At 35.0% G+C, this 135,601-nt stretch overlaps 14 protein-coding genes across 17 annotated transcripts in view; 8 read left to right on the forward strand and 6 right to left on the reverse strand.

Annotated features, from left to right (window-relative positions):
- Positions 1-839, forward strand: part of pou3f2a (POU class 3 homeobox 2a) — a 3,495-nt gene extending 2,656 nt beyond the window's left edge. Inside the window, exon 1 of the mRNA XM_073838281.1 lies at positions 1-839. This exon is cut by the window's left edge and continues 2,656 nt beyond it. The gene's annotated coding sequence lies outside the window, so the exon portion shown is untranslated.
- A 1,791-nt stretch (positions 840-2,630) lies between these two features.
- faxca (failed axon connections homolog, metaxin like GST domain containing a) lies at positions 2,631-12,342 on the reverse strand. The gene is made up of 6 exons (XM_073838132.1): positions 11,879-12,342; positions 9,449-9,584; positions 9,176-9,372; positions 8,798-9,015; positions 6,937-7,053; positions 2,631-6,842 (listed from the first exon to the last, which is right to left on the reverse strand). The coding sequence occupies exons 1-6, from the start codon at positions 12,136-12,138 to the stop codon at positions 6,556-6,558; spliced, it is 1,215 nt and encodes a 404-aa protein (XP_073694233.1). The 5' UTR covers positions 12,139-12,342; the 3' UTR covers positions 2,631-6,555.
- A 1,180-nt stretch (positions 12,343-13,522) lies between these two features.
- Positions 13,523-20,740, reverse strand: ccnc (cyclin C). Its single transcript, XM_073838032.1, has 12 exons — positions 20,595-20,740; positions 20,012-20,118; positions 19,754-19,838; positions 19,520-19,589; positions 19,385-19,436; positions 18,066-18,121; positions 17,405-17,440; positions 17,236-17,327; positions 16,373-16,440; positions 16,141-16,220; positions 15,947-16,065; positions 13,523-14,867 (listed from the first exon to the last, which is right to left on the reverse strand). Exons 1-12 carry the CDS (start codon positions 20,624-20,626, stop codon positions 14,813-14,815), a joined length of 852 nt encoding a protein of 283 aa, XP_073694133.1. The 5' UTR covers positions 20,627-20,740; the 3' UTR covers positions 13,523-14,812.
- A 4,318-nt stretch (positions 20,741-25,058) lies between these two features.
- On the forward strand, positions 25,059-31,692 carry ngs (notochord granular surface). Its single transcript, XM_073838031.1, has 11 exons — positions 25,059-25,252; positions 26,800-26,968; positions 27,060-27,209; positions 27,293-27,412; positions 27,495-27,590; positions 28,686-28,820; positions 28,917-29,027; positions 29,120-29,230; positions 30,557-30,681; positions 31,107-31,370; positions 31,468-31,692. Exons 1-11 carry the CDS (start codon positions 25,059-25,061, stop codon positions 31,553-31,555), a joined length of 1,563 nt encoding a protein of 520 aa, XP_073694132.1. The 3' UTR covers positions 31,556-31,692.
- Positions 31,693-31,998: 306 nt separating this feature from the next.
- Positions 31,999-40,121, reverse strand: pgm3 (phosphoglucomutase 3). The gene is made up of 13 exons (XM_073838252.1): positions 40,071-40,121; positions 38,753-38,961; positions 38,492-38,676; positions 36,857-36,924; positions 36,531-36,664; positions 36,254-36,449; positions 35,087-35,244; positions 34,909-34,992; positions 34,721-34,819; positions 33,367-33,486; positions 33,152-33,274; positions 32,909-33,082; positions 31,999-32,828 (listed from the first exon to the last, which is right to left on the reverse strand). Exons 2-13 carry the CDS (start codon positions 38,957-38,959, stop codon positions 32,739-32,741), a joined length of 1,638 nt encoding a protein of 545 aa, XP_073694353.1. The 5' UTR covers positions 38,960-38,961; positions 40,071-40,121; the 3' UTR covers positions 31,999-32,738.
- Positions 40,122-41,350: 1,229 nt separating this feature from the next.
- On the forward strand, positions 41,351-50,002 carry LOC141333166 (cystine/glutamate transporter). Its single transcript, XM_073838111.1, has 13 exons — positions 41,351-41,714; positions 42,714-42,978; positions 44,026-44,152; positions 44,229-44,344; positions 44,418-44,543; positions 45,540-45,639; positions 45,725-45,769; positions 45,858-45,981; positions 46,077-46,180; positions 46,825-46,921; positions 46,995-47,144; positions 47,226-47,403; positions 48,334-50,002. Exons 2-13 carry the CDS (start codon positions 42,735-42,737, stop codon positions 48,396-48,398), a joined length of 1,476 nt encoding a protein of 491 aa, XP_073694212.1. The 5' UTR covers positions 41,351-41,714; positions 42,714-42,734; the 3' UTR covers positions 48,399-50,002.
- A 135-nt stretch (positions 50,003-50,137) lies between these two features.
- Positions 50,138-55,680, reverse strand: foxm1 (forkhead box M1). The gene is made up of 9 exons (XM_073838283.1): positions 55,575-55,680; positions 54,056-54,467; positions 53,833-53,972; positions 53,239-53,421; positions 53,029-53,157; positions 52,823-52,882; positions 52,519-52,576; positions 52,254-52,438; positions 50,138-51,199 (listed from the first exon to the last, which is right to left on the reverse strand). The coding sequence occupies exons 2-9, from the start codon at positions 54,429-54,431 to the stop codon at positions 50,429-50,431; spliced, it is 1,902 nt and encodes a 633-aa protein (XP_073694384.1). The 5' UTR covers positions 54,432-54,467; positions 55,575-55,680; the 3' UTR covers positions 50,138-50,428.
- Positions 55,681-56,253: 573 nt separating this feature from the next.
- On the forward strand, positions 56,254-57,890 carry rhno1 (RAD9-HUS1-RAD1 interacting nuclear orphan 1). Its single transcript, XM_073839223.1, has 3 exons — positions 56,254-56,385; positions 56,665-56,860; positions 56,954-57,890. The coding sequence occupies exons 2-3, from the start codon at positions 56,681-56,683 to the stop codon at positions 57,599-57,601; spliced, it is 828 nt and encodes a 275-aa protein (XP_073695324.1). The 5' UTR covers positions 56,254-56,385; positions 56,665-56,680; the 3' UTR covers positions 57,602-57,890.
- A 1,083-nt stretch (positions 57,891-58,973) lies between these two features.
- Positions 58,974-60,662, forward strand: pex26 (peroxisomal biogenesis factor 26). Its single transcript, XM_073838938.1, has 5 exons — positions 58,974-59,340; positions 59,434-59,580; positions 59,683-60,005; positions 60,098-60,244; positions 60,340-60,662. Exons 1-5 carry the CDS (start codon positions 59,135-59,137, stop codon positions 60,441-60,443), a joined length of 927 nt encoding a protein of 308 aa, XP_073695039.1. The 5' UTR covers positions 58,974-59,134; the 3' UTR covers positions 60,444-60,662.
- Positions 60,663-62,393: 1,731 nt separating this feature from the next.
- Positions 62,394-66,100, forward strand: usp18 (ubiquitin specific peptidase 18). 2 transcript variants are annotated; one of them, XM_073838634.1, is made up of 11 exons: positions 62,394-62,444; positions 62,528-62,635; positions 62,781-62,877; positions 63,549-63,685; positions 63,766-63,845; positions 63,930-64,064; positions 64,379-64,474; positions 65,123-65,272; positions 65,361-65,513; positions 65,628-65,677; positions 65,840-66,100. In XM_073838634.1, exons 2-11 carry the CDS (start codon positions 62,569-62,571, stop codon positions 65,892-65,894), a joined length of 1,020 nt encoding a protein of 339 aa, XP_073694735.1. In that variant the 5' UTR covers positions 62,394-62,444; positions 62,528-62,568; the 3' UTR covers positions 65,895-66,100. The 2 variants fall into 2 exon arrangements, with proteins under 2 accessions (XP_073694735.1, XP_073694736.1); XM_073838635.1 differs by having other exon boundaries at positions 62,784-62,877.
- A 255-nt stretch (positions 66,101-66,355) lies between these two features.
- On the forward strand, positions 66,356-67,281 carry lyrm5a (LYR motif containing 5a). 3 transcript variants are annotated; one of them, XM_073838027.1, is made up of 3 exons: positions 66,356-66,416; positions 66,657-66,722; positions 66,906-67,281. In XM_073838027.1, the coding sequence occupies exons 2-3, from the start codon at positions 66,678-66,680 to the stop codon at positions 67,116-67,118; spliced, it is 258 nt and encodes an 85-aa protein (XP_073694128.1). In that variant the 5' UTR covers positions 66,356-66,416; positions 66,657-66,677; the 3' UTR covers positions 67,119-67,281. The 3 variants fall into 3 exon arrangements, with proteins under 3 accessions (XP_073694128.1, XP_073694130.1, XP_073694129.1); XM_073838029.1 differs by having other exon boundaries at positions 66,367-66,412; XM_073838028.1 differs by lacking the exon at positions 66,356-66,416 and adding an exon at positions 66,423-66,527.
- A 248-nt stretch (positions 67,282-67,529) lies between these two features.
- Positions 67,530-76,397, reverse strand: slc5a8 (solute carrier family 5 member 8). The gene is made up of 14 exons (XM_073838026.1): positions 76,074-76,397; positions 72,967-73,032; positions 72,825-72,876; positions 72,353-72,420; positions 70,817-70,971; positions 70,324-70,464; positions 70,089-70,218; positions 69,877-69,965; positions 68,819-68,928; positions 68,667-68,734; positions 68,499-68,585; positions 67,883-68,055; positions 67,711-67,814; positions 67,530-67,640 (listed from the first exon to the last, which is right to left on the reverse strand). The coding sequence occupies exons 1-14, from the start codon at positions 76,362-76,364 to the stop codon at positions 67,531-67,533; spliced, it is 1,644 nt and encodes a 547-aa protein (XP_073694127.1). The 5' UTR covers positions 76,365-76,397; the 3' UTR covers position 67,530.
- A 4,977-nt stretch (positions 76,398-81,374) lies between these two features.
- Positions 81,375-114,345, forward strand: utp20 (UTP20 small subunit processome component). The gene is made up of 62 exons (XM_073838589.1): positions 81,375-81,425; positions 81,666-81,746; positions 81,856-81,922; positions 82,823-82,955; positions 83,029-83,217; positions 83,329-83,410; positions 83,488-83,625; positions 83,703-83,858; positions 84,910-85,056; positions 85,161-85,295; positions 85,378-85,455; positions 85,538-85,716; positions 85,796-85,930; positions 87,061-87,149; positions 87,262-87,367; positions 87,469-87,619; positions 89,337-89,399; positions 89,480-89,638; positions 89,720-89,796; positions 90,047-90,126; positions 90,210-90,477; positions 90,557-90,739; positions 91,554-91,644; positions 91,729-91,814; positions 92,856-92,981; positions 93,096-93,262; positions 94,481-94,689; positions 94,786-94,929; positions 95,151-95,230; positions 96,242-96,474; positions 96,560-96,704; positions 97,461-97,548; positions 98,668-98,811; positions 98,899-98,952; positions 99,041-99,193; positions 99,291-99,446; positions 99,537-99,677; positions 100,481-100,618; positions 100,697-100,836; positions 100,930-101,018; positions 101,099-101,406; positions 102,261-102,400; positions 102,563-102,719; positions 103,585-103,683; positions 103,762-103,929; positions 104,001-104,167; positions 104,255-104,396; positions 105,539-105,655; positions 105,913-106,083; positions 106,166-106,294; positions 107,320-107,430; positions 107,522-107,601; positions 107,698-107,767; positions 109,624-109,806; positions 109,893-110,024; positions 110,113-110,245; positions 110,336-110,523; positions 110,615-110,686; positions 111,101-111,349; positions 111,517-111,643; positions 113,266-113,411; positions 113,960-114,345. The coding sequence occupies exons 1-62, from the start codon at positions 81,375-81,377 to the stop codon at positions 114,089-114,091; spliced, it is 8,352 nt and encodes a 2,783-aa protein (XP_073694690.1). The 3' UTR covers positions 114,092-114,345.
- Positions 114,346-114,469: 124 nt separating this feature from the next.
- On the reverse strand, positions 114,470-117,482 carry arl1 (ADP-ribosylation factor-like 1). Its single transcript, XM_073838590.1, has 6 exons — positions 117,391-117,482; positions 116,895-117,032; positions 116,733-116,814; positions 116,534-116,645; positions 115,053-115,231; positions 114,470-114,968 (listed from the first exon to the last, which is right to left on the reverse strand). The coding sequence occupies exons 1-6, from the start codon at positions 117,392-117,394 to the stop codon at positions 114,938-114,940; spliced, it is 546 nt and encodes a 181-aa protein (XP_073694691.1). The 5' UTR covers positions 117,395-117,482; the 3' UTR covers positions 114,470-114,937.
- Between the last annotated feature and the right edge of the window lie 18,119 nt (positions 117,483-135,601).

The following is a 135,601-nucleotide window of genomic DNA, read 5'->3' on the forward strand; positions in this document are numbered from 1 at the left end:
GTGGATTTTTCATTTGAATTTTCTATGGCTCTGTGAATACTTGTATATTTGTGCACTTAACCTGGCACTGCCAAAGCACAAGCTGTCAGTGTGCCCTATTGAGACCAGTAATATCTTTGGTTTTGACAGAAAAATTGCACAGTTTTTAAACGCCTTTTGTCATTAAATGAATACGTTTTTATCTAAAGAAGTGCCTCTCATGAATCTGTGCCCCGCGCATGAAGATCCTCAAGATAAATGGATTCACAATTTCACACGTTATTCGAGCATCAAGGCTGTTGAATATAACGTTGCCTCGGGATGAGATGATGCTGTAGATCCATCGCAGCCCGTTGCAATTCCTTCGCTTCGATTTCTACGTGACCATGGAGGCAAACGTTTGCCGTTTCACTGCTAATGAAGACGGATTTGACGGGTTCAAACGTGTGCCGAAAGACGTACGTGAATATTTTATGAAGCTATTCTGGATTTAAATAGGACTTGTTTTTAAATTTTCAAACAAGCAAATGGCTTTAAAATACATTCGTGGAAACAAAATAACTGTTACTACTAATACATTAGAGAGCTGTTCATTTCTACTAATTAACAATAGCTTTTAAACGATTCAAATGTATTCCATTTTATTTATCAGAAGGTATTTTCAAATATCATCGGCCATTTCCTTAAAATCGATTTACTGCTCCATCAATGTACAATATTAGAAAAACGACCAAACACTATGTCAATTTTATTTCTTGTGTGTTTTTAAAGAACAGTGAGTCTTAGGGCCTTGGAATTTTTTACTGCCTTGAAAAACTGCGTAAAGCCGCAATTGTGTGTGTGTGTGTGTGTGTGTGTGTGTGTGTGTGTGTGTGTGTGTGTGTGTGTGTGTGTGTGTGTGTGTGTGTGTGTGTGTGTGTGTGTGTGTGTGTGTGTGTGTGTGTGTGTGTGTGTGTGTGTGTGTGTGTAAGGCGGGTATGTGCTGTGAGCGCCATCTAATGACAATAATGTGTTGGAAGAAATTGAGATTTTACATTTAACTATGTTTGCATGTTCTGTTTAGTCAAATATACAGTCATAAAGTCATTGAATATGAGCTTGGGGGTGTATTTTATAAATATACCGTTTCTAGTCACTCACCTTGCCTGGTGTTGTCAATGGAGGTCAGATGGTACCTGTAAAATTTTGTATATACAGCCTTATTTGGTCACATGCCAGTCAGAAGTATTAAGTCATTGTTTATCATATGTGACCCTGGAGCACAAAACCAGTCTTAAGTAGCACAGGTAGGCTATATTTGCAGAAATAGCATTTTTTATTTTATGCCAAAAATCATTAGGTTATTAAGCAAAGATCATGATCCATGAGGAAATGTCATACCATAAATATATCAAAATGTAATTTTTGCTTAGTAACATGCATTGCTAAGAACTTCGTTTGCACAACTTTAAAGGTATTTTTCTCAGTATTTTGATTTTTTGCACCCTCCGATTCCAGATTTTCAAATCTATATCTTTTCAGGAGATAATCTCAATTTCACCAAATTGACCCTTACGACCGGTTTTGTGGTCCGGGGTCACATTATTAGTAAGTTTTTCCTGACAAGGTTGTGTTTGAGGTTGAAAGAAAGTTCTTACCGTTGGAAAGTTATTGTAGCCTTTTGGAGCAGGTGGCACATAAACAACTTTGGATCAATCGCTATGGATGGCTTGAGGTTGTATATCAACTTGAATATCGTCTTCAAAAAATATATCTGAAACACAAGACAGCCAATTGTCCACCGCACTTTGCAACGCGGAAGTACGTTGTTTTGTCTGAATGTGGGAGACTTCCGTTTTATTAGCGTAGCGCTAAAGTGCTATAACGGTAAACATATTTGCCTTAAAAACCAGTGTGTTTATTATTACGATAATACATTAAATTGTATCAGACAAATACCAGTTTCGTATCGAACAGTATCAAACATAACGTTTGTTTTTGTTAAGGTAAAATAACTGAAAGCAGATACCGGAAGCCTGGCACATTCAAGTTACAAACGGCCGCTTCCGCTTTTACTGAAAAATAAAGTGGGTTTGACACTTTAAGATATTAATAGCCGATTTAGATTAATTCAATAAATAAATAATTAAAACTAAAATTTGTGACCCTGGACCACAAAACCAGTCTTTAAGTAGCAGTCTTTTTGTAGCAATAGCCAAAAATCAAAATTATCGATTTCTTTTATGCCAAAAATTATTAGAATATTAAATAAAGATCATGATCCATTAAGATATCTTGTAATGTTCTACTGTAAATATATCAATACTTCATTTTTATTAGTATGCATTGCTAAGAACTTCATTTGGACAACTTTTAAGGCATTTTCTCAATATTTAGATATTTAGATTTAGATTTAAATAGTTGCATCTCAGCCAAATATTGTCCTATCCTAACAAACCATACATCAGTCAGCCATAGTCAGCTTTCAGATGAATGTCAATTTCAAAAACTTGACCATTATGACTTTTGTGGTCCAGGGTCACATTTGTGACAAAATATACACAATTTAAGTAGCTTTTCTGCACATCCTTTTAAATAATATCTATTAGTAAAGAATTTCAAGAAATAAGGAATACACTGTAATCAGAAACCACACATACAACCAGGAGCAGTTGATTTAATACAGCTATATTTCATGAAATATTTTCAATATATCTTTAACACATTCGCCAGACAATTTTGGTTCCTTATGTTACAGTGATCATTAGTTCATGTACACAACCCCTCCCTCCCCAATCTTATGTATAGCCCATATTAAATCGGTAAATCCAACAGGGTCATGATACACACAACACAGACTCTGTAATATGGCTCTAAAATCAGCACACACACTTGTTAGGAAACTTTTACCATTGCCTTTCAATATCTTTGGGTTGCCGTATTTCCATCACCTTTGGGATATGAATGGGGCTGTATGTCTTATGAAGAAAATAACTACAAGATTGTCATGTATAGATGATAAAACTGGCTAGAAACCAAAGCTCAACAAGGAACCATTAAAAATTCATTTGCAATAGTCTGTAACGCTTGTAGTGAGTTGAGTTTTTGAAGACAAGCCTTGAATTCTGGCCTAGTGAGCGTCGTCTGAAATTCATTCAATATAATCAAACAAACAGCGTGTAAAACAAACAGCTCTCAGAGAGACTAAAACAACTACAGATATTCATGAAAAAATAGAAAACTCATTCAAAGTCTTTTGCAATACTTTAAAAATATAAAATAAATCACAAGCAGTAAATAAAAAAGGTCAAGTGGTCCAGGAATAACACATAGTACATAGACAAAAAAAAAAAAAAAAAAAAGATAGAAAATATAAATAATTGTTTGTTTTTAGAATCAGGCACAGTTGTAAATCAAGAACAATACAAACAAGCAAACAAACAAACATCTTAAGAAAGGATATGATGGTTTTACTCAAACTGGCTGCCAATTGTATCTTACTTTAAAGAAATAGTTCACCAAAAAATGAACATTTGCTGAAAATGTACTCACCCTCAGACTGTTCAAGATGTAGATGTGTTTATTCATCATTTAGCATTACATCATTTGCTCACCAATGGATCCTCTGCAGTGAATGGGTGCCGTCAGAACGAGAGTCAAAACAGCGGATAAAAACATTGCAATAATCCACAAGACTCCAGTCCATCAATTAATGTATTGTGACCTAAAAAGCTGCTTGCTTGCATTAAGACATTTTTAACTTTAAACCACTGCTTCCCACTAAAATATGAGCCCTCTATTCATAATCATGATGTTTTTATGAGCAGTTTGAACTCTCGTGCTGGCGGCACCCATTCACTGCAAGTGATGCAAAAATTCTCCAAATCTGGGTGAGCAAATCCTAAGAAAATGTTCATTTTTGGATCAACTGTTCCTTTAAGAGTTTGGCGCGTTTAAATAATTACTGGCATGCAAACCTTTTATTTCTAATAAAGCACCAGTTAATTAACCTGATGTTTATATAAAACTGTTTTGTTTCTACATATTTCCTAATGTTGCATTTGAACAAACATCAGATAACTACATTTGCATTCGAAGGGCGTAAAAATGCAGAGACACTTCCCATTCTTCCTTGTAAGTGCTCTATATAGACCATGTCTTAATGCAGGATTATGTTCAAGACATTAAAAGGGCATTTGTGGTAACAGGAAGGACGTTTGTACGGCACAGCAAGATACAGATTATATCTCACTACGGAACAGAAAAAAACATAAGTCTCCCGTCCTGCATGTGTCATTCGTTGGGGAGATCATTCCTGCGAGTGTGTTCATGTGTGACGATGACTCAGTGACTCAGTCATGCAGCAGATGGACACACACACACACACACACACACACACACATCAGCTGTCTGTCTCCATCTGTATTGTGTTATGCGTCTCCTTCTGTAATGGCTACATTTGAGTAACACTGCTGCATTACTAGAGTACTGTGTTCTATTCTGGGCCAGTGTTTTCAGTCGTAGTAAATAAAGATGCAGCCCAAAGGAGGCGCTCTTGCACAATCACAGATCCCTATCTGAAGTGTTTGCTGTTCGACAAACACAAGTGATGTTTTCAGCATATATAACAGCTGCACACATCTATATGAGTCTCGCATGATATAGATTTAATAGTGTGGCTGCTTTCAACTGATTCAGAATCTGCCTTGCAGACTATATTGATTGTAGATAGAACCACAGACAAATAAATGACCATATTTGTCCACTTTTTCACCATATTTGCTTCTATATGAATAATTCACCCAAAATCAAATAACGTGTCAATATACAAACATGCAGGGAGAAGTGATGAAACATGCAATATGACTGAAGTTAAACCTACAAACTTGTATAGTTCACCCTAAAATTATAATTCTGTTATTAATTACTCTTCGTCATTTTGTTACAAACCCGTAAGAACTTCATCTTCGGAACACAAATTAAGATATTTTTTGATGAAATCCATAAGCTTTCTGACCGCATTAATGACTGAATTTCCATTTTTGGATGAACTATCCCTTTAAATACACATGTAAATTATGAACATGATCAAAATGTTACTAAAAAACTGAACTAAACTAAAAAAATGATAATTCATACTTTTTATATTTATCTTTTGGTTCATGTGTCTTTTTGCTGTGACTCATTTTTATTAAGTAAGCATAAAAATAACTTTAATATTGTTATATATGAAATATTTAAAGATGAACACTTGCTGGACTGAAGCTAAATTAAATTGTGAGTATCAAATATCTTCATCAGGCTTGGGCAAAAAATATGCATTTTATGTAAATAGTCTGTTAAACCTGAATAAAACTGAGCTCCATATTCTCATATATCATATTATATGAGTCATAAAAGCCAGATGTATCAAATAGGATACTAGAAAAAAAAAAAACATATGCATATGCATTTATTGTTAAATCATTTGTTTTTAAATTTTAATGAAATAAATGGTTCCATTAAAAAAAAAAAAGATTTTTGAGAGTATTATTTTATACGTCAAGTTCTGTTCCTCACATAATATTAATGAATTTATTTATTGTTATTAATAATTTAAAAAAATAATGTTTTGAACTGTTATTTTATATGTCAAGCTTTACTTGGTTAATCTGTTTCTCACATAAAGCTGCGAAGTAACTTCAGAAGACATAAACTATATTGCATAATTCATATAAACCACTTTTGGGGTGTTTTTTTAAGATCTTGAGAGCTTCTAGTCACTGTATATTATTATTGTATTGTTCAAAATGTATCTGTTATGTTCTACAAAATAAAATGAGTCATATAGGCTAGGAGTAATTAAAGGATGATTAAATTACCGAAGTAAAATTTTTGGGTGAATTATTCATTAATGCATTCCATAATTGGCCATAAAAAATTAAAACGGCAAGATCATCAATTTGGGAATTCTGCTACGCTGCAATGGCTTGAGATTGAGAAAATAAAAAACGTTAGACTAACATTTTCACAGTTACCATCCATCAGTTTTCATCTTTGCATATTCCGGTCTTTGCTTAGTGTACATTAGACCAAATAAAACTAGACTGAATTTTAGATGGACTATGAAATCAGGCAAGTTGTTTCACTCAATAAGTATCTACACATTTCAATCATCAAAAATCCTTCTTTCTGTCTGTCTACCCGTATAATCATAAACCCCCGGATGTAAGAAATGCTGTTTAGCTACAAACACACACGGTGAACAGGAAGTGGTCACATGTGATGATGTCATTCTGCTGATTTGGAGCGCACACCGCAGGAGGAGTGATTCGGCGGAAGCGTCATTCACTCCTTTCCATTCTCACTCTTACGTTTTCTTCCTGGATTCTCTATGCTCTGGCCTTCCCTCGTTTAATAAAATCCTCTGTGTTCATTAATTACAAAGTGTCAGACTACCTCTCCCGTCGGCTTTATTGCCATCCCTCGCTGAGAGTCTGGGAAAACCTCTGCCACGTCACACATCTTTATTTGACCGGCCCTTCCCCTGCTGAAGGGCTTGTGGGAGAACAAAGGGGGCGGGGCCCGTGCAGATGCATCATCAGGGGGGTGTGGTTTTCACTTCAACTGCTCCATTTCCGAGCATTCGGTGTCCATGTCAGAATCAAACAGAGAGCGTCCGGTGACGTCGCTGTCCGGTGAGGGCGTGTCGTGGTGGGACAGAGTGCTTTCCTGCTCCTGGAAGCTGCCGCTGCGCGAGTACAGACCCAAATCGGGAAGCTGGGAAGGAGAATCCGGCTCCTCGCTCAGTCCGTCGTAGTAAAGGTCGTCCACGTCCACAAACCACTCCGGCCAGAATTTCCGGCGGATTCGCTCACAGTACATGGCCAGGTTGATGAACTCGCCTGGAACCAATGTAGTAGCTTTAGTCAGTTAATGCACTCTTTAACTTTTTATAACAGTATTCCCATACAAAAAAGCATGAGTTCATGACCTCACCTTTGATTAATTGCTCCGGACGCGTTCCTGGGAGAGTCCACATGGCCTGAGCGAGATGACCAAATACTGCAGCATCTACTGTGGACAGCTTCGGGCCCATTAGATACTTTTTATTGCCTATGGGATAAATTATATTATTACATTTATTATATAAGACAGAAAACAATAATACTTTTTAATGTGTTTTCTGGTTGTCTGCAATGATATTTTGCTCTCTAGATATGGCTGAGGTACTTATGGAAGCTTGTTTCTATTGCAGTTAAAAAAAAAATAAAAGGTAGCGACTTTTTATCTGACAATTATGTTTGTTTTTTATGCAATTGCGAATGTATATTTATTTCTTGCAACTTTGACATTTTTTCCCTCAGAATTCTGAATTTATGTCTCACAGTTCTGAATTTTTTACTCAGAATTCTTGAAAGTTCAATTATTTTTCTTAGAATTCTGATTATATTTTCTCTGAATTCTGAATAATTGTTTTTGGGGGTTTTTGTAAGCAATTGTGAGCTTATATCATCACAATTCTGAGAAGAAAAGAATTGTAAGATATAAACTTGCAACTGAGAAAAAAAAATCAGAATTGTGAGATATTAAATCAAGTAACTGTGAATTTTTATCTTGCAATTCTGACTTTTTTTCTTAAAATTCTGAATTTACATCTTGAAATGTCAATTATTTTTCTTAGAATGCTGAATATATGTCTCACAATTGTGTTTTTTTCCTCTAAATTCTGAATACATAATTGTTTATAATTTTTTGTTTCCACCATGTGCCTTTTTTTAGAAATTGATTTTATATCATCACAATTCTGAGAAGAAATATTGAAGTCAAAACTGTGAGATATAAACTTTCAATTGTCAGAATTGTGAAAAAAAGTGAGATATAAACTCACAACTGAAAGAAGAATTACCTAAATTCTGACTTTTTTTGCTCAGAATTGCAAGTTTACATCTTGCAATTTTGACTTTTTTCCTCAGAATTCTGCATTTACATATTGAAATTTCGATTATTTTTCTTAGAATTCTGAATATGTCTTTTAATTCTCACTTTTTTTCTCTAAACTCTGAATCCATCTCTTACAAAATTGTTTTTTCCCTCCATGGAATAAAAATATATAATTGTGACTTTTCCCTAGCAATTGTTAGTTTTTATCATCACAATTCTGAGAAGAAAAGTCAAGAATTGTACGATATACACTTTCAACTGAGAGAACAATTGTGAGATGTAAACTCAGATTTGTGAGAAAAAAGTCAGAATTGTGAGATAAAAAATTGCAATTATTTTCTCATTGCAATTCACCTGTAGTAAGAGTATGTTCTTTTAGGATTATGCATCAAAACAAATTTATTTGAAAACTAAAATTAATTGAAGTGTTTTCTGACAAATTTATTTAGAATGAATGTATAAAATGGCATCAAAATAAATGTATGCTTAAAACAAGAAAAGTACTTGACAACGTAGTAAGGAGTAAGAAAAATAATTTAGTTTTGCCTTAGAATTAAGTTTATTTGTTATTACCCCACTTGTTTTAAGAATAACCTCACATTCTAAACTAAACAAGATTTATTTAAGTAGTTTTGCATCTAAAGTAAAGTGTATCTTGATTTACTAGATGTACTGGAAAATAAGACAAAAATACTGAGAAAGAAAATAATTTTTTTGCAGTGTGAAAGGAAGACTTAGGATTACTGAACACTAGAGGGCAGCATAGATCTATTGCTGCATTATTTTGTAACCTGTTTCAAAAGCTCTGAACTCTCGAGATTCATCTAGAATGATCTAGACTAGAAAAAAACGACTCAAATGTTACAAATCCTGTCAATAAAGCTCACAAACCATGCCTCAGGTGTTCAAAACATACCCAGGAATTCGGCAAGGGTGCGCATGTCTTTCTCCATCAGAGAGTAAACCTCCTCTTTGGAGAAGCGTCCGATCCCGTGGCCGTACATCTCTCTCTTCACGATGCTGCCGGTCACCTGACTCAAGATCCACCTGAGCAGGTCACTCAGCGGCCCGTTTGTGGCTAACATCTTCTGCGTCTCCTCCACATTGTCCACCCACTGACAGTATGCTATCGTCCTAAAGCAAAACACATTGCATCTGGATTATCAACACATTTTAGTCGTTCAGTAGGTCATGTTTAAGTTGGAATTCACTTATGAAAGGCATCTGATTTCTGTCTTTCAACAATATAATGAAGAACTGAAGAAAGTGTGAAGAAAAACCAACACAGTCTCACCAGTAGAAGTGATCCTCCACCATTTTGGTGATGGCACGTGAGATGGCTTTCTCCTGAGGACTCAGGCTGGAGTTGAGGTTCACCCCGAGTTTCTCCTCCAGGAAGTCGATGATGAACTCTGTCCCGCACACCTGCTCCTGATTATACGCGATCCACGGCATCTTCCCTTGAGGAGACAACTTCCCATCGAAATAGTTCTGAGGAGAAAACTGTATGTTTAAAAAACATCCATTGATTTCTCAATCATATCATCATCATTATACGTTTAGATACCTGGTAGGGCAGGTCTGCCATCCGCAGGTACGTTTCGATCTTCAGACAGAAGGGTGACAGGCTAGGGACTCCAGTTTTGGGCCGGGCAAACTGATGCAAAATGATAGCATCTTCAGAGTCCAACTCCTGTTCTTTCCTACAGGGCAAGTGTATTAGAAATTCATAGATATAAAACAGTTCTCAAATGTACAAAAACATCCTAAAATTATAAATTCTGTTTCAAAATGCACCAGAAACTGTCCAAATTGAGGAAGATATAGCAGCATCTACTGTGAAAAGCTTTGGGGTCTATTACCTACTGATAGGAGAATCACTTTTAAATTGAATTATGTAGAAAAAAAATATTATTATGCTGTTTTTAATGTGTTTTCAAATTGATTGCCACAATCTGGTCTTTAGATATGGTTCAGGTACCTCCTTCAGTTTCTATAGGTGTTTTTTTTTTTTGGCATTTTTAAACCAACTTTAAAAATTAAAAAAAGGAGCCATATAGACCATCATCTGTTATGGAAAGCTTTGGGCCCAATAAATACTAAAATACAACAGGGCTAAAAAACATTTTAGGTTGTTTTTAATGTGTTTTCTGGTTGGTAAGGAAGTGTATTAGAAATTAATGGGCATCAAACAGTTCACAAATGTACTAAAACATCCTAAAATGATCAATTTTGTTTTACAATGCACTTGAAACTATCCAAAATGAGTAAGATGCAGCGGCATTGACCGTGGAAAGCCTTGGAGTCTATTAATTACTAATAGGAGAATCACTTTTAAATTGAATTATGTAGAAAAAAATGATTTTTATGCTGTTTTTAATGTGTTTTCAGATTGATTGCTATAATCTGGTCTTTAGATGTGGTTCAGGTATACCTCCTTCAGTTTCTATAGTTTTTTTTTTTTTGTATTTCATCATTTTTATACCACAACAAATGTACTAAAACATCCAGAAACACTTGTGATCAATTCAGAGTTCAGTGTTTTCCATCAGCAGAATTTAGTCGCTGTCCACTTCACTGGTGCTGAAACTCATTAAAAGCATCACAGTAGCTTTCTCTCTTAGTGTTCTACTTCTGTGTCTGATCTTAAAACATTTAATCATGTTATTATATTTGTGTAATGCACGTGTGAATCAATAGCTCATGTGAGTTAAAGGCAGTCTAATAACAGCTAGTCCATCAGCCTTTCCCAGGGCCTCGTGTAACCTGAGATGTTTTGCTGAGCACTAACAGTACTGCCATTTCTGCAAAGGTCAGAGACGAAGCGAAAGCACAGAATTAAACCCAACTGACTCTGATCACTATATTGAAGGGTCACTATTTACACGGTCACACAAGGGGCTGATAAAGGTCATTCTGTCACATCACAAAAACACAAGGAGACATTATCCTCAAGGCCTACACAGTACACACACAGACGCTCCTGCAGCCGTGCCCTTGACATAACACACATCAACATGACAACATTCAGGCTTTAGACGAGGTAATAAATAGCATCCTGCTCAAAATTCAATCAGTTAGCAGATCATTCATCCCTCATCAGTGGAGGATAATGAATGGACTGCATTGCATTGTGTTGACATGATTGTCCAGGATATTCGTTTAAGTAATATCACTTAAAAACCCCTCTCACCCCACCCAGACGAGAAATTTTAATAAGCGTGGCATAGAAAGTAATAATAATAATGATAATTATATATATTATATATGTATGTATGTATGTATAGAATTATAATTATTGTAATTATTAAATCTTATTTATAAAATAAAATATTAAATATATTAAATTAAATCTAAAATATAAAAAAATATAATAAAAACATATTCAATTAAATAGAAAACATTTAATACAAATATTTTATAACATATTCACTATTATATTTTTTTATTAAACATAAATCACTACATAGATTATATATATATATATTTTTTTTTACATGTAAGCACTGCATAGATGACAATTACTATTATTATTATTGATATTATTATTACTACTACCACTACTACTACCTATTATTATTACTACCTATGCCTTGTTTATATATAATATAGAATATTAGCTTATAATATAATAATTATAGCACCTAAAATTATTAGTAAATTATTTTAAATTATATTAAGTTAAATATTTACATTACTTATCGAATATACATACAAAAGCACAATGCCTGCATACATAATAATAATTATTATTGTTATCATTATTATTACTACTATATATGCAGTGCTTATATATATGAAATTATGATATATAATATATAAATGATAGATAGATAGATAGATAGACAGATAGATAGATAGATAGATAGATAGATAGATAGATAGATAGATAGATAGATAGATAGATAGATAGATAGATAGATAGATAGATAGATAGATAGATAGATAGATAGATAGATAGATAGATAGATAGATAGATAGATAGATAGCATTATACCTAATGACAAGCAGCTCGTGTAGTAAATAGGCAGCGGCGGCGAGCAGCGCGCCCCCGGTGATGTAGAGCGTTTTCCTCCACCAGGAGTCGAATCCTAACGCCGACATGATCCCTCCGTACTCCTGCAGCGGGTAGGCGATGATGTACCCATACAACGAGAGATGCTCCTCGGAGCCGCACAAGCCGAGCGAGAAACTCGTGTTCCGGCCCAGCTCAAGCACGCAGGAGCGGCTCCACGCGAAGCCGACGCGCCAGTACATCCTCTCTCTCCTCTATCCGCCCTTCGGCCCGCTGTGGGTTCGACAGAGGAGGCTTCATCAGTGCCGCAGGGTGGAGGTGGTGAAGATATGGGTGTCAGAGGGTCTGACGAACGCGTGAGGAGGAGCAGCAGCGGGCATGTCGCCTCCTGATGCTGGCCGTCCGTACCGCGGTGGGGTCGGCATCAATCCGCAGCCGCTCGCCGCCGCTGTTTACCGCACAGCTGAGCGCGGTACGTCACCAGGGGCGGGGCTGCTGATGCTGCGAGGGGGCGGGGCAAGCGCGCAGATTCTCAACTCTCATTGGTCAGATTCACAGCTGTCATAACAGGCAACAAAAATTTCATAATATCTCACAAGATGAAATCATATTTCAGGATTCTTTTAAAAATGTTTATATTCTTTTGGTTCGAGCAATAGCAGATAAAAGCAGCTTTGCAACTAACCATATGAGCAAAGAACTATATACTATATATTTTAATGTCATTGATACTATTATTGTTTTCATTAATATTTCGAATTCAGTTTTATTTTTCACACTTTCTGTTTTAATTTCCATTTTAAGTTTTCAGTGAATTTACGTTTTGTCGATTTTAATATTTTTTTCTTTTATTCTATTATTTTTCTTTTATTTATTTTTTTTAAGGTCATCAAGATATAGTTCTTTAAATTTTTGAATTCAGTTTTATTTTTTTACATTTTCTGTTAAAATTTTTATTTTAACGTTTTAGATGTTTTTTTGTTTTTAATTTTTTATTACTAGTTTTTTGTTTTATTAATATTATTTTTAATTAAATACAATCATTGAGATATAGTTTTTATTCATTTTAATTCAGTTTTATTTTTTTACATTTTCTGTTGTAATTTTCATTTTAAAGTTTTAGTAATTTTGTTGTTTTATCGATTTTAATGTTAGTTTTTATATTTTTATTTATTTATATTATTTTTAATTAAATAAGATCATTGAGATAGTTTTCGTTAAAATTTTGAATCGTTTTATTTTTTACACTTTAATTTGTATTTTTAAGTTTGAGTAAATTTGTTGCTTTGTCAATTTTATTAATTATAAAATTGTTTTTTTTATTTTCATTTATTCATTTCTTTATTTAAGACTAAATAGTTTTTGAATGAATTTGTATTAGTTATTTCACTAGGTGAATTCATGATAATTTAATTTTAATTTATATAAAATTCTATAGAATCAAATATATAATCGTAAAATTAACATAAAATAAATAAATAAATAAATAAATAAATATAGATAGATAGATAGATAGATAGATAGATAGATAGATAGATAGATAGATAGATATAAAATTTTATATATAACACAGGACACTTAAAAAACAAACAAAAAAAGTATTTTTTTTTCCAACAGCAGCTTTATTCAATAAGGCTTCTGAGCTCCATTATAGACACAAAAAAAAAAAAAAAAAAAATTAGAACACTCCAAGCCCTCACTCTCCACAGCTCTCACATCATCAAATATATTTACAGGTAAATAATACATACACTGCATGACAGAGAGGGGCCACATTTATACAATTTCACTCAATAAAAATGAGGCAACACTCCTGACGCACAGCTAGACAAAGAATCACAGCGAGAGACGAAGCCAAAAATAAAAATGCCATTCAAAACACAGCTAAACATGTACATACTGTGAGGGACTAGATAACCACACCCAAGATGCACATCTCAATTATTCAATACATCTCCAAAACCCTCAAGATATTGGCTTGTCCTCCATTAAACATGATGGATACTTCAGTGTGCTGAAGCATCAAGACATCAATTCAAAATAACAAAACCAAAGCAAAGAAAACAGCATTTGGGTTATGGCAAGCATAATCATACAGTAAATTTATAAGACTAAAAAAAGGTAAAAACAAAGTCAAAGCTATATATGGAAAGCATATTTACAATGTGGTTCGAAGCATATTGTGATCAACTCAAACTATCCGTGTCGCTTGTGCATTCTAACTCACATCCACACGCACATCAAATATCCAATCAGGATTTGATTACACAGTACGAGGGTTCAAAAGATCGCCGTCACATAGCCCTGTGGCCAATCAGTTTACAGACAGCCACTTTGTAGAGAGGGCTGATCCGTTTCCCTGAGGAATACAAACTGTGATATGGTCAAGAGAGGCACGCATACAAATACATTTAGACGATTAGACACACACACTGGCTCTCTCTCCACCGCTCTCAGACATAGTCATAGTTCCCAAAGAGCGTCCACTGAAAGAAAGCTTCAAGGGACTTTTCAAGGAAGTCAGGACCTTGGACTTAAAAGATCTGGGAAAACAGCACCCCTCTGAATCAAGCAGATACCCAATGAGGTGCGTCTGTGTGTGTGTGTAACATTCAAGACTACAGCCTTACGCTTGGCAATAAACTCTAAACCAAAGCAGATTTTCTATTGGTGAGCAGTTCTGACACAGCTGCTCTGATTGGTGGAAGGAAGGAAAGTATGAGGTGGCATCAATCTACCTGCTCTGATTGCTGGAAGAACCCAGAGGAGAGGAAAGAGAGGATGTGTGTGCCAGGAATAGTTTTTCCCACGGGCATAAAACGATGTGCTTGTGAAAAGCAGCATTCAGATGTGCCAGGATGTGCTGTGTTTGCCTCTCCGGATCACTCGGCCTCAGGTCCTTCAGCAGGGGGCGCTCTAGGACTGACTGTAAGAGCTGTTTTGACTGCCGTTTGAGCTCTGGTCAGTCTCACTGTATGAAGAAGAGCATGCAAAAGTGAGATAAGATAGGCTTTATTAAAAGGCTTTTCCACTTTTCAAAAACTAAAACTATTAAAAATCATCTTTGGGAAAAAAAAAAAAAAAAGCAGCTGAAATGAAAAATAAACATGAAAACTTAACTAAGAACTTAAACTAAATGTAGAAAGCTGCCTTGGCAAGTAAATTAAATAAGTGTACGTACTAAAATTACTAATACTAAAAATGAAATAATTATTTAAGCATAAAACAGGCTTTAAAAAAGGGCTTTTCTGTAAATGGAATAAATGTGAAATAAAATAAATATTGATGAAAAGCTTATAACTAAAATTTAGAAATTGTGTAGAAAATAACCAAAAAATAAATAAAGTAGTATAGTAGTAAACAACAAAAAAAAAAAAAAAAAAAAGAACAAAAATATTTAAACACAAAATGGGCTATAATAAACAACTATCAAACAAAAATTGCAACAAGGCAAAATTAAAATCATATTTAAATTTTTAAATATTTAAATGCAGTAAATAATTTGAAAGTTTAAATAAAAATTTATTTTTTTATTTTATTTTTTTCAACTATCAAAAAAACCAACATTTTTGGTAATTAAAACAAGGCTAAAATAAAACAGAAATAATATTTATATATTAAATAAATAATATAAATAAATAATATATATAAATAAATAAAAATGTTTGGTCTTTAATTTTTGTCAACTATCAAAAAAACATTTTTGGTAATTGAAACAAGGCTAAAATAAAATATAAATAATATTTATTTTTTATATTGCAATGCAATTAATAATTAAAGTTATAATAAAAATATTTGGTCTTTAATTTTTTCAACTTTTTTCAATTTTTAAATATTTAAAATTAAATTAAAATTAAAATTAAAATTAGCCCTTAAACAAAGTTACAATGAGCTTGTTTCAAATAAAGAACAACACAATTAGCCTCTTTTTATTGTTTCTGTTTGCATTGGTGAAATAAATAATACAAACCCTATGCTACTTCCATGTAAATAAATGTACTGTTTGATAACTGAGGTACAAAGCGATTAATTGAATGCGTTCTGTCGTACCTGTTAGGAGGGGGTTTGGGTTTGGGCACCTTGTTGAGCACAGCGGCCATTTCCTTTCTATCATCAAAGTTCTTCCACTGGTCGTAGAGTTTCAGAATCACTCTGATGATTTCCAGGATCTGTTGAAGAAAAGCTCTAATGTTAATGTGCACATACAGAAACATTCATTTATTTTACAGCTGGACGTATTTTACCTTCTCCATGTCAACAGACAGCTCAGCAAACCACTGCCTGGCATCTTTCTGCTGCACCACACACGCCACATGCAGGCAGGCTGGAGGAGGAAGAAGACAGAATATGTAACTCTGCTCACTAGTATGTGATGTGTTAAGTTATTATACAGTTATTCAGATCTAAACCTTCACATTTTCTGCTTGTCTGCAAGCATAAGACCTGTTGGATTAAGTGTAGGAAATTTGATCTTACCCAGCGCAATCATAAATGGAGGATAAAGCAGACACAGGTCTGTCCTGTAGGTGTCATTCACTATCCTCCTGCAAACAATCACATGACATTCACGCTCACTTATTCAGGTTATTTTGCAACAATGAAAAAAGCCATTTTCTGTAAATGTGCAAGACTTCGATTCATTAGCTGCCATGGATAAATAACTACAAGAAAAAAAGTGTAGCAAACTAGTAACGTTGAGATATATTATAGATTTATTATACTTTTTATTAATATTTTGAAAGAGTTTTATTTTATTTTTTTTAATATAATAAATATATAATTATATTTAATAAATCTAATAATATAGATTTTATTACTTTTAGGTTTTAGTAATTTTAGTAGAGTACATCAAGTTAAACTAAATTAAAATGTTGTCTTGGCAACTAACTAGCTAAAAAAAATTATATATATTTATTTCCAATTATTTATTTATTTATTTATATTATATATATATATATATATATATATATATATATATATATATATATATATATAACTAAAAAAAAAAATAATAATAATAATAAAAGCTCACTTAAAACATTAACCAAAAATATAGCACTACATAAATAATACTAAAATAACACTGGATGCCTCATACATTCATGTTACAAATTGCCGCTCCTGCTCTTATGGTAAAAACAAGGTGGACAGAAACTGAACAGTTTTTGGGAGATGTATAGATTCAGAAGCAAGAGTCTTATAAAGGGAAACTTATCAGGTTAAAGTCCACATTTCGACTTTTCTTTTACTGCCCATTCAGATGGCTCTAACCGACTTATAAACTAAAATGAACAGTGGTTGTGCATTTTTCAAGCCATCTGAAGTCACACACTCCTCACCAAGCCAGCGGCAGCAGCATGTCCTCCTGCCCCATGTCCTGCACGTACTGCAGTAACGGTCTGTAAGGGTGGTACACGATCAGACAGCAGTCCTGAAACAAAACCAAACATCCATGAACAGATGCCAAAAACAATCTAAACATCCTAATGAAGAAGAATCAATACCAACCATGAGCTCCAGTAAGTAGAACTCACACTCCAAGATCTAGACAAAGAGAGAGAAGCATGAGTTCACTGCGAAAATCGTCACACTAACGTGCTAACTAATACATTACGTGCACTAATTATCATCTTTCCCATTACGATGATCTATAAACATTCCACCAGACCTCTGAGATGTTTCCCTTGCAACACCTGACCAGTGGCGTACCCAACCAATAACACTGTTTGTAATCATATCACACTTATCACCAGCCCGAGACATGAGCTGCCAAAACCAACAGTCATTTATCACCATGATGAGACTTTCCTACAAAGGTGTCGTGAGCGTGAGGAATCTCACTCCTGCTTGGGTGTCAGAAACTTGCTGACACTTAGGACGTGACAGAAGGCTGTATCCTCACACACAATCTCAGCCTCTCGGCCAGCGTTTCCATCATATGAATCAGACAGTTACAAGAACTTATTATCTAGATCTCTAGTGACGCTGTCAGATTTCCAAAATCCTGATACGGAGCAAAGTAATTCTTTCAACAGAAACTCTTCTCAGTACGAGACCAACAACTTGGATTGCAATATCAAGGCCATCTGGTACAACTCGCACTCGCCTACATGCCAGAACAGTGTCTCATTAGTTTTCTGCTGTAGTAAAGCACAGAAGTTTGACTCACATGGTTCATTCTGAAGGGAAACTCCTTTGGAAAGGCATAAGAGAACCTTGTTTTCACTGTTAGAAATAGAGAAAAATTTATTTATTGCCTATTAACATGAAAAGAACGCATGAGTAAGACAAGTTAGCATGCTTTCCGTGATCTGGGATTCCCAAACCTCACAGATAGTGAGGAGATTTGGTGATTAGATCTAAAAAGTTACATTATTTTATGGCTAAAAGTTTAATTAAATGTGACCCTGGACCACAAAACCAGTCTTAAGTCACATGGGTATATTTGTAGCACTAGCCAACAACACATCATGAGAGTCAAATTTTTTTTATTTAAGCCAAAATTTTTAGGATATTAAGTAAAGATCATGTTCCATGAAGATATTTTGTAAATTTCCTACCATAAATATATTAAAACTTAATTTTTGATTAGTAATATGCATTGCTAAGACTTTCTCAATATATATATATACTTTTTTTTTTTGCACCCTCAGATTCCAGCTTTTTAAATAGTTATACCTCGGCCAAATATTGTCCTATCCTAACAAACCATACATCAATGGAAAGCTTATTTATTCAGCTTATTTATTTATAAATAATTAAATAACAATACATAAATAGAAATCAATTTTTAAAAAATTGACCCTTATGACTGGTTTTGTAGTTCAGGGTGACAAATGCTGATTTATTAATGCTTTCTGGGTTTCTGCAGGTTTTACGAAGGCTTTTTGAAGACATTTTTAAGACCAAGAAAAGTATCTTTAAGGTAGAAACTGAAATAATACATCAATATGTTCTATAAATGTAAATGTCTAAAGAGCACTCAATGAGTTGCAACACTTCAAGGTTTAAAAATAAAATATATTTTTATATAACTTCCAACTCATTTTTAATTCATATATGGAATGGAAATAACTTTCAGTTTTTACAGTTTTTTGCAGAACAGGCGACATTTAATGGCATGTGGTTATGATTTTTTTTAAACTTTATGCTCATTTTTTAAGGCCTTTATATGTGGAAATGCATAAGCACACAACATTCAGTCCAGCTTTAAGGAACTCAAAAAATGCATTTCTGTAGTAATAGGTGACCCTGGATCACAAAACCAGTCATAAGGGTCTTTTTTCATGTATGCATCATCTAAAAAAGCTGAATAAAGAAGCTTTCCATTGATGTATGGTTTGTTAGGATAGGACCATATTTGACTGAGATACAACTAAAATCGCCTTTAATGTTGTGCAAATGAAGTTCTCAGCAATGCATATTACTTATTAAAAAATTCACATATATGATGCTGTCTGATGAGTTTGTAAAATATAAATCACTTACACACAGACGTCGCAGCTGAAATAAGGCGTGTGTTCGAAACAACACCAAATTCCTGTAAATGACAGAATTTTATTTCATTAAAATGTAAATTTACGCATCTTTCAATAGAAACTGACATATTGAGAAAGTGCTTACCTCTACTTTAGAGGCAAGAAACACACATGTGGGGGCCATAAGCACAGGGTCTATGCTCTTCAGAGAGTACCTGAAAACAAGCCAAGAGCCTTCTTTTACTTTCATGCAAATGTACTTAAAGCCACAGAAAAACAGCACCTTCATTTGGAAAACAGAAGGGCTATTAATCCTAAAGACAAGTAACAATCTTTACGGAAGAAGTGAAGGCTGTAACCAAAGCAACAATCCACTTACCTGGCGTAGAAACGCTTAAAGTAGACAGTTGCTGTGGCAATGACCTGCTGCCTGAGTTTCAAGTGTTCCCCCAAGGCTTGAATCACTGCCACGAGATGACAAATTTAACTATTTAAGTGTTTAAAGACTGTGTATTCCTTTAAACTTTGAATGAACATTTACTTATAAATCTAGCTTAAATAAAATACAAAGTAGCTGAATCACACCAAAAATGTGTTATTGCATTATTTCAGAAAATAATAATAATTTATCTCCAACCATTAGCAAAAAATATCTGTAGCTTCCAATATTCCTCCTCTGTGAGGAACTTAAGATCTTTCTGTCTCTCCTTCATCAGATCTTGCTTGTCCAGAACCCACTGCAGACTGATGAGAACAAACATCAGACACTTTAAATTCAGAATCAGCATTACAGTGTATATTTATTGTAATATCTAATATCACTTCATATCCAAACTTCTTATAATCTCACCAATTACACTAAATGAAAATCTTAAAATCAGTTAAAAACATGAAAATTAACTCGTGCCGTGAATAACACACATTCATGACAATTATGCCTAAATTAAATTTCTCTATAGTTTCTTCAGGTCAAAGCCACTAGCCAGTGGGCTAAAGCTAATAATCCAAATATTCATATTGTTCCGAAAATAAATAACATTTATTGTAGTATCTATTCTTTATCATGCCATTAACCAAGATCTGGTAAAGAGTTCGTTTTAATCAGGCAAATCCGCGAATTTGAATGTTTTTATGTTTCTTATAGCTTCGCAGCAACACCAAAACCTTTAGAAATTACTTTAATGTCCTTGATTTTTGTCGCAAAACACGTCACCACTTACTAATGTGAGCTCTGCCAGAAGTTCCCTGCCATCTTGAGGTGTCTGAGGTAGTAAATAAGCCTTGATGTGATGTTAAATTGTGTTTAAACGAAACGATACTCTGATTAAATCAGACGTGGAGCGCGACACAAAAAACACTCCGTAGTTTCAAAGTGCACATGAAAACGGTCCGGGAGGAAACACACTTGCGCATCAGTTCCGGACAGATTCCTACGCTCTTCTTGTTTTACAAATATATAAAATAAATAACATATAACATCTGCTGCGAGTTACAGACTGTATTAAGACAGTCCAAAATTCATATGAAAATATCTGTTAATAATATAATATAATATAATATAATATAATATAATATAATATAATATAATATAATATAATATAATATAATATAATATAATATAATATAATATAATAATATATTGCTATTTGTCTCATAATATAGAACTATTGTAAATAAGACAATCCAAGTTTAAAATACTCAGCATCAACTTTAAATAATATAATATATAGGAAGTCATATTATATAAATATTACAGATAACATATGATTGTAGTATATTATTTTATATAACTATAAATAATATAATATAATAATATATGGCTCATAATATATGAATATTATTAATATAATATACTAAAATATTTAAATATTTTTTAATTGTTTTAATTATTCTAGATAATATAATTGTACTATATTATTATTTGTAACTATAAATAATAATATAATATAATATAATATAATATAATATAATAATATATTAACATTGTAAATAATACAATACAAATTTGAAATATTAGAAATATTTGGCACCAACTTTTAGTAAAAGGAACTCTTATTATATAATTATTGTAGATACTATAATTGTACTATAATATTATATACAACTATAAATAATAATATTAAATAATATAATATTATATATTTACAACAGCATGATATCATATTATGTTGCTTATATTTTCTGATACATCCCCCAAGCTGTTAAACGTAACATTCATACTAGAGGATGGATACCCGAGCCGAGCCTGGCGGTACCCGACGGGCCGGCCCGGGTTCGGACGGATATTTAGAAAGGATGCTCGGGTTCGGGTCGGGCTCGGACCAGTCACATCAGCGCGATAGTGCACGTGTGTTCTAACGGCGCTTTTTGCCCCGTGTGCACTGATGCGCTCATCTGTTGACATTTCCGGAAAGCAGGCTTGACCCATATTCACTGTCTATTAGACGTATACATGTAGTCGTTCAATAATGGTCTAACTGATGTCTAGTCTATTCTTGGGCTATGGTTAGACGTCTATTCAATTTTCACTAACAGCCCAAATTCAGTCTTGTTTTAGTCTAGACCCATATTCACTGTCTATTAGACGTATACATGTAGTCATTCAATAGTCGTCTAACTGATGTCTAGTCTATTCTTGGGCTATGGTTAGACGTCTATTAAATTTTCACTAACAGCACAAATTCAGTCTTGTTTTAGTCTAGACCCATATTCACTGTCTATTAGACGTATACATGTAGTCGTTCAATAATGGTCTAACTGATGTCTAGTCTATTCTTGGGCTATGGTTAGACGTCTATTCAATTTTCACTGACAGCCCAAATTCAGTCTTGTTTTAGTCTAGACCCATATTCACTGTCTATTAGACGTATACATGTAGTCATTCAATAGTCGTCTAACTGATGTCTAGTCTATTCTTGGGCTATGGTTAGACGTCTATTAAATTTTCACTAACAGCACAAATTCAGTCTTGTTTTAGTCTAGACCCATATTCACTGTCTATTAGACGTATACATGTAGTCATTCAATAGTCGTCTAACTGATGTCTAGTCTATTCTTGGGCTATGGTTAGACGTCTATTAAATTTTCACTGACAGCCCAAATTCAGTCTTGTTATAGTCTAGACCCATATTCACTGTCTATTAGACGTATACATGTAGTCGTTCAATAATGGTCTAACTGATGTCTAGTCTATTCTTGGGCTATGGTTAGACGTCTATGAAATTTTCACTGACAGCCCAAATTCAGTCTTGTTTTAGTCTAGACCCATATTCACTGTCTATTAGACGTATACATGTAGTTGTTCAATAGTCGTCTAACTGATGTCTAGTCTATTCTTGGGCTATGGTTAGACGTCTATTCAATTTTCACTGACAGCCCAAATTCAGTCTTGTTATAGTCTAGACCCATATTCACTGTCTATTAGACGTATACATGTAGTCGTTCAATAGTCATCTAACTGATGTCTAGTCTATTCTTGGGCTATGGTTAGACGTCTATGAAATTTTCACTGACAGCCCAAATTCAGTCTTGTTTTAGTCTAGACCCATATTCACTGTCTATTAGACGTATACATGTAGTCGTTCAAAAGTCGTCTAACTGATGTCTAGTCTATTCTTGGGCTATGGTTAGACGTCTATTCAATTTTCACTGACAGCCCAAATTCAGTCTTGTTTTAGTCTAGACCCATATTCACTGTCTATTAGACGTATATATGTAGTCGTTCAAAAATGGTCTAACTGATGTCTAGTCTATTCTTGGGCTATGGTTAGACGTCTATTAAATTTTCACTGACAGCCCAAATTCAGTCTTGTTTTAGTCTAGACCCATATTCACTTTCTATTAGACGTATACATGTAGTCGTTCAATAGTCGTCTAACTGATGTCTAGTCTATTCTTGGGCTTTGTTTATACGTCTATTAAATTTTCACTGACAGCCCAAATTCAGTCTTGTTTTAGTCTAGACCCATATTCACTTTCTATTAGACGTATACATGTAGTCGTTCAATAGTCGTCTAACTGATGTCTAGTCTATTCTTGGGCTTTGTTTATACGTCTATTAAATTTTCACTGACAGCCCAAATTCAGTCTTGTTTTAGTCTAGACCCATATTCACTGTCTATTAGACGCACATGTAGTCGTTCAATAATGGTCTAACTGATGTCTAGTCTATTCTTGGGCTATGGTTAGACGTCTATGAAATTTTCACTGACAGCACAAATTCAGTCTTGTTTTAGTCTAGACCCATATTCACTGTCTATTAGACGTATACATGTAGTCGTTCAATAGTCGTCTAACTGATGTCTAGTCTATTCTTGGGCTATGGTTAGACGTCTATGAAATTTTCACTGACAGCACAAATTCAGTCTTGTTTTAGTCTAGACCCATATTCACTGTCTATTAGACGTATACATGTAGTCGTTCAATAGTCGTCTAACTGATGTCTAGTCTATTCTTGGGCTATGGTTAGACGTCTATTCAATTTTCACTGACAGCCCAAATTCAGTCTTGTTTTAGTCTAGACCTATATTCACTGTCTATTAGACGTATACATGTAGTCGTTCAATAGTCGTCTAACTGATGTCTAGTCTATTCTTGGGCTATGGTTAGACGTCTATTCAATTTTCACTGACAGCCCAAATTCAGTCTTGTTTTAGTCTAGACCCATATTCACTGTCTATTAGACGTATACATGTAGTCATTCAATAATGGTCTAACTGATGTCTAGTCTATTCTTGGGCTATGGTTAGACGTCTATTCAATTTTCACTGACAGCCCAAATTCAGTCTTGTTTTAGTCTAGACCCAAATTCACTGTCTATTAGACGTATACATGTAGTCGTTCAATAGTCGTCTAACTGATGTCTAGTCTATTCTTGGGCTATGGTTAGACGTCTATTAAATTTTCACTGACAGCCCAAATTCAGTCTTGTTATAGTCTAGACCCATATTCACTGTCTATTAGACGTATACATGTAGTCGTTCAATAATGGTCTAACTGATGTCTAGTCTATTCTTGGGCTATGGTTAGACGTCTATTAAATTTTCACTAACAGCCCACATTCAGTCTTGCTTTAGTCTAGACCCATATTCACTGTCTATTAGACGTATACATGTAGTCGTTCGTGTAGTGTTTGAAACGCAAAATTGCTTGCTGGGTTACTTTTGAGAACGAAAAACATTGATCTAGCATTAAATACTGCCAAACAAACTATCTAGCTCTAAAGGAACACTAATCTCTACAACGGTAAACTAATATGAAGCTAATAAATAATCATTTCCGTAACCTTTTTTATGTAGCCTATTAATTATATTAGCCTAATAATTATATTGTAATTTATTTATATGTTTGTTTCCAGACTTTATAACAGTAATTTATTAGAATTATATTAGCATGCAGCGATAAAGTCACCAGTAATTTTCAGTTTCAAGTTTTCAGTGCTGGGAATTTCATTAGGGCCCCCAGGTTTGCCATCATCATTAAGAGAGCTCACTCGTCTATTTTTATGGTGGTAAAGCTCTTCGCGGAGGCCTGTCAGATAGTTGAGCGCAGGGTTCGAGTGTGTGTCAGACTGAGGTTCGACATTCCTCTTCCGGACAGCAGGTATAAAGCTCCATCATCAATGACTGTGGACACAACGCTTCAGTAGCATCTCCGGAGACGCGCGAAGAACAACCACCTTCACCATGAGTCACAGCCCAGAAAGGATTTCATCTTATCGCCGTCACTTCGAGGGCGGCATGAGCTCCTCTTCCACGCTTCAGGTGCGGGTCTCCAGCCCTTCGCCCAACCGTGGAGCCGCCCGCCACCGCTCCGCCAGTTACAGCCGCAGCGGGGCACGCAGGGCGCTTTCCGGATCCCGCAAATCACGCATGACCAGGTAAGCCTAGTAATATAATAGAATCACTTTTTTCAGCTATTTTAACATTTCTCTTTTTTGTTTAGGCATAACTTTTTTTAAAGTAAAATAACTAAAACTGAAAACTAAAACTTAATAAAAACTAGATATAGTATTTAGACATTTTTTTAAAGTAATAAAAAAACACAAAACAAAATGACTAAAACTTGAAAACAGAAAATGTAAATAAAAAAATATTAACAGAAACTATAAAAGTATATTAATGATAAAATAACTCTGGATATAATATGCTATAATATAATATAGTATAATATCACTTATTTTATTTGTAACATTTCTTATTTTGGTTTACTTTAGGTGTACTAAAATAACCAATGTTAAAAACTAAAAATATATACAGTAAACTATATATATGTAGAGGGAGAAATAGAGAGACATTTTTAAATAAAAATTACAAAAACATACAACAAAATGACTAAAACTTGAAAACAGAAAATGTAAATAAAAAATAAAATACATAATAATAATAAAGGCATATCAGTGATACTACAATAACTCTAGCTGGCTATAAATTTAGCTATAATATGTTATGCTATGCTATGCTATAATATAATATAATATAATATAATCACTCATTTTATTTCAGCTTTTTTTATTTCTCAATTTTGTTTACTTTAGGTCTAACTACTGAAAAATAACTAAAACTAAAAATGTCAGACTTAATAGAAATTGAGCATAGTATGTAGACTTTAAAAAAGTAATAAAAAGGACAAAAACACAAAAAAATCACTAAAAATGTTACAAAAATTAAAATGAAAACAGAAAATGTAAAAAATAAAATCTAATTGAAAATATTAACAAAAACTATAAAAGCATATCAACGATAAAATAACTATGGATATAATATGCTATAATATAATACAATATAATATAATATCACCACTTATTTTATTTTTATTTACTAAATATACTTTACTTTATATAGTAAACTATTTATATTTATATATATATATATAGAGAGAGAGAGAGAGAGAGAGAGAGAGAGAAAGAGAGAGAGAGAGAGATTTTTATTAATTCATAATATTAACAAACACAACAATACTAAAATAACTCCTCTGGCTATAATATAATATAATATAATATAATATAATATAATATAATATAATATAATAGTAAGATACAATGCTTATTATCATTAAATATGACTAAAAGCATAAAAAATATTATTTTTAATAACAAATTGAAAAAAATAAAATAACATTTATTCTTTTTCAGCTAGACACCAGGGTAACAATTCTCATGTTTGTTTAGTTTAACACTAAAAACTAAACCTTTGTAAAATAAACTGATTTATTTAAAAAAGTTAATAAAGATGACAAAAGGACAACAAAATTACAAAAAAATTGACCAAACAGACAAGACAGAAAATTTAAAAATAAAACCTAATTCAGAATACTTACAAAGTAGTATATAAATGATACTAAAATTACACTGATGGCTATAATATAATATAATAAGAACAATTATAGAACAAGTATTGTAAATGTATGCTTTGTGTCTTTTTGCAGCAGTGTGAGTATGGGAACGCTGTGTCTGGGCATGGGTTTTGGGGTAGCAGGCGGTGCGCTGGATCTGGACGCTGCAGCCGCTGAGAACCAGGCTTTCCTCAGCACACGCTCCAGCGAGAGAAAGGAGATGGTCGCCCTCAATGACCGCCTGGCTGTATACATCGAGAAGGTAAGACCCTTCTGAGACATGCTTCTCCATCTTCTCCTTTTGCTTTCCCATTTTGAAGACCAGCCTGTGAGTTTGAGTGTGCTTGTTCCAGGTGCGTTCTCTGGAGCAGAGCAACAAGCTGCTGGAGGCAGAAATTGATGGCATCAAGAGCCACCATGTGAAGCCGTCCGGTCTGCGACTGCTGTATGAAGACCAGCTGAGGGAGCTGAGGAGGATCGCTGACCAGATGAAGGTCCAACGGGTAAGAGATGACCACAGGGTGATTATGACACATTTAGACAATAACTCACTTATTTCTAGCAAGGATTTACCTTTGCTTTGTAGGACCTGGCAGTAGCAGCAAAGGATGCCATGGCAGGTCAGCTGGAAATGTTGAAGGTGAAATATGAGGAGGCTGTGGAGGCCAGGAAAAAGGCAGAGCTTGAAATTGAAGCCTTCAAACCGGTAAATTCCAGCTTAATACAGAAAGTGTAACATCATTTGGTTTTACACAATGATTTAGGTTCAAAATGCCTCTGTCTACTAGGATGTGGATGCAGCTACATCTGCCCGAATTGCCTTGGAAAAACGACTGGAAAACCTGGAAGTGGAGCTTGAGTTCCTGCAAAGGATTCACAAAAAGGTACAGACCATTGATATAATAATATAATATAATATAATAATCACTTTTTTTGGTTTACTTTAGGTCTAAGTAATAAAATAACCAAAACTAAAAATTAAAACATAATAAAAACTATGTAGACATTTTAAAAAAAGTAATAAGAATGACAAAAACATACAGCAAAATTAATAAAGCTTTAATTAAAATGAAAAAGAAAAAACAGAAATGTAAAAAATAAAATCTCCTAACACAAAATATTAACAAAACCTATTAAAAGCATATCAACGATACTAAAATAACTCTGGCTATAATATAATATAATCTGCTATAATAATATAATATCAAATCAAGATGTCATGGTTATTATCAATAACTGAAACTTAAAGCATAAAAACATTTTCATTACTATAAATAACATAAATGTTCATTAAAATAAAATTAAATATAATAGAAATTTAAAATTTATTTTATTTTAGTTAGATGCCAGGGTGACAATTCTCATTTCTTTTGTTTAGTTGAAGTTGAAGTACTAAAATAACTAAAACTAAATAAACTAACACTAAAAACTAAAACTTATAATAAAACTACATATACTTATTTATAAAAGGTAACAAACATGACAAAAACACACAACAAAATTAGTGAAACTTTGACTATCATAATATAATATAATATAATATAATATAATATAATATAATATAATATAATATAATATAATATAATATAATATAATATAATATAATATAATATAATATAATATAATAACATGTATAAAAAAAGATCATGGCAACAATTGTTTTTCCATTACTTTAACTTATGAAAATAATTTAATCTCTTTCAAACTAATTTTTTAAGTTACACAAATTCAACTTAATTTTTCAAGTCAGTTTAATCAACTAAAGCAACTTTTTTTTACAGTGTGCTGATTGTAAAATTTGGTTTTTAAATGTGTCTTGTAATATAATAATGTTACAAAAAATAGTGAATATTGTCAAATGCAAATGCTATGTGATTTTATGTCAGTCACTAGGTATTTAATTGCATTACTATGGTAAAAAAAAATTGCATTCATTTTCTGACAACTGTTTTGATTTATCAACATTTTCTGTACACCAGGAAATCGAGGAGCTGATGGCTCAGATTTATGGATCTGTTGCTAAAGTAGACGTGGCCTTCTCTTTGCCCGATCTGGCATCCGCTCTCAAACAGATCCAGGCCCAATATGACAGTATTGCCGCCCAAAACCTGCAGGTAATCATTACGGGCCACAAATAAACCTCATTATCTCTTATACTGAACCGTTTTTGCCCCAATATGCTGATGTTTTTCCCAACCGCTGTTCACTAGGAGATGGACGCATGGTATAAAGCGAAGTTTCAAGATCTAAACAAAGCAACATCACGGCATGTGGAAACAGCGAGGAGCGTCAGGGAGGAAATCACAGCTTACAAAAGAGAGGTGTGAGAAATGAACAGTTTCCCTGTACTGTCCCTCATTAAACAACAAAAACACTATCCCTATAATTTAAAACATACTGTATGTGTTTTCAGATTCAGAATAAACAGAGAGAACTGGACGCTCTTAAAAACAGAAATGAAGCACTGCTGCTACAGATGCGAGAAGCCCAGGAGAGATACAAGAAAGAGGAGGAGGAGCTACAGGTAAAGTCATGTCCTCTTAAATTATAGGGTCTTTTTAGGAAAGAAAGAAGTTTTACCTAGAAAATGCTAAAATCACTCAGAACATTCTTAAAGCTTTGCGCATGCAATTTGCGCTTATATTTTGGGGTTTAAAAGACTAATATTAACAATTTAACTGCACTGACACTATTGGATGAGAACAAAATGTAACTAAATAATCACATTTTTGCCTTCTATACACTCCTAAGGGGAGACACTGCAGGCAAAAATTCAGTTTAATGCACCTATGGAGATTTTAGGCTTTTTGGTTTTTCATAAAGTCTTTTTTCAGACTAGTGGAAAAAAACAAACTAAAAACACTGTTAAGTGTTTCTTTTATAGCACTTTATCTATTTGTGTCGGTAGATTTCAATTACAATGCATATTTTTAAAGGCCGTTTTCTCAAAATGAGTTTTTTCTCCTACACTGAGCCATAAATCTCCACTTCAGTAGCACTTACGCACACCAAACTTTACATTTTTATTCCTGTCTATATCCTGAAGGTTTTTACAGAGGGATTTGTTCATATATAATTTGCTTGATTTTATACAACATTTTATTCCAAAAAAATGTTTGTTTCCTGCCTGTTCTAAGTTTGAGATAATCAAAAGTCCCTCTGCAAAAACATTTGACTCTAATATGTCAAAAAAATTAAACAGGAATTTTGAAACTAACTTCTAGATTTTTATACTAGAAATGTATGCAAATTAAGGCATATTTCATTAAATATTTAAATGAAATTTCATTTAAACCTACCATTTTAGAAAACTTGTAATACAAAAAATGTTTGCAATTATTAATGTAATCAATCAACTGTGTAAGTAAGGTGATAACTATTAGTTTTTTTTTACCCTATTCACCTGTCTCGCCTTAAGAATAAAGGTTCTTTATTGGCATCGATGGTTCCATGAAGAACCTTGAACATCCATGGAACCTTTCAAATGCAGAAAAGTTTCTTTATAGTCAATAGATTTTTAAAATATTCTTCAAAATGGTTCTCCTAAGAACTGTTTACTGAAAGGTTCTTTGGGAAAGAGTGTAGTGCTACTTAGAGCTGACTTGAAATCATTTAATAATTGATTAACTTTTTAAAAATAGTGACACAGTTAGAACTGAATTGAGACAACACTGAACTAAACTGAGCTGAATGATAACACTATTGTCTTCTGTAGAGCTGAAATTAAATTTCTTTATTAATGTGAATCTGATTTAAAACCCCCTGTATGGCATAAAGCGCCACATAAATAAATGTCAAATTCTTCAATGCAAGTTGATCTGAAGATCTGTTGATCTAAATCGTGTTGTAGATCCGCATCACAACTCTAAAGGAGGAACTGAAGTCTATTAAGGGGAAGATTGCACTTCTACTGAGAGAATATCAGGATCTGCTTAACGTTAAGATGTCGCTGGAGATTGAAATCACTGCATACAGGTACTGCGATGCTGCCATCACACCATATCATGTCGAATAAGCAATACATTTTGGATTTTTTGAGATATAAACTCAGAATTCCAAAAAATAAACTTAGAATTCCAAGATATAAACTCTTCATTCTAAGAAAATAAAGTCAGAATTTTGACTTTACATCTCACATTTCTGACTTTTTCCCCCTCAGAATCTTGCAACTTTTTTTCCACCATGGAATTTAAAAAAATAAAAAAATGTAAATGCCACTTTTGATCTAAAATTCTGACTTTTTTTTGCAACTGACTTTATTTTTTTTTTACTTTTCATATCTCAGAATGCTCACTTACCTAGGATTCTGAGTTTACATCTCATAATTCCGTTGTTTTTTTCCTGTGGAATGAAAATAAAAAAGGTAATAATACAACTTTTTACCTCGCAATTTTTTGCAGGAAGCTGATAGAGGGAGAAGACAGTCGCTTGTCCAATATGGTGAGCAGTCTGTCTCTCATGAGTGTGAGCGCAGGAACGGTCAGCAGCATTTCCGGTGCGGCAGCAGCCCGCGGTCATGCGATCAGTGGATCGGTGAGCTCATCTGCCTCTGAGAAGATGCTCTCCAGCAGCACAATAGTCGACCACAACCATCACGAGTCTGTGGAGGAGTTCACTCACGAGCAGGCTGTGGAGATGACGGAGAGAAAGACCGTCCTCATTAGGTACAAGTACACTGTTCAATTAAATGTCCAATAAAATGCAGGTGTATGTTTCTTGATGTTGTTCTAGAAGCTAATTCCCATTTCTCCTTGGTTGCAGAACAGTTAAGACAGATGAGGACACGTATCAACGGGACACACAAGAACGTACCATCACTATCTCTGGTGCCGCAGATGAGAATGATTGAATTAGACCCTTGAATTCCTTTACCACCTACTTTGTGCTTTGACTAAACTGTGTGTACTAAGCGTTTAACCATGTGACAACTGATTCTTCAAGACAAATAAAGTTTGATTGCACAGCAAGGTTTTGGTACATTTGCATTTGTTCCGTGTCTGAAGTGCTTATATGGTAACAAATTTACATATTTTTTTTGTTTGTTTGTTTGTTTGTTTTTTTTACAGGAAATATCAGACAAATTATATGGAAACCAAATATATTTATTTGCTTTTCTAAAAACCAATTTATAGCAAAAAAAACATCAGTATCAAATTACATGATGGTACATACAATCCAGTTATTTTACATTAGAATTAATTTACCTAATCTGAATTCTAATTAGTAATTTAATGTTTTTATTAGATGCCATGTACATTACCATTCAAAGGCTTGGGGTTAGTAAGAGAAAAGTAAGAGAAATTAATGCTTTTATTCACAAAGGATGCATTATTTTGATCAAAAATTTACAAAAAGACTTTTGCATTGTTACAAATGATTTATATTTAGAAATGCTGTTATTTTGAACTTTCTATTAATCAAAGAATCTTGTAAACAAAATTATAATTGTTTTCACAACAATATGAAGCAGCACAACGTTTTTCGATATTGATAATAATGATAAATGTTACTTTAACACTAAATCAGCATATTAGAATGATTTCTGAAGGATCATATGACACTGAAGACTGGAGTAATGATGCTGAAAATTCAGCTTTGCCTCACAGGAATAAATTATATTTTTAAATGAAAACAGAAAACAGTTATTTTAAATTGTAATAATATATGGCAACATATCTGTTTTTACTGTAACTTTGATCAAATATATGCAGCCTAGGTGAGCATAAGAGACTTCTTTCACCAATGCCAAAATATTGGACATTTTCTTCTATTATCGAAATGGTAGGTACAATTTTAAAAAAGGCAAAACTGTAAACATATTGAACAGTGATCACAATTTAACATTCCCTCATAATAATACACATACATTCATAAAGATTGTTTGTCATTCGTACAGTACAAAGAGTAAACTCTTAACATTTGTCATCTCCCAAAACTTTTGTGTGCACCACAAAAACTAGTTTACTGTACATTTACAGTATTTATACATTTTATCGGATGGATTCTGACTGACTGCATGCATGAATGCTTGATTAGTGTAAAGGTTTTGGCTCGTCTCCGACTCCTCCAGCGAGACGATAGACAGCAAGGCTGACCTCATGAGCCAGACTATCAGCACTTTCCTGCACAAAAATAGAAAAATTGCAATTACAGTCAAATACATTGTGATATAAAAGAAAATGAGCATGATGATTGTGTGTACCTGTGTGTCAGCCTCAGCATAGACTCTAACCACATCTTCAGTTCCAGACGGTCTAACGAAGGAGCGAGCGTTTTTGTATTTCTTGACAAGGGAGTCGATGGCATCCTGCAGACCCTCTGGAGTCACGGCCTTCCTCTCTGCATCTGTTGTGTCTATGACACGCCGGTCTGACACCTGCGATGTTCAACAGTTAAATTTACACACATACACTTATAAACCTCACAAACTTACACAAGTACACACCGTGACTTTCAGTTGGCGGTTGGGCAGGTCTGTGTAAATCGCGTCCCAGTCGTGCACAGACATCCCTCTGATGGCCAACACTGCTTCAATCACTAGCATATCAGAGATGGCATCTCCCACCGTCTGCAGAAGAGAGCAAAGGAGTTAGGTATTGAATGGGACGCTTCAATTGTTTAAATAAGATGCCTGATGATCTAGTTTGATCTAGTCTATACCTGGTTGATCAGATTGATTGTGCTCTCCAGGAGTTTCACCGCTCGCTTTTTCTCATCGTTTGTGTTCGGGTCTTTCACCAGCTCCTGAATCTGTTTCTGTGCTGCTTTGCTGAACAAAACCTGCGACATATCAGCAAAAAAAAAAAAAGGTTAACAAACAAAACTCTACATGCATGCATATGTGATTGGCCCATTCAAGATAACTTTTGATCTAGCTTTCCAGTTTAGAGACCTTAAAATCAGAAACCTTTTTTACCCCCAGTAGGGGTATATATAAGGTACTAATATGTACCTAATAGGGGTAAAAAATATACAAAAATGTTCTTTTTAGGGTACTGCTCCAGTGACAAGCTGTTGTACCCCAAAAGGTACAATTCTGGCCCTTTTTTTCCTGTGTGCCTGAACTAATTTGCACAAGGAAAACACGTCTGACCATCAGAGGAACTAAATCAGACATTAAGGAAATACTACACTGGGTGGTTTTACATAAATACAAGAATAAACTTTATTAAAATGAGAAAGTGCACAGTTTGCACTGTCATGAAAAACCAAAGTATAGTTGAACATCTTAATAACAACAGTATGACATCATATCCTAGTCCTTATATTACCTGCAGGGCCAAAATAATAAGTCAACATTTAAAACTTCAAAATGTAAACTGTGAAATATAAAATGTAAAATTCAAAACTCACTATGTCCATTTTTTTATTATTTGAAATGTAAAATGTTTTGAATTTTAAATGTAAAAATGTAAATTCAAAATGTACAATTTTACGTTTAATTAAAAAAATCTAAACATTTTAAATATAAAATGTTAAATGTAAAGTTCCAAAATTGTGTTGCTGGCATAAATCCCTCAAACAACTTGTATACTTTTATACTGTATATGTGACCCCAGACCACAAAACCAGTCATAAGTAGCACTGGTATATTTGTAGCAATAGCTAAAACATTGTATGGGTCAAAATTATCACTAATATGCCAAAAATCATTAAAATATTAAGCAAAAATCATGTTTCATGAAGATATTTTGTAAATTTACCACCGCAAATACATCAAAACTTAATTTTTGATTAGCAATATGCATTGTTAAGAACTTCATTTGCACAACTTTGAAGGTGATTTTCTCAATATTTGAATTTTTTTGCACCCTCAGATTCCAGATTCTCAAATATTGTCCTAACAAACCATACATCAATGAAAAACTTATTTATTCAGCTTTCAGATGATGTAGAAATCTCAATTTAAAAAAAAATTACCCTTGTGACCCTTATGGTTTTGTGGTCCAGGGTCACATATTTATGTATACATTTTTATGCCTTGTAAAATGGCATTCATTTGCAGTGAACTCACAGTTCCATGTCCATTAGCCTCAAAATACACCCCAATATCATATTCCTGCGCTGCATGATGCAGGTGCTTCACTCCTGTTTTCGTACAACATACAGCAACCTGTGGAGAAGTCAAAGGTCACCTTAACATTTCACAAACACAAGAACTGGAGTATACAATAATAAAAGGAGATATTTTTAGAGCATCACCTTCATGACATCTTCCAAATAGTGTGTTGAGCTCCCATTAGCATATGCCGTCTGAACAACAGCAACCTGTAAGTTCAACCCTGCCTGAACACATACACACACACAGTCAAAATTAATATCCAAATTCATATTTTGATGTAGTCATTTTTATTCTAGATCACGTTTGAGCGTATAGAACCTGTGTGAGCAGCTCTTTGAGGTATGTACTGATGAGAGTAGCAATCTTGTCTCCATCCAGGAGATGGAAGCAGCCTTTAGAGTCGGTGTAATAGTAAACAATGCGATCGGCATCACCATCAAATGAGCAGCAGCGTTGACCTTCTCCCATATTCATACCTGGAGTGAAAAAAGCGAGAGATTTCTTAGATAATTCTGTATGAAAGAATAATATGTGCTGTTGGGCAAAAGTTTGGGATTAAGATTTTTTTAATAATTTTGAATGCAGTCTGATATGCTCACCAAGGCTGCTTTTAGTTGATCAAAATACAGAAAAACATAAAAAAATTGTTAAATATTATTAGAATTTAAAGTAACAGTTTTCAGTTTTAATATATTTAAAAATCTAATTTATTCCTGTGATGCAAAGCTGAATTTTCAGCATCATTACTACAGTCTTCAGTGTCACGTGATCCTTCAGAAGTCATTCTAATATGCTTATAATATGCTAATTTTTATATGTTGAAAACAGTTTTTGCTAAGGTTTTGTAGAAACACTACCATTTAAAAGTTAAGGTAAGATAAAAAAATAAAATTAATGAATACTTTAAATCAGCAATAATGCATTAAACTGATCAAAAGTGAAAGTAAAACTATTTCTAATGTTACAAAATATTTATATTTTAAATAAATGTTTTATTTCAACTTTCTGTTCATTAAAGCATCCTGAAAATACTATAACCAAAACATTTTCAACACTGATAACAAGAATAATTAATAATTGAGCAGCAAATCGTCATATTAGAATGATTTCTACAGGATCATGTGACACTGAAGACTGGAGTAATGATGTTGAAAATTCAGCTTTGCATCACAGAAATAAATTACATTTTAAAATATATCCAAATGTTTTTAACTGTAACAATATTTCAAAATTTCATATTCAAATTTGCCTTGGTGAGACTTCTTTCAAAAAACATTAGAAAATTATAATTATTCCACACTTTTGAATAGTAGTGGGTTTTTCGAGGCTTCTCTCGTTATTTCATAAAAGAAACTCTGAACTATCCTGCTTAATACAAACACAAATATTACATCATCTTCATATGAAAGGGTTTTTTCCCTGCTGGGATCAGAGGTGCAGTTCAAGGGATCCTGTGTTTTTACCCCTCAAGGAGTTCAGACTGACCTTGAGGCGCTTTCTGCTGGACTTTGACGTAATCTGCTCCACACATGTGGTTGAGTTTCCCACTGCTGCCGTCATTCGAAAGCACCACCTGCAGTTCGGAGCGCAGAAACGGCTCCATCTCTCTCATCTTCAATGCACCGATGCCATTGGCTCCATCTACCAGAAGCCTCTTCTGATCATCGGTGCGGTTTGGGACCTTTGGAATACAAGCAGGGAGTCAATTAATGCTAGAAATTTTCAGCATCATTAATGTTTGATGTTTTTATGTTGATCCTACATTCTGAGTGAGCTGAAGGAAAGCCTGTGAGAGTTTTTGGTAATAGCCCTCAGTGGTGGGACTGCCGTAGCTGCCATGCGTGTTGCAACAGCACACCATATAATGCAGCTGGGGAGTGGTGACCAGACCATAGTCTTAAAGAAAAACACACACCCAGAATAATCAACAGAGCAATTCATCAACCTTTGTACCTTTGTCATATCTATGGGCAAACAAGGTGTACTTATAGTCTAAAAAATAATCCAACGAAAACTTTAGATTAGCTTTCAAGTTTCAAGCAAGTAACTGAGGTCAACGAATTAATGTTTTGTTATGCATAAACAAACCATGAGTTTTGCCGCCCAAACTGGAAACGCCATCTAATACAGCCTTAGAGAGACTAGCACTGCTTGGTCTGAAGAAAAAAAAACAAAGAGAAATAAAACACAAAAATTATATATTTTATACAGTAGATATGGTAATATGTAAATCAAGCCAACTATTATGAACCAACCAATTATGATTTATCAAATGACATGCTTTAAAATTTTATAGCTGTTGTTCTTTACTTGTTTTTTTTCTTGTTGTGGAATAAAATAATATTTGTCTTGTTTGCAAAACAAAATTGTATGTACCTCATAAATCATGCTTTGTAAGAAAGAGTTGGATAATAAAAAAGCAAAAAAAAATTAAATAAAAAAAATAGTAATCTGGTTGATCTCAAAACATTTTTGTAAAATTAAATTAGGGTGTAAAATAAATAATGTGTTATTTGATATCTGCAAATTTAATTACGTCAGATTTCAATTAATTAATTAAATGTTTTTAACTTAAAGAGCATTTTATGACTTGTGATAATGACGCTAAAAGTATTTTTTAAATACTTTTTCAGCCCTATATTTGATCTCAAAACCCCACATATAATTCAGAAAACACATTATTTGTAAATTAAATTAGTGTGTAAAAAAGTAAAACAAATAAAGTTGTGTAAAATAAACAATGTGTTTTATGAATTACCAGCAAATTCATTTACATCAGATTTTAATTAATTAATAGTTTTTAACTTAAAGAACATTTTCTTACTTGTAGTGATGTAGAAAAAAGTATTTTTTCGTACTTTTCAGCCCTATTTTTGATCTCAAAACCACACATATAATTTATAAAACACATTTGTAAATTAAATTAGTGTGTAAAAAAATATCTTTTTTTATAAATTATCTGCAATTTAATTTGCACCAGATTTCAGTTAATTAATTAATTATTTAATATTTTAACTTAATTTTCTGACTTGTAGTGATGATGCTAAAAGTATTTTTTGTACTTTTTCAGCCCTATATTTGATCTAAAAACCCCACATATAATTTATAAAACACATTATTTATTTATTTTATTTTACACTACTTTTTTTACACATTATTTTAATTTAGAAATGCATTCAGAGGCTCTTAAAAATAACTATATAAAACAAAAACATAACTATAGAAAACTGTAAGGACAAATATAAAACACAGATGTTATTTTAAGTTTAAGTTATATTTAAACAAATATTATTGTTATTTCATAAATAAATATTTTAAAATACATTTTTAAATGTAATTTTTGTTAATTAAGATTCAAAAGCAGATCATTTGTGCAATATGTGTAATATCTGAAACAGTTGTATTGAAAGTTTCCTAACTGTTTTTTATAAACATTTTTGGTTAAATCTAATAGCAAAAGTGATGCTTACTAGATTTTTAATTTGAAAAAGGAAAGCATAAATAAACTAAGGCTTCAGCTTGCACCTATTTCAGCTAATATGTATAATTATGCATATTATGTATTTTCATTTTCAGACTGTGAAACCTCTGTTGGCCGTTTTCCGACTTGATCTACTGGCTTAGGCACTCTGAAGTCTACAGGTTTGGTAACTTTTCTCTGTATGTGCTTAAGCTTTCAATTTTAACTTTTGTTAACCTTCCCACAGTGTAAACAAGTGCTACCTGGTGTCTTTGCCCACATAGACGCTTGCAGCCTCGCTCATGTTGATGTCCTCTTTCTCAATAATGTCCTTCAGCTCTGTGAGAAGAGAGTCCTGCTCGGCGTTAGCGAGTTGTGTGGCGTATCCCTCCCACGTCGCTGTCACCATCTCCCCCATGGGGTCAATTAGCTTCACCCCATTGTCCTCCTGAAAATAATAATGATAACATTACAGTAACGTCCTCACAACATTAAATGTAAACACACATGGGTGCGTTTCTCACCTCTGGGTTATGAGAAGCAGTCACCATGACTCCAATGGTGGATTTAGTCTTTTTGGACCTCAAAGTCGCCAACAGCCCCATACGAAACATGATGTGATCCAGATGTTTGGCGTGAGTGCGGAATCCAGCTGTGCCATACTGCAACGTCAGGCCCTCCGGCTTCGGATGCAGCTTGGACTTTTGAGATACTTCTTCAAACTGAGCCATCTCTGAAAACAAACACACAGAAACAACTAAGCTTGATTTATTTATTTTGATGATTTGATTTATTTTGATGAGTTGATTTACAACATTTATAGAGTGTTTTTACGACGCGCCATACTGGCGGCTCTGAATGTAAACAATGCCACTGAACCAAATGAAACTTGCATATTTTGCTGATCATTGCTGCTGAAAATGGTCAATTATTGTCATGTTTTGGGCTGTACTAATCGGTCGGACCAGGAAAAACACTATAGTAGGCTACTATAGACTGTCAAAAGTTATATCAAATCAAAGAAAAGAGTGCAAAAACTGTCATTTGCGGTTGGCCAAACTAAACCAGGATTTCCATGACAAGAATCTTGACAGAATTTGTGTTTGTTCTTATCATTTCTGGTCAGGAAGGTTAAATATTAGGCTAATATCTTAATTAATACTGCTTGTACGTATCTTTACCACCTATTAACTTTAGTTTGTCCAAACATTACAACCTTTCCTGCTTACTAAGTCCTTCTCTTTATGATATAGCAGCGTCCACATGGTTTTTCCATGGTTTAGACAGTATAAATTAGCAGAATAACTTGTTCAGCAGTACATTAACCATGCAATCCATGCTGTTGTTTACATCCGAGTATCTCCAATATGTCCGTGCATCCATGTAACTGACCAAACCCACTATGATAAACATTAAATCACTGCATATAAGAATTATTAGCATGTGCTTCATGGATATACATTGCTGAGTTTGAACTATAAACATGAAAAATGTGAAAAACCCCAAGGCAGTTTGTGATTAGAGATGCTTATATATGCAATAACCAAAACAATATTTAATAAATCAATCCCGAGATTGTAGCAATTTTGATTTAAGTACAGTTTGATTTTGAAAAGAATTATAAATTGTAATCATTTAATTAAATTATTACAATTACTACAATCAATTATTACAACTTTATTCAATATGAAATGACTGAATGAAATTCCTAATCACACAACTGCACACATTTTTCGCGCTTGCAAACGAAAGCAAGGCATATGCAAACTAATTACAGCTGCTTTTGTTTTGTTTGTCATTAAATCATTTTAATATGAAGATACTCATGAAGTTTATACTCACTCTGCTGTTTCTGCGACTGAAGGGCGTGCGCAGCGCTTCCTACTTCCCTGATTACGTGGCTGCAGTGACGCACGTCGCCACGCCCCCTCTCCTGACGTACTGAGGTCCTGACTCCTGAAACTTGGCGCTTATTTTAATCAAATCAGTTTTGTTTAACCCACAGATCAAAGTCTAAAGTGTGTGCTAACTGGGAATGCTGTTATTCCACTGTTATTCCTTAGATATACACACACATATACACTACCGTTCAAAAGTTTGGGGTCAGTAAGACTTGTAATAGTCTTTAAAGAAGCCTCTTTTGCTCATCACGGCTGCATTTATTTGATTAAAAATACAGAATAAAACAGTAATATTGCAAAATGTTTTTACAATATAATATAATGTTATTTAATTTAACATACTTTAAAATAGAATTTATTCCTGTGATTAAAAGCTGAATTTTTATCAGCTGTTACTCCAGTCTTAAGTGTCACATGATCCTTCAGAAATCATTCTAATATGCTGATTTATTATTAGAATGATCAATGTTGGATAATATCAACAGTTGTGCTGCCAAATATTTTTTGGAACCTGTGATTTTCTGTGGTTATTCAAAATATAAATATTTTATAACAATGTAAATTATTAATATTAACTTTTAATAAACTTTTAATTATTAACTTAATACATCCTTGGTGAATAATTTCTTTAAAAAAAAAAAGAAAGAAAAAGAAACAATAAAAATGTACTGACCCCAAACTTTTGAACGGTAGTGTATATATATATATATATATATATATATATATATATATATATATATATATACTATTTTAAATAAACCAATCATGACGTTGCAAAGTTTTTTAATTTCAGCAACCTCAATCACATCCGAACTTAAAGAACATCTCTGAAGTTTTTTTATATATTTTTAGCCCCCTTTTTTAGGTTCATTATCAGCTGTGTAAACATGCTCTGATGCTGCAGATGTTGTAACTTTGTTTCCATTTAACTATTGCGGCATGGCTTCTCAAATACCCCTGCACTGTTTCTGCCTGTCAATTTTTGTGTTTTTAATGACAGAAAATGTAAAACACAAAAGGGCCTCTTCAACACACATGTCTGATGTGTGACAAAATGAAGTAGACAGCCAGACACAGAACAAGAAGAGAGAGAAAGTCGGTGGCCCCTGGCCAATAACAGTTTAATGTTAAGCTCCCCCTCAGTGAGGACTGACCCTCACACACACAAACTAACACTCTATATCATGTGCTGAAAGAGCTTTCAGTAATCTGTGTGGTAGACCTAAGAAAAACGCTCTTGGATTTGAATGCATTCTCAGTTGTTTGTTTTCATGTTGCTGTTGAGGAAAAGTGAACTTTGCAGCTGCTTCAACAAGAAGAGGAGGTCTTCATGGTAGATTCCTGTGTCCTGCTGTGTGGACTGTACCTACACACATACACAGCACAATGGCACATGGCTTTCCCTGTCTAAAAGGCTTTAATTACTGGCGTTGATGAATCTGGAGAAGACTGCTGGCTTTGTTTCTGGCCTGAGTTCTGAGTTGGATGGTGAGTTTCCTGGGTTACTCTGCATGAACGGAGGTGCAAACAAGCAGCATATAAAGAGCAAAAGAGGAAAGTTTACTGGTCTTACTACTTCTGACTGGTGAGTAGAAAAAATGATTGATGGGTCATATTTTTATGCATTTGTGTTTCAAATATGTACTATGTTTACCAAAAGGGATTTAATAACGTCTTCATGAGTGAAAAAGTAAAAAAAAACAAAGTCTCTTTATTGGCATCTCACTGGAGAACCTTTAACATCCATGGAAAATTTTCCATTTCACAGAATGTTTCCCTAATATCCTATTAGGTTATAAAAACTTTATTTCTGAATGTTCTCTAAACACTCAAAACGTCCAGAGTTTTAAATGTTTTTAAATAGTTTTTTTTTTATGTCATCATTTTGCAAAACATATAACATTAATTTTGAATGTTCTTTGACCATTATATGAACATCAAACTAAAACTGTATACACGAACAATGCATAAATAATGCTTATGTATTAACATTTTAAGATTATTATTAAAAAAATAAAGTTCTTTATTGGCATGAATGGTTCCATGAAGAACCTTTAACACCCATTAAACCTTTTTATTGGACAAAAGGTTCTTTATTGTGGAAAAGGGTTGTTTAGATTTTTTAAATGTTCTTCACAGTAAAAATAAATGGTTCTTTTTTAGAACTGTTCACTGAAAGGTTCTTTATGGAACCAAAAATGGATCTTCTGCTATAACCCTCTTTTGGAACCTTTTAAAAACTTTGAACGAATGTCCTATTATGGAAGAACTTGTTGTTCAAAAGTTTTAGTGAACCTTCCCAGAACATTAGCCAAAGTTCTGAGAATGTCCCCTGTTTTCAGGGAAAAGGTCCTTTATAGTGGAAAAAGGTTCTTTAGATGTTTAAAATGTTATTTACGGTATGAAACAATGATTCTTTTAAGAACTGTTCACTGAAAGGTTCTTTTTGGAACCAAAAAATATACATCTATGGCATTGCCACAAAACCCCTGATTTAGAACTGTTTTTAATCTGCTTTGAAAGTTTTTCATATGTCTTCTTGTTTATTTTTTGTGTAAAATATGTGTATGTATTCTTTCCGAAGGTCTAAATCAGCCACTGAGAGATGAGGGTCTCTAAAAGAGAGTCCGCTGCTGATAATGTGTCTGATGAAGGTTCTGAAAAAACAGTGAAAGACGATGCAATTCATCTCAAGAGGCAGATAGGCCTGTTGCCGTCTATTTCCTTCATCATCGGCACTGTGGTGGGCAGCGGCATCTTCATCGCCCCAAAAGGAGTGCTGAAGAATACGGGCAGTGTTGGGTTGTCCCTAGTGGTCTGGACTCTTTGTGGCGTACTTTCCACTTTTGGTGAGGAACATCTTCGGTGCTTATAGACTACTGGTTTGGAAAACCTCAACTAAAGCAGCATGTACTAGAGCAAAAATGCTGTAAAAACAGTACATTATTAATCTTTTTTCTGTTTCAACAAACTTTAAGATTGTAATTTATTCCTGTAATGCAAAGCGAAAATGATCTTTTTATTAACATCAGTGTTGAAAATAGCTTAGTATAGCAAAAATTTGGAATAAGTAAGATTTACAAGAAAAATATTTAACAAGGAACTGATCAAAAGTGACAGTGAAAAAAGTATGGCAAGGTTATGTCTTGTTTAGTTGTTTTTTCGTTCATGCATCTGGGTTTCACGTTTACCCTTTACGGTTAGTATTTAACATGCCTTAGTTAGTTCCCTTAGTTACTAATTATGTTCATCATTAATCACCCAAAAAATCTCAATTCTGTCATCATTTACTCACCCTCAAGTAGTTCCAAACCTGTATGAGTTTCTGTCCTTTGAACACAAAAGAAGACATTTTGAAGAATGTTGACAGTAACCATTGACTTCCACAGTATATGTGACCCTGGACCACAAAACCAGTCTTAAGTCGCTGGGGTATATTTGTACCAATAGCCAAAAATACATGGTATGGGTCAAAATTATTCATTTTTCTTTTATGCCAAAAATCATTAAGAAATTAAGTAAAGATCATGTTCCATGAAGATTTTTTGTAAAATTCCTACAATAAATATATCAAAATGTAATTTTTGATTAGTAATATGCATTGTTAAGAACTTAATTTGGAAAACTTTAAAGGTGATTTTCTCAGTATTTTGATTTTTTTTGCACCCTCAGATTCCAGATTTTCAAATAGATGTATCTCGGCCAAATATTGTCCTATCCTAACAAACCATATATCAATAAAAAACTTATTTATTGAGCTTTCACATGATGTATACATCTCAGTTTTGTAAAATGTAACCTTATGACTGGTTTTGTGGTCCAGGGTCTCATATGTTTATAACATAAAGTTTATTCCAAGTATAATCCATTTTTTAAATGTAGCATGTTCTCATCAGGTGCTTTATGCTATGCTGAACTGGGCACGACTTTTAGAAAATCAGGCGGTCATTACACCTACCTGTTGGAGACCCTGGGGCCCCTGCCTGCTTTCCTGCGACTGTGGACTGAGTTTATATTCATCAGGTGTGTGTGCATGCAAAGTTCGTATTTCGCTCTGCCCACCGAATTGTGAGTGAGTCCAATCATAATGTCATTTCAGACCTGCAGTGGCCACGTACGTGTCTCTGGCCTTTGGCCAGTATGTAGTGGAGCCGTTATTCATGCCGTGTAGCGCTCCACCAGTTCTGGTCAAACTCGTCAGCATGCTGGCAATCAGTGAGTGATGTTACTTTTTTATACATTTAAATATGTCAAAAAACCCCTATAAACTATAAACTGTTTTTCCTAGCGTTCGTGGTGGCAGTGAACTGCTGGAGCGTGTCAATGGCAGCTCGTACGCAGGTCTTGCTGACCGTTATTAAGATGTTTGCTCTGATTTTGATCATCGTCCCAGGCATCATGGCTCTGGTCAATGGTAAGAGTCACGTGCTGTTTAGTAAAGGATTATTCTGGAAGGTTTTCAAACAAAGTATATTGATTTTACTTCCGTAACCCGTTGCTAAGAAATGAAAAAGCTTTTTATTTATGCTACAATGCTTTATCAATAGGAATGCATAGGCCTATAGAGTTTTTTCATGACACATCATCAAACGGCCATGGCAGCACTGAACATAAACAATGCTACTGAACTGAACGAAACTCTGATATTTTGCTGATTATTGCAGCTGGAAATAGTCAATCATTGTCATGTTGTGGGCTGTTCTAATCAGTCAGATGGGGAAAAACATTTGGAGTTTAATCTTTTGTGGTTTGCCAAACTTAACCAGGATATTCAGGGCAAGAATCTTGACAACATTTGTGTTTGTTCTTATCATTTCTGGTCAGGTAGGTGAAATATTTGGCTAATATCTTAGTTAATACTGCTTGTACGTATATCTTTACCACCTATTAACTGTAGTTTGTCAAAATATTGTGCCCTTTCCTGCCTATTGAGTCCTTCTCTAAATGATTTTGCAGCTTACATACAGTTTGTTTTATAATGGTTTAGACAGCATAAATTAGAAGAACAATTTATTTAGTAGTATATTAACTGTGCAATCCGTGATGTTGTTTACATCTGAGTATCACCAATATGGCCATGCATCTAGGTAACTGACAGTCCCAAAAGTATTTTTTTAGACAAATCTAGATCAAAGGAGGTCAAAATAGGACTAAAAGCAAAAAGTGTCATTTTTAATTGTTATATAATTGTTTTTTAATTGATTTTTTTTTATATATATATAAATAATATGTATTTTTTAAAGTCTTGACATGATGTATTTTGATAGTTTAAAAGTTTAGTTCCTATACCAAAACTACGCATTTTAAGAATTTTTATATGTATCTTCTCCGGGTCGAAACAAACCAGAATGCATTACAAGAAGAAAGGCGTGAAATGTACTTAAATTTCCTCTTTTTTTTCTTGTTTTAGGGAAAACTGAAAATTTCCAGAATGCCTTTGACTCAGAGTCTTTATCTCTGACCAAAATTCCTCTGGCCTTTTATTCAGGTCTTTATGCATATGGCGGATGGTGAGTATCAGAAGTAGTGTCAAATATATAGAAATCCAGTAAGGGATTTCAAAACGAATGTAAAGATGTTTGTTTTTGCTTACAGGTTTTATTTAAATTTCATAACAGAAGAGGTAATTAACCCAAACAGGTATTTAGAACTTCCTGCACTGCCAAATTGTTAACTTTTTTTAAATTTCTAAATGCACTTTAATTAATTTCTTATATATTCTTGTTAGAACCATCCCATTGGCCATCATTTTCTCTATGGTGACTGTTATCGTGTTTTACGTGCTGGTCAATGTGGCTTACTACACCATGATGACCGCAAATGAGTTACTGATGTCAGATGCCGTGGCAGTGGTTAGTAGTTTTCTTTGGAGATTAGGCTATTACAGGATATTACAGGCTTAAGTTTGGACAGCAATCATAACTGTACTGTCCTTCATGCATTGCAGACATTTGCAAATCGGGCTCTGCAAGGCGTAGCTCCAGCAATACCAGTATTAGTCGCTCTTTCCTGCCTTGGAGCTCTTAATGGAGGATTTTTTGGTACACCCAGGTGAGTACATCAGAAACGTAAAGGAAAATTTTTTTGTACCTAAATGTGTTTCATCTCTGTAGCCTTTGACTTTGAGAAGTTAAAAGTTAAAAGAATAGTTCACTCGAAAATGAACATCTGTTAAAAATGTACTCACTCAGGCCATTCAAGGTGTCAATGAGTTCGTTTTTCATCTGAACAGATTTGAAGAAATTTAGCACTACTTTACTTGCTCACCAATGGATCCTCTGCAGTAAATGGGTGCCGTCAGAATGAGAGTCCAAACTGCTGATAAAGACATCAGTAATCGACAAAGTAGTCCATCAGTTAACGGTAAAGTGAAGTTTGTAAGAAACACATCCATCATTAAGAGTCTGGAGGAAGCAATATTATGTAATAAGGACAAACATACAGCTTTTTACTTCATATGATGATAATTGATGGACTGGAGTCACATATTTGTGGATTACTGTGATATTTTCATATGTTTGGACTCTCATTCTGACGGCACCCATTCACTGCAGAGAATCCATTGGTGAGCAAGTGATCTCCAAATCTCCAAATCTCATTCACATCTTGGATGGCCAAAGGGTGAGTAATATTTCAGCAAACTTGAATTTTTGGACAAACTATTCCCTTAAGATTTGATAACTCTGTTTCTGCAGGATGTTCTTCGTGGGTGCCAGAGAGGGTCACTTTCCGGCTATCTTCTCCATGATCCACATCCGCAAACAAACACCACTGCCAGCCGTGCTATTTCTGGTACAATCACATCCATTCATCTTTTTCTTCCGGTTCCTTTACGTCCGTTTGACGCTTCTCCTCATGTTTGCAGTATCCTCTGGTGATCGTCATGATGGCGAGAGGAGAGATCTTTCAACTGATCAACTTTGCATCCTTTTCCCGTTGGCTCTTCATCGCCTTGGCCACTTTGGGAATGATCATCCACCGCTACAGATTTCCAGATCTTCCCCGACCATTCAAGGTCCATTTAAAAGGATGATTATATATTTATTAATATGATTTTGTCACTGTATTAATTAAACATTGTGTTGACTGTGTTTAGGTCCCTCTAGCAGTTCCGGTGATCTTTACTATAGTGTGTTTCTTCATCGTGGGCCTGTCTTTGTATTCGGACCCCTGGAATACAGGCGGCAGCTGTGCTCTCACATTATCAGGAGTACCTGTGTATTACCTGACAATCAAGAAGTCATACATACCCGAACGCTGGAAAAACGCCTTCAGTGAGTAATGCAAAACACATTATTGCATTACCCTTTTGAAATTTAACCATGGTTTTACCACAAAAAAAAAAAAAAACATGGTTACTACAGGTAATAACCATGTTTTAGCTAGTAAAGCTGTAGGTATACACATGGTAATCAATAGACAAAAAAATGGTTACTACACATTTACTATAATAAAACCATTGTTAAAATGGTCCTGTAAAAAAGTGTCAAAACCAAGCTTTTGTCTTTTTCGGAAAGCATTTCGTCAGCTAAACAATCGCTATGTTGTTTAACAACTGTGCAATCTACTGAACACACTGTATTTCTAGAGTGTTTGCACTTACGTCACAGTTTGGTCAGTTACCAAGATGTGCGGCCATATTGGCGATACTTGGATGTAAACAACAGCACGGATTGCATGGTTAATGTGCTTCTGAATACGCTATTCTGCTAATTTATGCTGTTTAAACAATGGAAAAAACATGTGGAAGCTGCGAAATCACATAGAGAAGGACTTAGTAAGCAGGAATGGGTGAAATATTTTAACTGTTAAGTTAATAGGTGGTAAAGATATGTACAAGCAGTGTTACTTAAGATATTAGCCTAATATTTCACCTACCTGACCAGAAATGATGAATGAAGAACAAACACAAATGTTGTCAAGATTCTTGCCCTGGAAATCCTGGTTTAGTTTGGCCAACCACAAACGACAGTTTTTGTTATAACTTTTAGCAGTCTGTAGTACTCCAAATGTTTTTCCTGGTGAGACCGATTAGTACAGCCCAAAGTATGACAATAATTGACCATTTTTAGCAGCAATAACCAGCAAAATATGCAAATTTAATTTAGTTCAGTGGCAAAAAATAAATATCGTGCCACTGTGACTAAAGTCTATAGAGTCAGAAAAGATCTAATGATTGACCTCTTCCTCTTCCTCCTGTTTAGATAAATTAAGCATGCATCTGCAGATACTCCTGGAAGTGGCTCAGCAGGAAGTTAAGACCTACTGATGGAGCTTCACCAAACATCAGCCGAATTTATGCTGAACTGAATGTTTGCAAAGGGCATTAAAGTTACATTTCAGTGGTGCTTGCTGCATCCTAACATCACACCCTATCCAATAGTGCCTGGATCACTTTATATTCAAATCAAAAAAGAACCAAAAATGTCCTGGGGCCTGTTTCATTAAACAAGATTACCAAATAAGCCATGCTTATTTCAGTTAGTCTGATTTATAGTCAGATGATTTAGTTCAAAGACTAACTTCATAAGTCAGAGAGGTTCCTATCCCTCCATTTAACATCAAGGCAATTAAAACTTAGAAGATCCAAAAAATGAATCCATATTATTCAAAGTTTAATGTCTAGTGAAGTTATACGATTGCTTCATATAATGAAATATCCCTTTTAAGAGTTTTTTTTAATAATTCACAAATGCGTTTGTATAAAGTATCCCTTTATTCTGAAAAAGTAAGTACAATAGTTTGAGAAACCAAATTGTATTCTTTGTTGGAAATGACAATGGGTGTTTCTGGTCAAAGCCTGTTACCGCAGTAAAATGCCTAGGTAGATAACTTTCATATTTTAATACAGTCTTCAAAAATAGTACAAAAACCATCTTATTATGGTTCTTTCAATGGCAGAGGGTCTGAACGAGAAGTCTTTTTTGTATCACCAAAAAGGTACGCTGTTGAGAAATGTAAAAGTTGATTACATGGCTTTGAATTACAAGGCACTTGACAGCTTATCAAATGTCTGTGCATCAATGTACTATTATTAGTAAACAGTACTTCATTTCTAATGCTCATATAACACCTTAACACCGTACATCTGTCAATCGTGTTGTTTTTGTCTCTTTTTTTATGACATCTTGCCGTTTTAGTTTTTACAGTGGAAGAATACATTACAGTGTAGAATGAATTAACACAGCTACATTCTGTTGGTTATCTTCTAAGCATATATGAACTCTGTGCATGCTCACTAATCACTCTACATATGCAAATGAACATTAAAAGCCTTGTAATACATCACAGATCTCTTTGAATGCTCATCTTGGTCATATTCAACATCCAGAACAGACTTAAATCGTTCTTAATAGCAAAAACACATGAATGCAGAAAAGCAGCAGCAGCAGCAGCAGAGATGACTCACTCTTCTGACATGCTTGTAACCATGGAAACACACATTATGGGATGTTATAAAGTGATACACTCCAGATGAATGACTGGCAAATTTGAGAACAGTGCAACAATTACATGACCACTGGCAATTAATGAACAACCTTTAAAGTGACACTTTACTTAAAAATGAAAATTCTATCATTTACTCATCATCAATTCATTTCATCCTTCTGTTTAGCATTAAAAAAGATATTCTGAAGAAGGCTGGCTTAACAGAAGAAACCCACAGGTTTGAAACATTTTTGGATGAACTATCCTTTTAATTTGATTTTTTTTTTTACTGTCAGTCTATCTGGGTAATCTCAAGGTTTTAAAAATCCTTCCAAAACAAAGAAATACTGTAAAATTGGGTAGTGTAAATTAATTAATCTGGTAAATCTGTATGTCCACTTATAATACACACACACACACACACACACACACACACACACACACACACACACACACACACACACACACACACACACACACACACACACACACACACACACACACACACACACACACACACACACACACACACACACACACACACACACACACACACACACACACACACACACACACACACACACACACACACACACACACACACACTCTCCCTCTCTCTCTCTCTCTCTCTCTCACACACTCTCAATATTTATATATTACAACTTGTGCAAATTAATCTTATCTAAGTACATTCGTCACTAACAGTTTTGCGCGCAAACAAAGGCCTACACATCCAAAACACAAACAGGTACAGTAAAAGGCAGTGAAATAGCAATAGAAATTAAGAAAATACTTAAGAGATCAATAGCAAGTAAATAAGAATCAAAGGCAGTGAAAGAAGTATGAGCAGCTTGGATAAAGAAACGGGAGTCACTTCAGCTCCGGGATAAATTGGGACCAGCTGATGTTTGCCATGCTGAGATCATCATCTTCCAGGTAGGGGAAGCTGATATCCACTAGGATTTTACTCAGGCTGTCGTTCATGGTATCCAGAACGAGCCCTTCGGTGAGAGAGCGGTTGGCGGCGCCCGCTTGCAGCAGCTCTCTGGAACAAGTCGGAGTGGAGCGTCTCGGCGAGGGTCTGGAGCAGGTGAGCAGCTCTCGAGGGGAGCTGAAGAGCGGGAGCTCTTTGAAAGGCGTGCTGCTGAAGCTGAGAGGCGTGTGTTCGTGCCGTTGCGGGGTGAGCTGTGGCCCGCTGGGCGTGCGGATGGGGCTGAAGTCGAGCACCGCTCCCTTTCCGACAGGAGTGATCCTCCAAGGCTCCAGAACTGTGGGAAGCTTACTGGGTGTGGATGAGGAAGGGTGGCTGCTCTTGATGGGCGTTTTAAAAGTGTATCCTCCGTTCGGGCTGTCGGGCTCGGGTTTACAGGAGGGCTGGGGCTCCGGTTCATGAGTGTCTTGGAAGGTGGAGACGTCGGAGACAACGCCCGAGTCGAAGAGAGTGCTGTCGGGGTAGAGCAGGACGGGCTCCTCTGTGGCTGGCAGGACTAGGCGCTGTTTGCGGCGGGAGCTGCTGTTTTCTCGCAGCCTGGCTTTGGGGGGCGGAGGTTCCGGCACCTCAGGAGTCACAGACATGCTTACAGGCTCCTCCTTTATGTCAGATGCACACAGCATCACTGAACTCACGTCGCTCTGAGAGACCTTTCACAACACACACAAGCGTTAAACAACCACAACTTTGTCTAATTTAATTCTATACACTTCTTTCAAGTTATGAACACCAAAACTGGCTTGTTGGCTGCACTAAAGTGGGCTACCAGCTCAAAACCAGGTAAAGATCCAACTGATTAACCATCCAGACCAGCCTGGATCAGACTATAAATTAGTTTAATATCTTGTTTTATCTCATTTTTTCTGCAAGGCTGACATTCAGTGTTTCCAATTCAGTGTTTTTTTTTATAATTTGATTGAACCTCATGCAATAAATAGGTGAAAAATTGTATATATAAAAAACGTTTTATATAAATTTAATATACACTACCAGTCAAAAGTTTTTGGACAGTTTTAATGTTTTTTTTTTAAAGAAGTCTTATCTGCTCACTTAATTTATTTGATCCAAAGTACAACAAAAACAGTAAAGTTTTTTTCAGTTTTTTTTGATGAATAGAAAGTTCAGAAAAACAGCATTTATCTGATATAGAAATCTTTTGTAACATTATAAATGTATTTGTCACTTGATCAAAATCACTTTTGATCAACTTAAAGCATCCTTGCTAAATAAAAGTATTATCTTTAAATAAATAAATATATATTTACTTTTTCTATAATACATTTTTTCTTTAGACAAAATATGTGACCTTGGACCACAAAACCAGTCATAGGGGTATTTTATTAATATAAATATTAGCTTTCCATTGATGTATGGTTTGTTAGGATAGGACGAAATTTGTCGAAAATACAACTATTTTAAAATCTGGAATCTGAGGGTGCAAAAAAATCTTGAGAAATCTTGAAAAAATGGCATTTAAAGTTTTCCAAATTAAGTTCCTAGCAATGCATTTTACAAAATATCTTAATGGAACATGATCTTTACTTAATATAGTAATATATGTTTATCATTTTAACCCATTCAATGTATTTTTGGCTATTGCTACAAATATACCTGTGCTACTTAAGACTGGTTTTGGGGTTCAGGGTCACATATTACCTAGGCCAGTTTTCATGAGGTTCACTCATATAAACAGGTAGGTTTTACCTTAGGGGCAATCCGGACCCTCTTGCTCGCACCGCTGGAGCTGGGAGTGGACGAGCTCTGAGCGTGTGGAGGAGTGGCGAGAGATGCAGGACTAGGTGTGGGCAGGAAGAGCGACTGACCCAGAGGAAGCTGGATGGGAACCAGGTACGAGTCAGTCCGAGGGAGAAGCGGCTTCATCTTCCTCTCTGAGGGCGAGCAGAGTCAGTCAACCATCAGACTCATGTGCTCTAAAACATTCATTTCTCTCATTACGCCCAAAACGTACCTGTGCTGCTTGCGGCAGGTATGGCTTTCTTCAGCTCTGGAGGACCTCTCTTCTGTTGCTGAGACAAAGATACTTTTTTATTCACTTGTGAACAAAGTGTGACATTCAAAACAACTGCAGTCCCTGTCTTTTTGATGACTAAAGGAACAAAACAAGCAATGATCTCGAGCAGAACGTGCTTCCATCTGTCTGACTGTCCCTGAAATAAAACAACTGATTCCTGGAGAAGTAGAGAGGCTGCTCCCTGTCTTACGCCCTGTCGATCTGCCATGAAAGGGTGAATTAGTAGGAAAAGGGATCTTACTTGATTGAAACCAACTTGTGGGATCTGAGGGCAAGTGGGGGTCATTGGATCAGCCAACGGCTGTGGGATGAGCCAGGAAATGAGAGATGACCACATTTGAAACATAAAATTGCATGTGGACACAGTAGCACAGTAAGAAAACCGGCACTAAATTAATTAAGCTTGTGATTTGTATTGATCTGTAGACTAAAATGAGGTACACACACCTTGTAGACCTGGTCCAAAGTGAGACAGCGGTTTGCCTCCGGTCGAATCGTCCAGTAGGAGATCTTGCCATCGGGAGATGTCTCCCGGACGAACATGTCATGCAGTGAGAGATTATGACGTATGGAATTCTAACAAAAACAAAAAGCACACTTAGAAATCTTACATGAAAGGTTTGTGTAAACAGAAACTGTATTGGCTTTATACACTACCTTCCATCCAGGTTTGGCAACATTTCTAAAATATGGAAAATGGTCTTCGATCCAGTTGTAAATTTCCTTCAAGGTCATGTGGCGGTTCTTCTTGCTGTTGATAGCAAACTGAATCATAGCCATGTAGGAATATGGCGGTCGCTCAGACAGAGGATCCTTCTCCTTTTCTGAAGCTTTGGGCTGCTTTACAAAAAAAAAAAATTCAAGATATAGATGATTTTGTAAAATACCCATTTATCAACCAATAAATGGGATCATTATAATTTTTCTAATTTTTCCGGAAATCATTCTAATTTTCTGATTTGCTGCTCAAAAACATTTATTGCTATTATTCTTATGCTGAAAACAGCTGAGTAGTTATCTGAAATAAAAATCTTTTGTAACATGGTAAATGTCTTTACCATCACTTTTGATCAATTGAAAGCATCCTTGTTAAATAAAAGTATTAATTCTATTTCTAATTTCTATTTTTTTCCTTCCTTTTGCAATATGGCATGGCAGGTCAAATCAAAGGTCACCAAAGCCAACTTTTGTGCATCTCTAATCTATAACATGCATTTCAAAAATACACAGGATGACTTTAATGTTGAGTACCTGATGACAGTCACTTGGATTGTCCTTGCTGGCGCATTTTTGGTTCGACTCCGATCCGAGCCCATCAGAGCTCATTTTTCCCAGCCACTGGATGTTTGTCAGACTGTCATCAAGCGGGAAGCACTCTGTCTCCTTTTTTACTGATATCATAGCAAAGGACATTTCAGAAAACACATTCTCCAGAACTTTAACAAGCTTTTAAGTTGGTACTCACATCCCTCACCTTTCTCAAGATCATTCCCAGGCTCTGTAGATAAACAGCCAAGAGTTTTGCTCTCCTCCAAACTGGTGTTGCCACTGAGCAGGATAAACTTGTTACGGCCCTGAGGACCGCACTCCTTCCCTTTGGCTGTCAGGGCGCTGATGACACTCTGCAGATCGGCTGCTTTCGGGATCACCACCACTTGAGTGTCCGGCATAGTGGGGTGGTCCATCATCCGGATGCCATCGGGGAAGTAGCGGGCGGTGGATGGGGTCGGGGTGGGGGTGGTCTTGCACCGCGGCCCATCCGCCTCATCGCACCCTACATCAGATTCACTCTTCTGAAATGGCAGCTTCCTCCTCTTCAGGATGATGGGTCTCCTCGGGCTCTCTCTCATTTTTGCTCACAGCAAAAAGGCCTGGCTGATGACTGTCTACAAAATAAAGCACATAATATGTCAGGTTCACATTTAACTTAGTGTTTCTTCCTAAATACAATACATTTGTGACCCTGGACCACAAAACAAGTCGTAAGTTGCAGGGGTATATTTATAGCAATAGCCAAATACACATTGTATGGGTCAAAATTATTTAAAAAAATAAAAAAATAAATGCCAAAAATCATTAGGATATTAAGTCAAGATCATGCTCCATTAAGATATTTAGTAAATTTCCTACCCTAAATATATCAAAACTTAATTTTTTGATTAGTAATATGCATAGCTAAGACTTCATCTGGACAATTTTAAAGGCGGTTTTCTCAACACTTTGAGTTTTTTGCACCCTCAGATTCCAGATAGGCCAAATATTTTCCTATTCTAACAAACCATACATCAATAGAAAGCTTATTTGTTTAACTTTTAGCTGATAAATCAATCAATTACAAAAAAAAAAGACCATTATGATTGGATTTGTGGTTATATAACTAATAGGAACTATTCAACTACAAGAAAGTCGAAGCTGGACGATCATTCACACAAACAATAAAATAATATACAATCTTGAATCAAAAGCAGATTAAGCGTCAAAATAAATGCGTGCATATAAAAATATACATTAGATATATAAAAATATCATATATATTTAGCAGATCTTGAATAAACATACCGATAAAAAGTCTGCTGATAACCGACTTTTTTGTCTAACGACTGTTGAATGACGATTTTAGTTCTATAAAATAAAATACCGTTACAAATTGATTACTTTCAATTTGTCCTATTGTTATTATTTTTCTTTGACAAATCATTCAGAAGCAAAAACACTTGGTTCAATGCAGGTTTGTAAAATATTTGTGTAGAAAATAAAATAAATTAGTTTTATTTTATAACAATGATCTCTCGTCTCTGATCGTCGTTTTAAAACAAATTAGAGCTTGTTGTTGTCTTAATAATTAAAACACTAAATTATTAAGTATAAACGATCTTCCTTTATTAACTTATCTGACATGCGGCCTAGTGATTCGTCTACAAAGCTAGCCTACTGTGGGTTACACTTTCTGTTTAAAATACAACACACATCAAATAATACGAAGCGGATCAAACCTTCATATCATGTCAGCCGTGCAGGCGGTGGTTTATTGGAGTTAATCTGGCAGTGTTCAGTGATAAAATGTATTTTGATGGGGGTAAATGAAAACTCAGGTCCCGGGACTCTTGTGCGCATTTGATCAGATTTTGAATTTTGGCGCAGAGCGGTGCAGCGCTATCACGTGATCGCGCCTAGCCCAATGGAAAATACTTATGGGCGGAGCCATCGAGCGGAAAGTGTTGCTGTTTTCTATGGTGCAGTACGTCGTGTTCCTTTAGGGGGCGATCGGCCGCTCCAAAATACATATTATTTAGTTTAATCTTTATTTAAACCGTCTACATTTCTTTGGTAAAAATCTGTACAGAAATATCTGTAATATTTTGTTTTAAAATTATGTTTCAGTAATTACATACGAGTGTACTTAGACCATAAATGCGATTTAGAAACTCGCTGAGAAAAGTAACACCATTCATGTGCCGCTTCAGCAACGGTTTAGTTTAAACTTTACACACCTATGAAAAATAATAATAATATTTGAACTTTAAAAAACAACGAATAATTAAAAATAATAATTCATATGTGGAACCATCCTAACTGACCAATCAAAACAACGTCAGGGCCGCCAAGCCCCGCCCCCTGTGGTATTCCATAGCTAGGCTAACCAGCATTCAACCAGCTTATATTTCTCAGGGAGGAACTGCAGTGTGTGAATGGGGGATGAACTTTCCCAAAAACCCCAGTAAGACGGTTTATCAGCCTCTTTGTCAAATTTACATGGTCCAAAGGAAAAATACAATGCGATTGAGAAGAAATACAAAGCGATGCGTGAGTATCAGCTAAGGTTTTCATTGCATGCCACATATATTTTATCCACACGCGAACTTCCTCCATAGTTCATAGTACGGTTAACGTACCGTGTCTTACTAACAAACATACGAACGAGATGAGGTCTTATACATGAGTTTTAATGGCCTTAAATGTGTCAGTGGTCAGTAACGTTATCTGTCTTAGAGAACAGGTTTATGCCTGCATGAACAGCATGCAGTCTGATCAGTAGCTGTAGTAATGCTCTGTCTCATGTCATCTTGTTTTTCTTCCCTGCAGCATATCATGTCTTCTAATGCCCCGCAATTCGCATAAAAAGAGGCTGCTAAACCCAAACAAATCTCAGCTGTTGTTTATAGAAGCGCCCATCAATGGACCAAAGCATGAATATGGACCACAACTACGGAGTGCCATTCATCCCAAGACATTTATATCAGAGAAACAACAGCAAAGTAGTGCACCGTGTACCTCTTGGGTATGTGCATGCTTTGCAATCCTTACAGGTTTTTTTTGTTATTAGTGAAGGTGTTTTATAAACTGAAGCATATTCTTTCTTTCTTTTTTGTAGGTGTCTCCACAGTTTAATTCGCTCGAAACCAAAAAGTTTGGTCGAGGGAGGAGAAATAACCAAATGGCTACGAGAATCTCGGCATCAAATCAGGGTTTCCCGCAGACTAGAAGTGCAAATGGCTGCAAATATATACCCTTGTCCTTTGAGGCAGGTTTGCAATGTGTTAGTAATTCACGAACAAAAAATGATAGGGTTGTTTCTTCGGACAGCCATAGCAAGGAGCGGCGAGAAATCCCAAGAAGAACTCGTCTTCCTCGGAAAGTGGTGGAAAAGAAGGCATTAAGAAGCCGTTCAGAAGTTTCAAAGAATCTTCAGTTCCATAAAAATGGAAAAAGAACATCTATGGATTCTGTTCACACGCCGAACACAAGCTTAGTTCCTGAGCCCCCCAATGTAGAGACGCCTGAAATGCCAAATTGTTCCAGCACGTCTCCATCTAATGTTCAACATCTGCTCTTCCCCCCAAACCAGGCAAGAACTCCTCCACGAACTGAGAACGCGTCTGCCGTCCTTGTGAAGGACACACCTGAGAAAGACTATGGGCTGAGGGTAACATGGAGACGGAGGAAAGGACTGATGAAACTGTTGATTGACCGAGGTCAGCTTCTTCCAGCAGATGCTGAAGTTGCAAAAGATTGGACTTAGACCATAAATTAATAGATATAGCAATAATTTGATTTGTTTTGTAGTCTTTTCTGTTCAGTATGGATTTGGGTAATTGTGATCACTTACAGCTGAGAAAATTAATATATGAACACTTCAGGAGAGAAGAATTAAAGATGTAATTTTGATGATGTCCCCAGCCTTATTTAACGAAAGCACCTTTGTATTCTGTTGGACATCAATGAATTATGTACTTAAATATAAAATACACATCTGTCAAATATGCCTTTATTCACATGATTTGGTTTTTTAAACAAAGAGTACATTTGTGTGTGCAGGAAAAGTCTATTATATTTTTTAATTATATATTTTGTTGTTTTTTTGTTTAAAGAGTTTTATTTAAAGCCTAAAATTGCCAAAATATGAAAATATAAAACGTACATATAAAATATGAACTCTAAAATATAAGAATTTTGATTTAAAATGTTTTTGTCTCTACTTAATTCCCATAGTTTCTACAGAATACATATTTATATTATAACCCAAAATAAAGCAAAAGCAGTAATATTGTGAAATATTTTTACTATTTAAAATAACGGCTTTCTATTTGAATATATTTTTAAAATGTAAATTATTCCTGTGATTAAAGCTACATTTTCAGCATCATTACTTAAGTCTTTAATGATCCTTCAGAAATCATTCTAATACACTGGTTTGTTGAATAAGATTTTTTTTATTATTATCAAAATTGAAATCAAAAAAGATTCTTTGGTGAATAGAAAGATCTAAAGATCATCATTTATCTAAAATAAAAAGCTTTTGTAGCATTATACACTATATCATTCAAAAGCTTAGTCAGTACTTTAAAAAAAATAAATGATAGAAATTAATACTTTTATTTAGCAAAGATGCTTATAAATTGATTGAAAGTGATGATAGAGATTTTAAATGTTACAAAAGATTTCTATTTCAGATAAATTCTGTTCTTCTGAGCCGTCTATTCAACTAAGAAACCTAAAAAATATATACAGCATATATACATATATATATATATATATATATATATATATTTTTTTTTTTTGAGCAGCCCAGAATATTTGAATAATTTCTGAAAGATCAAGTGACTGGAGTAATTATGCAAAAAATTCAGCTTTCACATAAATAAATAACATTTTAAAATATATTCAAATAGAAAACAGTTATTTTAAACATTAAAAATATTTTTTAAAAAACATTAAAAATCTTACTATCCGAAAACATTTGACTGGTAGTGTGTGTGTGTGTGTGTGTGTGTGCAGAACACACAAATATACATATTTATATAGATTAAATAGATCAAATATATTATTATTCGTTAACTTCTCTGTGGTGGACTTTTATTCTGTCGGGTATTTTCTCGTCGTCCATTGCGGAAGTGGCGCAGTCAAGCTGGTTTTGTTTACATATTGCATACAATCCACGTGTAATGTTTTAAATCAATTACTTACACAGAGAATTCACATTGTATTATTCATAATAATTTCTTTTGTTCCATATTAAGTCTGTAATGCACTAAAAGCTAAACAGCAGTCCGTTATGAGGAGCAGTTCGTCCGTGTCTCTGGCGGGCGGTCGTGGTTCGGGCTCGGTTCGACTCAGCAGCCCACCCGCGTGTCCGTTAACCGCTCCGGTGGATGCTGCCGTTGAATATTTAATGGTAAAGAAAGACTTTCAGGCTGCTCTGGATACGTGCGAGAAAGGACTTGAGACATTGAACTCTTCTGCAGAGCAGGAGGACAGCAGGTGAGTTTATATATACTACATGTTATTATGAAAAGATGCAGTTATAGTTATTCATCTCAAATGCTAAATCCCATGCTAAATCTTTCACTACAGCTTCAAGTATGCAGAACTGAAAGCAGCTTTGACTATAGTGGGGATTCAGGCATTGGCAGAGCTCAATCAGTGGCGTGGAGTTCTGTCATGGGTTTTGCAGCAGTATGGAGAAACTGAGAAAATTCCTGCCAAGATTATCCAAATGTGGTCAGATGAATCTGCATTAATCTCACAAATAAATTAAATAGCATTTGAATGTGTTTGAAGTACCTCTACTTCATTTGTAATGCTATATAAACTCTTTCACAGCATTCTGCTTTATGTCAAAGTGGGTGAACGGGCCATGATGAAGGATGCGGTCTGTGAGTGGCTGCGATGCTCCAGTAACATGAGCCAGGCGGGGTTCAGCACTGTGGCAGAGCTGTATTTCCTCCACATACTGGTGCAGATGGGTCTCATGGATGAAGCTCTGGAGATGTTGGAGACTGATGTGGGTCGGGTGGCCTTCACTGATGAACAGAGACAAGCAGCTCGAAGTTTGGTAGACATTCAGAATGAGAAAAATGCAACGTCGTCCAATACAAATCCTGAATCTGTAACTGTGGTGACAACAACTAGTGCTTCAAAACAAGGTGACTTTCTGAAGTCAAATATTGCAGTGTCATTTGATTCAAACTGTATAATTGAAGAGGAGGATGCAATAATGTGTTTTTGCAATTGACAGATAAACTGACTCGGCGGCTCACTTCCATAATGAGGTTGTTATACCGAGGTCTCTCGGTAGCCAGTGTGAGAATCAGATCCATCTCTCTGCGCAGAGTTTTTCTGGCTTTAATATTGCTGTATCTCCTTCTCGTCCGTATAGACCCAGGTAGGAGATGAGCTAGTCACTTTTATGCAGTGCATTCTTAATAATTACTCTGATAATGATTGACTGTCATTTTTATGCTATTTCTCTACTCTAAGCTCTTCCTTCAGCTTTTCCATGGCTGCTCCGCCTGCATAGACTCCTTCAGCAAACATGGAACACCATGTTTGGACCATATTACAGAGCCACCACCCGGAGTTAGAGTTTTAATGGAGTTATCCTGGAACTAACTGTGCAACAATTTGTAATAATTAAAATATCTTTTGTTTGCCATGGGCATCACTCATTGGTGTATTTACTTACATTATGCATAAATAACTGAATTATATCAAACTACTGATAACCTATTCAAAATGGATGGTAATATTTCATGCAGATCAAATGTAGATTTATTATATAATAAAATATGAATATGTGTAAATATGTTTTTGAATATATGAGTTCATGTGACTTGTGCTGCAGATTAGTTAGTTAGGGTTAAGACTTGTATTAACAAGTTTTAATAATATGTGACCCTGGACCACAAAACCAGTCAGTAGCGGGGGTATATTTGTAATAGCCAACAAAACAGTGGGTCAAAATGATCAAATTCTTTCTTTTGTGCCAAAAATCATTAGGGTATTAAAGGAGTAGTTATCTTTCGCCCCCTTGTCATCCAAATGTTCATGTATTTCTTCCTTCAGTCGTAAAGAAATTATGTTCTTTGAGGAAAACATTTCCGGATTTCTCTCCATATAATGGAATTCTATGGTGCCCCCGAGTTTGAACTTCCAAAATGTACTTTAAATGCAGCTTCAAAGGGCTCTAAATGATCCCAGCCGAGGAAGAAGGGTCTTATCTAGCTAAACGATTGGTTATTTTCTAAAAACATTTATAAGTTATATACTTTTAAATCTCTACACACGAGTGTACACAGAGCTAGACAAGACTAGCATTTAAGGTTAAAAATTATATAAATTGTATTTTTTTTATACAAAATAACTGATCGTTTTACTAGATAAGACCCTTCTTTCCTCGGCTGTGATCGTTTAGAGCCATTTGAAGCTGCATTTTGGAAGTTCAAATTTGGGGGCACCATAGAAGTCCATTATATGGAGAGAAATCCTGAAATGTTTTCCTCAAAAAACAATTTCCTTACGACTGAAGAAAGAAAGACATGAACTTCTTGGATGACAAGGGGGTGAGTACATTATCTGTACATTTTTGTTCTGAAAGTGAACTACTCCTTTAAGTAAAGATCATGTTCTTCTTATTTATTTATTTTGCCATTAACACATCATTTTTGATTAGTATGCATTGCTAAGAACTTCATTTAGATGATTTTAAAGGCGATTTTATCAATATTTCAATTTTTTTGCACCCTCAGATTCCAGATTTTCAAATAGTAGTATGTCGGGCCAAATATTGTCCTATCCTAACAAACCAATAGAAAGCTGGTTTTTCAGCTTTCAGATGACGTATAAATCTCAATTTCAGAAAATTGATCCTTATGACCTGCACTTTCATTAAGAATATACAGTCTAAAACATCAGAGGTTTTTATCTTGAATATTAACTAAAATTAAAACATAAATGTTAACTAAAAAAAGTTTTTTTTTATTTCAGCTAGTTGCCAAGGCAAGGAAATAAAAATAACTAAAACTATGTAAACTAAACGTAATAAATAAAAATGAATGAATAAAAAAAAGACAAAATCAACTAAAACTGCTAAATGTTGACTAAAATAGCCACCTTTTTCTTTAATACGGAAATAAGCCTTTTCTGGAAATAACGAGAAGAACGTGCAGTAAGTGGTAAAAATGTTTGCACTTCAAACCAGTGTGCTCATAATTAAGATATTGCATTAAAATAATAACACCAATTTGCAATATCAAGCAGCAAAAATTAACACAGTATGTCAATGATACCGAAATAACACTGGTTTGTAGGCTATACATTAAATATAAATATTCTATATTCTATATCAGAGTGTCCTGGTATTTCAATTGATTAAAAAAAATGCTTATTAAAAATAATAATAGCCTATAAATAAAAAAAATGTTGCCTAGTCAATTATTCTGAAATGGGTGTTAGTTTCACGTCTGTGACAGAAACTGAAGCGTGAAATGAAAGTGAAAGTAAAATCAGCTGTTTCTGTTTACATCTGAGTGAAACTCTGCGTGTTGTGCTACGAGTAAAACGGGAGCAGAAGTGTCCTGAAGAGGGTCAGTATTTCGCCAGCGTACTTTGATTTTCTCTAACCAATGCAAGTTTAATGTTGACAGTGTCAGAACAACGGTTTTTATAGGTACATCAGTGAGAAGCGTTTGCAGTCGTATATCTCTTTGGATGGGGGAGTATTGGAGTAAAATGTCTTATCGACTTCGTTACAGCCGCTCTCTATCATTGGATTATGGTAGGTCAAGAGACTTGAATCCAGCATAGCACGTATTTTTACTTAAAAACACTGCTAGTGTAACTACTGTCGTTTCAGTCTTTTGAATTATGTTTTCAAGTTTATAAAGAAATGCTGGAACTTATAATGATCTGATTTGTTTCAGAAGTGAGGGGGCTTTCAAACTACAGTCTGTCCTGTTGTGTCAATGCTTTGCTTCAGTCCTTTTCTGCCACCACTGAACTCCTGGACATACTGAACAAGTGAAGCTCTATTATCTTTTGAATAAATTGCACGTTTGCTTAATTTGTTAAATATGTACTTACTCTCTGGACATCCATTATGTAAAGTTGATTTCTTCATCAGAACATATTTGGAGAAATTTTGCATTGCATCACTTGCTCACCAATGGATGCTCTGTAGCGAATGGGTGCCATCAGAATCCAAACAGCTGATAGAAACATCACAATAATCCACACCACTCCAGTACATCAATTAACATCTTGTGAAGTTAAAAACTGCATGTTTGTAAACAACAAATCCATCATTAAGGCTTTAACTGATGGACTGGAGTTTGGATTGATACCTTTGGATTATTATGATGTTTTTATCAGCTTTTTGGACTCAGATCCATTTGGTGAGCAAGTGATGTAATGTTCAATTTCTTGTTGATTAGTAACATGCATTGCTAAGAACTTCATTTAGATGACTTTAAAGGCAGTTTTATCAATGTTTAGATTTTGTTGCATCCTCAGATTCCAGATTTTCAAATAGTTGTATGTCGGGCTAAACATTGTCCTATCCTAACAAACCACACATCAACAGAAAGCTGGTTTTTCAGCTTTCAGATGACGTATAAATCTCAATTTCATAAAATTGATCCAGTCCATCAGTTAAATCCATCAATATTTTTGGGTCTACTATTGCTTTAAAGATGGCATCCATCTGATGGGATTGATGAGAAGAACGTTCCACTGCAGTTGAAGAATGCCCTGGAAGCCATGAGGGACAAATCACATCCTGCTCCACACAAAAACTTCCTCAATTGCCTCTACCATCAAGCAATCCGACGTATGCGTCATATCACCCTAAAATCGTATACTTGTGGAAATAATGTCGCTCGGTGGTCTCATTCTGTCATTGTGCTGTAGGATCCACTCAGCAGGATGCAGATGAAATATTTCACATGATCCTCAATCTCAGTCAGAAGCAGATGCCTGATGTTGCTGTGGTGGGTTTTTATTAAAAATCAATTCACAATGCACAATCACTCAGTGATCAATTCTATGTTAAACAATTTGTTTTACTCTTTCAGGCTCAGGAAATCCGCAGCCTCTATGAAATAAAGGTGGAGACACAGGTGGTGTGTTCAGAGTGCACATACATTCATCGAATATCCAACTCTCTTTTCAGCCTTCCTTTGGCAATCTGTGAAGGGGAAAACACCCTAGTAAGCACATTAAACATTCATCAATTTTCAAAAATGAAAATTCAGTCATCATTTACTCACCCTTAAGTTGTTCCTAACCTGTATGAGTTTCTTTCTTCCGTTGAACACAAAAGAAGATATTTTGAATACTGTGGCAAACCAAACAGTTGCTGGTAGCCATTGGCTTTAATGGAACATTCTATGGAAGTCAAAGGCTTCCAGCAACTGTTTGGTTACCAACATTTTTTAATCTACATTCATTTTTAGTCATTCATTTAGTAATGTAGATGATCCTGAGCAAATCATACATCATTCTTCCTCTTTATGTCCTTTAGGAAAGCTGCATCAACTCTTTTTTCAAGCTACAAAAGCTGGTGGACAGTGATAAGTTTTACTGTGACCGGTGTGATGAAAAGCAGCCGTCCACTCATGTATGTGTCTTATTTGTTATTTTTGGCTATTATCTAACAGTATAAAGTGTTTTCACTTACGTCACAATTTGGTCAGCTACCTAGATGTGTGGCCATATTAGCGATACTCGGATGTAAACAACAGCATGGATTGCACGGTTTATGTACTACTGAATATGTTGTTTTGCTAATTTATGCTGTCTTAACCAAGGAAAATCTGTGTGGAAGCTGCTAAATCATATAGAGATGGCAAGAGCGCAATATTATGCCAAGCTAAAGATAATAGGTGGTAAAGATAGAGCAGTATTATTACTACAACCACAAACGCCTTTTGTTCCTCAGTTTTTTGCACTCTTCTCCTTGATTTGTTATAACTTTTGGCAGACTATAGTACTCCAATTTTTTCCCAGTCTGACCAATTAGTGCAGCCCAAAACATGACAACAACTGACCGTTTTCAGCAGCAATAATCAGCTAAATATGCGAGTTTCATTCGGTTCAGTGACATTGTTTACGTTCAGTGCTGCCAATATGGCCAATTGATGATGTGTCGTGAAAACACGCTATAGTCTTTCATAATTGAATTTCTGAGTTGAGTTTCAGCACATAGTGCAATGCATTGTGAGTTACATGTTATGATTTTCTGTTATTTTCCTTAATTGTCATGTAGGAAGTGAAACTCATCTCATTGCCTCCGATTCTGTGTGTCAACTTAAAAAGATTCAGAAACGAAGATGGCTTCACTAGGAAACTCTACGACAAAGTCGCCTTCCCTGAAACATTCAGCACTGCCATTTTTGCTGCAGGACAATCAGAAAATGTATGTTTAGTATGTATTATTTAGTAAAGAACTCTGCAGTCATGATAACAATGTCATGTATGCTTGATTTGTTGTGTTCTTGTTTTAGACTGCATCTAATTGTCTCAAGGCTGATCAGCATTACAGTCTGTATGCAGTAATAGTGCATATAGGAACATCCATGTTTGGTCACTACACGGCTTACATTAACTCAGCTCAGGATCAGACGTGGTGTTATGCTGATGACAGCTGTGTGCGAAAAGTAAGACTGATTTATTTAATCTAAAGTTTATGTAGAAGTAGCTGTAATTAAGTTAAGATGGAGACTGCTATGTAACTGAAGTAAATATGTAATTATTTAATTTATTTATCTCAGGCCACATGGACAGATGTGAAGGACACGTATGGAGGTTACCGTGGCTCTAGGTATGATAAACATCAGTAATTCTTCACTTGTGTAGCCATCTTGTCACATGCATTTTAAAGGAAAGCAACATACAAACGCAGACCTATAATTACCTTACTCTGTTTGCTTTTGTTCCAAAACATCTGCCAGTTTTTGATTTTAATTTTGTATACTGTTTTCAGAGCCACGGCCTACTTGCTTCTGTACAGGAAGATGAGCTTGAATTCATCTGGATAACTGTTGGGAACACTGCAGCACTTGGCTTGATGAACACTATATGTTTTACTGCAGAGAATATTCCAAGAATAGGACCAAATTCTATTTATATTTTGAGTATATGTATGAGGAGAGGTGTTTAAGAATGTAAATCAGTATATTTTCATGTTGATTGCGGTTTATATAGGACAGTATTTTTGGATAAAATTATGAAATTTTTGCTAGTCAATATTTTGTGAAATATGGATATTGTTAAATAAAAATAATAATATTGTTTGAAATAATGTTGTCTGTGATCTCAAGTTCTTCCTGCAAAGCTGTACTGTGAAAATACTGTGCGAAAATACACTGTTTTTCGTAAAGGTAAGGTTTTATCTGAGCAGTTCAACTGCACAGAGAGACTTTTATTTTGAAAACGCTAAGACGCAACCCGGCTTTTATTTTGAGACGCCATCGTGCTGCGTGACTTTTATTTTGGAAAGCATCCATATCATGGCGTTTCCCCCGCACGTCCTGATAAACACCCCTGTTATGATCTTGTAGGTGAGCAAACGTTGTCATAAGCCATATTTCTTACAGAAAACTTAAGTACTCAGCTGAAGATTACTTTATCCATTAAATAAACCGGCTTTTGTCGCCTTAATAACCCATAAAGTATGACATTTATAGAGAATTCTTTTCAAGGATAATTTCAGTCTAACGTTACATTTCGTGTTAATTAAGTACTGAATCTCATTGAATAAAATGATATATAATGTTCTCTGTTTGTATTTTCTGCCACAGGTTTAAAAGAGAGACATTGCAATGAGTAATCCACTGAGAGGAGAAGTTATTAGATTGTACAAAAATGTAAGCATCATTTTCCTTCTGATTTCTTTTATTTCTGTTATTTTCATATGAACTATTGTCCAGTGGTACTTTATGTCATTCTTTATTATTTATTAGTCACAAAATAAACAAACAAAGAAAGAAGAAATGTAAAAATGCAATGATGACTATCCATTGCTTTGCTAATCCATTTCTTTTTTACAGCTTCTGTATCTTGGACGGGACTATCCAAAAGGCACTATATACTTCAGGGAGCGTCTGAAAGCAGCTTTCATGAAGAACAAAGATGTCACCGATCCTGAGAAAATCAAAAAGCTGGTTGACCGTGGAGAGTTTGTGATTAAAGAACTTGAAGCGCTTTACTTCCTCAGGAAATACAGAGCAATGAAGAAACGCTACTATGAACCGGAGCATTAATCAATGTCACATGTGCCAGACTGTATATGTGTCAAAAGTTAAAACAGTACTTTCTGCACCTTTTGAATGTCTGTTTTCGATCTGTTGTACTATAACGGATTGATTTTTACTATTTCTACATCCTGGTTAGATTTACAAATACAGCTAACTGTAATGACAATTACATATGTTTCTTATGCATGTATATATATTTAAAGACATTTCGGTTTCATGATGTTCTAAGCAGGTGTTTGTGTAGACAGCTCAACATCACAGAAAGCAAAGTTGGTTTTTCCAAACGATTTTTCCAGCTCCTGCACCAGGTCAAACTTCCCTGCACTGCCGGAGACCTTTTAGTGCAAATAACGATAAAAGCGATTGCAATTGTGTGAGTAAATCTATCCATTTATACATGTATAGGGGTATATATGCATTAAAGAAAGAACATACTCACTTTTTCTTTAAGTACATTGTAGGCTTTGTAGAAGGTGAGGTCTTTTTTTGATAGCATAAGGCCAGACTGCACTTTCATCTGTCTGCCGCCTGTAGGAGAAAACATTGTTTACTTTGAACAAAGACAGCAGGGTGTTTTACATATCAGAAAGTCTCATACCTGAAAGTATGCTGACAATAAGACCCACGGTGATGACCGTCACAGTCCCCAAAGGGCCAAAATACAGGTATGAGAGCGAGTACCAGTTATCAGCCAGGAAAGGCCTGTTAGGAAATAGATCATGTAATGCAGCAGCCAATAGATTTTAGGTCAAATTATTTTTGCAACCCACCTTTCTAGATTTTCTTCTGTGTTTGCAGTCCAGTTAGTACCACCTGAGAAGTTACAGCCATGTGTCATCAGAGCCAATGGTCTGCTGTTCTCAGGTCGTGGAGGGTATATCTGTGCCCCAATGCACACCCACAGTGACAGCGCCAAACCAGACAGCAGGCCTGTCAAAGCTCCCTAAAACAGACACGTTTTAAAAGAATAGTTTGACTAAAATCACCTAAAATGTATTTACACTCAGGCCATCCAAGATGTAGATGAGTTTGTTTCTTTATTAGAACAGATCTGGATTGGATTTAGCATTACATCACATGCTCACCAATGGATCCTCTGTAGTGAATGGGTGCCGTCAGAATGAAACACACAGCTTTTCGCTTCACTTGATGTTAATTGATGGACTGGAGTGGTGTGGATTATTGTGATGTTTTTATCAGCTGTTTGGACTCTCATTCTGACGGCACCCATTCACTGCAGAGGATCTATTGGTGAGCCAGTGATGTAATACTACTGTTAATTTCTCAAAATCTGTTCTGATGAACAAACTCATCTACATCTTAGATGGCCTGAGGGTGAGTAAAAATACAAATTTTCATTGCACATTAAAATGTGTTTGTGCAAACCTTTGCATTAGCGCAAGGAAACAGGATGCCAAGAGAAAAAAGGCCTAGTAGAGGTCCGCCAACCACTCCTGCAATACTAATAGCAGCCTGTTAGGAACAGTCAGACAAAAAAATTAGTATTTTTCCATTATTCATCCAATAATGTCACATAATTCATTAGTAACCCACCTGTAGCAGCCCTCCCATTAAAGACGCAACACCAGCCATTCCAATGCACACAGCACCATAAAACAAACCTGTGATTAGGGAAAATCATCTAGTTTAGTAGACAGAATTACTGATTATGCATTAATGAGCTCTAAGTGAAGATATTCACTCACTCAAGCCTTTTAAAGCCCAGGACAGCTGCTTTTCTGACAGACTGAGGTGTGGCTGTATCAGATCTGCAATAGTTACTGCAGCCAAAGCATTTACACTGGAGGAGACTGTACTGTAGACAATGAACGTGATATAATACATGCTCAACAATGCTAATTTGATAAATAAATGTCATTAACTTACGTGTTGTTAAATTTTTCCAACCTTTCAACATTTTTTTTTTTTTACTTATTTTTCTTAGTGTGAAGAACATTTTAAAAATCTCAGGAGTTTTTTTCTACCATATCTTTAAAAAAAAAATAATAATAACTTTTGTGCAATTTAAAAAATTCCATGGATGTTAAAGGTTCTTTATAGAACCACAGATGTCAATAAAGAACCTTTATTTTTTTAAGAGTGTAGATCTTGTTAACTAATTTAGAATAAAATGAAACTTTAAAGCAAAGTGTTTTCTTTTTTCACATTTTAACATTTAACACTATCGGAACATTTGAGCAGACTTACACTGTAAAAAAACACAATTTGTTGAGTAAACTTAAAATAATTTGTTACCCTGCTGCCTTAAAATTTTAAGTTCAGTCAGCTCAAATAAGTTTAGTCAACTTAAAATATGTTAAGTTGTACTAAGAGACAACTTAGATATTTGAGTTGACTTAACAAAAAAAATTGTTAAACATAAAAGCTGAGTAAGTTACCTGGCTGCCTTTAAAATTTGTAAAACTTAGTACACTTAGTACAACTGAACATTTTAAGTTGACTAAACCTTTTTTTGAGTTGACTGAATTTAAAATTACAAGGCAGCCAGGTAACAAATTATTTTAAGTTGATTCAACAAATTGTTTTTTACAGTGTAGAAATATGGCAGAAGAGTTATAGCTTAATGGTAATTTGTTGTCCTTTTTTGAGTCATGCTTTAATTTTATAGCAAAGAGCTGCTTGGACATTCTGCTAAATATCCAATTTTGTGTCCTACAGAAAACAGAACTTCATATGGTTTTGGAACAACATTTAGGGTGAGTAAATGATTAATGTACTTTCTAGGTCTTAATAAAGAACAAACCTTAATGTGCCACTATATGCTGCTGCCACAAACAGTCCTGGCACACCAGGATATTCTCTCAGGATGTCCAACACCAGATATGGCATAAGCTTATTGTGTATTAAAGAGAGAAACATTAATGTAGCATATTCAGAATAGATTGATAATGTCATATAAATGTCAACATGCACACACACAGTTTTATTGCATTTGAGATGCTTTGTGGTTTGTACCTGATCCAGAGCAGAAACCTTTCCTGCTGTCCATGGATCACAGCTCTTATAAACGGAGTATAGACACAAGCCACAAAATACTGAGCATATTAATATAGTCCAGAGAGACACTAAGTTAATATATAAAGCCCTGGATAGAGACAAAAACACAGAAAAACTGGTTTAGATATTATATATTTACACACTGCATTCCTTTTAGTGTGAATTTGTGTTTTAAGATTTGTGCAATGCTCACATTTTGGCATGGAACAGTGACTTGCATGATATGTATCTTTGCACCTGAGCTTGATTGATACCATAGACGCTGGTCCAAAAGAACGTCCCTCCTACTGTGATGCTCCAGAAAGTGTGTCTCCTCAGAGGGTTCGGATCGAAGCTAAAAGGGTCGAAGCTCACAGCATGAGAAAGGCAAGTTTATAAAGGGACAGTCCATGCAAAGATGAAAATTCTGTCATTATTTATACAACCTGTATGAGTTTCTGAAGGCAAAGGAAGATATTTTGAAGAATGTTGGTAACCAAACCTTTTCAGTTCCCATTTATATATTTTGACCATAAAATGGAAGTCAGTGGGAGCCAAAACTGTATAGTTTCCAACATTATTCAAATTATCATCTTTTGTGTTCTGCACGAGAAAGAAAGTCATATGGGTTTGGAACAATTTGAGGGGGAGTACATTTTTGTCATGGCCTATGCATTCCTGCACCTGTCAGTCATGTTATAACTCACTCCCATAGGTTGAGCCGCCCGCCCTGGGCGGAGTCATTGATGATAGTGGAGATCCCACCCTGCCGCAGCACTGATTGGACGATGACAGCCAAGAGCCCGGCCAACATGATGCCCACCTGGAAAACATCCGTCCACACCACTGCCTTCAGACCGCCCTGCCAGGGTAAAGACACAGTTATTTATGATGCACATTTTATAGATATACAATATTTTAACATGAAAGTGTTGCCTCTGTATAATTTTAATATAGCAGGGAAAACAACACGTTTGCATGCTCATGGTTCTCTGATGTTGATGATGATGATGATAATAATAAATAATTATTATTTTTAATTTTACTTTTTAATATAATCAATCACTAATTTATTGACTCTTGGAAAAATCTTTTTGAACAGTAAGATTTTTAATGTTTAAACATTAAGTCTCTTCTGCTCACTAAACCTCCATTTATTTTATCCAAAGTACAGCAAAAGCAGAAAAATTTTGAAATATTTTTACTATTTAAAAAAATATTTTCTGTTTGAATATATTTTACATTTTAATTTATTTATGTGATCAAAGCTACATTTTCAGCATCATTACTCCAGGCTTCAGTGTCACATGATCCTTCAGAAATCATTCTAAAATGCTGATTTGCTGTTCATTTTTTATTATCTTTATTATCAATATTTAAAAGAGTTGATAATATTTTTTATTTGATAATATAAGATTCTTTGATGAATAGAAAGATCCAAAGATCAGCATTTATCTGAAATAAAAATACCACTTGGAGTCAGTATAATTTTTTTATAGAATTTAATACTTGTATTTAGGAAGGATGCATTAAATTGATCAAAAGCGATGGTAAAAACATGTAGAATGTTACAAAAGATTTAAGATAAATGCTGTTATTCTGAACTCTCTATTCATCAAAGAAACCTGAAAAATTCTACTCAGCTGTTTTCAACATAATAATAATAATAATAATAATAAATGTTTTTAGCAAATCAGGATATTTTGAAGGATCTGGACTGGAAATAATGATGCTAAAAATTCAGCTTTGAAATCACAGGAATAAATGACATTTTATAATATATTCAAATAAAAAACTAAATAGTAAAATATTTCAGAATTTGACTGTTTTTGCTGTACTTTGGATCAAATAAATCAGGCTTGACAAGCAGAAGACACTTATTTAAACAGCATTAAAAATCTTACTGTTCAAAAACTATACTATTTTGCAATATTAAAACAGCTATGCTGTATAAGTTGTTGCTGGAGTTGCTCAAAGTCTCAAATTTCAGAACTTGAATTATTTATTGAACTATTTGCCAAGGAAACATTTATCTTTTTTCCATTTAGTTTAACTTGATTAACTAAAATAGCTAAAACTGAAATGTTTCATGAAAAATAAATAAAAATTAATCAAAATGGCAAATAAATAAAATTAATAGAAAAAAATATATATAGGCTATATTTAAAATATAATAATTCAAAATATTAACGACAAATGATATAGTATCTCAAAATAACACTACACTACATTTTCTAACTTACTAATGTACAGTAGAGAGTGCAAACCACTCCGGTCGACATGATGGCACCCCAGAGATGCACACCTGTGACTGAGAAGTGGACAGAAGGGAGAGAGTTCACTTGAGCAGACAGCACTGTGCACTATCAAGCACACTTGTTACACCATACACTTCACAAGTAAAGCCGAATGACTTAGACACTTAAAAATAGAGGTTCTTCATTGGCATGTGTGGTTTCATAAAGAACCTTTAACATCTATGAAAACCTCTAATTCCACAAAAGCTTCTTGATAGTGGAAAAAGGTTATTTAGATTATTAAAATGTTAAGAATAAATGGTTCTTTTAAGAACTGTTCACTGAAAGATTCCATTGTTGTGAAAACTCCATTTTGGAACCTTTATTTTAAAAGTAGAAACTTCTGCTTCAAGAAGAAGGTTAATATAGAATTTTGAATCATTGTTTGTAAGAATTGCGGCAGTGCAAAAAATCCTACCTTGGTTTAAAGCCAAAGCCGGTGCATAAATAACCAGACCTGTGTATAACACCTGAGAAGAGAGGAAAAATAAGTACAAAGTACTTTGAATTCACTGTTTGATATGATTTAATAAGACTGATAACAGCAAGAAATCACTCACTGTATGTATGATAAACAGCACTGTCCCAAATAGTCGAATTACTTTATTGTAACGCATCTCTAGATACTGCAAACAAAGGAAAAAATGTAAATACATTGCATACAGTTTTATGCGAAGGTTTGGGAACCCCTTTGGAGAATCTGTGAGAATGGATAAAAAATATTTTACATTCAAATATGCATCTTTTGCATATTTGAACCTTTTTTCAGCAGTGACTGTATGTTTTTGAGATTCATCTTTTCACACTGAGGACAATTGAGGGACTCAAATACAACTATTAAAAAAGGTTCAAACATTTACTGGTGCTCCAGAAGGAAACACAATGTATTAAGATCTGAGGGGTGAAAACTTTTTGAATTTGAAGGTCGAGGTAAATTGTACTAAATTTGTCTTTCCCGGGAAACACGCAAGTATCTTCTGTTGCTTCCTGCTAAATGGAAAAAAAGAGATATCTCTACAAAATAAGAAAAATTTGGACATCTTCATCCTGTTCAAAATTTTTAGATTTTCCGAACACAGACGTGTAAAGTTATCTTTTAGCTCAAGGTGCCGCCTAAACAGTCATGCAAATATGCATCTTTTGCATATTTGAAACTTTTTTCAGCAGTGACTGTATGTTTTTGAGATTCATCTTTTCACACCGAGGACAATTGAGTGACTCAAATACAGCTATTATAAAAGGTTCAAACATTTACTGGTGCTCCAGAAGGAAACGCAATGCATTAAGATCTAAGGGGTGAAAACTTTTTGAATTTGAAGATCGAGGTAAATTGTACTAAATTTGTCTTCCGGGAAACATGCAAGTATCTTCTGTTGCTACCTACTAAATGGAAAAAAAAAAAAAAAGATATCTCAACAAAATGAGAAACATTTGGAAATTTTCATCCTGTTCAAAAGTTTTCACCCCTCGGATCTTAATGCATCGTGTTTCCTTTTAATAAAAAGATGGATCTCAAAAACACACAGTCACTGCTGGAAAGGGTTCAAATATGCAAAAGATGCTGGGAAACTGCAGAGATGTAAAATACTTGAGTAATTTTACTTGATTACTGTACTTAAGTATTATTTCGGGGGATTTGTACTTTACTCAAGTACAAATTAAACTGACTACTTGTACTTTTACTTGATTACATTTCTGAAGAAAAAACAGTACTTTTTACTCCTTACAATTTTATTTCATCTTGAAAAGTAAATTACATTTTTATTGTATCTTATGCACATTAAATATGGTAAACGAAAGCTCAAACGTGCATGACGTGACAATCAATGATCAGTGTTTTCATGCATCAAGCACACACATTGCTACTTTAGTTATGACTTTTATCAGGTAAATGGCTGGCTTTAAAACTTCACCATAAAATCTAAGGAAGCATATTGATGTAGCAAAATTGCCATCCCCCCCAACCCCCACCCCCCATTGATTCATTATTCGTTCATTATTTTTATAGAGCCATTAGCTGTGTAATATTAGCTGAATGCACAACATTGAGTGCAAATGAAATCAGTGATAAGAATTTAAATACAATTCATATTTTTGTGGGATTTTTTTTTTTAAATCTCCAAAAAAAGAGTATTTAAATAAACATTGTATGTTAAATTAATTGTAATTCATGTTTAGTCATGTTCTTACCATATAGTGGATAGGTTGCATTTACAATATGTCATTACATGACACATTGAGTAGGAATTAATAAATTTTTAATCTTAATAATTACATTATTTGCTCATTAATTAATCTAATGAATCGCAAATAATTATTTATCAGTATTTGCTGAGAAAAAAAAAACACGAAATCTCCCAAATAAACATTTAAAAGATGAATTATTCCTTTTAGACAGTGATGCTGAATAGACAACACAAAAAAGTGGCCTTACAAAATGTTTTCTGTTTTAATTCTATGACTCCCCTCAATAATTCAACACATTCTTGTATTCTGTCTGAAATATGTTTCTAGCCTCTGGATCACATCTTGCTCTTCAAAGGGATTTACCTAAAAATGAAATTTCTCTGACTATTTACTGAACCTCTGTCATCCCAGATGTTTATGAATTTCTTTCTTTGGATGGTCACAAGCAAAGATTTTTAGTCCATATAATGCAAGGGGACAGAACCACTTCAGAAACCACCCAAAGTGAACACGACGGTCAAGATTAAAATATTAGTGTTTGTATTCTTCTTCGTTTCACTTAAGACGACCCTGATTCATTAACATGGGTTGCATAAATTACTGTCATTTTCCCTTTGTGTATAGTTTTTGAAGTGTCATTTTTGGACGTCCCATACACTTGTGTTAAGAGATGATTTTTCTAAAACACTTAGTTTGTGTTCATCTGATACATGAAAGTCATATGGGATGGCATGAGGGTGGAAAGGATGGAGTTTCCTTTTAGTTCCTTTTCTTGTATTTTTCCCCCCGATGTGCTTCATTTTAATTATTGTTCTTGCACTAGATATACGTGTTTAACCTGTGCCATTTCATTTTGTTTCATTCTCTTCCTTTAACCATACGAAAAAAAAAGTACTTTTACTTTTTCAATACTTGAGTATAATTTAAAGTTGTACTTTTTTTACTTGTTCTCAAGTATGTTTTTTTTGGCCAGATACTTGTACTTTTAATTGAGTAAAATTTTCACTGAGTATCTGTACTTTCACTTGAGTAAAATTGTGGAGCCTACTTTTTACTTTTTTTTAGCCTACTCTGGGAAACTGAAGAATCTTCAGGATTTTTCTGAAAAACAGTGCTCCGTTTAACTGTTCAGAACAAACAAGACATCACAAAACAAAAGCACTTTTGTAGATCATCCAGGTAAACACACAGAGTATTAAGAACTTTTGCTGGGGGTTATTTTAATAATTTCAGCTATTTTTTTGTCTTGTTGACTACATGCAAACATCTCAGGACAGTACTAAATAAAAAATACCATGCGTTTTGTATGATCTCTCTTATTTTCTTAAAATTATTTACATTTTCACAGATTTGACATAAAACTGTACATTGTAGGATCAATGCATTATTGAAATACTTGAACACATCATTATGTGTTATATGTTCCACCTCAATAAACTGATGACCAATGTGCCAAATAAATCTTTTTCTGACATCTCACCTCATAGGTGCTGGTTATTCCCAGTCTGTAGAAGATCGGGAGGAAAATCTCAGAGCTCACAGCCACCATCAGAGCATAAGAAAAGCAGATGAGGATGAAGATGGCTCCGTACTTATACACCTCCACCGGGGTCCCCAGAACGGTGATGGCTGACATAAAGCTGGCTGTCAGGGACAGAGCCACCGGCACCGCTGTCATACTTCGTCCACCCACCAAAAAGTCTGCGGAGCTGCTCTGACCTCCTCCGGCGAAGGCATAGTAAACCCCGATGCCTGCTGAGATCACCAGCATTAAGGTGAAGACCACATAGTCCCACACACTGAAGGAAGCCGCACTTGACATCTTGGTGTCTTAATATCTGAACTTCTTTAACAGGTTCTCCTGAATTTCTGAGGAAACCTTTGTAGCTCCGTTTGCAATATGTTATAAGTTACCATCAGGAATTAATCATTGAAGGCTGATTGTTATGTTAGGGATTGTGTAATGACAGAAAAAGACGTTTGCTCTGAGATCAGTCAGAGAGTCTCAGACAAAGTTACTCACTGCTCTTCCAGCTCACGGACTGTGATTGTTCCTCGAGCTGCTTGCTTGTCATCATCCCGCCCCTATCACATTCATTCCTCCTTGCTTATTGCAATTGCACTGCAATGATTTTTTTTTCTCTAGTTATCAGATAGTGTGTTTATTCTTGTGTGTGAGATACCAATAGAGAATTCACTCCCTGTTAATAACTCTCTATATTACTAATCTTTGTGTGTGTATATTTATAGATTAAATTAAACCGGTACTTTTAACAGTAACTTTATTAGTACTAAAGAAACATTTGGATAAGCAGAGATAATGTTTAGCATAAAATATGTAGGATTATGAATAATACAATTGGAAACAGATTTATATTAAAATGTATGTTATACAGTCATGGCCGAAATTGTTGGCACCCCTGAAATTTTTCCAGAAAGTCAAGTATTTCTCACAGAAAAGTATTGCATTAACACATGTTTTGCTATACACATGTTTATTCCCTTTGTGTGTACTGGAACAAAACAAAAAGCAAATTTGACATAATGTCACACAAAACTCCAAAAATGGGCTGGACAAAATTTTTGGCACCCTTAACTTAATATTTGGTTGCACACCCTTTGGAAAAAATAACTGAAATCAGTCGCTTCCTATAACCATCAATAAGTTTCTTACACCTCTCACCCGGAATTGTGGACTACTCTTCCTTTGCAAACTGCTCCAGGTCTCTCATATTGGAAGGGTGCCTTTTCCCAACAGCAATTTTAAGATCTCTCCACAGGTGTTCAATGGGATTTAGATCTGGCCACTTTAGAACTCTCCAGCGCTTTGTTGCCATCCATTTCTGAGCTTTCTGACACTGGGCCCTACACTGCGACCCAAAATCCTCATGATGCCTTGCACACACTCAAGGCACCCAGTGCCAGAGGCAGCAAAACAACCCTAAAACATCTTTGAACCTCCACCATATTTGACTGTAGGTACTGTGTTCTTTTCTTTGTAGGCCTCATTCCATTTTCGGTAAACAGTAGAATGATGTGCTTTACCAAAAAGCTCTATCTTGGGCTCATCTGTCCACAAGACGTTTTCCCAGAAGGATTTTGGCTTGCTCAAGTACATTTTGGCAAACTGTAGTCTTGCTTTTTTATGTCTCGGTGTCAGCAGTGGTGTCCTCCTGGGTCTCCTGCCATAACGTTTCATTTCATTTAGATTGCAAACTTCTTGATAATGTTGCGCACTGTGGACAAAGGCAATATTGTTAATATTATATTGATATTTTTCCACAATTTTGGTTCTCAAGTCCTCACACAGTTCTCTTCTCCTCTTTCTGTTGTCCATGCTTAGTGTGGCACACACAGACACACAATGCAAAGACTAAGTGAACTTCTCTCCTTTTTATCTGCTTTCAGGTGTTATTTTTATATTGCCCACACCTGTTACTTGCCCCAGGTGAGTTTAAAGGAGCATCACATGCTTGGAACAATCTTATTTATCCACTATTATGAAAGGGTGCCAAAAATTTTGTCCAGCCCATTTTTGGATTTTCGTGTGACATTATGTCAAATTTGCTTTTTTTCCTCCCTTTTTTTGTTTTGTTCCAATCAGGGGCGTAGCAGCCAATTTAAAAGTGGGGGGGACAGTATGGTCATGTGACCCAAAGGTGATGTTCATACAGTATAATACATTCTGTTTACAAGAGCAACAAGATTTGAAGCTCATGGCAGACACCCAAGAGATTGGCGCTGTGATTGGCTAAATGTTACTTCACTCAAATCTAAGTAACAAATCAGAGACCAGGGGCGGAAATATTGGCGCTAGGTCAAAAAAAGTGCGGGGGACAGAATCACCTGTTTCTAAAAGTGAGGGGGACGTGTCCCCCCGTCCCCCCCGGTTGCTACGCCCCTGGTTCCAATACACACAAAGGGAATAAACATGTGTATAGCAAAACATGTGTTTAATGCAATACTTTTCTATGAGAAATACTTGATTTTCTGGAAAAAATTTCAGGGGTGCCAATAATTTTGGCCATGACTGTATATATTTAAATATATTTTTATTTTGTGTGTGTGTGTGTGTGTGTGTGTGTGTGTGTGTGTGTGTGTGTGAATATATATTAATCGAAATTCGATTTCGATTTCTGCATCAAACAATCATGAAAATGCAGTAATCGAGATGAAACGATTATTACGCCCCATTCCGCCCCCTTACCAGTGGTGCGTTTTTGTTCCTCCATAAAAGCTTAATTTCACATGCAAATCAGCAAAATCATGTAAGGTGACTTTCATAAAACGGGACGTGCTTGATGTATTAATGTTTCTTTGATATTATGTTTTTAATAGCGCTTAATAAAACTTGCGCTGTTCTGTGTATGCGCTCAGAGACGGAGCAGAACACGGACATGTAAAGTTACCTTTTAGCTCAAGGTGCCGCCTAAACAGTCAAATACACGCAAAAATATTTCAAACTGAGGCGCTTGGTGATTATTCATGTAAACCCTTGTCAGTTATGTCTTGAATGATCCTAAACAGTTGATTATGAAATGCGTGTGTAACAGTATTTAAATATTCCTTCTGCCGTCTCTGTGCTTAATATTAATAAAACCTAAAAATACAAAGAGAAAAAATTCACTCACTGCTCTTGAAGATTTAATAAGTTAACAAAGCATGTTTACAGTGAAGACGCTGTTTTATTTTACATTCAAATAATTAGATTTAATTTCTGTAGTATTGTTAGACTACTTTAGACTTGCATAAAAGTATTCAGCATATTCATCGTTTTTTAGTTGTATCTTTTTTTTCTGTTGTATTGCTATCTTTAAATTAATCACCAATATAAAGTTTTGGACCCAGTCATAATCGTGTTAAATAATCGTGAGTAAAAATATTGACCAAAATAATCGTGATTATGATTTTTGCCAAAAATCGAGCAGCCCTAATATATATATATATATATATATATATATAGAGAGAGAGAGAGAGAGAGAGCGTCAACTTTCATGAATAACCTCAACAAACCATAGAGAAAAAAATCTATGCATTAAGTGTTTAGAATGAATAAAATAAAAAATAATAAAACATTTTGTTAATCTTAAATTTTATTTTAATTATATTTTTACATTGTATTTTTATTATATATTATATATATATATATTTTTTTTTTTTTTTGTATTTTTTACACTTTTATATTTTTGTTTCCAATTTTTTCCTTTTGGAGTACAGTAAAATGTTAAAGTCAATAACATGTGCGATGAAATATTAATAAATTCAATAGTTATATGTAAACTTTTGTCATAGTTTTGTTTTTTCAGTTATCAATGAATATATATATATATATATATATATATATATATATATATATATATATATATATATGCTATAGCTATTTATTATATATAACAGAATATTTATATATTGTCAACTTTTAATGAATAACCTCAACAAATCATCAAGCAAAAAAAAAACATCTATACAATACATTGTTTAGAACTAACATAATAATAAATAAACAGAACATTTTGTACATTTTATTTATTTATTTTTATTAAAAATATATTTTATATTTTTATATTAATATTACAATGTATTTATATATATTATATACATTATATATATATATATGTTTTTTTTTGTTAAATTAATAATTAATTAATACTTAATACTATTCACCAAGGATGTATTAAGTTAATAATTAAAAGTTTATTAAAAGTTAATAATAAATAATTTACATTGTTATAAAATATTTATATTTTGAATAAACGCTGTACTTTTTAAACTTGTTATTCAAGAAAGAATCCTGAAAATAAATCACAGGTTCCAAAAAAATATTTGGCAGCACAACTGTTGATATTATCCAACATTGATCATTCTAATAATAAATCAGCATATTAGAATGATTTCTGAAGGATCATGTGACACTTAAGACTGGAGTAACAGCTGATAAAAATTCAGCTTTTCATCACAGGAATAAATTCTATTTTAATTTATGTTAAAATAAAAAACATTGTTTTATATTGTAAAAACATTTTGCAATATTACAGTTTTTTTTCTGTATTTTTAATCAAATAAATGCAGCCTTGATGAGCATAAGAGACTTCTTTAAAGACTATTACAAGTCTTTCTGACCCCAAACGTTTGAACGGTAGCGTATATATATATTTAAATATTATATATATTTATTTTATATATTTTTATATATTTTTATTTTTGAATAACCTCAACAACCCATAGAGAAAAAAACATCTATACATTAAAAGTGTTTAGTACGAATATAATAAAAATTAAATAGAACATTTTATACATTTTATTCACCTTAAATTTTATTTGAATTATATTTTAATGTTTGTTTTTAATTTATTTATTTATTCATTCATTTTTTCAAATAAAGAAGACTTTTATTTTGAAATACAGTAAAACGCTACACTTTGACATCACATTAAAATGATGATTATTATTGTTATTATTATATTATGATAACGCAGGGCAGGGGTGAGGTGTATGTGGGGGGTAAAGGAGGAATAGTGGGTGATTTAGTTTGTAAACCTATTTTCTGATCCATACTCCGGAGCAGAAGGTGGCGGTAATGCACTAAAACGCTGAATGCAAACCACCGTAAAATTTTAGGAAGAAGAAAAAGAACGCTCCGCCCATAATACGTAATTCAAGATGGTGGTCTCCTGTTGCGGCATGTGTATCAACAATTTTACAGCAATTAATAACGCTTCTTGTCATTAAAATAATTGAATATACATTTTTCGTGTATTTGGTGTTTGGATAATACATCAAGATGAAGCTCAAAGTCAAGCCTTCGGCTCATAAATCAGAAAACACCTACCGCGTAAGTTTACAGAGCAGCGCATGCTGGAAACTGCTGCTCGTGTTCATGTGTCTGATAAACATTACCATGTTTTATTTCATAAATATATCGAAACGAAATGTTATTTACCTATAACATATATATAAATTTTTTTTTTTTTTTTATAATGTGTTTATAAAGTTTTATATGCCCGCCCCGTAGTTACATGCAAATACGTTTTTCAGTCTTCTGTTGGTTCAAGCCTTTGCTTTTATTTTACAGTTTATCACTTTTTCTGAGAGGCTCGCAAAAGTAAACATCGATGTCATTCATCGCATTGACAGGACTGGAAGTTATGCAGAGGTATGAGTCTTGAAGTTCACTTAGTTTTGTTCATATCAGGTCAGCTTAACTATTTAATAACAACATTGTAGTATTATTATTAATCTGTATGTGATGTGTATTTTCGCAGGAGGTAGAAACCTATTTTTATGAAGGCCTATTAAAATGGAAAGACCTGAATTTGACAGAAAACTTCAGTAAGTAACATATTTTGTGACTGTTTAAAATGGCAATATATGTTGAATATTATGAGGATATTGTACGTACTGTGAATGTATTTTGTGTTTTTTTTTAGATCTTGTATATTGTCACTCTTTGTCAGGGTTGTTATCTTTAAGTAAAATCTTAAAAACATTTCCATTACTTAAACATCAACAGAAATAAAATATAAAAAACACATTTTATTATATTCATTAAGACTGGGGTAACAATAAAAGAATATAGAAGTATTTTAAAAATAAACCAAAAATAAAAAAACAACCCCGAAATAAACAATAAATCAGAATGGAAAATATAAAAACAAAAGATAACTTTAAATATAAATAATAGTATCTCAATCTCACTTAAATAGCAGCTTACTCTCATGTTTATGGTGTAGTGACATTAAAGTGAGAAACCTATTTTTATGAAGGCCTATTAAAATGAAAAGACCTGAATTTGACAGAAAACTTCAGTAAGTAACATATTTTGTGACTGTTTAAAATGGCAATATATTTTGAGGATATTGTATGTGCTGTGAATTTATTTTGTGTTTTTAGATCTTGTATATCGTCACTATCTGTCAGGGTTGTTATCGTTAAATAAAATCTTAAAAATAGTTCCATTACTTAAATATCAACAAAAATAAAATATTAAAAAGTAAACACATTTTATCACATTTATTAAGACTGGAATAAAAATTAATAAAACAAAATAGAAATATTTTAAGAATAAACCAAAAACAAACATGAAAAGCAACCTCTAAATAAAAAAAAGGACAAAAACACAAATGGAAAATATAAAAACAAAAGATAATTTGAAGGTTACTCTCATGTTTATGGTGTAGTGACATTAAAGTGATTTGGTTTGAGTATTAATCTAATCGTTTGTTCTTACAGAGAAGTTTTTCCAAGAGGTGTCAAGCAAATGTCAGTCTTTCAACATGCTGGTGTTTCACCAAAACACTATCGTGGAAAGTCTGAAAACCCACCTGTCAGCGACGAGCAGCATGGCTTACCAGCCTCTTCTAGAGTGAGTTCCTCCTAGTTTTTACTTTCTAATAAGCAGGCAGGTGAAATGATGTTAACCTCACTGTTACTTTCAGTCTTGTAGTTCAGTTGGCTCGTGATCTCCAGATGGACTTTTACCCTCACTTCTGCGACTTCTTCAAGATCATCACATCTATACTGGAAACACAAGACACTGAGGTGTTGGAATGGGCCTTCACAAGTCTGTCATACCTGTACAAATTCCTGTGGAGGATGATGGTGAAGGATATGGCCAAGATTTACACGTGAGAAATACCAGATAACATTTTTTTTTTCTTGCAGAAAGAACTCACAATTATGGAAACAAGCTTCCATAAAAGTATGTATAATTGTATAATTTTGCTTTTCTAAATCAGTATTTACAGTAAACTCCTGGCGCACAAGAAGGAACACATCCGCAACTTTGCAGCTGAGAGCTTCTCTTTCTTGATGAGAAAGGTCTTTAACATCTCAGGTTATTTTCACTTTGTCTTCTGTGTTGTTGCCAAATCTAACGTGTCTCTCATGTCCCGCAGGCGCCTGATCCTGATGCTATCTTCACGCTCATGTTCTCCAACCTGTCTGAGAACCCTCAGAAGGCCAAAGGAGCAGGTCAGCTGATCTTTGAGATGTGTCGAGGAGTCCGTCACATGTTCCACTCCTGTGCCGCTAGGGTGAGATCACATCGCTGAACCAAACATCACACAATTCACATTTGGTTGTCAGTGTTTAACAGTACTGTTGTTGTCAGGCTCTTCCGGTGGTGTTAAAGAAACTAGGCCCAGCAGCTGATAAGGATGTGGAGTTACCTTGGGATTTAATTAAGGAAGCTCTGGATCATATGGCTGAGTCTTCAGCCAACTATGTTGAGAAAGAAAACCTGCTGGTCCTGTGGGACTCCTTACAAGTAAGAAAGAAAAGATGTATCTTAAAATTAAGCTTGTCTGACAAATCGTAAAATATTGACTTTGCTATCATTATTAATGTTTTATGCACTTGTGTTAAAATGCCTGCTATAGTAGCGTCTTTTAATAGACAAATACCTTGACCAGATGGATTAGTTGTCTAATGTTTAAACTTATTTGTTTGTCAGTACAATTTTTAATGTTGTTTTAAAGAAGTCTTTTATGCTCATCAAAGTTCCATTTATTTGATTAAAAAAACAGGAAAAATGTGAAATATTTGAAATTATTATTAATTATGAAATTATTACTATGAAATGTTATTGCAATTTAAAATAACAGTTTTGTAATTTAATATACTTTAAAATCTAATTTATTTCTGTGATGCAAAACTGACTCAGCCATTACGCCGGTCTTAAGTGTCACATGATGATTCAGAAATCATTTTAAAATGCTGATTTATTATCAGTGTTGGAAAAACACTTTTTTTTTGGATTCTTTGAATAAAAGGGCAGCAATTATTTAAAATAGAGACCTTTGCTATCACTTTTTTTTTTTTAATCAATTTAACACATTCTTGCTGAATTTGAGTATTAATTTCTTTCAAGCAAAGAAAGAAAGAAAAAATGTGCTGAGCCCAAACTATGAACAGTAGTGTATATTGTTAGAGACGATTTCTATTTTAAATAAATGCTGATCTTTTAGTCATCAAAAATCCTGAAAAAAGTATCACTGGTAAAAAAAAAAGCAGCACAACTGTTGCTCAAACATTGATAAATCAGCATGTTAGAATGATTTCTGAAAAATCATGTAACACTGAAGACTGAAGTAATGATACTGAAAATTCAGCTTTGCATGACACAAATAAATTCAATTTTAGTTCAAATTCAAATTCAGTTTTTTTTTTGTATTTTTAATCAAATAAACACAGCCTTGCTGAGTAGAAAAGTCTTCTTTAAAAAAACATGAAAACCTTACTGATCCCAAATTTAATATATATACATAAAAAAGGGGTGTCAATACATATGTGTATGTCATATTTATTTTGGTTTGCAGGACTCTCTAAAAGAAGTTCTTGGAAAGTTAGAGACAAGCAATGCCGATCAGGCTAATGAGCACCTGGAGAGGATTCTGTACATCTACCACACACTTGTGGATTATCGCAAAGGAGCAAAGATCACAAAACCACAATCTGTTTGTGAGGTGCGTATGTGTGTGTTTCTGTAGCACTCAAAGACTCAAAGTTTTCTTATTAAGTTCTATTGCATCTCTGATACCTTTTTTCTTTTTTTTTTTGTAATATTTAGACACTTATTCAGCTACTTCAGGCTCCAGGACTGTCCTGTTCCTGCCAGAGGCTGCTTTTACAAGTGGTCTTTGCTCTGTTGATGGGAGAAAATGTATCATTACCTCTCAGCAGCATCCTTGAGCTAGTGAAAACGGTTTGTTTAATGTACATCGACACAAACGTTTGTCCAGTCTGATTTCCTGTTGACCTCATTTACTTTATGGTTTCTCACGCAGGTTTTCAATAGCGGCACGGACAGAGACCTCATATTAACTTTTACCAAAGAGATGTTTAACATGAAACAGTTTGAGCAGGTCAGTATAAGCCCCCTTATCAGTAGGATTATCATTCAAGATCAACTTCTAACTCTTTAATTTTTCCCATATGATATTCTAGTTGGTCTTGCCCAGTTTGCTGCAGTATCTGGAGCAGCTCTTCTGCACAAAGGACTCTGTAAACCAACTGCTGGTACTGGAGCTTCTGGTTGGTTTGATTCTGACCAAAGCTCCGCCCCCGACTGATGGCTCCATGGCTTTTGAGAAGTACCCATTGGTCTTCAATGGACAGACTGTCAGGTAAGAGATGAAAAAGCTACTCAATAATACAAAAGAATTCATAGATGAATACAATGTAAAATTCTAAACCCTGTTTTAGGTCAACTGGACCTGAAGGAGACCAGACAGTCTCTGTTCCCCAGCAGATTCTTTCTCTCATAAACATTCCTGCCGATCAGCCGCTCTCTGACCTTTCCCCTCCCTGGGCTGCACTGATGCTTCTTCCGCATGTCAGGTAAAGACAAAATTACCCACAATCCTTTGATTGATAAAGAGATAGTTCACCCTAAAATTAAAATTGTCATCATTTACTCACCCTCAAGTTGTTCTAAATAGTTTTCGGTAGCCACTCACTTCCATAGTTTGGAAAAAATATCATGGAAGTCAATGGCTACCGGCATCTGTCTGGATAACTTCTTTTATGTTCAGCAGAAAAATGAAACTTGAGAGAGAGTAAATAATGACAGAATTGTCATTTTGGGTTAACTATCCCTTTTAAATAGCATACTGCATAAATTAATGTAATCTTTTGCATCCTCAGCCCGATCAGTATTTTTACATAACCTAATTTTTATGATATTTTATCCTGCTTTAAAGGAGAATTTCACTTTCAAAACAAAAATGTACAGATAAGTTCACCCCATTGTCATCCAAGATGTTCATGTCTTTCTTCAGTAGTAAAGAAATTGTTTTTTTTAAGGGAAAAACTCTCCATATAGTGGACTTCTATGGTGCATGCGAGTTTGAACTTCCTAAATGCATTTTAAATGCAGCTTCAAATGGCTCTAAATGATCCCAGTCGAGGAAGAATGGTCTGGATAAGCTAAATGATTGGTTATTTCCTAAAAAATATGGAAATTTATATAGTTTTTAACCTCAAATGCTCGTCTGTTCTGTGTAAACTGTGTGAATTTCGGTTCAAGACAGTTAAAAAAAAAAAAAAACCTCGTATCTCTTTAAAATTATCTGTAAATATTTGTTCTGGAAGTGAACTTCACCTTTAAGTCAAGCGCCTTATATAATACAGATTGTTTCAAAGCAGTTTCACAGTAATAAAAAAGAAAACAGTGTTCAAATTCATTAATTATTAAATAAATGAGAATTTCAGCTGTAAGACAATACTGTCATTATTTAGCTCAGTTTATTTCAGTGTTAATTCAGTCTAGTTCAAACAGTCTGAATGATGCAGTTCATTAGTAATGAACCAATCAAAGATAGTAGTCTCAAGTTAGTTCAGTGTTGATTTATTTTAGTTCAATAGGTGATCTTAGCTGATCTGAGATATATTATTTGTTGTCCTTTAATGGTCTTTTTCTGTATAGTTTGGTATTTGTGTAAATGTGCAACAATTGAAATATTTTGCAGGCCATTAGAAGCATCAGCTGTTATACCAGTCGTCACTGCGCTACTAAACAGATTGCTGCAGGAGGTTTGCAGTGAGACTCTGGGGAGAGGTTGGTTAAGCGTCTGTGAATGATAGCCTTCATTACATAGTCATAAGCTTTAATATTTTTTTAAACTTTGTGAGATGTAGTTTGTCTCTAATATGTTCTTATGTCTCCTCAGGAGGGCTATTTGTAGCCCGACAGGCTTTAAGCACCCTGCTCAGCTTCAAGGAGATGGCAGCATTACAGTCACTCCTGCCTACAGAGTTGGTCAGAAACGTCATCGAGTATGTGCTTCAGTATTTACATCTGGACATTCTAAAAAAATGGACTTTGTTTATTAAATTAGGAACTTACAGAAATACATCTTTACCTGTGTTCGTTACAGGAAACACCCCACTGATCTTTCAGCGCTGCTGTTAGGCGATCTGTACTACACCAGACTGGCACTCAATGGCTGCTCGGCTGAGCTGTCCCATGATTCTTTGCTCGAGTTGTACCAGATACTACATTCCAATTTTTCTTCCAACATTTCTAAGGTGAGGTTTAGCCCAGTGAGGGTTGGTGTTGTTAAGTGGGAATAGCACATATTTGACCCTGGACCACAAAACTAGTCATAAGTTGCACGGGAATATTTGTAGCAATAGCCAAAAATACATTGTATGAGTCAAAACGATCGATTTTTCTTTTATGCCAAAAATCATTAGGATATTAAGTAAAGATCATGCTCCATGAAGATATATTGTAAATTTTATACTGGAAATATATCAAAACGTAATTTTCGATTAGTAATATGCATTGCTAAGAACTTCATTTGGACAACTTTAATGGCAATTTTCTTAAAGGAACACTCCACTTTTTTTGGAAATGGGCTCATTCTCCAACTCCCCCCGAGTTAATAAGTTGAGTTTTACCGTTTTGAAATCCATTCAGCCGTTCTCCTGTTCTGGCGATATCACTTTTAGCATAGCTTAGCATAGATCATTGAATCCTATGAGACCAATAGCATCGCGTTCAAAAATAACCAATGAGTTTCCATATTTGTCCTATTTAAAACTTGACTCTTCTGTAGTTATATCGTGTACTAAGAAATGCAAAGCTTCAATTTTCTAGGCTGATAAGATTAGGAACTACACTCCCATTCCGGCGTAATAGTCAAGGAAGTTTGCTGCCGTAATATGGCCGAAGCAGAAGCAAGAATTCCCTGACGATTACGCCGGAATGGAAGTGTAGTTCCTAATCTTATCAGCCTAGAAACTCGCAGCTTTGCATTTCCACCGGTCTTAGTACACGATATAACTACAGAAGAGTCAAGTTTTAAATACAACAAATATGGAAACTCGTTGGCCATTTTTGAACGCGATGCTATTGGTCTAATAGGATTCAATGATCTATGCTAAGCTATGCTAAAAGCCAGAACAGGAGAATGGCTGAATGGGTTTCAAAACGATTGTTCCTTTAATATTTAGATTTTTTTTTGCACCATCAGATTCCAGATTTTTAAATAGTTTTATCTCAGACAAATATTGTCCTAACAAACCATACACCAATGGAAAGCTTATTTATGTATAAATATCAATTAAAAAAATTGAACCCTTGAAGTTGAGTTGTGGACCCTGATATTATGAAAATATATATCAGGGTGTCCGGGGGTCCTTAAAATGTCTTAAATTCAGATTCGATGGGTCTTAAATATTTTTGGTCACATTACCGCTAAAAAACCTTTGGTCTGACGGACCTAATGGCTAAGATTCCCCCAAACATTTCTTGCTTGTAAATTCATAAATGTATTGAAAACATTAATCTTATAAATTATATATTATTTATTGCACTTGTAATTTTGCAGTGTAAATTATTTAATCTGCCTGGTAACAATATAGAATTTGTTGATTCTAAATGAAATATGATGCATACATTTAAAAAGTAAAAACAATAGGCCTTTATATAGGTAAATAAAAAATGTGCTGATTTAAGTATGGTAAAGTTGAACACTGATGAAAATATTGCTTATAAAAATATTTTTGTGTGGAATATTGTCTGCTGATATGGAAAGTTCACTGTATATTGTAGTAATAAATATCATTAATGACATTTTAGTTTTGAAATTTAGTTTTCTTTTCACATTGAACACATTAAATATTACATATGCTGCATGTACTGCATATAAAGGTCTTAAAAAGTCTTAAATTTCACTTGTTCATATCTGTAAAAACCCTGTAGATTTTACTAGTTCCACTTGTTTTTAATCCTTCACAGATTCGTTTGCTGACCCTCCGAATTATGTCAAACTTTGAGGCTGATCTTCCTAAACCAACAGAGGTAACATTTATGAGATTTTTCAACAGCAATGACTGTGAAAAGCACATGCACGTGTTTATTAACTCTGTCTTTTTTTACAGGGAGAGGAGAGCTCAGATGTGCAGACGGTGTTTGCCGTGTGTCTGCAGGCAGAGCAGGTCCCGGCCACAGTGCAGGACTACAGGGAGAAACTGCTACATCTTCGTAAACTCCGTCATGACCTGGTGCAGCCCTGTCTGCCCAAGGGAGATTTCCATGAGGTAGCTAATGCCTTTTACTCAAATATTGAATTATTTCTGAAAAACATTGTTACAGATGTTTGTGTGTGGTTTTTTTTATAGGTTCCTCTTCGTTATCTCATTGCAATGCTGTTTATCAATTTCCGACCTCTCTGGGATCCAGTTATGGAGCTGTTGGTGTAAGTTCACATATGCTCACTTTGGGCCACATTAAAAGAATCAAAATAAACCAAATGCGGTCATTATACAATTTATATCCTCTTTCGTACACAAGATTGTTTATTAAATTCCAAGTTTTGCATAAAAATGACCATACGCCCAATTTTCTGTTGTACGTTACTTTCATAAATGAGGCCCCTTGTGTCTCCAACAGTGTTTTCTATTTATCTATTATTTGTGCCTTGGTTTAACATGTTTTCATTTGCTCAGGAACCATGCAAAAGAAATGGACAACAAGTCATTCTGGAAGGTCTATTATGAACATGTGGAGATGGTTGCTGCTCTAGCTGGTGAGTTTTTTAACTGAGTTGTTGACCTGTTACACTTTCTCCCTGGTCTTTAGTCTTTAAAATGCTTGAATCTTAAATCTCAGAGGAAGAGCTTGAGCCAGATGATGACTATGAGGAGGGAGGCGGAGAACAACAAGCAGCAAAGCAGCTCCGAGGTCCAGGCACCTGCGTGATTGAAAGCGGGGATGTGGGAGTTTTGTTTCTGGAAGAGCTGGACCACGTACTGAATCCCACTGACCGGACGGACTTCACAAACTTCCGCAGTCTGCTTTGGCAAGCAATGGCCAAGTTTCCCGACAGAGTGGAGCCACGTAGCCGAGAGCTCAGCCCATTGCTGCTGCGCTTTGTCAGGTGTGTTTGAGCTTTGTGTCGTCAGCCTATTTGTCTGTATAGAAAGTTCTCCATAACAGGCTTTTCTCTGCCTTCACAGTAACGTGTTCTACCCAGCTGACCTGCAGGTGGCTCCCACACAGAACCTCCTGAAGAGGAAGAGCGACGAGTCATCAGAGCAGGAAATGGGTGAAGAGGTAGTTGCAGACATGGAAGAAGATGAAGAAAAGGAAGAGGATTCCAAACAACCAAGAAAGAAGATGCCTAGAAAAGCAGCCGCCACGTAAGAGATGAACAGTTGTCTTTCTGTTCTGGTTACACACTATATACTCGGGATGGGATGACAAATCGATTCGTGGATCGATTCTGAGATCTTCCAAATGCATCGCGATTCTCTTTGGAATCGATTCTGAGCTTAGATTTTAACAGCAGATGGCACTCTAATCTAGTTTTTGTCTGCACACGCAAACGCTTACAAAGAAGAGCGCTGAAGAGCACTTGTGCATTTGGCTGAGTCATGTAATTTTACCTTGGCTCAAAATGCTTTTATGACATAAAATTAATGTAAACACAGCCCACTGTGAGCACCCTTGTAATTCGCTTCAACGTTTTCGAATTGTATGAATGGTTATTTTAGGTTCAAGTGCGTGTAAGGATTTGGAAACAAGCAGAGCACGGCTGTTTCTAAGTGCCATCTGCTGTTCAAAACTAAGCTCAAAACTATGCTAAATCATTTCTCGATTTGCGTTGCAACGATTTATCGTCCCACCCCTACTATATACGTGCCTAATATACACTGCTGGCCAAAGTGATTAAAAAACTAGTATTTTCACCAGCTAATAATGGTTTTAAGTCAGTTATTTCTATCTTTTGCTGTAGTGTGTCAGTAGGAAATATCAGAAACATCTCCAAGATGCTTTAAGAAACCTACCTGCAAAGTCACACTACTGTTAAAGGTTTTAGGCACTTGTGTAAAAATCCTGTACAATGAGAATGCTAGTGAATATACTAGTGTGCTAATAATTTTGGCCACCACTGTACCACACCAATGAACATTCATTTGTTTCTTGTCCACATATGCATTTATTTTGTTACAGGCAGCTCATTGCATACTTGAAGGTCTTTTCCAAATTCAACAACCCAAAAGCTTTATATATGGAGCCAAAACTACGTGAACTGTACACCCAGGTATGATTTTCCCATCTTTATGTGAAAGATAATTTTGCCTATTTAATACTCTGTGAATGGCTAATTCTTTGTCTAAACCCACAGCTTTTGTGCCATAAAGACCAACAAATCCAGAAAATAGCACTGGATTGTTTGATGACATACAAAGACCCGAACATTCTTCCTTACAAGTAAGTCTTCCAACACAAAGCACCAAAATACACTGTCCCTTCTCTTCTTTTTCTGTAATAACTCTGTATCTTACAGAAACTAGGTCACTTTATGAATAGAATGCTTTATATCCAGAACAGCGACTGATGGTATCTTCCAACACACTTCTTTGGTTACCTTACTAACTTTCACTGCTGAGATACCGGAATGTACCAATTGCCTCAGGAAGTCTTTTAGTCTATTATAATATTCATTTCACATCTCTGGGTTACTTTGAGCCAGTTTTGTCATTTTAAGGAGGGGAAAAAAATACCTAGAGGCAACCCTCACTGACCTAAATTTAAGCCTGTTATCAGAGCTTTTCTCCAACCTTAAACTTGCTTTGAGGGATGCTTTAAAGAAGTTTCAAACATTTTCTAGATGTGTAGACATGTTTTATTATTTATTTTTGGGGTGTATTAATATGACAGCTTAAAGCCGTACTGTGAAATATTTTTTAACCCCTTAACTATCACGTTCCCACCTGTGGGATGCTTGCCAGCTGTTTTTTAGTAAAAATAATAATTTATTTATAATTTGAAAGTCCAAAAATCATCCTGTGAAAACCGTTTTAAAATCGGACATTGCATTAGCATGGAAAATGGTACTTTAAAATCTTTTGGCGATCTCCTTCCCCTTAGCGGCGGTGTCAAGTGTCATATTACAAAATGCATTACAGTCTTTTATAATCAAAACTTTTTATAATCTTGACGAAAAACATATTGTGAATGTCTGAGTCTCATGATTCCATATTTGATGGCAAAATTGACAGAAATTTTGAGATTTGTGACAGAAAAATGCATTTAAAAAAATCTATGGAGTTGGCACCGGTAGCTGTTTGTGGTTTAACGCTCTGAATAAACTTTTACAGGAACCTTAATTTTTTTCATATCAACTTTAAATTTGGAACGTAATATATCTAGACATAGCTATAGGCTATAGTTAAACATTGCTGCAGTTGCGGTGTTCCCCAAAGCTTTGTTTTAGGCCCGAAATGATTGTCCATTTTTCATTGTTTACAGAGAGAATCTGGAGAGACTTCTGGATGACAAGCATTTTAAAGATGAGATTGCTCATTTCAACATCACAGAGGAAGGAGCCGTGGTACTTCCGTCACACAGACCCAAACTTATTCCAATGCTAATGAGGTATGTGTGTAGATGCACAGTGCATATTGATAACATCATTGCACCCCTGTTGTTTCTTCTCTGAATGTGAATTTTATGTGCCTGCAATTAGTATTCTTTAATTTTTTCCTGCAGGATACTATATGGGCGAATGCGCACTAGGGTTGGCAGTAAGTTCCAGGGTAAGGGGAACACAATTTCACGCTCCTCCATAGTGCTGCGTTTCCTGGCAGCCTGTCAGCCAGAGGAGATGGGCATGTTTATAGATCTTCTGCTGGAGCCTGTTTGTCATCATGCTGAAGGTACTGACTTTAAGCTTATTACAATTATTACATCCTCACATATCACTTAAATACACACCTATTGGCAATTCATTAGATATTAGAGATAATATATGTGACCCCAGACCATAAAACCAGTCATAAGGATACATTTTTTAGGATAGGACATTGTTTGGCCGAGATGCAACTATTTGAAAATCTGGAATCTGAGGGTGCAAAAAAAAAAAATCGCCTTTAAAGTTGTCCAAATGAAGTTCTTAGCAATGCATATTGCTAATCCAAATATAGGGTTTGATATATTTACGGAAGGAAATTTACAAAGTAAATATGATCTTTATCTAATCAGTGTTGTTTTTGACAACCATCTTAGATTTAGTCTTAGTCTTTTGGACTAAAATGCTTCTTAGTTTTAGTCAAATTTTAGTCACTTCTATATGTGATAGTTTTAGTCGACGAAAAGTCAAAAAGGTTTTAGTCTAGTTTTAGTCAAAAAAGGGAAAAAAGTAGTCTTTTAACAAATTAATGTAGGTCAGTAAGTATTTTGCTGTTGGGTAGTGTCACTTATAAGTTCTGAAAATAGCAGATCTATAGTTCAACACAATGTGAGCTTCCGGATCGACTATTTTCACCAATAATTACAATAATGAAGGAATGTTTTAGAACATAAAAGACAAACAAGGATGGAATGCTAAAACGGCTTGCCATACTAGTATAGCAAAGAGTATTTAATGCTAAAACGGCTTGCCATAGCGTCAGATACTTTTTAAGTTTTAATTGGCATGCACAATAAGCGGAAATGTCATGCATTTTAAACGTCTGACGGACCACCCACTAACATTTTCGTCTATTCTCGTCTCGTCAACGAAAACTCACACACGTCTCGTCATGTTTTAGTCATCAACGAGCCATTTTTATCTCGTCATCGTCTCGTTATCGTCATGAAAAAAAGTGGCGTCAACGAAATGATTTCGTCATCGTCATCGTTGACGAAAACAACACTGTATCTAATATCCTAATGATTTTTGGGCATAAAAGAAAAATGTATAATTTTGACCCATACAATGATTTTTTTTTAGCTATTGCTGCAAATATACCTGTGCAACTAAAGACTGGTTTTGTGGTCCAGGGTCACATTATTTGGACCACCTTCTCAACATTTAGGATATTTATAAATAAACTTCATTTATTGAGAAGCATGCATGAACTTACAACAGAAAATGCATAATTTTTTGCTCACAGGAGGATGTCTGGCAGCAGTAGAACGAGCCGTAGCCGAGACGAACATGTCTGCTGTTCTCCCTGTGGGTCGCCAACACGGCCTGCTCAACACCATGGAAATGCTCATCCAGGAAATGGGCCATCTCATGCACCTCTATCTGCCCAAAATCCTGCAGATGCTGCTGTGTATCACAGCCTCAGTGTCACACATACTGGATCACAGAGAGCAGGTGAGCTGAATGCAGAAAACCATCCTCAAATCTATTTAGATCTGTTTTTTTGTAGACGCTGATCTCAAAAGCTCACTCTTCTTGATGTTCCTCTAGCTCAGGCCAGGTTTCCTCAATCCTCTGAAGAACTTGCGGCGTCTGGGGATTCTACGCATTCAAGACTTCTTTGATGGCTTTGAGTCTTACAGCTTTACTGCAGATGAGATTGATGCAGTGTTTCAAGCTGTGGTGTGGCCTAAGGTGTGTGCATAAGAACTTCAGTAGCTTTAATAAACCATTTAAAATCAGAAAATGTATGGCTCATTGTAATTTATGTAAGTTGTGCACTCTTTTCAAAAGAGGCTTTTATGAAATTCCTTTTTTATACTCAATGTTTGTTGACAATTTTAAGGTTCTAAATATATTTAAATGAAGACTGGAGTGCATAACCCAGTTAACCCCAGTTGTTTTTTGTTTATTAGGTGTGTCTTCTATCCACTGAAAGCCCGTATGCACCAACACCCCTTCTGAAAGTCATCTTTGTGTGGAGCCAAAATCCTAGGTGAGTTCATTGAACACAGGTTTGTTGACTTGGCACATTGGAACCCTAAAATTTAAAATGTCGAAAAACTCCCATCTCATTTTCTCCATCAAATTCAAAAGTTATTTCAAAATCACCCTACATCGCTGCAGAAGTACCGACCCAGTGTTTGCACAGTGAACATGCAAAGAAGATCAAACACCCTTAACAAAAATGGTAAAACAGCAATGTAGGACAATTTTCAAGTTGAGGGAGAAAATGAGATAGGAGTTTTTCAACATACCCTGTCTTGAACAGGAAAGAAAATTTAGGCAGAGCAAGACAAGACAAGTGTTAAAAAGTATATCAATTGTAAAAAAAAAATTAAATAACCGATTGTTTCGCTAGATAAGAACGTTCTTCCTCGTCTGCGATCATTTACAACCGCATTTGGGATCATTTGAAGCCGCATTAAAACTGCATTTTAGAAGTTCAAACCCAGGGCACAATAGAAGTCCACTATATGTAGGAAATTCCTGAAATGTTTTCCTTTAAAAAACATAATTTCTTTATGACTGAAGAAGGAAATACATGAACATCATGGATGACAAGAGGGCGAGTACATTATCTGTAAAAAAATTTTCTAGAAAGTGAACTAATCCTTTAAGGCATTTTTAAAGAAATCAAGACCTTTCTGATTTACTGCCTTGTTCAAGGACCAGAAAGTAAGTAAGGACATCAATAAAATAGTCCATGTGATATCAATGATTCAACCCTAATTTTATGATGCTACTTTTTGTGTGCATAGAAAACAAAAATAACCACTTCTTTTAACAATATCTTCTCTTCTGTGTCAATCGACACGTTCACAAGATTACCACGATGTGTCATTATTGTGAAGCTCCTTTCTGTATTATAAAAATCTCTATTTAAATAAATGTGACTTGACTTGAAGCTATGATTGATGCCATTTTTATAATTGTATCGCTGATTTGAAATGTTATAGCAATGCAGTCTTACTATAATATAAATGTTCTCTTTTCTCCCTGTCAGATATTTCCCTTTGCTTGCAAAGCAGAGACCGGGCCACCCTGAATATGACATCCTGCGTAATGTATTCGCTTTGTTTTTCTCCAAAAACCTGTCTGCCGTCACGACGGCCATGGTGGTGGATATAGCCGAGACCTTGCTGACCACTCCAGACTATGAACCCAAGGAGAATGAATCTGTGCTGGTTGTGAACGACTGTGTGATCCCCGAACCCCATCAGACCTGTGATGAATCAGGTAGCCATCAAGGGTGTTGATGATTATGCTAGAGGACCCATTATTTTTTGTATATCTCACATCTCTGTTTCTCTTCTCTGGGTAGATTCTTTGACTATCGGCTGCCGTCTGCTCCTTCCTCACATCCCAGCACTGCTGAAGTACCTCAGCAGAGTCGTGTGTAACTCTGAACGCCTCAAGAAGACGCAATTCAAAGCTCAAGTCAAGAAAGAGCTCAACATCCTCTCAAAGTATGTCCATATAAATCTGTTTATACACACAGGCTTGGTAAAGGGCCACTCGCATCAAGAACTAGAACTATACGAATTTAATAATCTTTCTTTTTCTATGAGAACTGTGAACGAGAGAGGAAATGTATCATTGGAATCACTTTCAGAATGATATTTTCAAATGAAATTCCAATGACTTTATAGAACTTGAGCATTTGATAGATGTGACCGTGAACCTCAAAACTTAAGTAGCACGGGTATATTTGTAGCAATAGCCAAAAATATACTGCATGGTTCCAAAAATCAATGGGAAATTAATTAAAGCTGTTACATGAAGATATTTTGTAAATTTCCTGCCGTAAATATATCGTAACTTAATTTTTGATTAGTAATATGCATTGCTAAGAACTTCATTTGGTCAACTTTAAAGGTGATTTTCTCAATATTTGAATTTTTTGCACCCTCAGATTCAAGATTTTCAAAAAGTTGTATCACCAATATTGTCCTATCCTAACAAATTATACATCAATGGAAAGCTTGTTTATTCAGTATAAACCTAAATTAAAAATGACGCTTATGACTGGTTTTGTGGTCCAGGGTCACATATGGTTATCGTTATAGTAATCATTCTTGCTGTGAATGGGCCTTAATTGGTACTTCAGTAACCTCTGCAAGCTAGTTTGGCCCACCAAGTTGAGATCTAGTTGTGTGCATCATATTCTGTGAAGTAAAATATGCAAAAAAAGGATTAATTTAATGTTTTTCATTCTGTTGCAGGATCAGTAGATTTGTGACTGAAAAAGAACAGAGTTCAACACTCATCGGTTTGCTTCTGCCTTACCTTCACAAACTCAGGACTGCTCAGGTACACTCTTCAAGCCAGAAAATAATGTATATTTTATATTTATTTTATATATATTTTTTTCAGTGTTTTTAAAATAAGTCTTTTTGGCCACTGAGGCTGTTTTTATTTGATCAGAAATGCATTGAAAACAGCAATATTCTATTATATTATTGCAATTTTAAGTAATCATTTTCTATTTGAATATATTGTAAAATGTAATTCATTTCTGTGATGCAAAAATTGAATTTTTAGCATCATTTGTCTGGTCTTCAGTGTCACATGATCCTTCAGAAATCATTCTAATATCCTGATTTGCTGCTTAAGATACATTTCTCATTATCATCAATGTAGAAAGCAGTTGTGCTGCTTAATTACCATTTAAGTGAAAACAAAAAATAAATAAAATTAAATAAAAAAGAAAAAGTTGATGTTACAAAAGATTTACATTTCAAATAAATGATGTTCCATCCTAAAACACATTTCCTTCACAGGAGTAAATTAGATTTTAAAATATGTTACCCTGGAGCACAAAACCACGGGTATATTTATAGCAAAAGTCAAAAATACATTGTATGAGCCAAAATTATTGATTTTTCTTTTATGCCAAAAATCGTAAGGATATTAAGTAAAGATCATGTTCCATGAAGATATTTTGTAAATTTGCTATCATAAATATGCATTGCTAAAAACATCATTTGGACAACTTAAAAGGAAATTTTCTCAATATTTAGATTTTTTTATTTATTTTTTTGCACCTTCAGATTCCTGATTTTTCAAATAGTATAATATCTCAACCAAATATTGTCCTAGTATCATAACAAACCATACATCATTGAAAAGCTTATTTATCAGCTTTCAGATCATGTATAAATCTCAATAAAAAAAATACCCTTATGATTATTTTTGTGGTCCAGGGTCGCATATATTTAAATTAAAAATATATTTTTTAAATTAAGTAATTCACAATGTTACTGTTTTTACTGTACTTTTAATTAAATAAATGTAGCCTTGTTGAGCGAAAACTTCTAATAATCTTAATTATTCCAAACATTTTGACACTAGTGTATGTTATAGTACTGCTACTGCATTATATCTGTCGAAAGATTTAATTTGATAGCCATTTCCTTGTTTTTCTTTTAGGAAACACAGCTGGACATCCTTGGCACGGTGAAGAACCTGCTGAGACAATGTTCAGATCCCAACATGTTCCTCAAGCCTCTCAGCAAGCTTTTCTCCATCATCCAAGACAGAATTCCACGCCAAGCTCTGTGTGAAGCATTTCAGGTCTGTTTCTGAATTTCCAGGCACTTTAACACCACTTTGTTTTTTTTTCAAAACTCTTTCTAACTGGCTGAACATTTCTCTGTGCAGATTCTGTCAGAGATGGACAGTGAACTGACATACATCACAGATGTCGTGGTTGAGGTGAGGGCTCATTGAGGCAATCAGAAACAGATTTAGTTTTATTTCTTACAATTATTTTTGTGTTAACTGTCTCTCATTTCTTCTCCAGCTCAACGCGTTTGATAGCCGCCATCTGAATGAGATTTACTTTGACGTGCGTCTCTTGGCCTTCCAGAAGGTCATAAAGCATATTAAAGAGATGAGCACTTTGGATATGAGATACCTGAATGCCATCATGCACAACTGTTTCCACTCTATAGAGGTGACCGTTCTTGTGATGTTACTGTTATCCTCTAAATTTCTGTTTGTTTGTTGAGCTGCATTCAGTTTAAAATGCTTTTGGTGTTTTTCCGAGACAGATCGGCGACATGTCTTTGGCAGACAGTGCCACCATGTGTTTGTCAGCCATAATAACGCAGCTCTCTGAAATTGGATGCCCAGAGGTGGAATACAGGGAGATTGTGCAGAGCACCATATTGGTTGCAATTCAAAAGGGTTTGAAGAGCAAGACTGAGGTGAAAACCACTGACATGTTAGTTTGCGTGCAATACAGCACTGCAGTGTGTATATTTCATGGGCATTTCTTTTTTGTCTTTCTTTTGCAGAGTATACGAAATGATTACACTACAGTTCTGGCCTGCCTGGTGAAAGTTTTCCCCAACCAAAAGGATTTCCGTGAACTGGTGCAGCTGACGAACTATACCGATCTCGAGTCAGATTTCTTTGAGCATATGAAGCACATACAGGTAAATAAAGACATTCATAAAAAAGAGATATGCATTAAAGAATACGTAAAAAGAGAACATTTTTATTTTTTTAATGTAAGTAATTAAAAATTATCATGAAAAAGCAACTAAAATAGTAAGAAATTAAGGTGAAATTAAATAAAACATCTATAAAGCTACATACAATATAAAAATGAGCAGTATATATTATATAAGTAATATAAATGAAAAAGCAAATCAGCATTGTATATTATATAAGTAATTAAATGAAAACGCATATAAAATTTGAAAACGAAAATAAACACATTAAGCTTCTATGTATGTATGTATGTATGTATGTATGTATGTATGTATGTCTGTGTATATATGCATACAAATGCATAAAGACCTTTTTTATAGAAGTAATTAAAATTATAATGAAAAATAACTAAAATAGGAAGAAATTAAAATAAAATAAAATAAAACATCTATTTAAATAAATATATATTAAAAAACATTTTTTTCATTTTTAAAAAATATTTATTTAAATAGATGTTTTATTTTATTCTAATTATAATGAAAAAGAACTAAATAATTAAAACTATTTAACTAAATATTTAAATTATGATCAGTGAAAAAGCAAATGAAAATAAAAATTAAATATAAATATATATATATATATATATATATATATATATATATATATATATACACACACACACACACAAACACACACACACATATATATATATATATATATATATATATATATATATATATATATATATATATATATATATAAAACTTAAAAAATGAAGAAATGTTTTTTTTTTTTTTTTTTTTAGGTTTACAGAAGGGGTCGAGCACTAAGGAAGTTCGCCCGGCAGCTGACCGAGGGCAAGATTGTGATGTCCTCACGCTCCATGCAGAATTACATCATGCCCTACGCCATGATCATTCTAGTTGACGAAAAACTGCTGAAGGTTGGTACTGAGTCAGGTTATATTTCGGTTATCGTCAGCTGACTGTGTTTGAAACTGATAAATTCTCTGTGTTCTCAGTACGAACCCATGAAAACAGCCGCTGTGGAAGTTATTGGTGCTGTTTGCAGACGCTTTACCTGGTCGAAGTACTTGTATTACCTCAAACACTTCGTCCATTGTTTACAAACCGGAATAATTGAGCAGAAACTGGCTGTCAGGTATACTTCTGGTGCATTTGCATTTGTGCTTTTACGCAAATCTATGATGTTTTTGTTCTTTTCTGATTTTTCTGACTCTTTTCATTGATGTAGCTTGTTGCTGACTGTTCTTGATGCGTTCCACTTTGACCATGAGACTCTCAGTAAAGAAATCGAGGCAGCCAAGAACAAAAAGACAGGCGGTGAGATTGTCACAACAGCCACATTAAACGTGTTAACCAAAAAAGTGCTTAACTTGACTAATGTGAATTATCAACTTCAGAGCCCAGTGTTGTGATGGAAGAAGCTGAAGACGTGGCAGGGGAAACCATGGACACAGATGAAAGTGATGCTGAAGATGCCATGGAAACCGAAGAGGCTGGAGCAGCCGTTTCCACGCCAACAGATGCTGAGACGGAAGGCCCCAAAAAAACAAAAGAAGGCAAAGAGAATCAGATGAATAAAGTTCCTCTTGTCGTCAACAGTGGTCTTCCACAGAGTCAACGGGATTTAGAGGCGCTTGTTTCCACCATTCATCACACGGTCACTCAGACCGTCCTGCCTAAACTTCACAAGTGCCTCACAGCGAAGGTTTGAGCTCATATATAATACTTAATGAGTTACGTAGAACAAGACTAAAAGCTCTTAGTGGACTGTATTGCTGTCTGAAGTCTACAAAGGGTGTAAATGACAATTGAAGACTCACAGTTGATTCTATTAGGGTTTGGGCTTGTTCTGTAATGAATCAGTAGCCTAAAAGAATAGATAGCACAGACAAGTATTAGGGATGCACCGAAATGAAAATTCTTGGCTGAAGCCAAACAAAATTACACACATTACCAAACACGGTTTTTCGTATTTTTCCCCCATGTATTTTGCCAAATTTTTTTCACCATTGCATTAATTAAATAGACAATATTTGCTTTTTACAGTTTTGTCTTGCTTTTTAAAGAAAAACATAAATTACAAAAAACAATATTTTAAACAATATTTATTTAACACTGAAAATTTTTAACATTTTAAACATTATAGCCTACCAACAAAGCGCAATTTAACTTAAAATTAATAACTTAGTAAAATAATATTCTTTGGCCATTTTAAGACCCCCTTCTTGAATCAGGCATGGGTTTTTAATGTACAAATAAATGCAGCCTTGCTGAGCAGAGGAGAATGTTATAATAAATGTATTAATATACCTGTTGTAACGGTTGTTGTTATTTTGTGTTACTTTTTTCTTTTATTTTACAGAACAATAGTAAATTACAATACTGACATTTATAAATGTTGACTTTTATTTTTTGTTTGGGAAGTGAACTTTGCCTTTAAATGTTCTTTTCATTGGTCTTAAAATGCTCTTGTTTTTTTTTACTGCTATAATCCCACAAGTGTTAATGGAAAGAGATGTTTAGCATCAACTAATTGTACATCAATGTTTGTTTCTGCAGGTTAAACGAGATGATGAGCACAAGGCCGTGAAGTCTAAGGATGTGAAAGATGAAGAAGTGGTCAGGGTACCTATTGCATTCGCCATGGTTCAGCTCATGAAGTCTCTGCCAAAGGAAGTCATGGAAGCCAACTTGCCTGGGTATATTTGCTCGTTTTTTTGAGTGTATGAGAGATTGATCACAAGTTTTTTGGTGCAAACATTAGGTAAATGGTGCAGCATTTTCAGTTAATGCAACCTCTGAGTTGTGAAGTTAGGCTCAATTTGATGTCGATATATATATGTGTATATATTTATATGCAGCATCTTCCTGAAAGTGTGCGTCCACCTGAGGAGCCGTTTCCAGGAGATCCGTGATATCGCTCGAAGCACTTTGGTGAAGATCATACAGACGCTTGGGCATCAGTATCTACATTATCTGCTCAGCGAGATGCAAACGGTCTTAGTGAAGGGCTATCAGGTAAAATATTGTCTTTATGATGCAAGAAAAAACATTTTATATTCTAAAATGTTTTTAAAAGTGTTTTTCAAGATAAAACTTTAAAACATCTTTTTAGTTTTATTTTTGGTTAAACTTTGCTTTCACTATTAGCGTAGAAGCTGGCATGGCATTAAAAAGAAAAAATATAATTTTTTTTTGTTTTGTTTTTTTGGAAGTTCTATTAGGGTTACTTGATTTAGCATGAATGAATTTGTCATAAATAATGTAATATAGCTTTTTGCTAGACAATTCATATGAATGTAATTTTAATAAAGAGTAATAATATTTAAAAAGCATGCATGACATTTTATTTTTAATATTTTATATATTTATTACTATACTTATGACAAAGAATTTCAGCCTACAAAACAAAATTGATATGCAAAACATATCAAAATAAATCTTAATTGATAAATGAATGCTGCTTCAGGTTTCAGTCAAACCAAAATTTATTCAGACACCACCATTTTTTTACTTTTTTTATACTAGTGGCTGCAGGACACATTAGATAATTTATGTAGGTGAGGATAGCAAAATAATGTAAACTACGACATATACCAATAAAGTGGAGTACCAGTAAAATTGCAAAAAATTTGGGACTAGAAATTAATTCAGACGCTTTGACCTGACCATGTTTTGCTTTAGTGTTTTTTCTTTTTACGCCACAGTTGTTGTAATATTTTATTACCATTTTCTAAACTGTGATAATGTGAAAAATGTTGAAGGTGTCTCAATACATTTTGTTTTGACTGTATGTCTTTGACTGTTTGAATGTGGTTTTGAATAAATGGACCAAACTAAACAAGTGGCATGTCTTTAACCCATGTATAATTTGTTCTTTCAGGTCCATGTTTTGACCTTCACCGTGTACCATTTGCTCTCCATCCTAAAACCATCCTTGACCGGAGGGGATCTTGACCCATGCATGGACATGCTCATCTCGGTAAACAGCACTTATTATTTCAATGATAATTTCAAACAATCATACTCTTTATGCTCTAACTCTCCACATCCATCCTAGATCTTCAACAATGAGTTATTTGGGGCTGTAGCCGAGGAGAAAGACATCAAAGGAATTGTTTCCAAAGTGTTGGAGGCCCGTCACAGCAAGAGCTCTGATTCGTACGAGCTCCTCGCCCAGTTCTGCAGTCAGGAGCGCGTCATTCACCTCATCCTGCCACTCAAAGAGGTAAATAAGCAAAGAGCTACATTCGAGGCTGAGGATTTCTCAAGAGACTAATCTGGTCTTCCTCTTTGTAGATGCTGGAAAACACAGCCAGTCTGAAGGTGTCGAGGCGAGTGAATTCTGTGCTTCAAAAAATTGTGGCAGGACTCTTACTTAATAAGAGCATGAGCCCTCAGTCCATCCTACTGCTCTGCCACGGACTCGTCAGTGAGAGTCTGCCGCTCATTACCAGCAAAAACAAGTATGTCACACACATGCATTCAGAAATGCATTAGAGTAGGTTTAATCAAATCTGATTTTAACAGTTTCACATCTTGTATTCACCCAGAGAGAAGCCACTTCCACCTCCAGATCCTCGCCTGCCTCCGCCAAGCTGTTTACTGCTGCCTGCCACTCCTAAGAGAGGAGGCGCAAAAGCTGTCATTAACAACAAAACCAACATGCACATCCTAGTGGGAGCAGGTCTAAGTGTAAGAAAAATCCTTGGAATTTAAATAATGTTCAATACCAAGCAGAAATCGCACGTGTGATGCAAAGCTGAATTTTCAGCATCATTACTCCAGTCTTCAGTGTCACATGATCCTTAAAGGATTAGTTCACTTTCAGAGCAAAAATGTACAGATAATTTACTCACCCCTTTGTCATCCAAGATGTTCATGTCTTTCTTCCTTCAGTCAAAAAGTAATTGTTTCTTGAGGAAAACATTTCAGGAATTATCTGCATATAGTGGACTTCTATGGTGCCCCCAAGTTTGTACTTCCAAAATACAGTTTAAATGCAGCTTTAAATGGCTCTAAACGATCCCAGCCAAGGAAGAAGGGTCTTATCTAACGAAATGATCGGTCATTTTTTTTAAACAAATTAACAAATTATATACTTTTTAACTTCAAATGCTCATCTTGTCTCGTCTCTGCAATGTGCATGCGTAGTCTGTGTAAATATCTGGGTCAATACAGTTAGGGGATGTCGAAAAACTCCCATCTCGTTTTCTTCTTCAACTTTAAAAATATCCTACATTGTTGTTTTATTTTTTTATTTTTTGTAAAGGGAGTTTGATGATCTTTGTGTGTTCACTGGGTTGGTTCTTCTGCAGCAATGTAGGACGATTTTGAAGTTGGGGAAGAAAACGAGTTGGGGAGTTTTTCGACATACCCTAATTGTCTTGAGTTTACGCAGACATAGACAATACTAGCGTTTGAGGTTAAAAAGTATATAAATTGTCAGTTTGTTTCAAAAATGACAGATCATTTTGCTAGATAAGACCCTTCGTTTAAAGCCCTTTGAAGCTGCATCCCTTTGGGACACCATTGAAGTCCATTATATGGAGAGAAATCCTGAAGCATAATTTCTCATCGACTGAAGAAAGAAAGACATCTTGGATGACAAGGGGGTTAGTAAATTATCTGTAAATTTTTGTTGTGGAAGTGAACTGCTAGTATGCTGATTTGCTGTCGAGGAACATCAAGAAACTGTCACTTTTGATCAATTTAATGCATCCTTGCTTAATAAAAATTGATTTTCACATTTTTCTTATGCACTTTGAAAACCACTTAATATTTTACAAATATTTTGTTGCAGTATTGCTTTAACCACCAAAATGTCTCTTCCATAGTTGCTTTACTGCAGTCTGAAGAGTTCAAAGATCAACTCATCTGTTCCGTCAGTAAAGGAGATGCTGGATCCTTTTGTATCTCTTCTCCTGGATTGTCTTAACTCCATGCATGTAAAGGTCTGTCCTGCCCGGCATCGTATCAGTATTTTATTTTCTGAGATGTGTTGTGGTAAAAATAGCCAACCATTTTACATCAGCAAAAAAATTTCGCCCCCCAGTCCAAAATATGGATTTTTGAATTAATGTAATCTTTCATGGGTTTTCTACAGCATATTTTAGTAAGGGGCATCATTTACATTATATTAAGCCATACACGTCTTAATACATTTGATATTAAAGAGATATTAATAATGCTAAACTTTTGTGTTCATTAGGTGATTACAGAGGCTCTGCAGACCTTTATCTGGATCCTGAAGTTTCCTCTGCCGGCGGTGGAGCAGAATTACGAACAGCTGACCAAGCAGCTCTTTGTCCTGCTGAAGGACTACTCTAAAGCTGGAGCCGGCCGTGGAGAGAACTTCCACCTGGTTCAGAACTGCTTTAAGGTGCGAGAGACCCTCACCGCAATCTCATGTTGTCGTTTTGAAGTCTAAATCTGAATAATCCAGCATGAAATGTTCTGTATAGGCCATAACTGTTTTGGTGAGCAGCACGAAGAAGCAGTTAACCGAAACACAGCTGCAAGTGCTTCTGGGATATGCTGAGGAGGACATTTATGATCACTCGAGGCAAGCCACCGCATTCGGCCTCCTGAGGGTGAGTTGACCTACTCATCTAGACTGACTTGATCATCTGAGACAGATTTTTGTCAGACGAGGCATATTCTAATGCTGCTCAAGGAAAACCTGCAAATATGTGACCACAAAAAAAGTCATAAGTGTCCATTTTTTTGAAATTGAGATTTATGCATCTGAAAGATGAATAAATAAGCTTTCCATTGATGTATAGTTAAAGATACAACTAATTCTGAAGGTGCAAAAAATCTAAATATTGAAAAAAGACGCCTTTAAAGTTGTCCAAATTAAGTTCTTAGCAATGCATATTACTAATCAAAAATTACATTTTGATATATTTATAGTAGGAATTTTACAAAAAATCTTCATGGAACATGATCTTTACTTAATTTCCTAATGATTTTTGGCATAAAAGAAAAACCAATAATTTTGACCCATACTTTGTATTTTTGGCTATTGCTACAAATATACCCCAGCGACTTAAGACTGGTTTTGTGGTCCAGGGTCACATATTATAAAAATTATTAAAAACTACATAGACATGTAAAAAAAAAACTCAAACATGGCAAAAGCACAACTAAATTTCTAAAACTAACTAAAGTTTAAATTAAAAACAAAACAAATAAAAAACATATTAATAAAAACTGTATTAGTATCTCAGTGATATTAAAATTACACTTACCTATTTTTGTTACTTTTTGCCCATTTTTGTTTTATTTTGGTTTGTTTTAAGTTTACGTTTTAAAACAACTACAACTAAATAAACTAAAAACTAACATTTAATAAAAACTACATAGACATGCTTAAAACAAACTAATAAAAATGACAAAACTTTAACACAATTACTAAAATTTTAGCTGAAATGCAAATGTATATTTTTAAGTAAAATGTTATATTTATGTATTAAATTTATTCACAAGCAAATGATTTCTTTATATCAATGAGTCAGACATTAGTGAATCACCGTTAATCAAAAAGGTTTTCAGAAATCCTCCTCCAGTAATCATCGAACCATCATGGAAATTATTGGGTTTGTTTGACTTGCAGGCGATTCTCTCCAAGAAACTGGTGGTGCGTGAGATGGAGGATGTTATGAGAAAAGTGGCCAAGTTTGCCATCGACGGGTCAAACGAACAGGTCCGCATGCGCTGCAGACAGGTCAGTCAGGATTTTCATCATTAACATCATCCAGGTTAATGCTTTATGCTACTATCATCAGACTAATATCTGTCCTGTGCTGTGACCGCAGATCTACCTGAAGTACCTGATGGACTATCCACTGGGCAAAAAACTGAAGAATCATTTTGAATTCATAGTTGCTCAGCTTACGTAAGTTTAGAGCGTCTGATTAATAACAGATGGATGTGAATTGTTTTTGCTCATGTCAGGCAAATTAAAATATTTGTTTTCTTATTCTCTTCTCAGTTACGAATATGACACTGGGAGACAGTCTGCCCTGGAGCTGATGGCCTTCCTTTTCCAGCAATTTCCTAAGGTAATGTAACAAAAAAAGGCTGAAATGGTCGTGCAATACTCGTATTAACATTGTTGAAAGAAACCTTAATATTACCAGTGTTATTTAGTATTACTGAGATACTATTGTAGTTTTTATTCAGATTTGAATAGTGCTGGGCAATGATTAATTGCATCCCAAATAAAAGGTTTTGTGTATATATGTGTGTGCACTGTGTATATTTATTATGTATATATAAAGAGACACACATACAGTATGTTTATATTTATATTATATATAAATATATTTAATAAATATACAACATATTTTTCTTAAAAATATACACGCATGTGTGTGTATTTATACATAATAAATATACACAGTACACACACATATTATGCAAACACAACTTTTATTTTGGAGGCGAAATAATTACGAATAATCATTGGCCAGTACTAATTTAGAAGTTTAGTTTTAATTTTCATACATTTTTTATTTATTTTTATTTAAGTAAAAACATAAATTTAATTTAATTAATCTATTTAATTTTTTTTTTAAAGTCTAGTTGGCAATGTATATTCGGTAACACTTTACAATAAGGTTCATTAGTTAACATTAGTTAACCACATTAGTTAACATGAACTAATAATGAACTGCACTTATACAGCATTTATTAATCTGTGTTAATGTTAATTTCAACATTTACTAATACATTATTAAAATTGTTAACATTAGTTAATGCAGTGTGAACTAACGTAAACAAACAATGAACAACTGTATTTCCGTTAACTAATGTTAATAAAGATTAGTAAATACAGTAACAAATGTATTGCTCATGGTTAGTTCATGTTAGTTAATACATTACCTAATGTTTAGCTAATGAACCTTATTGTAAAGTGTTACCGTATATTCTTTTAAGGACTAAAAATAAGTAAAGTAAAATCAATTAATCGTGATTAATCGCATTCAAAATAAGAGTTTGTGTATGTAATGTATGTGTACTGTGTATATTTATTATGTATATATAAAGAGACACACATACAGTATATGTTTTAAAAATATTTATTTATATAGCACCTTTAAAACAAAATTACAAAGTGCTTTTCAATAAAAAGATCAGTACAGCAACAAAATTCAAAAATACCATCAAAACGTTTTTTATTCGTTTTTATTTTAGTTTTTAGTACATAGTTTAACTGCAAAAAAAAAAAAAAAAAAAAAGTTGCCTTGCCAAGTAGACAAATTTTTGAAAAATATGTATTTTATTTAAGTTAAAATTGTATTTTAAGGACTACATGAAAAGAGAAAGTCAATTAATTAATAATTTCAAAAAATGTTTGGGGAAGAATGTAAAAAATAAATATATAAAAATCTAAATTAAATTTAAAAAAATATTTATTTGATGCACAGTAACCTTTTGTTTTACTATTTTATTTTTTTATGCTTTTTTTGTACTTTTTTTTGTTACGAAAACATCAAAAAAAAAAAAAAAAAATATATATATATATATTTATTTTCTAGATTTTGTTTGTAATTAATTGTGATTAATTGATTTGACAGCCCTAGTTCAGATTTACCTTGTTTCAAGGAACAGGAATGTTTTTACTGTTTTTCAATGACCCTGAACTTTGCAAACATTAATGCACATTCCTTATTAATTAAAAAAAAACTTGGTTTGCCTCTGGAACAATTTTCTTGTAGTTTATGGCGTAAATTCTCCCTTTTTGTTTAATGAAAAAATTCCTTGCTCCATTCTGGCATGACCTAGCGATTTTCTGTTGGATAAATTAAGGTCCCATTTTGCTTTACATTCAATATTCAGTGCTTTATATTATGCAAATTATTCTATACTTGGTGTTTATAATACTGTAAGATAATGATGTGTTCTTTGTTCACAGCCTCTCTTGCAAGGGAACTGTGGTTTGTTCTTTGTGCCTTTGTCATTGGCCATGTTAAACGATGATTCAGCAACCTGTAAGAAAATGGCAGCCCTGGCTATTAAGTCTCTTCTGAATCGGGTGGATTTGCAGGTTCAAAATTCGATGTTTAACCTGGTTAACACCTGGCTTACAAACGAGAAGGTGAGTAGGAATACTAAAAGAGGAGAAAGTCTTCTGAAATGTTTTTTTGCTTTTGATCTTAACGGTTTGCATTTGGGCTTTTGTAGATGGCCCTGCGGCGACTCGGAGCTCAGGTTTGTGGGCTGTTTGTAGAAGTTGAAGGGGAAAAATTCAGCCGGAGACTGGATGCCCTCATACCTCTCATAGAGAAAGAGATCCACACTTCCAACTTCGAGGACGTGAGTTTAGAGTTTCATAGTTTGTGGACTTATTTTGGATATGTTTGAGTCTCCTTGCATTGATGATGGTTGTGATGTGATTGATCAGATTGAGGAAGAGGAGGATGAGAAGGCTGCAGACAGACTGCTGTTCTGTTACCTGACGCTCATCGTCAAACTCATCAAAGAATGCAGGTTTTTGGAGCTCCACAAACCCGCAGACCTGCTCAACAGCATCTGGAGTATGAACGCATGAAGTTGAATCAAGTCAGTGTTGATTATAATGCACTTGTGAACCTGAGATGCATCATTTTCTTTCTCTGTCTCTCCAGGTCATATTGAATCCCATCTGCGTTACCCTCATTTCTGGGTCTGGGTGACAGCCTCTCAGATCTTTGGTTTGCTGTTTGCTGCTCATAAACCAGAGGAGCTCTTGGCCTCATGCAGGTCTCAGGAGAAAACGAGTAAAACCAAACAGCCTGTGGCCAGCGCTTTCCTCATGGACAACCTGTATCAGAAGGCAAGAGACTAGAGAAGCTGCACTTGAAGTGAAAATGCTTATTTCATGAAGACAGACTCAATTCATTAATTTTTTGTTTCTAAAATGTCAGATGAGAGAGCTGGTCCTGTCCTGCTGTTACCAAATGCAGTCTAAGTTCATCGATGTTACTGCTGGAGAGCAGGTAAGGGAAAAAAAAAAAAGATATATATTATATATATATATATCATTATAATTGAAAAAATGTTTGAGGAAAAAATTTAAAAAACAAAAAAATTATTAAAACAAAAATTACATGATTTATTTTAGTTGATTTTTGTAAGCTGCATTGATTAAACATTTTGTTTTACTATTTTATTTATTTTCTTTACTTTTGTTTTTTACATTTTTGTAAGTTTATAAGTATATTATTTAATTGTAATTGTATTACAAATTATTTCATTAGAAATTCTTACATTACACAATACACACAATGTTTGATATTGATATTTGTTTTGTATATTTACATTTTTGTTACCAAAAACCCTACATATAAAAAGAAAGTCATGATAATTAAAAAAATGTTTGGAAATTTGTTTTTGTTATGTTCCTTTATCAGGTGGTGAAGAACTTGATTTACGTGGCCAAGGTGATTTACCTCATGTCACCAGAGTCTGATACCGCAAATCCAGCTGAAGAACAGGAGGGTGAGGAGAAAGAAATGACAGATAACATAAAGGAGAATGGGGAGGAAGAAGAGGAAGACAAGAAGCAGAAGAACAAGCCTCCATCTCTCTTATGGGTGATGAAGAAGCTTTCATTACAGGCCAGAAGAGAAGCAGCAGACACACCGAAAGTGCCTTTGAAGGTGGGTGTTAAATCAGTCTTTCTGTTTAGAATTGATTTCCCTAAAGGATACAGATGGATTTCTGGTAGGAACAATCTCTGATTTGAGGACCTCAAGCTCAGGGATGTGAATTAAGGAATGGCTTGCAAAAGTAAACATGCTTCTCCGTTACTGTTTTCTTTCTGTAGAGAATTTGTGTTTTTAAATTCTTGGGAGCCATAGCTGTGGATCTCGGAAAAGATCGACTTGGACCGTATCTGACCACTGTCATCGCACCTCTCTACAGGGAGCTGGACAGCACATATGCAGACCAAGGTCAGTCTACATGGGCCTTACAGTATAAGCACACAGAGTTTGTCCATCTGAGAAAAAATTGAAAAGTGATAGTAATAATAAACACAATTGTGGAAAGAATAAAACAAAAACCTGATTTTTTATATCTGAGTATAACTTTATAACTTGTATTGATTTCAGCTCCTCAAGTCTGCTGTATTTGATACACAAACCTGTAAGGCCTCTAAATTATCAACATGAACAAAACCTGAAAAACCTGTTGTGCACAATATACTACAGAGTTTTTGTCATTTGATTGATAGTTTAACTTGTCAGCATTCAAAAGGCATTTTGAGTATAATTGTAGAAACATCCACCTTCAGGTCATAGTACACGTCTTTTTGTTGTGAAATCTTTGCTGATTTTTATGACGTACGTATGAACAACTGTTGTACTGTTGGTAGAATTTCAAGATGAACATTTGCTGGACTGAAACAACTTAAGTTTATTTGATTAAGTCTTTTCCGCTCACGAAGCTTGCATTTATTTGATTCAAAGTACAGCAAAAACAGTAAAGTTTTGATATATTTTTACTATTTAAAATAACTGCTTTCTATTTGGATATGTTTTAAAATGTAATTTATTCCTGATTTCAAAGCTGAATCACATGATCCTTCAGAAATCATTCTAATATTCTAATTTACTGTTCAATAAAACATTTTTTATTAAGTTGAAAACAGCATAGTTTTTTTTTTTCAGGTTTCTTTGAATAGAAAGTTCAGAAAAACAGCATTTATTATTTATCCTTTGTAACATTATTAATGTCTTTATCATCACTTTTGATCAATTTAAAGCATTCTATTATTTATTTCCCCCCTAAAATAAAATAAATTATACTGACTCCAAGATTTTTGAATGGTATAGTGTATAATGTTACAAAACCTTTGATTTCAGATAAATGCTGATCTTTGGATCTTTCTATTCAACAAACTCATTCTATTTCTACTCTACAGTTTTAAATATTGAATATAATAATAATAATAATAAAAAATGTTTCTTTAACAGCACATCTGCAGAATGATTTCTGAAGGATCATGTGACACTGAAGACTGAAGTAAAGATGTTGAAAATTGAGCTTTGATCACAGGAATAAATGACATTTTAAAGTATATTCAAATAGAAAGCAGTTATTTTAAATAGATAAAATTATTTCACAATATTACTGCTTTTGCTGTATTCCGGATCAAATAATGCAAGCTTGGTGAGCAGAAGATAATCCCTTAAAAAAACATGAAAAATCTTACTGTTTAACTTTTTTTTTACTTTTTAATCATTTTAAACTACATTAGTCTATGGCTTTAAGCTATAATAAGATCTCAGTGAATAACATAGCAAATCCTAAATTTTACCCAAGTAAGTATAAGTGACAGCATATTTTTGATCAGATTGTGCCTAAATAAAACTTTTTATAAATAAGAAAATGAGATCAATTAGATTTTTCTGACTTGTTTCATGTTTTTACAGTGTTGAACTGTTTTAAGTTCCATGTAGCAAAAATTGTGACATTATTTAAGTAAAATAGAAATCAAAAAACTAAATTGAAATTGAATATGTGACTCAGACTGGCATTCCTTGATCTTTTGGTTCTCTTTGTGTCGTTTCAGACCCAACGCTGAAGAATCTGGCCCAGGAGTTGATCGAGTTGTTGAAGAAGCTGGTCGGTCTTGAGCAATTCTCTATGGCTTTTGCCGCAGTGCAGAAAGAAGCCAATCAGAGACGAACTTCACGCAAGATAGCCAAAGCCGTGCAGGTAAGAGCCACTAAGATGTTTCTAAATGCTGATGTGTGATCTGTTCCTCTCCTAGCATTTAAAAACAACTATAAATGTGACCCTGGACCACAAAAGCATGGATACATTTGTAGCAATAGCCACACATTGTATAGGTCAAAATTACTGCTTTTTCTTTTATGCCAAAAATAATGGGAAGATATTTCGTAAATTTCCTACTGCAAATATATTAAAACTTAATTTTTGATTAATAATATGCATTGCTAAGAACTTCATTTGGACAACTTTAAAGGTGATTTTCCTCAGTATTTTTTTTTTTTTTTTTTACACCCTCAGATTCTAGATTTCAAGTAAATGTATCTTGACCAAATATTGTCCTATCCTAACCAACCATACATCAATTTAAAGCTTATTTATTCCACTTTCAGATTAACCATTATGACTGGTTTTGTGGTCCAGGTTCACAAATAAGCAATGTGTTTAATTTCCAAGTTACACATCTTTATAACAGAAGTAAAAACGACTAATTACATTCATGCATTCTGACTACCGTTTTTGTCCCTTGACAGGCTGTTAAAAATCCTGACCTTGCTGCCCGACAGAAGATCAAGAAGCAGTTAAAGAAAAATGAGGCCAAAAAGCGGAAAATCACATTTGTGCGTACAGGACATAAAGCGAAGAAACATAAAGGCAATCACTAAGAGATTTGGCTACGATCAGCTGATCTATTTGCTGCTGTTTAATGTTTTGTTCGCTAACTAATACATTAAAGCAGAGGTCTTCAACCCTGCTCCTGTGGAAAGTTTATTTCCAACCAGCTTCAGCACAACAGCCTGCAGTTTTGAGGAGCTTGTTTGGCCGCTTCAGGTGTGTTTGATTAGGGTTGTAGCTGAACCCTTCAGGATAGTGGGTCCCCAGAAACAGGGTTGAAGACCTCTGCATTAGAGGGTCTGTGTGTCAGCCAGAGAGTAAAGGACTGTGGGAGTGTTTCTAAACCCTGTTCTTGGAATTGAGAGGACTGATTTTTGCTACTTGTGCAATGTTTTACAATAAAAAAAGTGCAAAAAACAGCCCAGCCATTGTTTGATGTTATGCATGATGCAATACGTACTGATTGCATATTTATTTCACAGCCATAAGGCAGGAGTGCGCGCCCCTGTACACGTGCAAATATAAATATGCCATTACAAATCCAAAAAGCATACAAACGACAGTCAGTTAGTCCTAAATATCTACCCACATAATATCAAACTGAGCTGCGAAGATTATTCCGAATCACGCTAATTGATCATTTAAAAAGCAAACACCTCCGAAATTACAAATGTAGTGGATACGATTTACCAAAAAAACACAAGCATCAGAAGAAACGAGAAGCAAAAGGAGGAGTTCATTCGAGGAGAATCCGTTCAATGCCTCTCAACGTTAAATGGGAAAGAGGACGGTCTTCACACAATAGGAAGAACGCAGTCATTGGTCCAAATGATAAGGAGGACCCAATAAGAAGTCTCTGAAGTTCCTATTTACAAGATGTTTCCGCACTTTTGCATTTACTGCCGGCTCTTCAGTGACTCAACCAACCTGAAATGTGAAAGAACAACAAGGTATTAGTACAATACAATGCCAAGAATTTGCATTTAAATGCTCACAAAGTTAAACCCCTACCATTCCATTGCCTCATCCAGGCCTGTGCCTTTGGTAGCAGACGTCTTGAAGATCTGCCACTTCCTATCCTTAAGCGCAGGTAAACCGAGAGAGTTAGCCACTTCGGTAGGCGTCATGGCCTGCTCCATGTCCTGCTTGTTTGCAAACACCACCAGGATGGCTTTCTTCAGCTCCTCCTCCTGAAAGACAAGAGAGGTGACTTCACTCGTTAAACTAAACCTCTTTGGTTCCATGAACAAGAATTTACAAATAATTTACTCACCCTCTGATCATCCAAGATGTTCATGCCTTTCTTTCTTCAGTCATAAAGAAATTATGTTTTTTGAGGAAAACATTTCAGGAATTTCCCCATATAATGGACTTCTATGGTGCCCACAAGTTTGAACTTCCAAAATGCAGTTTAAATGCACCTTCAAAGGGTTTCAAACGATCTCAGCTGAGGAAGAATGGTCATATCTAGCAAAACAATTGGTTATTTTCTAAAAAGAGATTTTTTTTTTTAACCTGGAATGCTCATCATGTTCAATACAGTTAGGGTATGTCGAAAAAATCCCATCTTGTTTTCTCCAAATTCAAAATCATCCTACTTTGCTGCAGAGGTATCGACCCAGTGCTTGAACCGGAGTGCACAGAGTACACATGTGCATCGCAAAGCTAGACAAGATGAGCATTTGTGGTTAAAAAGTGTTTCTTAGAAAATAACCGATCGTTTTGCCAGATTATAAAACCTTTCTTCCTCGGCTGGGACTGTTTAGAGCCATTTGAAGCTGCATTTAAGGGGAGACACTGCAGGCAAAAAGAGTTTTTTCATGCACCTGTCAAGTTTGAGATTTTGGGCTTTCTGGTGTTTCATAAAGTGTTTTTTCAGACTAGTGGAAAGAAAACATCCAAAAGACACTGTTAAGTGTTTCTTTGATAGCACTTTATCTATTTGTGTCAATAGATTTCAATTACAATACATATTTTAAAGGCCATTTTCTCAAAATTAGTCATAAATCTCTCTACTTTAGTAACACTTACACACACCAAACATTACATTTTTATTCTTGTCTATATCCTGATGGTTTTTACAGAGGGATTTGTTCATTTTATACATGTTATTCCCCCAAAAACCGTAAAAAAAAAAGTTTTCTGCCTGTTCTAAGTATTTTCTAAATGAGACCCAAAATTCCCTTTGTAAAAAATATTTGACTCAAATATGTAAAAAAAGTTAAAACTTCCAGTGTTTAGATTTTTGTACTAGAAATGTATGCAAATTAGCACATATTTCATTAAATAAAGCCTCATTTGCATAATTGAAGTCCACTATATGGAGAGAAATCCTGAAATGTTTTCCTCAAAAAAACATTTCTTCAAAACTGAAGAAAGACAGACATGACCATCTTGGATGACAAGGGGGTGAGTAAGTGATCTGTAAATTTGTTCTGGAAGTGAACTAATCCTTTTACATCCATATGTAATGGAAACCACATCTGACTAACCTCCAACATGGCCACCAGCTCCGATTTGGAGATGCCCATACGATCACGATCACTGCTGTCTACCACATAAATCACAGCGTCTGTGTTGGAGTAATAACACCGCCAGTACGGCCTGTGGAAGAAGGAGATCAGATCTTCAGCTTGGTTTCTTTCCTAACCAATATTATATAAAGCAAAACAAATGAATTAAACATCTTGCCTGATACTTGTCTGTCCACCGAGGTCCCACACTTGAAACTTCAAGTTCTTGTACGTCACAGTTTCCACATTAAAACCAATGGCTGTGTTTGGAAAACAGCAAATTAGTTCAGACTACATCTTATGTGTCAAGTAGTTTACAGAAATCATCATAAACACATACTAGGAATTGTGGTGACCACTTCTCCCACTTGAAGTCTGTACAAGATGGTGGTTTTTCCAGCTCCATCCAAACCTAAAATGAGGATTCTCATTTCTCTGGTGCCAAACAGGCCTGAGAAGAGGCTGGAAAAGAACCCCCCTGTAAAAACAACAGAATTATATGAAATCAAAAACCAGATCAGAAGAGAAAACTGTGCCATTATGCCATTTCAGGTCAACATCTCTCAAGACTAATAGGAATTACACCTAAACACATTCAAATTATTTTAATGTGTTTAGGTGTTATGAAAACAGTCAAACTTGAGCTTTTTAGTAACATGAGTTATTGTTATCTGCTATGCTAACAAACAAAGTAGCATCAGCAGGCGGACAAATGCGTGATAAACAAACTTCTCTTTGTAAGCAGACAGAAAAGCGTTCGCTTTAATTACATTATAAAATGAGCTGTCCATTAACTTTATATCCAAAAATATATATTTTAATTCATGTAGACCTACCCATTCTGGATGAAATACTTTAGTAGCGCTGTCTGTCGGATGGCAGATCCGTGGAAACACTTCCGTGGTCGACTTTCTGAATGACGTGTCACACATACACGTGAACGAGCTGTTTTACTGTCGATCCACCGTGAGCACATTCGCCACGCGTTTCATCGAATCGGCTGATGCCCGTTTAAAAACATTTTTGAATTACGTTTATTATTAGTAAGCAAATAAATAAAAAATAAATAAAATGTGAGTTAGAGAGAGCAGAGGAAATGAACTTTCCACCCTCCCGTGGTAAATTACTGAACTGAAAACCAGAAAAAGCGATCATTTGAATTATTTTGCATTGATTCGATATTACTTAAAAAGAAAACGAAATAAATAAATAAAATATATAAAACAAATAATCGATTTTGTTTAGTGGAAATATTTAGTATACATTCTAAACATTTTTTAAGTGTAATATTTACTTATTTACTTACTTACTTATTTACATATCATTTCTACGACGACAACAACAACAGGGCACATAAATGATTGATTATAATATGTGTCAACAAAACAACTCTTTTTATCTTTTACAATAACCAAGGTTTGTAAACTGAGAGGCAAATATGACAAAAGTTACCCTTGTTAGAAAGGCCTTCCATCTCCTGATATGTTAAAATAAATATTTTAAAAAAAATCTTTGTACTGGATAGATAGATTTTGAAGCAGTTTTAAGTTTGGAATAGTTTCAAAAGCTCAAAATTTGAATGTTTCAAAGCTATAGGCATTTTTTCAATATTCTGTAAAAGTCTCCGTCCGAATGCAATGATAGGATGTCCTACCTGTCTGTCATCTGATGTATTTGCATACCTCCCAACAGCCAGCCAATAGCGAGAGTTTAGGGCGTGGCTAAAGTAGCAGGCTGAGCCGGAGGGTGTTATCAGGTGTGGAAAAAGAAATTAAGTTACACAGAGACTGAAACCAGGGTAAAACAAAGGTAAACACTGGCAGTGTTTTTTCAAGATGGAGGAATCTGACGCAATGTTTGGGTTTCAATCCATACGACCAACTTGCAATGTTTCTTCTTGACAGGTAAGCTAAACTACAAGTTAAAGTAATATGTTTGAGACTACTTTTTTGCCCACTGCCAATAGTATTTCAGCATCCTGGGTTGCCAGTTGTTGGTAAACACAGCGTTTTGCAGCCATGGAAGCCAGCAAATAAACTGAGTCCGAGATCACAGATTGTACCTGACCTAAAAAGTCTCGGCATCTATCTAAAAAAGCTCCATGACCAGATGCTTATTAAAACATGTCTAAAACTCTAAAACTAGCCCCGATTCTGGGCCCTATGCAAACACTGTGTGGGGCCCCTTTCCCCTCATCTCATGATCCATGCTATATATCACTGTTTTTTAAACAATAATATAGAAAAGTACACATTTCACTCACTGATGCAGTAATTTATGGCAAATCTATGATTAAAAATTAAAACCAGCCATATTAAAAAGACAAATGTAATAATAACAACCTGAAATGCTAAAAATACATATTCCAATTTTTTTATTGCTATTAATTTCGATTGATGTAACATTGTGGATTTTGCTAGGGTTTATATGTACATCATTTAATAATACTTGAAATACTAAAAATACACAATCAGATTATTTACTGATAATAATTTTGATCAATGTAGCGTACGAATCATCATGAGATAATATTGTTAATGTTCATTTTGTAACAAATACTTAAGGGCACAGAGAATGAACATTTAATATCAAATATACTTTTTATTTTTAAGTTTAATTTAACTGAGAGATAATATTGAGTCTTAGCACCAGTATTGTTAGACAAAATCTTATATCAAGTCTCCATGTCAGAAATTTCAGATCCAACCACAGATTCTGCCAGAGGATTTCTGTTTTGTCTTTTATCCAAAATGCAGTCAACAGAGTTTTGTCTGAAACCTAAAACTAAGCAGAGAAAAAGCAGAATCTGGAGGCTAAGAAAAGGCAGAGTTTCTTGAATAACCTTAGTTGTTTATGTTTCAATGCACAGATTTTGTATGACCATAAATCCAGTAAGTGTTATTATACCACAAGCATAAGCAATGGAAAATTACTGCTTCACTAAAAATTACTGGAATGGAAAATTACTGCTTCACTTAACCTTGAAATAGAGACATTCACTTATCTCTTACTTGTGAAGACCAATAGCCCTTGAAACCACACAATCAAAAGACTAAACAACAATAGAGGAGTATAATATGATATACATGACTAATTACTAAATAAATGACTGAAATGAGTATATAAAGGGGTTAATGATTATTATAAAACAGGACCATTCTTGCACTTTACTGCACTCTGATGCAGCGCTCTATTTATTAGGATGACAAAAAGGTTTAAAAGTGGCATTTTTAGTCTACTCTACCTCAGACTCTGAAAGCGCTTGTCAATGTCAAAATGATTGAGATGGACAATCAAATTAAAGTAGGTTCACAGAAGCATTGTGCAAATTCCAGTGCAAAGCAACAGTTTTAATGTCAAAAGAGAGTGAGGTAGTGAAACATTTGTTTGTAACAATATTAATTCATCTGAATGAGACAAGAAATGTTTCACATTTTTAACATATTATGCATACAAATAAGATGGAACATGTGCACATATTTTAAAATATTATTTGCAAATAGCAGAAGAGACCTCTTTAAAAACATGAAAAATCTTACTTTTCAAAAACATTTGGCTGGTAGTATCATTGAAATAAATAATAAAGTTATTAAATGATAAATGATTATGAATAAATTAATATAAAAGAAAGAAAGGAAGTAACACACACAGGATGCTACGAAGAATCCTTAGCTGCTTCAACAGGATTGTTGGACACAGTATTTGTACTTTTATCATCAATCTCTGAAAGAAGTAAAACATTTGCAACATTAGTGAGCATGAGAGACCATGTTGAATAAATGCATTTATTTGCAAAATAACTGATTTAAATATGTGGTGATCTTGGTGATCTTGCCACCCTTGGTGTGTTTGCCAGTCTGTTCAGGTTTCTCATGGCTGTATAGTCAGTCTGTTTGACCACCCCAGAGATCTCCACTTTTGCCACCCTGCTCCATTATTTGGGAATCCACTGTTATTGAAGACCAAGGTAAGATTAAAACCATGTCTTTATTGTAGCCTTAATTACAACCAACGTGTGTTTAGTCACTTGTGTCAAATTAACTGCTGACTTTTCGACTGCTTTGACTTAACATAAGCAATAGTGGGATTTGAACCCAGATCTCCATAATTTAAATGCTGTGTTTTATCGCCTGAGCTACAGAGCCTGAAGTGTTGACCTTAATTTAGATGGAGTTATATTGTAAGCTGTGTTGTATATAAATAAAAAGTTCAGCAATTGCTGGATTTGAACTCAAATTCACTCAAAAGTGTGTGCTATAGATCTATGGCATTACCTTTAACAATTAAAATTAAGTAACGCTGGGATTTGAACTCTGGTCTCCCTGATTAAAATGCAGCGTTTAATCTCCTGAGCCACTGAGTAATGGATTGTTTTGGATTGTTTTGGAGTGTTTTATTAAGAGCTTTGTTTTATTTGATGAAAAAAAAAACAATCTTGGGCCTTGAACCCAGACTTTCACCTATGAAAGACAAATGATCAGCCACTGAGCCACCAAAGATTGGGTTTGTTTACGGGTCATTGAGATTTTAAGATAAGCTACAGCATAAATTATAGCAATTACTTAATGTCAACCGTAGTGGGATTAAAACGCATGTCTTAAACAATGCTTTATCAAGTGAGCCACTGAGACTGAGGTAATGCATTTTTTGGATGGGGTTTTATTGAGAGCTTTGTTTTATATGAAAAATTCTTTAACAACTATGGGATTTGAGCCAAAGTGTTCATGCATTGAAAGACAAATGACTATCCACTGAGCTACAGAGTTTGTAATGATTGAATAATGTGTTTTCTGGGTCTTTTAGACTTTTAGATTAAGTGCAGCATTTTTAAGTTCTTAACATTGTCATCTTAAAGTGTCAGGTTAAAGAACATGAATTTCTTGCTTGAACTGCGTTATTTTAGATAATTTGTATAGAATAACTTAGAACAATGAAGACAGATAATAAAATCTAATTTAAGAACATACTCAACTTATTTTGAATTATATAAAAATAATTAAATAAAAATATACATTTCTTTATTTTCTAACAGTTATTGACACTGAAACAATATATAATGATATAAACTTGCAAATGCATTTCATAACAGGTAGAACACAACATACTTGATTTAAACAAAGTCATGGATAGTGAAATGGAACACTATTCTCAACAAGGGTAACACAAATTTAAACTTTATTTTAAAATTTAACACATAACTACAAAATAAAACAAAATAAGAACGACAGACAGAATAATAACTCTTATTAGCTACAAATAACTATTTAAAATATTTCATAAGAACCCACAGCTGTAACAGACACAGGTAATTAAATATTTGTTGTAATTGACAAAAGTCTCCACAGGAGGGCACAATGCATTTTTATTTGATTAATCTCGAGTTGTGGCGATGTAATTGACAAAAGTCTCCACAGGAGGGCACGGTGCATTTTAAGTTTATTATTCTCAATTTGCGTCAATGTAATTGACAATAATCACCACAGGAGGGCGCAACACATTTTTATTTAATTAATCTCGTTTTGCGGCGATGTAATTCTCAAAAAGTACCACAGGAGGGAGCAACGCATTTTAGGTTTATTAGATTTGATTTGCAGCAATATAATTGACAAAAGTCATCACAGGAGGGCGCAACGCATTTTTTATTCATCTCGAGTTGTGGCGATGTGATTGACAAAAGTCTCCACAGGAGGGCGCAACACATTTTTATTTAATTAATCTCGTTTTGCGGCGATGTAATTCTCAAAAAGTACCACAGGAGGGAGCAACGCATTTTAGGTTTATTAGATTTGATTTGCAGCAATATAATTGACAAAAGTCATCACAGGAGGGCGCAACGCATTTTTTATTCATCTCGAGTTGTGGCGATGTGATTGACAAAAGTCTCCACAGGAGGGCGCAACACATTTTTATTTTATTAATCTCGATTTGCGGCAATGTAATTCTCAGAAATTACCACAGGAGGGTGCAACGCATTTTAAGTTTATTTGACTCGATTTGTGGCGATGTAATTGACAAAAGTCTCCACAGGAGGGCACAATGCATTTTAAGTTTATTTGACTCGATTTGCATCGATGTAATTGACAATAATCACCACAGGAGGCTGCAACGCATTTTTTTAAATCTTGATTTGCAGCGATGTAATTCTCAAAAATTACCACAGGAGGGCGCAACACATTTTAGGTTTATTAGATTTGATTTGCGGCAATGTAATTGACAAAAGTCACCACAGGAGGGCGCAACACATTTTTATTTTATTAATCTCGATTTGCGGCAATGTAATTCTCAAAAAGTACCACAGGAGGGAGCAACGCATTTTAGGTTTATTAGATTTGATTTGCAGCAATGTAATTGACAAAAGTCACCACAGGAGGGCGCAACACATTTTTATTTTATTAATCTCGATTTGCGGCAATGTAATTCTCAGAAATTACCACAGGAGGGCGCAACGCATTTTAAGTTTATTTGACTCGATTTGTGGCGATGTAATTGACAAAAGTCTCCACAGGAGGGCACAATGCATTTTAAGTTTATTTGACTCGATTTGCATCGATGTAATTGACAATAATCACCACAGGAGGCTGCAACGCATTTTTTTAAATCTTGATTTGCAGCGATGTAATTCTCAAAAATTACCACAGGAGGGCGCAACACATTTTAGGTTTATTAGATTTGATTTGCGGCAATGTAATTGACAAAAGTCACCACAGGAGGGCGCAACACATTTTTATTTTATTAATCTCGATTTGCGGCAATGTAATTCTCAAAAAGTACCACAGGAGGGAGCAACGCATTTTAGGTTTATTAGATTTGATTTGCAGCAATATAATTGACAAAAGTCATCACAGGAGGGCGCAACGCATTTTTTATTCATCTCGAGTTGTGGCGATGTGATTGACAAAAGTCTCCACAGGAGGGCGCAACACATTTTTATTTTATTAATCTCGATTTGCGGCAATGTAATTCTCAGAAATTACCACAGGAGGGCGCAACGCATTTTAAGTTTATTTGACTCGATTTGTGGCGATGTAATTGACAAAAGTCTCCACAGGAGGGCACAATGCATTTTAAGTTTATTTGACTCGATTTGCATCGATGTAATTGACAATAATCACCACAGGAGGCTGCAACGCATTTTTTATTCATCTCGAGTTGTGGCGATGTGATTGACAAAAGTCTCCACAGGAGGCTGCAACGCATTTTTTTAAATCTTGATTCGCAGCGATGTAATTCTCAAAAATTACCACAGGAGGGCGCAACACATTTTAGGTTTATTAGATTTGATTTGCGGCAATGTAATTGACAAAAGTCACCACAGGAGGGCGCAACACATTTTTATTTTATTAATCTCGATTTGCGGCAATGTAATTCTCAAAAATTACCACAGGAGGGCGCAACGCATTTTAAGTTTATTAGACTCGATTTCCGGCAATGTAATTGACAAAAATTCACCACAGGAGGGCGCAACACATTTTAGGTTTATTAGATTTGATTGACAAAAGTCACCACGGGAGAGTGCAACGCCTTTTAAGTTTATTAATCTCAATTTGCGGCAATGTAATTAACAAAAGTCTCCACAGGAGGGTGCAATGCATTTTAGGTTTATTAATCTTGATTTGCAGTGATGTAATTGACAAAAATTACCACAGGAGAGCATGACACATTTAAGGTCATTAGACTTGATAGGTGACAGTTTAATTCACAAAAATCACCACAGCAGCGGGCAGCCAATTCAAGTTTATTAGACTAATTTTCAGAGTTATCATCACAGAATGACATAACCCACTTAAAGTCATTAGACTAGAACTCACAAAAATAATCACAGAACAGCATAGCAAGTTTAAAATCATTAAAATCTATATACAGCGGTATCATTCACAAAAATCACCACAGGACAGCACAGCCCATAAATCTATTAGACTTATTTTGTGGTGATATAATTAACAAAAAATAACCATAAAGAGGCAGAACACTATGCAGTTCAAGAAACTCAATTTGGGGAGGTAGTTCAAAGGAATCAGGATTCTCCACAAGGGTAGCACTAATTTAGACTTTATTTTAATATTTAACATAGAGTCACACAATTAACTTTTAAAAGAATGACAAAAAACTATAACTCCTAATAACTACAAATACATATATTTAACATTTTATAAGCAAGCACAGCTTGAACAGACAGCTAATTAAGGTTCATTAGATTCAATTGCAGCATTGTAATTCACAATGTCACCACAATGCATTTTAAGTTTTTTAGTCTCAGTTTGCAGCGATGTAATTGACAAAAGTCACCATAGGAGGGCGCAACATATTTTAGGTTTATTAATCTTGTTTTGCAGTGATGTAATTGACAAATATTACCACAAGAGAATGCAATGCATTTTAAGCTTATTAATCTTGAGTTGGAGCAATGTAATTGACAAAAGTGATGTAACTGTCAAAAATTACCACAGAAGAGCATAACACACTTAAAATCATTTGACTTGATATGTAATGATTTAATTTACACAAATCGTTACAGTACAGCACAACCCATTCAAGCCTATTAGACTTGTTTTGTGGCAATGTAATTAACAAAAATGAGCACAAAGGGGCGCAACACAATGCAGTTCAATAAACTCAATTTGGGGAGGTAGTTCAAAGGAATCGGGATTCTCCACAAGGGTAGCACTAATTTAGAATTTATTTTAATATTTAACATATTAAAGTCACACAATTAACTTTTAAAAGAATGACAAAAAACTCTAACTCCTAATAACTACAAATATCTATATTTAACATTTTATAAGCACGCACAGCTTGAACAGACAGCTAATTAAGGTTCATTAGATTCAATTGCAGCATTGTAATTCACAATGTCACCACAAGAGGACCACAATGCATTTTAAGTTTATTAGTCTCAATTTGCGGCGATGTAATTGACAAAAGTCACCACAGGACTGCGCAACGCATTTTATATGACTCGATTTGCAGCAATGTAATTGACAAAAATCACCACAGGAGGGCGCAACGTATTTTAGATCTATTAATCTCGATTTGCGGCGATGTAATTGACAAAAGTCTCTGGGAGGACGCAAAACATTTTAGGTTTATTCATCTGGATTTGCAACGATATAATTTACAAAAGTGATGTAATTGTCAAAAATTACCACAGGAATGTATGACACATTTATAGTCATTAGACTTGATATGTAACGATTTAATTCACAAAAATCATTACAATACAACGCATCCCATTTTAAGTCTATTAGACTTGTTTTGTGGTGATATAATTAACAAAAATGACCACAAAAGACTGCAACACAACGCAGTTCGTTAAACTCAATTTGGGGAGGTAGTTCAAAGGAATCAGGATTCTCCACAAGGGTAGCACTAATTTTGACTTTATTTAAATTTTTAACATAGAGTCACACAATTAACTTTTAAAAGAATGACAAAAAACTCTTATCTACAATACAATAACTACAAATACATATATTTAACATTTTATAAGCAAGCATAGCTTGAACAGACAGCTAATTAAGGTTCATTAGATTCAATTGCAGTATTGTAATTCACAATGTCACCACAAGAGGGTGCATTTTAAGTTTATAAGTCTCAATTTGCAGCAATGTAATTGACAAATGTCATCACAGGACTGCGCAACGCATTTTTATTTTATTAATAAACAACACATTTTAAGTTTATTAATCTCGATTTGCAGCGATGTAATTGACAAAAGTCACCACAGGAACGTGAAATGCATTTTAAGTTCATTAATCTCAATTTGTGGCAATGTAATTGACAAAAGTGATGTAATTATCAAAAATTACCACAAGAGAGCATGACACATTTAAGATCATTAGATTTGATATGTGATGATTTAATTCACAAACATCACCACAGAATAGTGCAGTCCATTCAAATTTATTACATTCTACTTGCAGAGTCATAATTCACAAAAATCATTACAGTGCAGTGCAGCTTATTATAAATTTATTAGACAAAAACAACCACAACAGAGCAGAACACAATGCAGTTCATTAAACTCAATTTGGGGAGGGAGTTCAAAGGAATCTGGATTCTCCACAATGGTAGCACTAATTTAGACTTTATTTTAATATTTAACATAGAGTCACACAATAAACTTTTAAAAGAATGACAAAAAACTCTAACTCCTAATAACTATAAATAACTAATAAACTAATAAATTTAACATTATATAAGCAAGCACAGCTTGAACAGACAGCTAATTAAGGTTCGTTAGATTCAATTGGTCACAATGTCACCACAAGAGGGCACAATGCATTTTAAGTTTATTAGTCTCTATTTGCAGCAATGTAATTGACAAAAGTCACCACAAAGTGCACAGTGCATTTTATTTGACTCGATTTGCAGCAATGTAATTGACAAAATTCACCACAGAAGGGCGCAACGCATTTTAAGTTTATTAATCTTGGCAATGTGATTGACAAAATTCATAGTGGCTCACAGGTAAGAGCGCTGCCGCTCAGTTCAGAGATTGCTGGTTCAATCCCAGCCAAGTCTTAACTCTGTGAAAATGCCACACATGCAAATGATATTTTTCATTTAAAGTGAAGCTATCAACAAAATACCACACAAAACACAACTCAACTGTCTAGACTTAGTGGCTCAGTTGATAAAACATTGTGTTTAAATCATGGCATTCTGAGTTTGAATCCCGTTACTGCTTATGTTAAATTTTTGGCATTTTATCCAACAAAGTACCCTAAATACCAACCTTCATTGGCGCAGCCACAGTGGCACTAGTGACTAACACATGTGGTTTGTGCATAAGGTTGAGGTAGAGGCATGGGTTTGAATCCCATTCTTGCTTATGTTGAATTGTTGGCATTATATCCAACAAAGTTTCCCAAATGCCAGCACTCAGCATGACAGTCGTGGTGGCGCTAATGACTAACACGTCTGCTTTGTGCACAAGATTGTGCTCTCATTATTGCTTATGTTAAACTGTTGCCATTATATCTCACAAAGTTTCCCAAATGCCAACACTCAATGTGACAGCCATGGTGGCGCTAATGACTAACACGTCTGCTTTGTGCACAAGGTTGTGCTAGACACATGGGTTCGAATCCCATTATTGCTTATGCTGAATTGTTGGCATTTTATCCAACAAAGTTTCCCAAATGCCAGCACTCAGCATGACAGACACGATGGCGCTAATGACTAACACGTCTGCTTTGTGCACAAGGTTGTGCTAGACACATGGGTTCGAATCCCATTATTGCTTCTGCTGAATTGTTGGCATTATATCCAACAAAGTTTCCCAAATGCCAACACTCAACGTGACAGCCACGGTGGCGCTAGTGACTAACACGTCTGCTTTGTGCACAAGGTTGTGCTAGACACATGGGTTTGAAACCCGTTATTGCTTATGTTGCATTGTTGGCATTATATCCAACAAAGTTTCCCAAATGCCAACACTCAACGTGACAGCCACGGTGGCGCCTAGTGACTAACACGTCTGCTTTGTGCACAAGGTTGTGCTAGACACATGGGTTCGAATCCCATTACTGCTTCTGCTGAATTGTTGGCATTATATCCAACAAAGTTTCCCAAATGCCAACACTCAACGTGACAGCCACGGTGGCGCTAGTGACTAACACGTCTGCTTTGTGCACAAGGTTGTGCTAGACACACGGGTTCGAATCCCATTATTGCTTCTGCTGAATTGTTGGCATTATATCCAACAAAGTTTCCCAAATGCCAACACTCAACGTGACGGCCACGGTGGCGCTAGTGACTAACACGTCTGCTTTGTGCACAAGGTTGTGCTAGACACACGGGTTCGAATCCCATTATTGCTTCTGCTGAATTGTTGGCATTATATCCAACAAAGTTTCCCAAATGCCAACACTCAACGTGACAGCCACGGTGGCGCTAGTGACTAACACGTCTGCTTTGTGCACAAGGTTGTGCTAGACACATGGGTTTGAATCCCGTTATTGCTTATGTTGCATTGTTGGCATTATATCCAACAAAGTTTCCCAAATGCCAACACTCAACGTGACAGCCACGGTGGCGCCTAGTGACTAACACGTCTGCTTTGTGCACAAGGTTGTGCTAGAAACATGGGTTCGAATCCCATTATTGCTTCTGCTGAATTGTTGGCATTATATCCAACAAAGTTTCCCAAATGCCAACACTCAACGTGACAGCCACGGTGGCGCTAGTGACTAACACGTCTGCTTTGTGCACAAGGTTGTGCTAGACACACGGGTTCGAATCCCATTATTGCTTCTGCTGAATTGTTGGCATTATATCCAACAAAGTTTCCCAAATGCCAACACTCAACGTGACAGCCACGGTGGTGCTAGTGACTAACACGTCTGCTTTGTGCACAAGGTTGTGCTAGACACACGGGTTCGAATCCCATTATTGCTTCTGCTGAATTGTTGGCATTATATCCAACAAAGTTTCCCAAATGCCAACACTCAACGTGACAGCCACGGTGGCGCTAGTGACTAACACGTCTGCTTTGTGCACAAGGTTGTGCTAGACACACGGGTTCGAATCCCATTATTGCTTCTGCTGAATTGTTGGCATTATATCCAACAAAGTTTCCCAAATGCCAACACTCAACGTGACAGCCACGGTGGCGCTAGTGACTAACACGTCTGCTTTGTGCACAAGGTTGTGCTAGACACATGGGTTTGAATCCCATTATTGCTTATGTTGCATTGTTGGCATTATATCCAACAAAGTTCCCCAAATGCCAACGCTCAATGTGACAGCCACGGTGGCGTTAGTGACTAACACGTCTGCTTTGTGCACAAGGCTGTGTTAAAAACATGTGTTCGAATCTCAACACAACTGAAAGCTTTAACTTGTTTATTGAAAAAACCCACAAGATAACTGTGAAATATAAGTTCCTTCACATGAATGAGCACGAGATCTGTGGCTCACAGGTTAAGAGCACTGCCTCACGGGTTCAGAGGTTGCTGGTTCGATTCCAGCCAGATCTCCGCGTTACGGGTGAATGGTGGAGTGTGTGTGAAGGCGCGCTGAAAGAAGGGGGATACTGATTCGGTCTCCCCCTGGAGCTTCCGGCACCATGACCAGCAGCGGTTATGCTTTAAAAAAACTGAAAAAAAAAAAATTTAGCTGTATAAAAATTTTCATCTGCCGTCCCTTCCCCACCTACTTAGGTTACCATCATTTGCTTTTCAAAGGAAGACCATTCAAAAAGAAAATGATAGTAACCTATGCATTAAACAGCAAACAACACACAGTATAAGCATTACCTGTCCATGAGCAAGATGTCCTTCATTACAGCGAATGTCTGTCCACACGTCCCAGAGCTCTGCTTCTATTGATTTCTGTAAGGTAAAGACAGAACTAACTGCTACATACTGTATAAACGAATGTGTTATAATAACTAATTAATGTTATTTGACATATATACTCACAGGCAGAGCTGGATGAACCTGATGAACTGGATCTAATGGTCCACAAGTCATGTGCACTGCGAAGATAAAATAGTAATTCTACATAAACATCATTGATATTTGCAAAAAAAAAAAAAAAAAAAGATACAATAATATGCAATTATCCTAAGAATGTTTACAGACAAAATAAACTAAATCTCATGCTAAATAACAATAAAATGCAAAATAAAGAGAGTGTAAGGTTTTGCCACCATCACTGGGCTTGATTGGTCTAAAATAGATATTCCTGCAAGAATCAGATTTATTGCTGGGTGGAGAACATGAAGAAATGCCAGATCTTTGTGACCTCAATTTGGGGCAGAAAATTAAACACCGGTCAAGCGCCAAATGTGAGTAAATGTTCTGTTAATCCACTAAATTTTGCAGTGTCACATGCCACTCTGTTGGTGATGATTTCAATGTTGATTAGCTGAATATGTACACTGTGGCATGAAGAACTTCTGTCAGTAAAGTGTCTTGCAGTAATCAAAAATGCATTTGAAAAATAACATGTGATTTGAAATTAAATGTGAAAGAAATTATTGATAGATAAATGATGTATACCATGAAGACTTTCCTTTCAACTTTAACACAAAACCTGCTTAAGTAGATTTGATTTAAATGTTTAGGTTAATACGTTTTTTTGCGATGTAATTCACCCAAATTACCACAGGAGGACCAAACCTATTTAAATTTATTAGACTTAATATGTGGCAGTGTAATTCACAAGAATCACCACAGGAGGGCTTAACCCACGTAGGTTGATTAGTCTCGATATGCGGTGGTGTAATTCACAAGAATCACCACAGGAGGGCTTAACCCACGTAGGTTGATTAGTCTCGATATGCGGTGGTGTAATTCACAAGAATCACCACAGGAGGGCTTAACCCACGTAGGTTGATTAGTCTCGATATGCGGTGGTGTAATTCACAAGAATCACCACAGGAGGGCTTAACCCACGTAGGTTGATTAGTCTCGATATGCGGTGGTGTAATTCACAAGAATCACCACAGGAGGGCTTAACCCACATAGGTTGATTTGTCTCGATATGCGGTGGTGTAATTCACAAGAATCACCACAGGAGGGCTTAACCCACATAGGTTGATTAGTCTCGATATGCGGTGGTGTAATTCACAAGAATCACCACAGGAGAGCTTAACCCACACAGGTTAATTAGTCTCGATATGCGGTGGTGTAATTCACAAGAATCACCACAGGAGGGCTTAACCCACGTAGGTTGATTAGTCTCGATATGCGGAGGTGTAATTCACAAGAGTCACCACAGGAGGGCTTAACCCACGTAGGTTGATTAGTCTCGATATGCGGTGGTGTAATTCACAAGAGTCACCACAGGAGGGCTTAACCCACGTAGGTTGATTAGTCTCGATATGCGGTGGTGTAATTCACAAGAGTCACCACAGGAGGGCTTAACCCACGTAGGTTGATTAGTCTCGATATGCGGTGGTGTAATTCACAAGAATCACCACAGGAGGGCTTAACCCACATAGGTTGATTAGTCTCGATATGCGGTGGTGTAATTCACAAGAATCACCACAGGAGGGCTTAACCCACATAGGTTGATTAGTCTCGATATGCGGTGGTGTAATTCACAAGAATCACCACAGGAGGGCTTAACCCACACAGGTTAATTAGTCTCGATATGCGGTGGTGTAATTCACAAGAATCACCACAGGAGGGCTTAACCCACGTAGGTTGATTAGTCTCGATATGCGGAGGTGTAATTCACAAGAGTCACCACAGGAGGGCTTAACCCACGTAGGTTGATTAGTCTCGATATGCGGTGGTGTAATTCACAAGAGTCACCACAGGAGGGCTTAACCCACGTAGGTTGATTAGTCTCGATATGCGGTGGTGTAATTCACAAGAGTCACCACAGGAGGGCTTAACCCACGTAGGTTGATTAGTCTCGATATGCGGTGGTGTAGTTCACAAGAGTCACCACAGGGGGGCTTAACCCACGTAGGTTGATTAGTCTCGATATGCGGTGGTGTAATTCACAAAAGTCACCACAGGAGGGCTTAACCCACGTAGGTTGATTAGTCTCGATATGCGGTGGTGTAATTCACAAGAGTCACCACAGGAGGGCTTAACCCACATAGGTTGATTAGTCTCGATATGCGGTGGTGTAATTCACAAGAGTCACCACAGGAGGGCTTAACCCACATAGGTTGATTAGTCTCGATATGCGGTGGTGTAATTCACAAGAATCACCACAGGAGGGCTTAACCCACGTAGGTTGATTAGTCTCGATATGCGGTGGTGTAGTTCACAAGAGTCACCACAGGAGGGCTTAACCCACATAGGTTGATTAGTCTCGATATGCGGTGGTGTAATTCACAAGAATCACCACAGGAGGGCTTAACCCATGTAGGTTGATTAGTCTCGATATGCTGTGGTGTAATTCACAAGAATCACCACAGGAGGGCTTAACCCACATAGGTTGATTAGTCTCGATATGCGGTGGTGTAATTCACAAGAATCACCACAGGAGGGCTTAACCCATGTAGGTTGATTAGTCTCGATATGCGGTGGTGTAGTTCACAAGAGTCACCACAGGAGGGCTTAACCCACGTAGGTTGATTAGTCTCGATATGCGGTGGTGTAATTCACAAGAATCACCACAGGAGGGCTTAACCCACGTAGGTTGATTAGTCTCGATATGCGGTGGTGTAATTCACAAGAATCACCACAGGAGGGCTTAACCCACGTAGGTTGATTAGTCTCGATATGCGGTGGTGTAATTCATAAGAATCACCACAGGAGGGCTTAACCCACGTAGGTTGATTAGTCTCGATATGCCGAGGTGTAATTCATAAGAATCACCACAGGAGGGCTTAACCCACATAGGTTGATTAGTCTCGATATGCGGTGGTGTAATTCATAAGAATCACCACAGGAGGGCTTAACCCACGTAGGTTGATTAGTCTCGATATGCGGTGGTGTAATTCATAAGAATCACCACAGGAGGGCTTAACCCACGTAGGTTGATTAGTCTCGATATGCCGAGGTGTAATTCATAAGAATCACCACAGGAGGGCTTAACCCATGTAGGTTGAAAAGACTTGATGTGCAGTAGTGTAATTCGCAGGCATAAAAGTTTTTTTTTTTTTAATCCTACAATGGTTAAAGTTATTCATCGTATGCATTTTAAAGGTTCATTGCACAAAGTTTCTGAGTACGATCTATGGTGTGGCCAACTAGTATAACAACAAACCAAATTACTGTGTGTCATTTTTAGCTTTGCAACAGTGGCCATATTCATGAAAATCTTCTGACGTTATGGAAATTCTTAATATAAAATATAAACTTAATGTATAGAACAGACATTCAAGACATTTGCAAATATGATTAAAATATGAATATGAGACAAAACTACAAAACGTCACATTTTACTATAAGGTCTTTCGACACATACATGTTTTACCAAATAAAAAGGACAGCACTTTTAGAGTTCATCCCACTATCTGATGTGAGCATAAGTATTGGATTTGAATTTGACTTTAATGCAGATGTAAGAGATTAAAAGCTAATATTTAGTTGCAGATCCCTTGTGTGCAATCACAGTCTGTGTCCCATAGACATCATCAGACTCTTGGTCTCATGCTTTGAAATGCTTCTTCGAAGTCTTTAATGCAGCCAATTCCAGCTGTTGCTTGTTTTGGGGAGTTTCTGCCTTTAGTCTCCTCTTCAGCTGGTAAAATTCATGTTCAATCGGATTTAAATCTGGAGATTGATTAGGGCAATCTAAGACTTTCCATTTCTTTGCCTTGATAAACTCCTTGACTGAACTGGCAGGGTGTTTTGGGTTATTGACCTGATCCAATATGAAGTACTTTCTGATGAATCTGGTGGCATTTTCTTGATTATTGGTAGCCAAGATGGTTTTGTACCCTTCCAAATTCATTCTGTTACTCATACATTAAGTCAGGGGTCCCCAAACTAAGGCCCGGGGGCCAAATGCGGCCTGCCCCCACATTTGGACCGGCCCTCTGAACAATGCCAGAGATATATTTTTGTTAAATGTGAGCTAAATCATCACAATTAAAAGAACCAAAGACTTAAACTACTTCACTCTGTGTGCATTAAATGTATTTAATAGACAAGTTTTACAATTTGAGTTGAATTACTGAAATAAATGAACTTTTCCATGACATTCTAATTTACTGAGAAGCACCTGTATATCTTTTGAAAAGAAATGATCATTTGTCTGTCTGGTGCATAAAAAAATAATAAACTATTCTAGCATTAAAAGGTATAATAAATACAGGTAAAACCATAATAAAATAATAATAATAATAATAATAATAATAATAATAATAATAGTAGTCCAGCCCATGGAATTTTCTTTTATAAACCGACCCGGCCCCCCATTAAAGAAAAGAAAATTATGTGGCCCTCTCAGAAAAAAAGTTTGGGGACCCCTGCATTAAATCATCATTAAAATTGAGAGGGACTATTCCCGAAGCAGCCAGCATGCCCACACCAGGGCACCACTTCCACCATGCTTTACAGATGAGGTTGTATGCCTGGGATCATTTGCAGTTCCCTTTTTTCTCCACACTTTTGCTTTCCCAACACTTAGATAAAGGTTAAACTTTGTCTCATTGGTCCATAAACTCCAAAACTCTACTGGCTCACCTTTGTGCTTTTTTGCTAACTCTAATCTTGCCTTTCTATTTTTGGTGTTGATCAGAGGTTTGCATCTTGCTGTAGTCTCTGCAATTCTGAGTCAGTCTTCTTCGGATAGTAGATCTTGTCAGAGCTTGTTGTCAATTTTACAGACACGTATATTTGGGGTAATTTTATGATATGCCTGTCATCAACTCCTGTTGTTTTTCTCAGCCGATCAGGTCGTTGTTGGCTGCTGATGTCTCCGGTGGTCTCCAAACTCTTGCTTTCTCTATGCCCTTTGTTTTTCCTATAGTTCTATTTGATTTCCTATTTTCACATTCCCTGCTTTTAATATCTGAAGAATTAATGCAAAAGGACACAGCTGATCCTGTGAGGCAATACTTATGCTCACATCAGATAGGGGGGATGAATCTGATCTTCTTAGTTGGTAAAACATGTATGTGTTGAATCCCCCAATAATTAAATGTGACATTCTGTATTTTTTTCTCATATTTATCTTTTATTCATATTACAGATTTCTGTACTCCACAGCAAACAGAACAATTTTGTCTTTACTCTTCCAATACATATGGAGGGCATCATATATACATATAAAATATATAATCATCTGAAAGCTTTCCATTGATGTATTTTTTTTTAGGATAGGACAATATTTGGCCGAGATACAACAGTTTTGCCTTTAAAGTTGTCCAAATGAATTTCTTAGGAATATATTTACGATAGGAAATTTACAAAATATCTTCATGGAACATAATCTTTACTTAATATCGTAATCATTTTTGGCATACTAGGAAAATTTTTAATTTTGACCCATACAATGTATGGTTGGCTATTGCTACAAATATACCTGTGCCACTTACAACTGGTTTTGTGGTCCAGGGTCACATATAGGAGTAAGTGTAGTAGTAAGTAGTAAATGTAGTATATGTAATGTAGAAAATGTAGAGTCCCA

This window comes from Garra rufa, chromosome 4, assembly GCF_049309525.1.
Source record: "Garra rufa chromosome 4, GarRuf1.0, whole genome shotgun sequence".
In the NCBI taxonomy this organism is placed as follows: Eukaryota; Metazoa; Chordata; class Actinopteri; order Cypriniformes; family Cyprinidae; genus Garra; species Garra rufa.

Bases quoted from the DNA above. Each gene is read 5' to 3' on its own strand.
- faxca (XM_073838132.1), bottom strand. From the start codon at position 12,138: ATGTACTGGCGCGTCGGCTTCGCGTGGAGCCGCTCCTGCGTGCTTGAG. The intron at 9,373-9,448 runs GTATCTAAACGT...TTTTCTCCTCAG, and splicing joins TGGCAGACCTGCCCTACCAG to AACTATTTCGATGGGAAGTT. The intron at 6,843-6,936 runs GTGAGGTCATGA...CATTGGTTCCAG, and splicing joins TCCGGAGCAATTAATCAAAG to GCGAGTTCATCAACCTGGCC.
- ccnc (XM_073838032.1), bottom strand. From the start codon at position 20,626: ATGGCAGGGAACTTCTGGCAGAGCTCACATTA. The intron at 18,122-19,384 runs GTAAGTGATTTA...TATTTCTAACAG, and splicing joins TTCAGCTGCGACGTCTGTGT to TGAAAACAAGGTTCTCTTAT. The intron at 17,328-17,404 runs GTTGGTATTGAT...GTTTTGTTTCAG, and splicing joins TCTACTTACTGGAGCTCATG to GACTGCTGTCTGATCGTGTA.
- ngs (XM_073838031.1), top strand. From the start codon at position 25,059: ATGAGTCACAGCCCAGAAAGGATTTCATCTTATCGCCGTCACTTCGAG. The intron at 29,028-29,119 runs GTGTGAGAAATG...ATGTGTTTTCAG, and splicing joins TCACAGCTTACAAAAGAGAG to ATTCAGAATAAACAGAGAGA. The intron at 29,231-30,556 runs GTAAAGTCATGT...ATCGTGTTGTAG, and splicing joins AAGAGGAGGAGGAGCTACAG to ATCCGCATCACAACTCTAAA.
- pgm3 (XM_073838252.1), bottom strand. From the start codon at position 38,959: ATGGCTCAGTTTGAAGAAGTATCTCAAAAGTCCAAGCTGCATCCGAAG. The intron at 36,450-36,530 runs GTAGGATCAACA...TGTATTCCAAAG, and splicing joins TCCTTCAGCTCACTCAGAAT to GTCCCAAACCGCACCGATGA. The intron at 34,993-35,086 runs GTTCTATACGCT...GTATGTGTTCAG, and splicing joins TCAAAGAGCTGCTCACACAG to GCAGGGTTGAACTTACAGGT.
- LOC141333166 (XM_073838111.1), top strand. From the start codon at position 42,735: ATGAGGGTCTCTAAAAGAGAGTCCGCTGCTGATAATGTGTCTGATGAA. The intron at 45,640-45,724 runs GTGAGTATCAGA...TTTTGCTTACAG, and splicing joins CTTTATGCATATGGCGGATG to GTTTTATTTAAATTTCATAA. The intron at 47,145-47,225 runs GTCCATTTAAAA...GACTGTGTTTAG, and splicing joins ATCTTCCCCGACCATTCAAG to GTCCCTCTAGCAGTTCCGGT.
- foxm1 (XM_073838283.1), bottom strand. From the start codon at position 54,431: ATGAGAGAGAGCCCGAGGAGACCCATCATCCTGAAGAGGAGGAAGCTG. The intron at 52,883-53,028 runs GTGTGTGTACCT...CTCATCCCACAG, and splicing joins CTTTGGACCAGGTCTACAAG to CCGTTGGCTGATCCAATGAC. The intron at 51,200-52,253 runs GTAAAACCTACC...GTGTTGTGAAAG, and splicing joins GGGTCCGGATTGCCCCTAAG to GTCTCTCAGAGCGACGTGAG.
- rhno1 (XM_073839223.1), top strand. From the start codon at position 56,681: ATGCCCCGCAATTCGCATAAAAAGAGGCTGCTAAACCCAAACAAATCT. The intron at 56,861-56,953 runs GTATGTGCATGC...TCTTTTTTGTAG, and splicing joins GTGCACCGTGTACCTCTTGG to GTGTCTCCACAGTTTAATTC.
- pex26 (XM_073838938.1), top strand. From the start codon at position 59,135: ATGAGGAGCAGTTCGTCCGTGTCTCTGGCGGGCGGTCGTGGTTCGGGC. The intron at 59,341-59,433 runs GTGAGTTTATAT...CTTTCACTACAG, and splicing joins GCAGAGCAGGAGGACAGCAG to CTTCAAGTATGCAGAACTGA. The intron at 60,245-60,339 runs GTAGGAGATGAG...CTCTACTCTAAG, and splicing joins TCTCGTCCGTATAGACCCAG to CTCTTCCTTCAGCTTTTCCA.
- usp18 (XM_073838634.1), top strand. From the start codon at position 62,569: ATGGGGGAGTATTGGAGTAAAATGTCTTATCGACTTCGTTACAGCCGC. The intron at 63,846-63,929 runs GTGGGTTTTTAT...TTACTCTTTCAG, and splicing joins AGATGCCTGATGTTGCTGTG to GCTCAGGAAATCCGCAGCCT. The intron at 65,678-65,839 runs GTATGATAAACA...TACTGTTTTCAG, and splicing joins GGAGGTTACCGTGGCTCTAG to AGCCACGGCCTACTTGCTTC.
- lyrm5a (XM_073838027.1), top strand. From the start codon at position 66,678: ATGAGTAATCCACTGAGAGGAGAAGTTATTAGATTGTACAAAAAT. The intron at 66,723-66,905 runs GTAAGCATCATT...TCTTTTTTACAG, and splicing joins TTATTAGATTGTACAAAAAT to CTTCTGTATCTTGGACGGGA.
- slc5a8 (XM_073838026.1), bottom strand. From the start codon at position 76,364: ATGCTGGTGATCTCAGCAGGCATCGGGGTTTACTATGCCTTCGCCGGA. The intron at 70,219-70,323 runs GTGAGCATTGCA...GTCTCTATCCAG, and splicing joins TCACTGTTCCATGCCAAAAT to GGCTTTATATATTAACTTAG. The intron at 67,815-67,882 runs GTGGGTTGCAAA...ATTTCCTAACAG, and splicing joins ACAGAAGAAAATCTAGAAAG to GCCTTTCCTGGCTGATAACT.
- utp20 (XM_073838589.1), top strand. From the start codon at position 81,375: ATGAAGCTCAAAGTCAAGCCTTCGGCTCATAAATCAGAAAACACCTAC. The intron at 98,953-99,040 runs GTGAGGGCTCAT...TTTCTTCTCCAG, and splicing joins TCACAGATGTCGTGGTTGAG to CTCAACGCGTTTGATAGCCG. The intron at 100,619-100,696 runs GTTGGTACTGAG...CTGTGTTCTCAG, and splicing joins TTGACGAAAAACTGCTGAAG to TACGAACCCATGAAAACAGC.
- arl1 (XM_073838590.1), bottom strand. The intron at 116,815-116,894 runs GTATGTGTTTAT...TTCCAAACACAG, and splicing joins AGTGGTCACCACAATTCCTA to CCATTGGTTTTAATGTGGAA. The intron at 114,969-115,052 runs GTAGGGGTTTAA...TTCACATTTCAG, and splicing joins CTGGATGAGGCAATGGAATG to GTTGGTTGAGTCACTGAAGA.